Source organism: Muscardinus avellanarius, assembly GCF_963383645.1.
Source record: "Muscardinus avellanarius genome assembly, chromosome: 17".
NCBI classification, from domain to species: Eukaryota; Metazoa; Chordata; class Mammalia; order Rodentia; family Gliridae; genus Muscardinus; species Muscardinus avellanarius.
In genome coordinates this window covers 1,901,955-2,033,208 of record NC_137803.1, presented here as the reverse complement: position 1 = coordinate 2,033,208, position 131,254 = coordinate 1,901,955, and the positions used below count along the sequence as shown (strand labels likewise).

Genomic DNA, 131,254 nt, shown 5'->3' with positions numbered 1-131,254 from the left:
GCCCGCCCGTCCCACGGTGTGCTGCTGCTGGCTCCTCGAGGCAGCCCTGGCTGGGGAAGAGTCTAGAGGTCAGGACACTACTCTGTGGTCTCTTCCCCCACTGTCATCGGCAAGAAAGCTTCAGAATCCTAGCTGCGTTCCGCACCTTCCTCTGGACGCAGGTGCTCTGTGTGTCAGGACAGGCTGGCTGGTACAGCAGGTTCCGGTTCTTCCTGTGGCTTTTCTGTGTTGAGAAGGATGTTCCTAGCTCGTGAGATTCAGCATCAAATGACCTTCATGCGAATGATGTAAATAACACCCCATGAGGCAGCGCTTAGACCTAGAGAGCTGCTTTTCGGTGCCCGTTTGGAAGGGCATCTCACGCTGGCTTCCCGGGTCTTTTCCCAATGTTTGTTTCTAAGTCAATGCCATCCCCCTTCTAAGAGTGTCCAAGGGTGGTCACTGCCAGCGCCTCTTGCCCCAAACCCACCGTGCCGCAGGGTGGGCAGGGCGAGGGGGGGCAGCCGCCCTGAGCCCTCGGCCCCTCCTGCAGCCCGGCCTACAGGCCATGTACTGAGGGTGCTTTGGATGTTTAGAAAAAATGTCCAAAGAGCGTACATGTATGTCCCAAGTGAGTGGCACACATCTGCCTGGGGCCCCTGAGTCTTTACCTTACTCTAGTGAGAATATCATTGTGGAATCTGGTTGTATCTTCCTGGATGTCTAACAGTTGTGGCACAGAATGTGGGGGCAGTCGGGAGCCCTGGCCATCCGGCACAGCGCCAGCCGACCTTCCTGCCTCGGCAGGCCACAGCTCCGCTCGCCAGACACTAGTGGGCAGCGGAGCACACCCACCCACTCAGTCTGCTCCCCCAGAGCCGCCCTGGTAGCCCTGTGTGTGGATGACTAATAAATATTTAAGGCACTAAGAGTAGAGACTCGGTGTAAATGTCAGAAGCAATAGGCAGCGGTCATAAAAGGTTTGGCTGTTTAGTCTTTTCTATGTGTAACACTTTACAGCATGAGGACTTTTTGTATTAAAATCAAGATTTGTATTCTATTTGACACGTTCTAAAATGCCATAGTGATTGTTCTTGAGTCACCACTGAAGGAAAGTCAATTTTTTAATTTACAGAGAAGTTCTCTTTTTATCTTCGGAATTGTCTCATGGTCTATTTATACATTGGATGATATTTATTTAATCCAATTTTGTATTAGAAATGCATAGTTATGCCAGAAGCCACTGTGCTGGCTTTTAAAAATAATAAAAATAGTTTTTGTATTATTTTAAAACTCCTGCATATTTACTTCTTGGGGCTTGGGCTTGGGGAAGGGCAGCCCTTGGGAGCTGGGTGTTTGCCGCAGCCAGCGCGTTCAGTGCGGCTCAGCCAGCGTGCCCGCGCCGGGCAGCGAGGTGCCGGCTGGCTCTGTGGTGGTCCCCACGCCGTCCCTGGAGCAAAGGTACGTAAGGGCAACGTTAAGCACAGCCACGATAGCACCTTGCCATGTGTGATGTGTGTGGGACACTAAGAAAAGCATCTAACCTTTTAGAAACATACGAATAGGTTTTGCCATATGTCACGCTTCCAGACGTGTGGTTTATAGTCGTTCTCCTTTGTATCCCATTTTGCCTCATGTCCCAGATGTGGAACACCTAGGAGAACTTGAGTATAGTATATAACACAATTATAATACTGTTATGACATATAATACAGAATACCACGTATGATGATGACCACGAGTAGAATGGCGATTTCCAGCCGATTTCAACGCACCTGTGCCAGCTGCTTCAGAGCACTTGCGGAGCTGAAAGCCTGGGCCCTCGTGGACTTGGTTGCTCTGAGGACACCTGTGTCTAGACTCCTAAACAGCCCCCATCCTGGACGGGAGCAGAAGGCAGAGAACAGCGAGCCGTCCTTGTATTCCGTGGGTGGGGAGGGGCCCGTGGACCTCTGCCAGCCCTTCAGGACCTTGTCCCCACTATGGTGGATTGTCTTGGGGATCTCCTGCCTCCCCTGGTGGGCTTTCCAGAGTGCCCACCCTGTCACGAAGGGCCAGTGTGCCTGCTTAATCGTGGTGGACAGCATGAATGTTCTTTCTGCCCTCCGGTGCCTGCTGGCTCCAGGGGCCCCCAGTCTACTCTCCTTGACTGTAAGATCACTGAGCAGATGTCCTCCTTCCAGCTCTGCCCCCCTATCCTCAGCTAGAGGCTGTGCCTGTGGAGGAAGTTCTCCATGGCCCCTCCTCTCCCCCCACAACTCCGTTAGCCCTGGCCTTGGAGCATTCCAAGGCTATGTCTGGACTCAGCTCTAGGACAGGCAGCTGGAGGAAGCTCTCCCCACCGGCTTCCAGGCACAGCTGAGGCTGGCACCCTGCCCAAGGCAGGCCTGGGCCTCCATGCAGGTTTCTCTCCTGCGTCACCGTGTGGGCTTCCCTGGCCCTTCCTCCCTGTTGGCCCTGGGAATTGGGCAGGCATCCACGCAAGGTGGACTCCCAGACTGCCGTGCTCCCTGGGTGATCAGCGTCTCTGGCCCGGGGAGCTCGTGTCTTCTGCCAGCACCCAGGGACCCAGCCAGCTGCCAGCGTGAAGGTCAGAACCAAAGCTGCTTCGGGGTCAGCACCAGAGTGTGCCAGCTCCCGCGGGCCCTGAGAACGTCCGTCCCTGGCCCAGCTTGCAGCGTGTGTGGAAATCTCACAAATGTTGATGTTGAATGTCTTCCATCTCATCCCGTTGCCATTTCGATCACCAAGAGGCTTTTACTGTTGCCTAGAGTGCTTTAAGTATTGAATCAGTCCCGGACAAAAGTTCACCCCACGCACACCCCACACTCTTTTTAACCCATAAACACATTCCTGTTCTCACTGTTCAGTACCAAACAAGAGAGAGGGTTCCATGCTGCTATTTCAGTAGCCTGAACAAGCCACCATTGGCTCCCCTGGTTACCAGGCTCCAGAGGGAAGAGTCTTGTATTTAACACGTACAGCCTCTGATGTTAACCAGTATTTAATAGTCCCGGGCAGAGATGGGACACCACGTGGCCATTGCTTAGAGATGCTCTTTTCTGTTCAATTCTTCCAGCCATCTTCCTCAAACTTAGTAATCCAGAGTCCCCATCCATTTTAAAGAAGCTTTAAATTTGCAGAAAGTTTGAAAAAATTGTACGGACTGTCTGTATACAGCCAGAGCTCCGTGTCCGTGGGCTCTGTATCCTCAGATTCAACTGTGTCTTGAAAATACTAAAAATCAGTTGCCTCTGACATGAACATCTGCAGACATTCTTATTCCGTCAGCAGTGCAGCAGGGCGGGGGCTTCCCTCACTTCGTTGCATAGGTGTTAACACCCATCTGGAGATGGTCTGCAGTCTACAAGAGGCAGTACATATGCACATACCGGACTGTTTTAAGAAGGGCTTCGAGCAGCTGCGGAGCGTGCTGTCTTCGGAGGATCCTGGAACCAGCCCCATGTGGATACCGAGGGGCAACTGTGTTCATCGCCGCAGACCTCATTCAGGTTGCCAGGGTCTGAGCAGTGATGGCTCCAAGCCCGCACCGCACCCAGCTGAAATGCCTCTGACCTGCAGGGTGGAGCAGCGACTCTCCTTGACCCTCATCTTGACGTTCCTGAAAGCACAGCCAGGCTCCCAGCAGGACGTCCCTGGATTGCTCGATTCCTGCCCCATGACTGGCCAGGCCTCGGGCCTTTGAGCAGAAGTGGCGTCCCGTCAAGGTGACCAGAGAATGCAGGGGCCATAGAGGTGGTGCTGACGCAATTGCTCCTTGGAGCCAGCGCCAGACCCTTGGGCGGCCATCTCCTGAGGCATAGCCAGGGTCTTCTGTGATCGGCCATGCCACCCAGGTTCCGAGTCACCCGCGGAGAAGCTGGTGTGCCCGGCCGCGGGCTTGGTGGCTGCCAGCTCAGGTTGGATCACTTCTGCGTTTGTCAGTTGGCATTCCACTTTACGAGAAGGCCAACTCTTACCCTCACTTGTTCATACTGCTCTGGGCTCCTGGCTTCCTATCTCTGCCTATAATCCTTCGTTTGATGCTCAGATAATTCCAGATATGGCCAGTAGGAGATCCTCCAGGGCAGCCTTTCTGTGTCCTTTCCGTGTGGCCCCAGGATTCCTTAAGTACGTTTTTATTTTCTGGCACAATGACTTGTTCTTTCCCAGCCCCGGGATCAGCCATTTCTCTGAGGAGCCCTGTTTCCCTGAGTGGAGATTAGTATTTAGAATCCAAGGGCCGAGTGGCAGGGGTGCTTAGCCATCTAACGTGTGTGTGTGTGCGCATGTGTGCACTCAGGCACCAGAGGGCAGGTGCTGACCGTCGTGTCTGTTTGCGGTGCCTTGCTTCTCCGGATGGCCCCACGATACTCACAGGGTCCCCAGCGCCAGCCCACAGCCCTGGCTCCAGCCCTCTGCCTCTGCCTCCCGTCCAGCAGGGCAGCTCCCGGCCCAGCTCCTGCATCTCCCTGCGGTTTGCACTACATGGCCATCGGCCGTTCTCCTGCCTGGGTCAGCCCCCGCCGTGACGTCCCCACGCAGACAGGGCCGTCAGGGCCTCCCAGGAAAGGAAGGAGCTGCTTGCAAGCACCTTGCGTGATTCTGGCGACAGTGGCTTTGCCTTACAGGACTTTCCCACCACGTTCAGCAGTGACGGCGCAGGCGGCGGCCTTGGGTTTCCTTGCTGAGAGCAGATCTGACTCTGCGTCCCGTCCCTTCTCCGGCTTACACTTCAGCTTTACGTGTCAGGTTAGTAGTGGACTGGGACGGGCCACCTTACTCTGGAGAGAGTGGCGGGGCTGCTTACAGTGCGCTGGGCCTTGACCTGAGTGAATGCCAGGACTCTGCAAGATTCCGGAGCTGGCTGCCTGTCTGCTGCTTCGTGGGTTGGAGAGTGGAGTGGATAAACCAGCAGGAGGGGCCTCCGCCTGCCCTGCCCGGCTGGGAGGCCAGAGGGAACCAGGGCCCTGCTCCCGGCCCGGCCGCTCACGGTGCCTGTTTCAAAGCTGACTCTTTCCCCCTTGATCTTTCCCATTTCCTCCACCCCCTTTATTAAGTAACACGTTCTTAACCGTTGGAGGTGGAAGGGGACCTGACACCTGTAGTCTGTGTAAGAACGGACTCAAGGAAGACTTGAATGTGAATTGTATTCCTTCTGAGACAGACACCAGCATGACCCTGGCCCGTGGACCTGAATAACTGACCCAAGGAAGACTTTAGCCGTCGGCTAATTTGTGCCTTCTGAAGACGCCAGCATGACCCTGACACGCTAACTCTGAAAAAGGACTTGATTCCTTTGTTCAGAGAGAACCCAGGGCGTGTTCCTGAACATTTCTGTTCACTGGTTTCTCAGGTTTGCTAGCAAATCAGTAAATTTCATTTTCCTTCTTCCCAAAGCCTTGTCCCAACTATTTGGTTTGGCAGACTGGGGCAGGTGCTGGGAATTAGGGGCAGGAGGCCTGGTTCTGTGTCTGAGGCGGAGACCGTCCACGGCCTCCCAGTAGCCCCTGGGCCTCGGCTGTCCCATACTGGGCCACCCTGCCTTAGCACCACTGCGTTCAGAATTCTACTGTTCACCCTTCTCAGTAGCAAAATCCCAATAGAAAAATGTGTTTGAGGGCCTCACTTTATATCCCTTTTTGGGAAGAGGCAGTCATATGAGGGTCTTGGGACTTCTTTGGACCATCTTGCCAAGCGGGGGGTTAGGAGACACTCTTGCAGAGAAACCATGCACCTGTTACGGACTGAGTCAGGTCCTCCAAATTCACACTGAAGCTTCCACTCCCAGCATTTCCGTGTCTAGAGAATCCACGCCCTGGGCTCTCTCTGAACAAAGGAATCAAGTCCTTTTTCAGAGTTAGAGTGTCAGGGTCATGCTGGCGTCTTCAGAAGGAACACATTAGCCGACGGCTAAAGTCTTCCTTGGGTCAGTTATTCAGGTCCACAGGCCAGGGTCATGCTGGTGTCTGTCTCAGAAGGAATACAATTCACATTCAAGTCTTCCTTGAGTCCGTTCTTACACAGACCTCCAGTGGCCATCAGGTGGTGGCGAGGTCGTCCTGTGAGGGACCCTCTGCACCCCACGGGGAGAGGCCTCCGGATGCAGCCTCACCACACCTCGACCTTGGGCTCAGCCTCCTCCCCCAGAGAAGGCACAATTGCCCCCTCTGTTGTGGTATTTTGTTGGACAATCCTGGCAAGTTAGCTAATGACTTAGCTCAGGTCTCTCTCTCTCTCTCTCTCTCTCTCTCTCTCTCTCTCTCTCTCTGTTGTTTTGAAAGAACTTTTTTTCTTTCTTTGTGATCCTGGAGTTTGAACCCGGGAATACTCTACCTCTGAGCTAGAACCCATCCCATTATATTATTTACTTTGGAACAGTGTCTCACTAAGCTACCACACACTGGCCTTGAACCTGAAATCCTCCTGTCTCGGCCTCCCAAGCACTGGGATTACAGGCGTGTGCTGCTGCACCAGGCGTGAGAACTGTTTGTTCATGGCTGTTTGGTTTGTCCTCTGTCCCCACCTCCATATGCTCTTCTCCCTCACTCTCAATTCCAAGGTTGTGCCCTGGCTTGATGTATGGAATCCCCCTTCCCTACCCATCTGTGCTCATCTACCCAGCCAGTGGCGCCTCTGCTGCCTCCAGCCTGGCCCAGACTCCACCCTCTATCCAGAGCCGCTTCCTCTGTGCTGGGTGCCTCGTGCCCAGCTTTAGGCTCCACCACCCAGTGTCCCTCCAGGCTCCACAGGCCTGGGCCTCTCAGGATGCCTGGCGGCAGTGGGGAGTGGCGGGGCGAGGCGCTGCACGGTCAGTTCCTCAGCACCGTGACACTTGCAGATCCCAGCTCTGGTCCTCCAACCAGCACAGTGACTCGGCCACGAGGCCGAGGTCCAGCAACGCTTCTCTTGGAGATCAGCCTGGAAACTCATCTTCAGTCTGCTTTTGATAGAAGCATGCCGACCTCTTTAGATAGGTGTTCAGTGAGAATGGGAGCTCCCTGGCTTTTATTTTAAAATATTCACCTGGGGCTGGGGACATAGCTCAGTGGTGGAATGCTCCCTGAGCATGCACAAGGCCCCAGGCTCAACCCCAGTACCTCAAAATAAAGATAAACACAACATCCTGAATATTGCATTATCCTGGTAAATTCCACTGTGACGGGGCCCACTCGGCTGGACCGAGATGGCACCCAGGCTTGTTGCCAGCGCGGACTCAAGATGGCGCCTAGGCTTGCAGCCAAGTCACGAGGCTCACGAGGCTGGCGGTGCCCTGAGCCTGCGCAGCGAGCCCTATCAGGCGTCCTACGGATGATCAGTGACGCAGCGCCTCGTGCTACCACCAGCCCGCCTAGGAGAGGGTTAGAAATGCGCATGCCCTAGCTGTGGGAAGCTTGGGGTTGGTGGAGTGATGAGGGAGGGGTTATGAGACTGATATATATTTGCCTGCTGTGCGCATTGGAGAGAGAAGCATTGAGAGAGAGAGCATTGAAGAGGAAGCATCATCAACAGAGTCGGCGTTCGTTTGTTTCTTCCCTAGGCTCTGCTGGTCAGAGCCTTAGGGACGCAATACCACCGTAATGGGTTGGGTTTATAATGCCCTCATAGACCCCATGGAGATTAGGCAGCCATGTTGGAGATGGGGCTTGGCTGGCAAGGAGGGCCCTGGGGGGCATGGCCTTGTGATTATATACAGTCCCTCCTCCCTGTTCTCTTTCTTCCACCCTTCATGAAGTGGGAGCACAGCTGTTGTTCCCCTTCTCTCTGCTCCCTGCTGCCATGCCCAGAGCGCTCTAGACCCAGCCCAACAAGGACCGAACCTTTGAAATCTCCCCAAACCGTGAGCAAATAAACCTTCCTTTCTCTAAGTTGTGTGTGGTTAGTTGTTTTGGATGACGCCACTAAGAATGTTGATGGAGACAGCTTACATTACTCTACAACGTGGCCCTGGTTTACCACTTAATGTACTTCCTGCAGAAGTAACATGAAGACAGACTTGCCAGCCAGAAGAGCACAGTTTTCAAAATGAAATTATCATTACTTTATTATTATTATTATTATTTTTTTTTTTTTTTGTGTGTGTGTGTGTGTGTGTTACTGGGGATTGAACCCAAGGCTGTTCTACTTCTGCGCTATACCCCAGACCTATTTTATTTTTTATTCTTTATTTTTTATTTATTTATTTTTTGTGGTACTGGGATGGAACCCAGGGGCATTCTACCTCTGAGCTATACCCCTGGTCCTATTTTTTAGTCTTTATATTTTTTGAAACAGGGTCTCACTGAACTGCAAGGGGCCTCACTAAGTAGCTGATCTGCAATCCTCCGGTTTCCGCCTCCCGAAAGCTGGAATTACAAGCATATCCCCAGCCTATTTTTTATTTTTTGAAACAGGGTCTCACTCGCTTGTGGAGGGTCTGACTAAATTGCTGAGGCTGGCTGTGAACCTGTGATTCTCCTGTCTCAGCCTCTCAAATACTGGGATTACCAGCATGCACCACCATGCCCAGCTATAACTATCTTTCAATGATTTTCTGCAACCTCCACTCAGAAGGAGTTAGGAGCAGAGGAGGAGAGGAAACACTGGGCTCCAACCAGGACGCTGTGCCGTGCAGAGCCCAGGTGGCCTGGCCCGTGTGGATGGCATTCTGCACCCCAAGCCTCCTGCGCGTGGGTCCTTAGGCTGGAGCCTGGAGCCCTGCAGAGAAACAGACTCCTGCAGCCCCTGCCCCTTCCAGAGGGGCTTTCCCTGCTAAAGTTCCCAAACACAGAGAGTTCTTGGAGCAGTTACTGAGACACAGAGAGAAACCAGTGGCTCTGTCAAAGGCAGCACGACACCAGAGAATATTTCAGTTATTATTTGGGAAAAAAGTTCTTGTAACCAAAGGCAACCTTAAAATATATATACATATATATATATATATATATATATATACACACACACACACACATACATATATAATCACTTAATGTTATATATAATATATATATATATATATATATATATATATATAATCACTTAATGTTGTCGATGTCGCTGCCAGAGAAGAGGCATTTTTCCAGGATTCCCCAGTTCACATTAGTGGGTCCTGACACCAGAAAACAAGTTGTAAGTCAGCTTTGAAACCAACTGAACCGAAAGTCCTTTTCTGTTGAGTCAAGGATCAGGGCCCCAAGGCCCCGACAATCCCTTCCACTCCATTTCTTTATGAATGCAAGTGTGTGTGTGTGTGTGTGTGTGTGTGTGTGTGTGTGCACGCACTCACGCCCGCGTGCACACACGCGCATGAAGTGGTGCTGGGGCTTGAGCCCAGATGCATTCTACCTCTGAGCTGCACCCTCAGCCCTCTTTTCTTTCTGTTTTGAAATGAGGCCTTGCTAGGTTGCTCAGAGTCTCACAATGTTGCTGAGGCTGTCCTCGAACCTGCCATCCTCCTGTCTCAGCCTCCCAAGTGCTGGGATGCCAGGCGTGCGTCCCCGTGCCCGGCTCAGTGCTGACCTGATGACTCAGCCCTTCAAGGGCAGCATCGGGGCTCTGCCTCGCGGCCCCTGGATAACCACTTGTTGGCTCCTGAGACAGGGCCAGCTCTATGGGGCTCACCTTCTACAAGCTAGGCGCAGAATGAGACGCTGTGCCAAGGTCCTTGCAAGTTTATTATTTTATTTCAATATTCAAGAACAGTGTGTAGTCCCCGTGGGCCCGTCCCCCCAGCACCTGCGGTGTGGACGGAGCCCCGGGTCGAGATCATCACCCAGCCAACACTGGCTGGGGAGGGCAGGCACCCGTGAGCAATCAGAGGGTTGGTTTCTGAAACTTTGCCCTTGTTTTTCTTACCCTCACATTGTTGAGGCTACGATATTAATAGACATTACATGAAACCCACATGAAACATTCAGAATTAGAAGAGGATTAAGAAGATACATCTTGGCATTATGTTGACTGTGCGTCTTTGAGGTGAGGTGGGCGGGCTGGGACTCTGGAAGGCTTTAGGCCTAAATCAAAAGGGGGGGTCAAGAGGTCGGGGCGGGAGCACAGGGGCCGCAGCAACGTTGGAGGGCGCGGACAGAGCTCCTCCCGTGAGGTCGGTCAGGCCAGCCTGCGACTGGGTTAGTAATTCAGGGATGGGCGTTCTCCTGTCATTCGAGGGGACAGTCATCTCTAGGAGGGAAGTAGGTGGGAAGGTTATCTCTCGCTGCGGGTTAGTGTGTGCCAGGGAGCACTGCCATTGTGAGCCGGTCACACCCAAAGCCAAGTGACCGGAGTGACTACAAGGCCACCCAGAGAACTCCTACAGTCCATTCTGCGATGCGCAGTCTCCCAGACTCTCCGCCTGGGCTCTGGTGTGGAAACGGGGTTCTTGATGGCGGCTGCGCTGGCCGCCACTGTGCGGAGCGACAGCGACGTCCAGCGGCCGCCCGCAGGGCACCCTCGTCGCCCAGGTCCCCGTTTCCATTAGGGGCCATCGCCCGGCCCATTTGCCGCCTCTCCCTCCCTCTACCACGCTCAGATTCAGCTGGTGGGGCGCCGGGAGCCCTTGGCCAGAGGTGCCCCCTCCTGTGCGCCCCACGCAGGACTATCACAGCTGCCCGGTCCATATCCACATACCAAAAGCTCCCACGCGCAGTAAGCCACTCTCGGACTGTCTAATCCTGTTAGGAAAACTCAAGTGTACTTTAGGAGGTGAGAGAAGGGAAGGGAAGAACACAGAGGAAGCCGGATCGCAACAGCCCCGCGCCCACGTTCTCTGGCTCCGCAGTGGCGAGGCGTTCCATGGCAGTGCAGGCAAAAGCTTCGCGGCCGGGGACGCACGTCGCCGCAGGCGGTCCGAGGGCCGAGTGAGGGTGGAGGGACGTCCCTGCACCTGGCCCGACAGAGACCAGCGGATGTACAGCGGGCGAGGCCCTGCGGAAGCTCGTCTTCAGAGGAAGAGTGACAGTTTTAAAGTTTTAACCATTTTCGTCTTCTTTTTTTCATTTAACTATTGGCCAGAAATCACAACTCAAGGGGATTAGGAGGGAGGTCATCTGCTTAACTAGCTATGGATGCAGTGGAATTAAAGTTTAAGGCAGTTAGATTAAGAAGCTGAGGGTAGGGTTCTGGAAGGATGGGGCGGGGCTTCAGCGTCTGGCCATGGGAGATCCGGAGCGGCTGTCTCTTCCTCCCTAGGTAAAGGAAGAGACAGGAGTTAGGGAAGGCCGCCGGGGTGCCTGCAGGAGCCCACTTCCCCACCGCGGTCCAGCTTCTGGGGTCACTGATCACCCCACTTCCCCACGTGGTCCAGCTCCGGGGGTCACTGATCACCAGTGCCGAGAACGAGGCTACGGAGCGCGTGGCGTCTTCGTGGTCCATTTCCCACGCCCTCCTTTAGCGGGCTGCATCTCAGGGCCCGGCCTGCAAGGACACAGCTGGCTGCATACATGACGGCAGCGCTGCGTTTTCATGGCTCAGCGGCTGTCCTGTTTACTTGGAATGAACACTCTTCAACAAGAGAACCCAGGGTAACCGAGGGAAATAGAGAGCAGTGACAGGGACCACATTTCCACCACATTTCCGGAAAGATTTTAGCGCCAACGAGCCCGGCACTGCTGTGCATGTGCGGCAGGGCTGAGCCCCGGGAGGCTCCGGGCCCACCAGAGCGCTGCCCTGTGGGCCCTCTCCTCTGCCGCGCCAAGACTGAGTAAGGACACAGGATGTCTACGCACTGTGACGGAGAGCTCTTCCAACCACCATTTGACATGTTTTTGGAACAAATACAACTTAAAGTTAAAAAAAATAAATAAAAGAGCTGGCACAGATCCGGAGGGAGCGACGTGCAGGGACCGCAGCCTGATTACGGGGCCGGGTTCTTTGGGTGTTTTATTTCATTTTATTTGTTTGCATTCAATTTTCACTCAAATTTAACCTCTCCCTCTTTGTCTTCCCCTTTTCACATGGGGATATAGATAAAAAGTTGAACTCCTACAGATGGTGTTTGGAGCGCGGGCCGGAGAGGCACAGGGTTTGGGAAGGCCGCTATCTCGCAGAGGCGGCTGGCACTGCAGCCGGCGCCCGCCTGGTCCTCTTGTCCACCGTGCCCGGTGATGCCGGCTTTCCACTGAAGCCAGCGTGCTCCTGGCGCAGAGGAAGGGGTCCAGAGCAGGGCGGCGGCTCGCTGGGGCCCTCGCTGGCCTGCCAAGCAGCCCGGAGCTCTGTACCAGCCTCCAGGCTGGACAACACTTCTAAGTCACTGAGCTTAGGCCCCTCTAAATGGCGTTTCGCTCCTGCAAAGTCGTGGAGGTAGAGTTCAGAAATCAAGCACATCGGAGCTGAGACTGCCGCGGCGGTGACTCCCTTGCACTCAAATGGCTGACGTAGCGGGGTACTTTCCATGACTGTGCCCACAACTTACCCAGAACCTACCATCAGCACAGCCCTTCCATCCATCCTCTTTGTACTCACAGCTGACCCCAAAACACTCACTCTCCCCATTTTGTACTTGAGGGTGAGAAGGTCAGCGAGTTGAGGCATCCCCCCAAGGTGGCCGCCAGCAGAGGGCAGCCAGGACCAGGACCGGCCCACGGGGCCCTCCACCCTTCGCTTTCTCCATTTTCCAGTTTTCTCTACCTCTTTGACCTCTGACCGGAGCCTTTGGTATGCCCGGTACCCGGGTAAGATCCCTCAAGACAGAACAGGAGTGGAACTGCAGGCGCATGCGCACAAGACAGGAGTGGAATGACAGGCGCATGCGCACATTCCTTGACGCCCCTCAACCGCAGAGCCCCGGGCCTGGCCTGTGGCCCCCGCGCCGTGACAGACGGGGAGACCTGACAGTCTGCTAACCCTGCTCGTCATGGGACGCAGGACAGAGCCTCCAGCCCTCCTCCTGCTGCTCAGCCCCCAGAGAGCAGAAAGACCAGGGAGAAGGGCAGGGGGACCCTGACTGCCCTGGACCCACCCCGCAGTCTTTGGGGACTCCCCAGCCGCGGGCCAGTTATGAGCGTGGACACCGCGATCTTTACGTACAGCCGTAGGGACTGCAGTCTGTGTTCGATCACTTCAAGCTGCCCATGAAGTGTAGAGAAACTTAAAAAACTAGAAAGCTTTTGCTTTACCAGGAGAAACTCAAGGGGATATTTAAACCAATTTAGGAAAACATGCGTTTTGTACACTCATGACCTGCAGGCAAAAATAAATAAATAAGTATATAAAGTGGGCTGCTCGTCCTGCGGGCAGCAGTGACTGCCTTCGCCAATAGGTGACCGGAACCTCAGCAGAACCAGGCCTCTTGCGGAGCCTCTGAGTGGACTGGCATCGCTCGCGCCAGCGTGTCCAGCATGGCCAATGCTCTCAAACCCACGTGCAGGGACTAGTTATGCCGACGAGAGGAGACGGCCGAGTCTCCCCCAGGCCAGAAGGTTACAGGAGCGGTCTGGGAGTTGGACAGCTGGACACTGGGCCCACCAGGTGTCCTGGTGCTGTGGGCCAGGTGGAGCCCAGGTGTGGGCCGGGCCGGGGCAGACGGCCTCCTGGCGAGACGCCGCCCTCGCTGTCCAGCTCACTGTTCCACACTCTCCTTGCTGTCCTGAGTTCTGGAACTGGGCAAGTAAGATGGCCCTCTCCGCGTTTGCGGTAGAATTAGTTTTCTTACTTGGATTGGCCTCGGAACACACCCTGCGCAGTGGATCCTGCCTGCGTTTCACTGACAGGGGAAGGTGGCAGGTGGGCTACTTCCACTCACGCGCTGCCACATGCCGACAGCCTCTGCTGACTGACTTTGTCCCGGAGCTGGGGCCAGGCTGCAGGTGACCGACAGCCACTCACGGAACCAACGAGCAAACAGGCTGGCTGCAGATATCCAAACCACACTCACTGAAGACACGGAGGGCCCCGCGCCCCTGCTGTGCAACCGGACCGCAGGGTGGGCACACACACAACTCAATAAATACGCACCACTAAAGTTTAGGTGGATAAGTCAACAAGCGCTTGTGTTAAAGACAAAATCATTTGCCCATAAACCTTGATGTTTTGATAAGCCAGTTAGAAGACATACTTAAATAGACCAGAGGTTCTATCAGTGATGATTGCATGGGGAAGCCGCCTGCACCTCCGTGCACGGCAAGGGTCCAGCCCTTCTGCAGGGCATCCTGAGGCTCAGTGCTGCAGGGACCAGGGCCCCTGGGGTCCTGCCTTTGAGCTGATGAGCTCAGCTGGGACATCACCACACCCTGCACCACAGCACCTTCTCTGTGCCGCCTGCGGCAAGCTGGACGGAGACGCCCATAACAGCCTGATGCCGTGCATGTCAGCACCAAGAACACTTCAGGCCTAAGCCATGAAAACCCCGCTTCCCTCGACAGTCGGAGACAGCCACCGCATGGCGTAAGTAAGGAGCCGGGGGCGAGTTCTCCGGCACTGGGAAGGCGGCTGACTAGAGCGCCGGCAGCCTGGGATCAAGCGTAGCTCCGTCCAGGCTCAAGCAGTCCCTCTACCTGCAGAGAACGGCTGACAGGGATGCCAGCGTCTACTGAGAAAGACCAGACAGGAAGCTGGCTGATTTGGTTGGGCGTGGCAGCCTTGGCCTGCTGGGTCTTGCCCCTTGCTGGCATCACAAATGGGTCCCACTGCACATGGCTACTGCCCTCTCCTAGAGCCGGCCGAGGGCTCCTGTTCTGGTGCCTCTGCCTGGAATGCTCGCATGCGGTCCCCCTGTGTGCACACGCGGGCTCCTCTCCTCCATGGTGTCTGCCTCGGGCACCCTGCCCCTTGGGTACAAGTCCCTCCCCGGGGGCTGCTTGCTCAGGCATCCTGCCACCCAGAGCACGAATTGGGCGCTCTGTCAGCACTCGGAGGCCATGGGTGGTAAGCTGGAGGGGCCCCGGCAGGCTCCTTCTGGTCCACCAGCTCCGTACCCTCCGGGTATCCGATCCCAGGCTGTCCCCGACGCATCTCGCCAGCCCTGTCGCCACAGCCACACGCTTACTCTCACAAGGATCTCGTGAGGCGAGTCGGTAGGTCACCCCCACTTTGCGGATGAGGAAACTGAGTCTCAGAGAGGTCGGGGACGAGGCCACAGGCGACCAGCCGTGGGCCCAGCATTTGTCCCTAGCTTGAGTGGGTGGGTGTCTGTGCAGGCGCAGGACACTTCCTGGGGCCTCCTGCCCGAGGCGTGGCTCCAGCCATCCTCCCTAGTCTGCCTGGCTCCTGCATTTCCCTGGGCTTTGGCCAGCTGTGCGGCACAGCTGTCCCCCGGTGTCTTGCTGGGCTCGGGGTTGGGAGCCGAGGTCAGCAGCCCTACCTGACACCCGGCTACAGGGACGCCCTAGCTGGGAGCGGGGCCCACAGTGAAGCCTCAGGAGGCCTGTGTGTGGGAGCGACTTCCGACCTTCCAACAGCACTGGTTCCACAGTAATTTCCAGGAAACCCCAGCATGGCGGGCAGAGGGGCGTGGCCCTCCCTGGCCCTCTGCCCCTAGCCTGGGGAGAAAGCTGAGGAGGCCTGCTATGGGCAGTGTCGGGGGTGGCCACGGCCCTTTGGCTGAGCACCCAGGCACGTTCCGACCCCTGGTGTCTGTGCTGGGCCGCGATTGACTCGGTGACCCTCTCGGGAGCACCGTGAACGCAGCCTGTGGCTTGAAGTGCCCGCCTCCCCAAGGAGAGGCCCCCGTCTCCCCACGGTAGGAAGATTACGTTACCAGCTTAAAGATTTTGGAAAGCGTGCCCTGAGCGTCGTGGGCCCCCTTGAATCCCTTGTGAGCCGATTTATAGTCGGAAGCTCTGCCTCCATAGCCAAATCCTGGCTTCTGCCCCTCGGCCCCCTGCAAGAAAAGACCAGAGCTCAGTGCGCACACAGGGAGGACCCTCGCCACCGGTGGAGCCAGCAGGTCTGCCCCGGCTAGGAGCAGAGGCGGGAGGGGCGGTCCCCACGTCCACCCATGTGTCGCCCGCAGAAAGAGGGCTGTGGCTCGGCCAGGCTTTGCTGTGGGGGCTGAGGCCCAGGAGCATGATTCTACACACTGGAGCCACAGAGGGACAGCTGCTTTCTCGGTGCTGGGCAAGATGGCAGGCCTGAGGCCAGGGCTCTGCCCGCTCCTAGCAAGTCACCCAGGGATGGCTCCGCGCTGCCCCAGGGTCAGGAGAGAGCAGCGTCTGTCCCCAGGGGCTCCGTTTTGACTGTTTTGCACAGACTGGCACTGTTCACACCCAGCTAGATATCTGGAAGGATCGGGAGTCCTGGAACCCAGTGACATTTCGAGGCCTTTGGTCAAGTTTAAAACTAAACTCTCAGGTCTCTGTCCAGAGGAACCTGGTCCTGGGCATCCGGGAATTAGCTTCACTGCACCTCAGCTTGATAAGGGCAAGGTTCCTGCCAGGCATGCAGGAGGGCACAGGCCTGGGGACACCCTGGGGACTTCCTCACCCGGCGACATCGAACTGCTCTGAGCTTGGGTTTCCTCCTCTCTAAGCGGGGCTAGGCATAGTCCTTCCCTTCCCGGGGTGTTGTGAGAACATTAAGAAGGAAGGCGGGGGCTTCCGAGGGCAGAACTCCTCAGCGCGCCACAGGCGCCCGCCCCGGCCGCCGCCCACTCTGCAGCCTGACTCTCACTTCAGAGAAGGGGCCAGTTCTCCTGTGGGAGGTCGAGAGGGCAAGCAATTACTGAGACAGAAGAGTCTCCGAGCTGCAGGATTGGGTCATTTTCTAATACATAATATTCTGACGGGAAGTTCCACGGTTAGCATGAGGGGTTTAGAGGCGTGAGTTCGACACAGATTCGAGGGAGACCCCTGACCAGAGTGGCTGGCCAGGCTGCTCAGTGGCTCAGGAAACCACAGACCCCTCCTCCAAAGACAGGAGGGCTCAATATTTTGCCTTGTGGATCGCCACCAAGAAATGGGAGCCGGGTCCTTCCCTAAAGACTAGCAGCAGAGCTGACTGTCTCTTGCTGGGCTCCTAGCTACCTTAGCATCCACCTACAGCCCCTTCCAGCATCACACACACAAAATGTACCTCAGCTGAGGAAGGACCGAGAGGAACAATCTGACCCTTCCTTTTGGAGGCATTGGAAGTGGGATCCAAAGGTTCCAGGCGCTTCAAAGCCTTTTTGCTGGCTTCGGGCGGCGCCGGCGCTGGAGCCAGGGTACTTCCTGGTACTTCCTGTCACACCAGCTACTTCTGTAACTCTGGTTTCTTTCCATCCATGCTTGGGAATGGATCGTGGCCACCCAGAACCTATGTGGCTATTCTCATGTGGAAATTTGGTTTCTGGGGAAGCCAATGAGGCAGGGCCAAGGGATGGAGGTAACAAAGGTCCAAGCACCGCATACTGGGGGCTAGCCTGCGTCTGCGCCGCCCTGGCGGTAATGAAGGTCCAAGCACCGCATACTGGGGGCTAGCCTGCGCCTCCCTGGCGATAACGAAGGTCCAAGCACTGCATACTGGGGGCTAGCCTGCGCCTCCCTGGCGGTAACGAAGGTCCAAGTACCGCATACTGGGGGCTATCCTGCGCCGCCCTGGCATTCCAGAGGTCTCCACGGACACGCTGACTTCGAGACGGCACACAGGGGCACAGGTGACGATTAAGGAGTGCCATGCCTAGCAACAGACAGACGCCAAGTGGCAGAAACCCACGCTCCCTGGGGACGCCGAATTTTCTGTCTCGCCCTACTGACTTCCTCCCAGGATGAAGCACTTCCGAGGACTAAATTCGGGGTCTGGCTTTCAGATTAACCATCTGCCCGACTCTTTTTTTTTTTTCCCCTCAAACCCTTGCTCACGGTTATCTTTAGACAACCTAGAATTTACCAGACACCATACAGCTCAGATGAGAAAAAGGAAAGGAGGCTTTGGGAAACTCCAGACAAGGAGGCGGTTCTGTGACTCTGGAACGCAGACTGAAAATCAAAGACGTTTGCTTTGGAAGAAAGAGAAACTTAGTGAATGTTAGCAGGACCCGAAGTGGAGGAATACGGTGGTTTTCTTGTTAGCAGGTGGGTTGAAGAGGCCTAGAAATGAGTGGAAAAGACGGTCTTCCCGCCCCCCCATCGTCCCAGTGCAGCAGTGATTTTGCAAATGCCCCAACAGTCCATGCCTAGGAAACTGAGAGAAACCAAGAGACAGATAAGGCAGGTGCTAAAATAAGATTCCTGGGTCAACGCCATCTCTGTCTCCTGTTGGCACAAAACGTCAAAATTGATTGGCCGCTGGCGAGTGTGAGTCCTGGGACAGTTCCTGGATTAGTGCCACCGGGTTTGTAAATGGAGAAAAGGAACGGGAGCAAAGCAGCCCAGCATGGACTCAGCCCAGCCCAGCGTGCCAGCCACTCAGGGCTGTGGGCCCGCGAGGGTCACCCGCCTCCCTCTTTCTCTGGGGCGTCTTTCCTTCCCTGGGCCCAGAGAAGGGAAGATGTGTCTATATCCTTCCTTCCTGTTCTTCTTTGCTCTCGATCTCTCTTTAAGATGCGTTCATTCATTCATGGGGTGCTTAGTGACTGAGCAGTATGTTCAGGTGGGGTCCACTCGGCTGTGAGTTCGGTCTGGTTCCCCAGGCAGACCCCGCCTCCGCCAACAGCTGGGTGGTTATTCCTCCCTTTCATTCTGATTACAATACATAATTTATTCCTGAATAATAATAAATTCTGAATATACCAACTTTTATTCTGAATAATGTCTGCTCAACTTTTTGTCCTTTCACATTTTTGCTCATGGTTATTTCTAGTACATATATATACTATATATACCTGTATCTTAGATACAGAGCATAGACATGCTCTAATATATATATTTGGTACTACATATAAATATGCTATATATTTATATTTTAGATATAAGCATACACACACACACACACACACACACACATATATATATATATATATATATATATATATATATATATTTATTTGGTGTTAAAGATTGAATCCAGGGAATTCTACCTCTGAGATACACCCCTAGCCCTTAAATTTTTTCTTTATTTCTTATTTTAAAACAGTGTCTTGCTAAGTTATTGAGGCTATCCTCCAACCTTGGATCCTCCTGTCTTAGCCTCCCAAGTACTGGGATTATAGATATGTGCCACCATGCTCAACTGAATACCTTAACTTTTATAGAGTAAAACCATATTTAATATCTGCTAGTGACTGAAGCACCTAAGTTCAGTCAGCACACATTGGTACGCATTTTAAGTTGGCTCAGACACCAGATTTGCTAATACCTGGAAGCTGAAATGACTAGCTTTGTTATTTATTTATTTTTGCGGTACTGGGCATTCAACCTCCGAGCTACACACCCAGCCCTGTTTTTATTCTCTGTTTTGAAGCAGGGCCTCGTCAAGTTGTGGAGGGCCTTACAAGTTGCTACAAACCTGTGATCCTCCTGTCTCAGCCTCCCAAGCACTGGGATTACAAGTGTGCACCACCATGCCCAGCTTAACCATCTTAAATTTTCATAGAAACTACATCTAAGGAGGTTCTCCTGGGTGGCTCAGTATCTAAGTTTTAGTTATTGCCAAAGCACAACCAGAACCCAATGGCCTGATGAGTGGGGGTTGTGAATGAAGTAGTGGAGTCCAGGATCTTTCTCATCTACAGCAGCGTTTCCTCAGGAGCCTGGTGACATTCGGGCTCAGAGGGGCTCCGCATTCCACCCTCCCGGAGGCCTTTTGCCCACCATTGTACTGGAAGGAAATTAGCGGTTTTGCCACATGCGCCCCTCCCAAGGGAGCAGTCGTCTGCCGGTGCCCTCGGGAGAAGAGGCATCTGGCTCTCCAGTGCCCGGAGCCCCTGGGAACAGAAGCTAGGGTCTAAAGGGTGGAGTAGCCCCCGCTGCATTTCCCCCTGGGGAAGAGAAAGCAACCCATTCACGTGGCAGGCAAACAGATCCAGATACAAGAGAAAGCGGGGTCGTTAAGCAACTCAGAGCGAATCATAAAAGTGCGGCAGCTGAGCGGCCGGGAGGAGGAGGAGCCGAGGGGACGGGCGTGCGCCACCTACCCAGCTAAATCTGCTGAGGGACAGTCCTCTGCCCTGTGTGAGAGAAAGAAGGAAAGGGTGAGTTGGTGACCACTGAGGGAGGAAACGCTCAAAGCAGCAAGCACCGAGACGGCCAGCACCTGCCAGCAGACCGGCAGAGCGGAGGACAGCAGGGATGGCTGGAGCAACGCCCAGCGGCAGGGGGCCGGGGGCCGCTCCTGGGAAGAGTGCTGGCACCCATGGGCTCCGTCTGCATGGTCGGAGGGGGCACACACCATGGCTCTGCCAACCCCCCGTGTGGAGGCTGGCGGCCAAGGTTGGATGAATTCAGGTAGGCCTGGGGCCAGCATTCTTTTTGGTACATTTTGGGATTTGGGGGAAGGTCTCTGAATAAAGTGATGTTTCACTGAAATGCGTGGAGGCCTTACCTTTCCTTGGGAGGGAGGTGGTGTGCGCGGTGTCACCTGAAAGACACAAAGAACCTGGGCGGTGGGAGCCGCCCTCCCTGGGCCATGCCGCCCTCCCCCGAGCGTCCTGCCCGCCCGTGTTTTCTCCTATCTAGAGGGCGGCAGGAGCCACCCAGTTCTGCGCTGCCTGCCCATTTCTGTCCTAGTTGAATAAAAAATTCAGAAGCTGAAGACCTGCAGATGCTGGATCCTGTGCAGATCTTGCAAACTTTCGGGAGGAAGAGAGGGAGGAGATTGGCCCGAGGCTCCGTGGCCAGATGCTGGCCACCTGGGCGTCTGCAACTCTCACCTGGTGCAGCTCCCCACCCGCCCTTCCTGGGGCTGGAGGCAAAGCCCCTCTGACATTCCGCACCTCAGAGGGAATGGCCCAGGTCTGCTATCAGAATCTTGTCTTAGAAGGCATCGCTCCCGACGTGTCGGGGGAGGGAAGCCTGGGAGTCGGGGTGGGATGTGGCGGCAAATGACACCAAGTGAAGTGCCGTGTGCATGGGGCACATGTCCTTCACATCTCACCAAGTGCAGTTACAATGCAACAATGAAATACATGAAAAGGAATCTTACCTTCAAGCTTCTGTCCCGCCAAGGTTTTATTTATTTATTTATTTATTTTATTTATTTTTACCATTAGCAGCCTGCAGCCTTGTACTGGGTTTTTAACAAGCTTTAGTTTTTAGAGCAGTTGTTTGAGATTTCTGGAAAAGTTGTGTAGAAGTTGTACATTTTCTCTATCCCTGGAGAGAGTTCCTATACACTCAGCAGTTTCTATATTCTTCTTTTATTTTTGTGCTATTGGGGATTGCACCCAGGAGCATTTCTACCTCTGAGCTATACTCCAAGCTCCCAGCCCTTCCCACAACTCCTTTTTATTTTTTGTTTTAAATCAAAGTCTTGCTAAGTTGTTGAGGGTCTTGCTAAGCTGCTGAGGCTGGCCTCTAACCTTTGACCCTCTTGGCTCTGCCTCCCAAGTGGTGGGTTACAGGTGTGCAACACCATGGCCGGCCCCGGTTTCCATTATCAACGCCACCCCTTACTGTGGATCACTTGTTACAGCTGTTGGACAGATGCTGATACATTTATTGTTAATTAAGGAGCTTGTGCTGTGGTTTCTTTGTGTTGTGCGCCCTACGGGTCTGGATGCCCTGTATCCTCGATCCATGGCACACAGAGCAACTCCCTGCCCTTAAAGAGCCTGGTGTGCTTCTGCACACGCCCTCGCTCCCTGAGCTGGGCAGCCACCAGTCCTGTCTCTGTCCCCATAGTTTGGCAAAGCCTGCCTGAGAACTGAGTGTTGCCTGGTAGTCTAGTCTCAAAGGACGCAAGCTCTTCGGTAGAACACAGTTTCGCAGGTGGAGCACGCCCTTGGAAGAGCTGGTTTGGAATTTGGGACCTGTGGCAATCCTGCCCAGGGCGGAGTGTGCCAGGCAGCTCTCCCCCGAGGACCGCCCGTGGCAGCCGTGGAGACGCTGCCCCCTCCCCTGGTGATTTCTACGTCCCCTGCACGCCATCACTTACAATGTTCTTGAAGAAGTGGACTACGGGGTTTTCGTCTTGGGACCGGCCATGGGACTTCTGGGGCAGGGAGCCGTAGTGGGCAGTTCTCGCCGCGTGGTGTGAGTCCTGAAAGAGAGGGGTGCAGGACTCAGCCTTCTTTGAGCCTGGGTCTGGTCCCCGCAGGGAGGCTGATTCCCTCTGTTGTGGGCTGGGATTATTTTCCTTTTCTTTCTTTTTGGAATCAGGACCTTATGCTTGGGAGCTGCTGATACGTCACACACATACCTAGCAGCAGGTCTGGACGTAGTGGCAGGACATTTGGTTTGCAAAGCTACTGCTTGCTTGGCAGACATTTCTTTCCCTGACTCCTGGGCTGCTTCTCCTGAAACCAGGAGCTGACGGGGGCGGTGACAATAATTTAAGGGCAATTTCATCTTAACAGGGCAGGTTAAGCAAAGCACTGATAGAAGAATGCTAATTGCCCCAGGCTGCTGGTCTGGATAAAGGAGAATACTCAGGAACTACGCATAAAACCACCCGTGGCAGCGAGAGACAGGCCCACTCAGGAGCTTCGAAGTGGCCGGCACGCGAGCTCGCCTCTGCTTCTCAGATGCCTCATGCGACCGTGGCACTGGGTGTGCCTGTTTGGGGCAATCGCTTCCACATCTTGGTAAGAAGAAAGCCAAGAGGGAGAGCCAGAGGATACAAGTGCCAGGGTGGGTTCAGGTTCACACTCAGAAGGAGTTTCTGCCACCAGTGGGTATTGCGCAGAAGACCTCCACCGGCCAACACCAAGGGGAGAGTGGGTCGTTCGAGGGGACACAGGGATGGAGCGAATCCCACAGGCTGTGTGCCTTCCCTGCCTGGCTCTCCACCCAGCCACAAATGCCAACACAGCAAACACACAGCCTGCAAGAGGGCAGCCACAGGCAGACAGACATGCCCACTGGTTCCCACAGAAAAGTAGCTCATTGGCAGGGTCTGCAAAGCAAGACCGTTCTCAGAAGTCAAAGGAAAGGGCCTTGGGCAGAGGGTGTAGGGAGCTGTTGACATCCCCGACTCTCAGTCCAACTTACCTCCCAACCCCGTGAGAACCTGTGCCAGCGCCCGGCTCTCCCTGAATTACTGTCTCTTACCAACCCGAGCTCATGGACCAGGTGTAGACACCACCGCTCAACAGCTGTGCTCATCCTTCCTCACAGGAGAGAGGGACAGCGGAATCGAGAAGTAAAAGGCTAACAAGCTGAGCCAGGTGACTGTGGGAATTACTGCATCAGAAGATGTTTAGGTGTCTAATATGCCTACCAGGTGAAGTTAGTTCTTAGATCCCTACCCTGATTACTTTATTATTATTATTATTATTTTTTATTTTTTTATTTTTGGTGGTACTGGAGGTGGAACCCAGAGGCTTTCTACCTCCGGGCTATACTCCCAGACCCATTTTATATTTTATTTGGAAACAGGGTCTCACTAAGTTGCTGAGAGCCTCACTAAGTAGCTGAGGCCGGCTTTGAACCCGCGCGATCCTCCTGTCTCAGCCTCCCAAGCGTGGGGATGACAAGCGTGCCGATGACAAGCGTGCCCACCACGCCCGGCGCCCTGATTACTTTAGATAATTAAACGGTCCTCTCTCTAGGACAAGCCGCGCCTCCCAGGTATTAATGCCACTGTCTACCTCCTGTGTGTTGTATTTTGAGTCATAGGAGCATTGGCTGTCTTTAAATACTTCAGCCTGTGGTAAAGCTGGAGAAATACCCTAAACTTATGTGGGGATTTTAATGTTCAGTCACATTGTCTAGCCACTGTCTTGTTAAAGCCTACTTATGCTGTGAGAGATTTAATAAAGTATTATGTATGCGATGTTTCCCACGCGGATTCTGCTTTTAATTGCAAGTTACATATTTCTGAAAATTCTTCTTCTTCTTCTTTTTGGTGGTGCTGGGGATGGAGCCCTTCTACCTCCGGGCTATAGAGGTAGAAGGAAACAGGAAGTTATTCGGAAACAGGGTCTCTTAAGCGAGCCCGCCTGGCTTCGGACCTGCGCAGTCCTCCTGTCTCAGCCTCCCAAGCGCGGGAATTACAAGCATGTGCCACCACGCCCGGCCTGAAAATTATTTTTTATAATGAATATATTAGTCATCAAAACATTTTTGAGACAGGGCGTGGTGACATATGCTTGTAATCCTAACATTTGGGAGACTGAGACAAGAGGATCTGGATTTAAGGGCAGCCTCAGCTACTTAGTGAGGCCCTTTGCCACTCAGTGAGACCCTGTTCCAAATAAAGAATAAAAAAATAAGGCTGAGGTTGTAGCTCAGAGGTAGAATGCCCCTGTGCTCCATCCCCTATACTGCAAAAAGAAAAAAAAAAAAATTGGTGGGGGTGGAAGCAATTTAAATCTTTAAAGAAGCTCACAAAGTTGATAAGTTGCATTTTATCTCCTGAAGATATAAAATCAGGGATCAGACTATTTGTTAAAAAGTAAATTGGTATATTTATAGCCTTCAGTATAGAATAAAGGAAGCAATAAGCACCAACTGTTTGTTCAGTTAACATGTAGGCCATTTAGACCACTTTTAACTCAGAATTCAACACAGAATAAATCTATATATCGAGATCAGACAGATTTTGGCTATTGGTGCATGAAAAGTGACTGAACCAGGACTTCCCCTTGGGTTTGGGGTTCTAAATTGTCAGTTGTACAGATAATTTGAGATAGTTATTACTATATTATATTTATAGTGGCCTTTTTATTAAAAAGATATGTAGTCAATCACATTTCTGCTTACTAGTAATGAAGAGTTAAACAAAACTTAAAATTTTATAAACATGGTCATATATAGTAGCAAAAAAGAAATGAAATATTAAGTATGAATCTAACAAAACTGATACAGCATCTTAATGCTAAAATATAGAAAAGAAATCAAAGAGGACCTAATTGGATAAGCATACTATGTTCATGAACTGGAAGACTCAGCACAGTAAGGATGTCATTTCTCCCCAAATTGATCTACATATGGAATGCAATTGCCAGCAGGATTTTGGTTAGATATGGATAAATTGATTTTTAAATCTATATGGAAATGCAAAGAAAACAAAATAGTCAAACAACTGTGAAAAAGAAAAAAATGTTAGAGCAATCACATTACTTGATTTTGAGGTTTACTACATAGTCATAGTAATTGAGGTAGCGTGGTCTTGGAGGAGGGACAGACACATAGGCCAATGGGACAGTATACCTCCATAAATATGACAGGTTGAGTTTTGACAAGGGTACAGAGATGATTAAATAGAGAAAGGGCAATCTCTTCAGCAAATGACAACTGGACATCCATATGTGAAAAAAATGAACCTTAACCTGAATTGCAACTTATACAGAAGTTAACTTAAAATGGATCATACATCTCTATTCACAGTGTTGAATTCTAAAAGTGTAGAAGAAACCCTTCATGTCTGGGGGTAGGTGAGTAGCTCTTAGACCTGGCACCAAGAGCTGATCCATAAAGATGAATGGATAAATTGGGTGTCACTGAAGCTCACAACTTTAGCTCCAGGAGAAACATGGTTAAAAGAATGAAAAGACAAGCCAGAGACTGAAGCAAATATTTGTGAATAACATCCAAAGAGGAAGGCTTGAAACCAAACCATGCAAAAAATTCAACAGGAAGAAACTTGGTTAAAAATGGACAGAAAAACTTAAACACTTCAGGGGGCTGTAACGTAAGGCAGATTAGCATCTGAAAAGATGTTCAACACCATTAAGCCATTAGAAAAATGCAAATCAAAGCCAAGAGGTACTATTACTACATACCTGTTAGTATGGCTGTGAAGAAAGCATACAGACAATATTGCTGGTTAGAACACAGAGCAATGGGAACTCTCGTTGGTTGCTATGGATGTAAAATGACTCAGTCACTCTGAAAAACAATTAGGCTCTTTTTTATAAAGTCAAACATCTGCTTACCCCATGGCTCTGAAATCCCATTTTCTGCTTTGATTGATACAAGAGAAATGATATATATTTGGAAATTGTAATGAACATATTAGTCACCGACATTTTGACAGGGAAATAATTTAAATCTTCAAACTTATGCTCGCACAAAAACCTGCGTATGAATGTTTTGTAGCAGTTCAGTTCATAATCATCGCAAACTGCAAGCAACCCAAATGTTCGTTAGTAGATGAAGGATAAACACACCATGGTATATCCATGCAGTGGAATATTACTCAGCGATAAAAGGGAGCAAACCTTTGGTACAAACAATCACTCAAAGCATCTTCAGCATGTGCCAGTTGAAAGAAGCCATCTAAAAGATTTCATACTACAGGACTTTAATCATATGACCTTCCCGAGAAGACTAACCGTGGTGAGGGAGATGGAGCAGGGGCTGGAAGGGATTGCAGTGTGGAAGGACCGTGTGGTCTGATTATGAAGGGAGGAGAGAAGGTGAGTTTTAGTGGTGATGTGTTCTTATGGCCCAAATTTATACCTCTGTTAAAATGCACAGAACTCTACCCAAAACCAAATCCGTTTTATGGTTGGTTGTTAGTTTGTAAAATAAAATGCAAAAGGCCATTTCACATGGACTGTCATTACGTAGCTCTGGATTGCACTGTATAAAGCCATTACACCGCTCTGTGAACCTCTTTTCAGAACATCTGCCTGGGGACCTGGGGCCCCTCTCCGCGTGCACCTCACCCCCACCCCAGCTCCTCTTGTACCGTGGCCTGGCTGAGGATGCCCTCCTCTTCCAACCGTTGCTGTTAGCTGGGCCACATGGCGCCTTCGGCCCTGTCGCTAGGTCTGCATGGAATTGTACTTTCTAGTTTTCCACAGCACCTTATCTCTGCATGATCCCTGAAGCTGTTGCCAGCCGGGCTCACTCAGTGGGGTGCAGTGGACGTACCGTGGACACAGGCCAGCCACCTCACCGAGACTAAAGTAGATACTGGCTGAGAGAATGTGAGCCTCTGGAGTTTACTGAGAGTCCACGCTGGGCTGGAGGGCCAGGAGTGAGGCTTCAGGCCGTTCCTAACTCTCTCCTGGGAACCTATTTACCTGGGAACCACTCAAGAGCTGTCTGGAGGACAGAAACAGCTGGGAGGCATGCCTCGGTTATCACAGCGAGGACGCCCTGGTGCCCCGTAGGGGGCCGGAAGGAGAGCTTGGTGTTGGCTGTCTTCTGAAGCCCCCCACACAGCGGTGCCGCCATTTTGGAGGCGGAGGAGTGAAATGGGATGGAGCCTCTTTGACAGCTCGGCTCGCTAGGCTGAGAAGCAGGTCCTCAGTGACCCTTCTCTTCCCACTGACCTGTGCAGCACAGGGCCAGCCGCCACCACCAGTGGGCAGCAGCCCGAGCGCCGGGCAGGCGAGAGGCCTGGCGGGGCCTGGGCTCGGTCCTGCACATCAGCCCTCATCCCTTCTCCCGCTGGCCCGCTTCCCCTGGCTTCTACAAATTCAACTCAGGGATGTGTGGGGGCCGTGGGCGTGTTACTGGAAGACATTAGTGTTTTGAATGGTGTTTGAGTTTATGTTAAAATTTATAGGGACCGGGTACTTTTCACACTCTGAGAGACTTACTGCAGAGAAGGACCTCCATCCCAGGAGGCAACAGACAGCCGCCTACTGGCCGCGGGAGCAGTGGGGGAGGCCAGCGGGAGGAAGGCCCCCGAGGCGTGTCCCCAGGGTGTGGGAGGTGGCTCTCGCAGGAGCGTTTCCTGCTGAGTCTGAGAGGCTGCCCCTTCCATCCTCTCCAGGAGCCTGGCCTCGGCCCCAGGACACCTGTGACGTGGGTCACCTGTGCGGTGGCGGGCTGAGCCTGGCCTCTCCAGGAGAGGGCTTCTGCTGCCTGGTCAGTTTGCTTTTAGTAATTTTATTAGTACTTGGATGAAGCCCTTTTCAGTTGTATTCAGGGAGGTTAAACAAACCCCCCAAATCCTTAGCATCTGAGTCACGAGCTGAGATTCGAGTCTCTGTGGACGCCTTGCCTGTTCCAAGCAGCCCGTCTTCTTTGCAGTGGCAACAGGAAGATGGAGAAGGTCAGTTCTCCATAAACACGAGGGGCCACTGGGCAGGGCCACAGTCATGAGCCGGAGGCAGAGGCCAGGGCCAGAGGAGGCCGACTGCTGCAGCCAGCCTCGTAGAGGACAGGCTGGCGGCCTAGCAAAGCACTGGGCTTGCTTACCCAGAACTGAGGCCTCGAGACACAGAGACTGGGAAAAGGGCCGAATTAATGTTCTTTTTTTGTTTAAAAAATTAGTACCCTTGCATAAAGATAGCACATAAGATAAAAAAGTTTGTAAGAACTAGCACTCTGGGTAACCTTCTTTTATACTTTGATGCCTTCAGTTTTAGATCTGGTTTTATCCACAAGCCATACATTCACAAATGGCCTTGAAAGCGATCATGTTACACACACGATGCTGCTAGTCTGATTTTCCTCTTTTACTTCATAGTATGTCTAGGATTTCTTTTCATGTATATATCATGTATATACATGATTTCAGGTATATATCATGATTAATAAAGCAAAACAGCAAACGTCTTGATGGCAAATAAGACACCCTGCTAAAGCATTTTGGAAGCTCTTGGAGGGAGGTACCAGGGGCCATTTCACACATCTTTAAAAAAAATAGATGCTTTCCTTACTGTTTTATGGTGCAGGGTTTTGAAAAATACCTGGGAGGCCGATACAGTAGGAGTGTAGGTTTGAGGCCAACCTCAACAACTTAATGAGGCCCTCAGCAACTTAGAAAGAACCTGTTTTAAAATAAAAAAAGTAAAATAGGTCTGGGGGTGCAGCTCAGAGGTGGAATGCCTCTGGGTTCAATTTCCAGTAAAACACACACACACAAATACATGGAAAGTAAAAAAAGAAAGAAAGAAAAGAAGAAAGGATTAAAGAAGAGGAGAAAGAAAAAAGAGATAAAGAAAGAAAGGTAGGAAGGAGGGAAGGGGAAAAAAGAAAAATTACTGAATTTCTCTTCAACCTGCAACAGTGCCCATCACCAGCAGGGGGCGCGCCTGCACGTGCCTGCAGTGGTTAGGTTGTAAGTCAAGAAGGGATTTTAAACTGCTTTCCAATTTGCTTTTAAGGAGAGCTGGAGCTGTTAAATGTGGACGTCATGTCAAGAAGTAAGCTTTGGACCCGGGCACCTTAGCTCCTCCAGCCGGCAGTGACGGGTCCTGAGCACAGAGGCTCTTTCAGAGGACCATTTGTATCTGGACCCAGTTACAGGAGACAAGCTGATGGCGGAGGCCTCTCTTGGTTCCCTTTCAGAAGAAAACGAGTATCATGAGAAAATTAACTCACCCGGCGCCTGCGGCTTTGTGGTCGGGAAGAGAAAACAAAGTTTCTAGCTCTTGCTTTACTTCTGGCCTGAGAGAGAAGTTTGCTCTCCTGAACCTCAGGATGGAGTGCTCGGAGTACCCATGGTGGTGTTTCAGCATGCTTACATCCTGCACCGGTCTGCCCGCCGGGCTCTGCACTCGCTGGACTGCTTCTGGAATGCACCGTGAGGACTGGGGTGCTCTCGGGGCTCACCCCCAGGCTTTGGTTAGCTTGCTTTTGTCTTCTCGGTGGAGGGAAATCCTTAGATATACAAGGATAAGTAATGCAGCCGGGGACTGCTGGGTTGATGGCTTCCGGTGGCTACCAGCGGGGCCCGGAGCCAGTAGCTATCAATGGCAAGCTGGCCAAGCCCTGCTGCGTCCCAGACCCTGACTCCAGCGCCTCACTTGCTGGCCTTCACCCTTGCCCCAGAGACAAGGCGGTTCACACTGGGGCGGTGCATGGGAATCTCCGCACATCACTGAAGATGCTATGGCCACATCGTCCGCAGCGTGTGCCTTCTGTACCTCACTTTCTGTGCATTTTCTTGTGCACGAGTTGGGCCACTGTCCAGCTGATGAGTGAGTGTGGCCACGTCTGCTCCATCTTCCCCACTCGGAAAGGAGGTGGCTCTCCCGGGGGCCATGTCTGGAGCCCACTTCATGGGGACTACTGAAGCTGGGGTCCCTCCCTCCTCGCCCAGGCTTCCTCCACCCTGATCCTGCCAACGGTCCTTGGCTGCAGAGAGGTGCCATGGTGCCCTGAAACACATGGTCCTGGGCCTTCAAACCTGAGATCCTCCCAAGGACTGGGATTACAGGTGTGCGGCACCACTGCAGCTCCTGCCTCATCTTAAAGGACAGCTTTCTACCGCAATTAAACTGAGGGGCACTGTTGGTTTCTTCTTCAAAGGAAGAGCTGTGGCTCCCCACTTCAAGGTTGTACTGTCTGAACCATTCTGTTTGTCTCTGTGATGGAAAATCAACCAACCTGCCAATTGTCCTTTAATTTGTCTGGCATTTGTCCTTTATTTGACATGAAAGTCACAGAATACGGCACACATCCGCACAGTGGCGTCAGGACAGCTGCTGTCCACGGAGCTGTTTCTACTGGGGGCGCAAAGAGTGACGGGAATTTGCATTTTGCTTTTTTTCTCCCCTGGAGCGATCTTTGGCTCTTGTGGTGCCCTCAAGAGGCTCGAGGCGAGGGAGCGGCGGCTGATCCCTGCAGCCCCTGCGGAGCCACGGAAGAGCACGGCGCCATGGTTTTTCTGAGCAGCCAGGATGAGGGGGGACAGAGACTTGGAATCAGTAAAATGACTTCTTTCCCATGACCATGCAAATAAAGCACACATGTCCCTCCCCTTTTGTATCCTTCATCTTCGAGAGCCGGAAGGCAGTTCCCCTGAGCTGGACAGACCTGCTCCGCCCTCTTCTCTTGCTCCACACTTTGTGGCTTATGAAAACCTTTTACATCCTCAGAAATCTTGCTTAAGTGATCACTCTTCCTTGCTAAGCCTTCTGAAAGAGGCAGTGCAGCCCCGCTGCCTCCCCCAGCCCAGGGACCCTCGAGGGCCCACCGCCCCATCTCCACCTGGAGCGCCAGCCTGCCTGTGAGCCACATGGATGCCGGGTCCTGGCCTCATAGCAGCAGCCAAGGCAGGTGCCAAGTGGCTCAGTCTTGAGCAAGCGTACGGCTCTCGGGCTCCAGCTTGGTGAGGTGATGTATCTGATTCTCAAGCGTGGAAACGATCTTCCTCCCACGATCTTGGTCATCCCGAGAATTCCCGGACAATGCAGTCCCCTCTCACTGACGGTCACTTATAGTTCTAGTTCTTTTGCTGAGATAACATTTTTTTTGGAGGATGCGATTATGCCATTTCTTGGTCCAACAGCTTCTAATACGTCTCAGGAAACAGTGTGTTTTGATCTGGCATAGCTAAGCCCTGCAATCTGGGGAGAATCCTCTTCTGTCTGAGTGATACACACAACTTTTCCTGTGGTTTTGCCCTTTGCAAAGTTTAAGAATATGTCTCTGAATCGCTGACCCAGACAAGGTTAATTAAAGCTGTGGGCTTTAATTTTATGGAAGGCTGGGTGATATCAGCAACAGGCTTTCTCTAGGGTAGAGAGAGCCAGACAGCTTCTCATTTAGGTGGGACTTTCAGGTTGCTGGAGCTGGGGAGCATTTCTTCTCAGGTGCTGGAATTGTATTTCCTGGGGGCTCTGCCATCTCTCCTCTGGCTGGGATCAGCACGGGGCAGCAGCTTGCTCCCTGGGTCATCTTGCCAAGGATCCCCACGTGCACGCTGACGAGGCTCATGCCTGGGATTTATGCTGGGGCAGGTATGGCAACCTCTGCTCCTGCTCAGAAAACCCACAGAAGCTCCGGACAAGGGGGTCCGTGTGCTCTCTTCTGAAGAAAAGGCCCCTGGGTGCCCGTTTCCCAAACTCAGGTCTGCCTAGAGCCGAGAGCAAAGGCACCCTCCTGGCCAGGCTGCTCAGAATGTGGGGTTAGAGATGCTGCCTCCTTCTAGACGTGGCAGGAGCAGTGTTGGTCTTAATTCTCTTCCCCTTCGTGGGATGGCCCGATGCCTCCCATCCCTGCCCGCACACTCCCTCGGGACGGGGCCTGCTGCAGGCACCCAGAGCCCCTCACCACCCATCAGAGTCACGTCGGCTCGAAGGCCTTTGTGTGCACCATTGAGGAGACTGGACCCACCAAGCCTGAAGTCCAGGGAGTATCCTACAGCTGGTCCCGTGCCTGGGCCACCACGCCTGCGCTCCCGCGGACGGGTAGCCTCTGAGACTCCACATCTCTTCTCTCACTTGATTGACACAAAGCCCCCTTGGGCCGATGGGCAGATGACTATGTCATGGCTGCTGTTGCGCAGAGGAGGAAGGGAAGCCGGGAGGCGAGTGGCCGAGGCCATGCTGCTGCCAGGTGGTAGAACAGCTCAGCACCAGGTGTCTCGGACTCCACCCAACCCTGCCAGGATGCGAAGATGCCACCTAGGCCTGTGGGCTGCGGAACAGTTAGCTGGTGGTTCAGGCGCAGCCCGGGCCTCTCTGCATGCCTCTAGGGACACTCCCGATGGTCGGGCAACAAGGTGGCCCTTCCAGTCCACTGACAGTCCCCAGAGCCCCAGCCAAGGCTGCTGGGTGGAGGGAAAGGAGTGGCGCAGGCCGTCCCCAGGGGTAGGTCCACCCTCGAGCCGCGCCTTTGTCTGTTGTGTCCTTGCTCCAGAGGGTGCAGTGCTGCCCCGTGTCGGCCCACGCAGGGACCTGAGCCCTCGCAAGCTCGGGAGCAGGGAGGCCGGGGGAGGCTGCTCAGGCAGGGCTGGCACTCGCACCTGCCGGCTTACCCCGGGGCGCGGGGCCGCTGTGTGCCTGCTCGGCGCTTTCTCTCTCCCCAGAATTCCTGCTTTCCCAACTTGCTTAGGAGTTCTCAAAAGTTATTCCATTTGTGCATCTGTGCTCCCCTCCACCCACCCTCGAGGCCTCAGAGAAACAAGAGCCCTGGTCCTAAGGAAAACGGACAGAAGTGAAAACTAGTGGGTGTCGGTGCTGGGCGAAGCCGGCGGCGGCATCAGATCCAACGTTCCCCGTTCCCCTCCACCTCAGGGCAGGTGGTCATCGCCATACTCTTCTAGAGTCTTTGCAGAGACAAGAGGTAAGCATCAGTTTGTCTGTCTGTCTTTCTATCATCTATCATATCTATCTATCTTATCTATCTTCTATATCTATCTCTCATCTATCTTTTTATTTTATTTTATTGTGGTATTGGGGATGGAACCCAGGGGCATTGTACCTCTGAGCCAAACCCCCAGCCCTATTTTTTTTTTGTCTTTTTATTTTTGAAACAGGGTCTTACTGAGTTGTGAAGGGCCTAAGTAGCTGAGGCTGTCTGTGAACCGTGATCCTCCAGTCTCTGCCTCCTGAGTGCTGGGTTACAAGCGTGCATCACCACGCCTGGCTCTATCTGTCATCTATCTCTTACCTACCTACCCACCTACCTATCTTCAAGCACGCAGGGCGAGTCTGAGCAGCGCGAACTGGGCCTTGCTCCCTGCCCTGAGTCTCTGCCCTGCAGGAAGGCTCTTGGGGCCCTCCCAGGGACCTAGGTCGCCTTTGGCATGGCTTTCACTTAGCATCCTAGTCTCCTCCACAGGCTTACGGCACCCAGGGGGCCGGCAGGCAGGCCCTTTAATCCTCTGCCCCGCCCCTCCACTATGAGGGAGGGGAGAGCGCCCACCATAAGCACCTGCTGGATGCTCACCTCGCCGCCCAGGCTACAGCAGCCTCGTTCCCGGCCCTGCACCTTGGCAGTCTCACCTGCGAAGCCCCTGTCCCGGGCTCTGAAGCCGTGGCTCTGGGTACTCCTCCTGCTGCCCGCCTTGCTCATGGTGGAACAAGAAGCCCCTTCCCTGCACCCTCCTAGTCCCTGCAGAGGAACTCCCAGGGCCACCTGGTTCCCAGTGCTCATGCTCAGGCTCCAAGGCAGAGGCTCCCGAGGCCGGGAGCACCTGCTTTCAGCCTTCTGCCCTTCCCGGATGTCAGGTGCGGACAGCGGCTTTTACCTGGGATTCCTCTGTGTGGACACCACTGGGCATGCGTCGGTAGCAGTCCTAGCCGCGTGGCTGAAGTCGAAGCTCTGTCCCCCATCACCCCAGGGCACCCCAGGCTCAGAGAAGCAGCAGCAGCCGCACCGGGGACAGAAGCCTGCCATCCTCCATGCCACGTGATCTTGGCTGAGCTCGCGAGAGCAGAGCCCCGGCTTTCTAAGGACACTCTTCATTTTCGTTTCTTTCAACAAATGTGCAGTGAGGCGTGCTATCCACGAGGCAATGGTTGTCAGAGCAGGCCAGAGCCTCATGGCCACGTCACAGGGCTCACGGTCTGTTCCTGTGGACATGCCCATCATCACGTTCACCTGGCAGCCCTGGCCCTGGCCCACTGACCCTCCCCAGCTCCTGCACCATGAGCTCAAATACAGTCCTTCCTTTTTTCCCCTGCACATTGTTTCTCTTTACTTGGTCTCCTTGGGGCCCTGCCACCCAGCCCTGGCATGACTCACCAAGACCCTGGAGTCCTGCTGTGCTCCTGGACAGGACAAGCACGGAGGCCCTGCCTGCCCTGGCCGTGGTGACCATGTCCCAGGCCCGCCCCTGAGCCTGAGCCCGGCGCCTGGCGCACGGTGGCCATGGCATGTGGGGATGGCCACGGTGTCTTACCTTGTACATGTTGCACAGCCCGGGCTGGCTGCGGGCATGAGAGGGCAGAGGGCTCCGGCTCTGCTTTAGCCAGGGGACCTGCCGAGGACAGAGTGGGCGGCGTGAGTCCGGGGTGGGCGGCGCTCGCAGACCCCACCGTCCTCCAGCTTCTGAGATGAGCGAGCCCAGGTGGGGCAGAGGGAGTGGGGAGGGCGGATGAGAGCGCGAGGGAGGGCAGGACCCAGAGAAAAGGGGGCAGAGGAGGGAGTGAGGAGGATTCCTTCTTCTGGAGTCGGTTTTGGGGGCCTTACTAAACCACGTGACCACACAGCTGAATATTTTAGCAGCACCAGACTGTAAGGTTTCCAGGACAGAAAGAAGCACATTGCTCGGGCTCAGAGTGTGCTTCTGGGGCTGTTTGAAGTCTATGATGAAAATGTACATTTTCCATTGGATTTTATTTGCAGACCTTTTTTTTTGTGGTACTAGGAGTGGAACCCAGGGGCAGTCTATCTCTAAGATACACCCCCAGCCCTATTTTTTTATTCTTTATTTTTAAACAGGGTCTCACTGAGTTGCAGAGGGCCTAAGTACTGGAGGCTGTCCATGAACTCGGATCCTCCTGTCTCAGCCTCCCGAATGCTGGGACTATAAGCGTGTGCGACCACGCCCGGCTCTTTATTTTCTTTTGTAGCAGGTGCCTTAGCTTCTATGCTGGACTTCCAGACATTTTCACTCCCTTTCTGTGTGGTCAGCTGGGCCCCGCGCAGCCTTTTCCAGCTTCCTATGGAGTGCAGGGAGCGGCCACCGGCGCCCCGGCCTCCAAAGGTGCATGATGATGCTTCCTTCTTGGCATTCTTCCCCACTACTGGTGAGGTGTAGGGGCTTGGTATACATGAAAACCTAGTGTTCCGTAACCGGTGAGTTATGCCTTAACCTCAGCTCTCTTGCCTGAAATCGTGCTAGGTACTATTTGTTTCTATCTTAGCCTGTTATTATTATTAGTTACACGAGAGTATCTGCCCTATCAGTACAGTTCACGGGACGTAGCCAAAGGATGGTGTTACAGGACCAGTGTAAGCACGTAGCCAAAGGATGGTGTTACAGGACCAGTGTAAGTGGCCTGCAAGTGGTGTCGATTTTTTTCTATCCATAATGAATTGGAGAGAGAGACAGATAGATAGAGGAGAGAGAGAGAGAGAGAGAAACCTATACCGATCAAGAGGTAGTCACGTTACAGATGAAATGGGGACTGGTTAGGCAGGTAAGGCGGGTCCCAGCCAGAAAGGAACGGCCCAGGGACACAGACCTTAGTGAACTCTACGGTGTCACTGACAGTTGGCACACCAGGGTTCCCAGAGGCAGATCTGTGGTGACCACACGCTTGGCTGGACGTCTCGCAAGTGATTCTGTCCCCTGCAGGTGAGGGGTGATTTTTCTACTAACAAGAATCACTGGTGACTTGAAGTCATGCTCTTGGGGACCTGAGGAGTGAGAAGCTTGGTGCTGACTCGAGCATGCCTCCCAGACAGGTCTGTGGTAGTTTCTGTCTTAGGACGTGGGCATCCCCGGGGGGACCCCTCTCCAGTGGTGCATGAGTGAGCACACGCTGTGTGCCTGGCTGGGTACGCATGTCCTCTGTGTCACCGTGCCCTCCGCATGAGCAAGGTCACCTCTGGAGCCGTCTCTAGCCAGCTCTGGTGGGCTGGCGTGGCCCCTCTCCCGTCATGCCCAGACCTCTGGGGCCCTGGCTGTCCATGCCTCGGGTAGGGGGGAAGCTGAACTTTGAGGAAGGATGTCCCAGGGATGGCTCAAAGGAAAACAACCGTAACCTGGCTGCATCGGCACCGCTCCAGGGACGGCTGTGTGGGTGGCGGAGGTTCTGCACCTCACGCCAAGGTGGATGCAGTCTGAACAAAAGAAGCAAAATGTCTGCGTAGACCAACTGGGACACTGGGGTGCCCCGGCGAGGCAGGCGGAGGCGCAGGGCAGTCTCTGAGGAGAGAGGGTGCCCCCAAGACCCGCACTTGAGGGACCCTTTCAGGAAACTTTTTCTTTAGCTTTCCCCCCAGTTTTTACTAATTTTTTATGAAGTAGGATGATTTTAGAGCATTCCAGAGTGTGGTGATAGACACAATAGGAAAAAAACCCTCTGAGGTATCATTAAGTCAGAGCACGATCGATTTCCGCAGTTCTGAAACATAAATGGGTCTTGATTATTTCTCCATGAGCTGCGGGTGGTTTCTCCCCTCCATAATGATGATGTGTGTCTTCAGATATCAAGCTAAGCTCTCCATCAACTGGTCAGAATTGCCTGTTACCAAATGGCCAAGGCTTTAACCAAAGGAGAAGTCAATGCGGGGCAGAATAAACAGCTTACAGTGAAGATGGTTAAGGGAGGCAAGGTTAGCAGGGGGCGGGGTGGGCACCGCGTGGAGGTGTCGCACGATGAACGGCAGAGGCTGCGTCAAAACCAGATGGACGTCTCTGCTCTCTGCTCTGATTCGTCATTCACCTGAGTTGACCCTTAACCTTTCGCACACCGTCATCCTAAGAGCCTGCCCACCTCTCAGATTAGTGTTTGAGGTTTCTTGTTGCTTTGGGGGTAATCCTCTTAGTGAGCACAGAGCGGTGCTTATGCAGGAGAGCGTCTGTTGGGTAAGGAGTGCCTGCTCCAAGTCTCTTTGGTGTCCCAAACTCGGTAGGATGGTAGTTTCAGAGAAACAGAGAAACGTTAAGACAGAGAGACAAGAACAGCTGTCAGAGAAAGACCAGGGCACCACACCATCAAGTCTTTGTGGGCCGTGGAGGAGGGGGCGGTTTCCTCTGCACAGAGCCCAGGACTCACCTGTGTCAGGAGGCCATGGGTACTAGGCCACGGATCCCATGGATACCAGCTATACGGTGCAATGAATTAGCACCAAAGCAGACAACTTAAAGAGCTCACTGCAATTAGTACACCATCCTTGGTTTGTTAATCTGTTTAATAAGTGTGTAAAAAGGCAGGAGTGTACACAAAGCGCAAGTTTATAACAAAATCAAATCACAATACAACCACCGGAAGGCAATCATCATTACATACACACAGGCGACTTACAAATGCATCCCTTGTACGGAGGGCGCGGGCCAGGCACCTCCTATTCCAGAGGACCTGTCACCCGTTCACATAGCAGTGGAGGCCAGGGGCCACAAGTCAGAAGGGTCAGGGGTGTAGCTGGTGGCCAAGCTGGGGACACTGGGATTAATAGCTGAACAGGGCGATGCTGCCTCAAGAGGAATTCCTAGACAAAAACCTCAGGAAGTGTTGGTTTGGGTGCAGGAATGAACACACCCGCCATTTTGGGCTTTCTGGCTTGATCTCTTGTCGAGCTGAGGGCTATGATGCATGGTTGGGGTGGTTGCTCCCCAACCCACGAGGAGATCCAGGTCAGTTAGACCGTACACTTGGGAGTAAAACCACCATTAGCTGCAGTGAGGGTGCAGTCGTGCCTGCCACGGACAAAGCCTCCCAGGCCTGACCACCGGCTTCACACATAGCCTCGACAGCCACCCAGAGGCCTCCCTCTGTGTCCTCCCTCTGTGTCCTTCAAGTCATCCCAAGTGCCACACACCCAGGGAATCACAGCTATCTACAGAATTAGGAAATCAAGTTAACAATGGAATTACCGTATAACCAAAACATGTTTAACAAAATGGAAATGCAACAAAAAGATCAGACACCAAATATTCTGGTTAAATTACAAGTTCAATATACCCCACAGCACTGAATAGGGGACGGTTCCTAATCTACACTGTCCAAACGAGAGGCACAGCAATAACCAGCTGAAAGACTGAGCGTAGCCGCTGTAAATGCTAAATGGAGCCTTTCTTATGTGGCACCGGGGCTTGAACACAGGGGCATTATACCGCTGAGCTACACCATGCCCCAGTCCTATTTTATGCTTTTATTTTGAAACAGGGTCCTGCTAGGTTGATGAGAGTCTCACTAAGTTGCTGATGCTGTCCCCGAACTTGCGATCTTTCTGTCTCAGCCTCTCAAGCACTGGGATTACAGGCTTGTGCCACCATACCCAGCTTATGGAACTCAACGTAAAATAAATAGACACAATGGGAAAATCCGACAACAGAGGCTGGCTTGGAACCCGTAAGAAGGGTATGGCCGTGGACAAAGACACGCTCGTGCTGACCTTTTGGCCTCTGGCTGTGGACTGTCAGGGCGTTTATTGCCGCTCAGTTGCTTTGTAAGACTGTACTTCCTCTGATAAGAAGGGACACTTTCCAAAGCCCACATTATCAAATACTGGGGTCAGTATGGACCCTCAAAGGGAGCAGGTGTGCCGGCTCCGAGTGGCAGGGACAGAGCAGGTGCGCCCAACCTTTGCTCAGAGGCCGCCCAGGTCCCTAGAAGGCCCTCCATCCCCGGGAGCAGGGAAACCTGCTCCTCAGGACAACAGCACAGCCCTCCTTTCTTCCCCGATAACAAAGGAGAAGGGCTGTATAATGCACTTTTCACTTAGGGCTCTCAAAGGAATATGCCTCCTCAGGGAATTTCCAATGCCCTGTTTTTGAATGTCAGCCCGGCCACACAAGGCTGGGCATTGTCCTGCATTCCGGGGCCTGGGGGACGAGGCTCCCATGTGGCACCAGGGACGGCGCAGGGGCAGCATGTGACTCTGGAGGGAGGGAGCGGGGGCGCTGGGGACAGCAGCCCCTTTACGGGGCGGTGGGGCTCCACTCAGAGTCTTGTGAGATCCACCAAGAGAAAGCTCTTCTAGGAAGATGAGCAGAGTAACTGCTTCCCCAGTGACAGCCCTGGGCAGGCATGGCCACCCTTTAGCCTTTACGGCAGACGATTACTTTACAGTTTACATTAGGAGATTCTAGTAGACAAAATGGTCAAATGAGCCTCAGTCAGGAGTGGCAGTAAGCTGGTCTTTGAATTGTCTTTTAAGCAAATTTCTTAAATCTATTCTAAGGAGCTTCTGAGTATATAAAAATGAGAATTCTCCTACTTGGTAAACAGGGTGAAATAAAAATGAAAAAAATAATCACAATTACTGCTCAGCTGCCCACACTAGTAAGTACCCCAGACATGCAGCGGGACTGTGGGATTGCTGCTGGGTGTCGGGTGAATTATGGTGGCATCTCGATAGTTGAGCTGGGTGTGTAATGCGGGCACCTCCTGCAGGCCTCGAGTGTGGGCCTCTGGCCCACCAGTGTCCAGGACCCTTATTTCATGTTCAACAGGCACGCACAGTGGACTGTTCTGGCATCCAGGGGCAAGGCTATCTATTTAAAAACCAAAACATTCAATAGCGAAAAAAATTGATACCTCATATTTTTAAAAAGAGTCATTTAAACATTGTTTTTATTTTTTAAAAAACCCTGTGAAAGTGTTTTCTTTGATCAGGATTCTTGATAATCTAAAGACACTATTTGTTAAAAGACCGACTGCTTCTGAGTCTAGATTTTTCCTTTAAAAATGCCAAAAGCAAAAAAGCTGTAAAAACAGGGAAGGTTTTCAATCCTGCACAAAGGGCAAGATGCTTTTAGGCACAGACAGACATCTGAGATGATCTCCATGGTGGACATAAATGCTTTCACATTGCTTTATTTATTTATTTTTTTTGTACTGGGGATGGAACCCAGGGGCATTCTACTTCTGAGTGACATCCCCAGCCTGATTTTTTATTCTTTATTTTGAAACAGGGTCTCACTGAGTTGCAAAGGGCATCAGTTAGTAGCTGAGGCTGTCCATGAACCGCAATCCTCCTGTCTCAGCCTCCCGAATGCTGGGATTATGAGCGTGCCCACCACGCCCGGCTCACAATTTAATTTCAACTGAAAACCATTACTGCTCATTTTAGAAGACAGGCCACTCAGCTATTTTCACGTCTCTGCATGGTTTGGTTGCACTCTCTCTGCTCCTCCAGGTGAGCAGAAGAGGTGAAGGTTTCAAAGCAGGGGGCACCGCATGCACGCGGGTGCCTTGGCTGACGGCCAGACATCACCGGCCAGCCAGGACCTACCCACACCTGGTGTGGCTTCACAGCTGTGCTTGGGAAAAGTGCCACCATCGAAAGTAGCGTTGGGACCAAGCCGGATGGCTGACTTCCAAGGTGACAAGTACCTTTAGGTGTCCCAAAGTAAAAGAACACATTTGCTGCCATAGACACAGAAGGAACCACCTGGGATTGGAATTCCATAGCAGCTGGGCTGCACCAAGGGTCTCATCTAGTCCCAGCTGGTCACAGGTGGAGGGCAGGACGGCCGTGCCCCAGGGAAGTGGACTTGAAGGGTGCCCACGTCCAGCAGGGCCACAGCCTCCCGGCCCCTTGGGGACCGCGGTGGACACCTGCAGGAGCTCTGCAGCCCCGCGCTGCCCTGGGTGGTTCTGAGTCTGCGTGCTCATTGCAGGATCCCTGTTCTACAGGATTTCAAATCCTCAACCTTCCCCGAGGCTTTTCAGAACAAGCACAACACCCAGGCAGAAGAAATCGTACGGGCTTGGTGAGAACATGCAATACAACGGGGGCTTTTTGTGAAACGCCTCTCTCACTCCCAAATTATCCAGCTATCTAACACCATTGATTCCTGTGCGGTGGCCGTCTGGAGGCCATTTGAAACCAGCTCCTTACCGGGGCCTCAGCGGGTTAACTATTCCCAACACAACCCCTGCAGGAGCAGAGCAGCCAGGGGAATTTTCCCGATACATTTTAATCCACAGAACATTGGCTTTTAAAGAATGAAACCTCCGAGATGCTATTTTCAAATTCATAAAATCACAGAATAATAAAGTGCCGATTCACAGACATTCACCATCGCTCCACCCCTTCCACTGAACGGGGACGTGAACACAACAGCAACTTTGCTCAAGGTGAATTGAAATTCAGGAGACGGTTCAAAGGCCTCGTTGGCCTCAGTCACTATCGTTGCTGCAGAGGGACAGGGAGCTGGCGGCTTCGACTCCAGGACCAGGAGCTGAACCCAAGAAGTAGCACAGAGGCTGAGCTGGCCAGATCCCAGTGTGGGCGCAGGGGACCGGGGACATGGAGCTCTCCACCCCGGGTGAGGCTGGGGACGCAGGCCGTGCTGGCATCCCGAGCCCCATCCTGAGCGCAGCCCCTTGTGAGGAGGGGGAAGCAGGGAAGTTAATGCAAGCACTCTACACGGCAGCCCGGAGCCCACTCCCCGGGCCCCTCAGCACTTCCTTGCAGGACCGGCGCCTTAGACATTGAGGTACATCTGGCCACCTCCGCCACTGGCCAGTCCACCTGCAAGGCCTGCCCTTTCCTGACTCCAGTTAAACCACAGCTCCTCTATTCCGCAGAGCTCACCTTGCCTGAACCCCGCTTGGGTGCACCCTTGTCACCGCTAAAGAAGCGCCCAATGGAGTCGAAGAAGCCCGTGTCTCTGTGCTTGGGCAGGAAGCCATGCCTGGCATGGTCCATGGTACTTGCTGTGGCCAGGTACTTGGATCCGTGCCTCTGGGAGGGTCTCTTCTGTGACGCCATCAGGTCTGGGCTCTCGGAAGCTGCTGCAGTGTCTTCTTGGATGGTCTGGAGCTCGTCGGACTCGGAGGGCCTGTCTTTGAAGGTGTTGTCCTCCCTGCCCGGGGCATCTCGGGAAAAGAGGCGGATCAAGTGGGGGCGGCTCCCAGGGTCAGCTGGGTGGGCGTCCTGCCAGGCATTCTTTGGGTCCACTGTGCGCTTGGAGTCAGTCACCGCCGTGTCCGCGGGCGAGGCTCCATTGTTCTGGCTCGCATGTGTCTCTCCTGCAAACAACAGTGAGATATGAATGTGGGCTTGTGCCAAGCACGGCGAGCGACAAAGCCGCTTTCTTCCAGGGGTCTCGAACTATAAAACCCAGAGTGTGTGCAGCGTCCCTGCGGCCACATGGCAGCCTCGGTCTGCCTTCGACAGAGACCAACCTGGACTGAGCAGCGAGCGGGTCTGGTTTTGCAGAGGCCCCAGGACTACCGTGGTAACGCAGGGATTGGCACTGGATTAGACACCCCAGGCATCCCAATGGGGAGGCTCGAGCAGACACACCAGAGGCATCAACACCCCCGGAGCGCAACCTACTGCGTGTGGAGAGCCCAGGGGTGCACACCTCGGGGACGCCCGCTCTCCAAAGCCACTGGAGTGGATGCCCGCCGCGCTGGGGGCTCCTGCTTAACAAAAGGTGTCTTTGGCGTTCTTGGTCAAAATAGAACTTCCCACATCTTTTTGCAATTTGTGCCTTATAGAAACGGGGAGTCAGAACTCTTTCACTCCCAGATTCCACGGGAGGCCTCTCGCACTAGAGAACTGCTTACACAGGACATTTTGATTTGGCTTCTCTTCTGTAAGGAGCAACAATCAGAATGCTTGACGTGGGGCAGGCGTGGTGGTGCACGCTGGTAATCCCCACGCTTGGGAGGCTGAGACAGGAGGACTGCTCAGGTTTGAAGCCAGCCTCAGCTACTTAGTGAGACCCTGTTTCCAAATAAAATATAAAATAGGTCTGGGAGTATAGCCCGGAGGTAGAAAGCCCCTGGGTTCCACCCCCAGTACCACCAAAAAAAAAAAAAAAAAAAAAAAAAGGTTGATGTGAGAATGGGATAGTTCATAGTGTATACCACCATCCCATCGCTTTTTACAAAAAATGTGCAGCATTTTTTTAAAGAATGGAATAAATCCTTTTTGCTCTCAAGCTATAGGAAATTAGGTTTAGGTGAATATTATTTAGTTAACTTACCTCAAAGTCTATTACTATATAAAATGTGAGTTCACCCATCCTTTCCTCTAATACCATCCATCCATTCATCCATTCTCTGATATTTACCCAGTGGTTACCCACTATCCATCTGTCCATACATCATCCATTCACCCACCCCAACCATCCATTCATCCATCCTATCTCCTCCTGTCCATCTGGCTATCCATCCATCTGAATTATATATCCATCCACCCATCCCATCTCATCCATTGTCCACCCACCTACCCACCCACCTATCTACCGCCCATGGTTTACTGAGCACATCCTGGCCCCTCTTCACACTTGTTAAAATCTTGGCCTTGGCACCTCAGACAGTGAGCCTGCAGGAGAGGTCTCTAGTGTGGGTTCCCCTTGGGCACACATACACACCCACATACATACACACTTTTGCTCCCAGCAGCTGCTTTAGGGGCCAGCAGGGCAGACACGCATTTCACATCATTATATTCAGACTGGGTGAGGTCTGAACTCCTGTGCACACCCACACCACTGGCAGAGAACTGGAACCCGCGTCTTCTGCTTCCCCATCTGCAAGGCTTGTACATCCTTCACGTAGCCAATGCTCTCTCACAGTGGAGGAGCTACTGGCGAGCTCAGAACAGCAGCCTGGGCCTCGGGCCACGATGCAGGGGCACGAAGTGAGCAAATGTGTGGCGAGAAGCCACGTTCCAGTGTGAGCCCACGAGGACTGTTCTAGTCAGCATTCTCACTGCTGGTTCCCAGATACTGACGATCACAACTCAGAGCAAGGAAGATTATGTGCTCACAGTTCTGGAGATTTCAGAGGTTCAGTCATGTCAGGCTAGGTGAGGTCTGTGGAGCTCAGGGAATGGCAGCAGGAAGGGTGGGAGAAACACGCACACGCACACACACACACATACACACCCACATACACACCCACATACACACATACACAAGCACACATACACCCCATAAACACACACATACACACACATACACACCCACATACATACACACACTCACACACATACACCCCACATACACAAACACACATACACCCCATAAACACACAAACACATACCACACACAATCACATACACACCCACATACATACACATACGCACACACATACACACACATACCACACACATACATACATGCACACACATACACATATACACACCCACATACATACACACATACACACACATACACCCCCCACATACACAAACACACAAACACATAACACACACACACGCACGCACACACACACAGACTGTTCTCACATCATGGAGGTCAGAAGCAGGAGACAGCTGGTGAAGGGGACCCATGGCCATATCCTGGTCCCCAAGGCCACACTCCAGTGGCCCACGACTATGGATTCTCCACTGATGGATAGCTACAGACCCTCATGATTCAACATGTCACCTCATTCTGTATCCAAACCATAAGCAGGACTAACCACCAGGTACCCGTGTGTCCCCAAGGGCTCCTCTGCCTCTGAAATAATCTGCCGTCTCGTGGCTGCCCCAGAGCACAGTGACATGGGCTCCCTCTCTGCTCGGGTCTGCGGGGGTCCTGGAGGAAGACCCCAGGACACCAGCTCCGGGAAAGGCTGCCTGTGAGGGCTGAGAGTATTGTTTTCCTCTGTTATCTATAATGATGGAAGTTTGTGTAAACACAACACACATTCCCTCTGAATACACACACACACACACACACACACACACACACACACACACACACAGCAAAAGAAAATAATTTCAAACTCTTTCATCAAAATCAAATGAATTCAGAAATTGCCCCATAAACAGCACTGACCACACAGTCAATGAATAAATAAAGATAATAAATGTGGCAGAAATAGGGCCTTATTTCCAAAGCAGAGTCACCTCCTCCATCCTACATGATAAATGTTTGTCAGCCAGGCATGGTGGCACACTTGTAATCCCTGCACTTGGGAGGCTGAGACAGGAGGATCGCACGGGTTCGAAGCCAGCCTCAGCTACTGAGTGAGGCTCTCAGCAACTTAGTGAGACCCTGTTTCCAAATAAAGTATAAAATAGGTCTGGGAGTATAGCCCGGAGGTAGAAAGCCTCTGGGTTCCACCTCCAGTACCACCAAAAATAAAATAAAATAAAATAAAATAAAATAAATGTTTGTCAATAGAATGTAAAGCAGCAACTTTAGGCACCAGTATCGTGTGGTCTTGTTCAAGTTCCTTCGACGGCAGGTAAGGCGCCGGTATACCTACGCCAGCCGTGCACTCTGCTTTAGAAACAGGCTCCCTGACTCAGAACAAGTGCGGAAAAGACAGGGCCAGGCTGGCGAGAAAGTCTGGTGTCACCATTTTTTTTTATGAGCACTGTTCAATTCCGCTACATCAGAACACTAATATTTACAATGCATTAATCGAGTGCATCATTGTATTGCAGGATGTGAAAGAGCAACGGCGAGGAGCCCGGGGTTGACATGAGGCTGGGGTCTTTGCAGGGATGCAACAGTGACCTAGAGGTTGCAGAAGCGACAGAAATAACTCAAGCCTGAATTTGTGGCTGTGCTTTCTATTCTGTGGCTGATATAAATTAATGCAAATGGGAAAGCAAAACAATAGCCACATTGTACATGCTTACGTGCCTTAACAAAACACAAAGCATCTGAACACAAATCTTTTTATAACAGTTGGGCTTTGTGTCCCTGAATACAGTCGTTTGTGAGGCACAGAGAAAGTATCTGTGTCCCAAAGTAGCTTCTCCCAGCCCATAAGAAGCGGGTGAGGCGTCTCCATCGTGGATGCGCAGAGATGTTGGTGGGACAAGCGTGGTTTAAATGCTGATATTAATAAAGTCTCAACCACACAAAGAACCCGTGCAGACTTTCCAGGTTGTAACTATGAACCAAAATATCAGTTACAAAGTTAATGACTCACGAGATCTGATTTTACCAGAAGAGGCACTTATGGAAATTTCTGGACTATGGATTCAACTTCATAAAAAAAGACAATACAGCTCAATCTCGTTTCTAGAAGGATGCCCAGAAAATTCGGGAGAAGATGCACCAGCCTCAGAGGGTGACACTGTAGAGCACGCCTGAGGAACGCAGGGGCACCGTTTGTTATACGTGGTTTCTGGAGCACAGACAGGCACAGGGCCACGATGCCTGGGGGCAGCGCTCACTGTCTGGAGAACCCAGAGGGCATGAAGGCTCATCTCCCGCTGAGCAGGCTGCCACCCAAGGTCAGGGCGGTGTCTTCATGCCTAGGAACCTTCACGCAGCGCTGGTGGGGTTCGCTGAGCCCCCCAGGGTGTGTCTTGATGGGGCCACCATTCCTGCTGGGCTTTTGCTACATCATCCCCATGCAGCCAGTCTTCCCCTCGGGTTCTCTCTGGAGGGTTCCAGCTGTGCACAGCAGCCGCAGGACCCCTAGAGGGTTTTGCAACATGAGGCCCCAACTCAGACTCCTCATTTCCCTGCGGTCAGTGCTGCTGCGACGTCTTCCCTCCCCCCCCCCCTTTTTTTTTTTTGGTGGTACTGTGTGGTCACGGGGTCTATACCCCCTGTGCACACCTCGCTGAGAGTTCTTTTTTTTTTGTGGTACTGGGGTTCCTGGAAGCCCTTCTACCTCCGGGCTACACTCCCAGACCTATTTTATATTTTTATTTGGAAACAGGGTCTCCTAAGCCAGAGCGCGCGGCTGGCTTCGAACCTGCATGATCCACCTGTCTCTGCCTCCCAAGCGCGGGGATTACAAGCGTACACCACCACGCCGGCCAGGCTTTTGTTTTTTATGCATTCACTTTAAAGTGAGATTTTCCTCTTAAACATTGAGAATATACACCTGCAGCCTAAAGACCCTTGGTTTAGAAATTAATTTAAGCAGTGTAATACTTTATGGCTATAGGGAAGGTCTTATAATATTATACAGGTAACCAAACAACAGGGTTCTGAAATACCAGAATAATGCATTTAGCTCTCCAGATCTGTCCTTCTAAAATATTTATTTTTGTTTCTTTGTTTTTGGTGCCAGGGAATGTTCCAGGGGCATTCTATCCAGGAACTGTACCCGCATTCCTTTTTATTTTGAAATAGGGTTGCTAAGTTACTGAGCCTGGTCTCAAGCCTGTGGTGCTCCTGACTCAGCCCCCCGAGTTCTAGGCGTGCACCACCGGGCCCGGCACCCTATCTTTCCTGAACTGCACATCTGCGTGTATCATCTGAACTTGCTGCTCTTGTGAGCAATGGGCCGTCAAGTGGTTCTGATCACGAGTCCCACCATTCTGCTGGGCGCTGCCACCTGTGAGGAGCCATTCAAAGCCCAGCACGACAGAGAAGGAGCTCCCACCGCGACAGGGCCGAGGGCTGCAGTGCCCCGGACGGTGCTGGAAACTTCATGCCAAGCCACAGTGACACGGGAGCTGTAGGCACTAAGACGAGACTTCAAGGTACCTTCCTTTTCATGAGCACAGATGCTCAGGGACCTCAGCTGGGCACAGGGGCAGAGGTCGGCAGAGGCCCCTCGTCCTGCACCCAGCACCGCCCGGGGCACTGCAGCCCTCAGCCCTGTAGCGGTGGGAGCTCGTCCAGTTGCTGGACGGGCTTTCTGAGCCCTGTCCTGAGCTGAGAGCTCGTCCAGGCCACTGTCTGCTGGCAGGGAGACCCTGAGTGCTCTGTGGCCTCCGCACCCACAGATGCCTGGGCGTCTGCTGCTCTGCCATCGGGGGCATGCAAATCCGCCCAGTCACAATTGACACTGGCCATCCTTAGCAGAATTCGCTAATGATGCTGAACGCTCAGAGGCTGAGTTGGGCGTGCTGATGCTGTGGACGCACAGTCTAATGTTTCCTCTGAACCGCCCAGCAGCTCATGGTGCGATAGCTCCATGCTTGTTCAGAAAGCTGACTTGCCCGTCAGTGTGCTGTGATCAGAAAATGACAAATGACATAAACTGTATACTCATACGAGATAATTCCAACAAAACCGTCCTGACACAGGGACAGGTGTGCTGTACTGAAGGACATACACGTTCTCATGCTCTGCTGCATCTGTGGAAATCAGATCTCATGAGTAATTTCCATTCAAGCCGCGCGCGCGCGTGTGTGTGTGTGTGTGTGTGTGTGTGTGTGTGTGTGTGTGTGTGTAAGAGGGAGGGGAGGGAGGAGAGAGAAAGAGAAAGATTGATTGGTTGGTTGGTGGACTCTTGGGTATATCCCAGACCCAATGAACCTTTCTTTCTCTAAATTGTTCTTATCAGGTATTTTGGTCTTAAAGATAAAAAAAAAAACTGATTAAAATAAGGTCCTTCGCTAGGGGTATGCTGAGGTGTATTATCTGAGTGAAGAACTTGGTGTCCCCCTTTATGTGTTGAACCACAGAAGAAAGCACCGCTTGGCCTTCTACAGAGACCACTGGCCTTTGTCTTCTCAGCAGAGGTCGACCGGGCTGGTGCTCTGCCGGCCCCGTAGACTGGGAGACATGGGAGGGGTCTCCAGCCCGTGTTGCCAGGTGCCTTCTGGTCTGGCTGCCATGGGCAGGCAGGCACTGGCTGCAGAGTGGGCCTGGGTGCTGGCCTGCAGGCTCTCCCCTCCTGTAGCTGGTCAGCAGGGCTTGACCAAGCATGCAGCTCCGTGCAGCAGTTAGCCAGGCTGGTACCTGGGCCTGCGAGGACTCTGGCTTTGATACCTGGCTCCTAGGACAGCAAGGTCAAGCTAAATGGACAGCGATGCTGTGTGCAGGGGAGGAGGCCCAGGGTGCCATGGGTCTGGCCACACTCTGGCTCATCTTCCACCTGGAGAAGACGGGACGCCAGGGCACCTGTATGCCTCTGAACACCGTCCTCTCGGGAGGCAGCTTGGTCTGCAGAGGAGCCGTGGAATTTGGACGTGTGGGCCAGGGCCAAGAGGCCCCTCTTGCTCGTGGAATGCCTCTGTTTCTGCACGCTGTGTCAGGGCACTGCAGAGGGCACAGGAAACAAAAGGGCCATGGTGTGGCTGTGCCCTTGCTATGGCAGAAATTCTGCATCTATGAGAGGCATGTGGCCGGCCGCCAGGCTACCAGAGAGACTCCTTTAAGACATTGCCACAAACGAATCTTATCAACCCACCCTTCTCACATCAAGGACTCCTTTGTGTGCCCAGAACATATAGTTTCTATGTGCTCTAAATAGCTTACCCGGGACCCTCCCACAGCAGAGAAGGGGTCACGGGAGGCAGGCGGCGAGCCCAGGGAACCGCGGGCAAGGCTGGGACCAGGACCTGGCACCTCTGGGCTTAGACACTTATGGCTGGGACCACCGCTGGTGCAGGGGCAGCAGGCTCCCTGTCCAGCTCCCTCAACACTTGGTGTAGAGATAAAGAATAAAAGGAGCCTTGCACATGGGCTCCATGTGCAAGACCAGGCAAGACTCTCACAGGAGCCCTACACCGACAAGCCAGCCCCGAGCGGTGGGGTTCCTGCGAGCAGTACCACCACCTGCCCACGGATTCCTCTTCCCCAGGGAGGAGGTGGCTGACGGCTTCCCCAGCTCTTGGCCAACTTCATGGAACTGGTGCCCAATCAATGCTCCAGACTGAAGGGAGCTTGCGGACAAAGGTCTGAGGTCAGGTGGGCTGAGCACGATTCTCGTGCTCACACCCGAGCGTGCACTTCAGCCTCTTCAGGGCTTAGCTGCCCGCGTGTGGCCTGCATGGCGCGGCTGGAGAGCTTCACGCCATCGCCCCGACAAGGCCCTGCTCACAGCGCTAGGTCATCAAACACTCGTAGCCCTGGTGCAAGTAAGCGCGGAGAGCGGGGTTATGGGGTACGGCGGGGTTACGGGATAGGTGGGGTTGTGGGGTACGGCGGGTAATGGGATAGGTGGGGTTGTGGGGTACGGCGGGTAATGGGATAGGTGGGGTTGTGGGGTACGGCGGGGTTACGGGATACGGCGGGGTTGTGGGGTACGGCGGGGTTGTGGGGTACAGTGGGGTTGCAGGGCACGGCGGGGTTGCGGGGTACAGAGCACTTCTTAACACTCCTCTTGTTGTTTTGCAGAGAACAGTGAGTGCCAGACAGGGTGTGGCACTGAGCAGCTGCTAGGTATGATGTCTGCGTGTATATGTACATGTGTAAGTGTGGACAGACATGTCACACACATGCACACGCGTGTGCCATGTACTTATGAAGGAGCTGTTCATCAGCTGATGCCTGTGATGGGCACTGCTAGCTACAGATCTTCGTGTCATATATATAACTATTTTTTGTGAATATGGTACTGGGAATTGGTTGAACCCAGAGGCACCCTACCTCCACGCTGTACCCCTCGACCGGTTGCATTTGTCACTTGGAAACAGGGTCTCACTCTAGGCTGCTGAGAGCCTCACTAAATTGCTGAGGCTGTCCTCAGACCTGTGATCCTCCTGTCTCAGCCTCCCAACTTCAAGGATTACAACTGTGCCCTACCACGCCCAGCTCACGTATTGTGTGTGTGTGTGTGTGTGTGTGTGTGTGTGTGTGTTGCTGGGCTGGAACCCAGGGGCATTCTACCTCTTTCACCCTCAGCCCTATATTTTTATTCTTTATTTTGAAACAAGTTCTCACTGAGTTACTAAGGGACTAAGTAGTAGCTGAGGCTGGCTGCGAACCGTGATCCTCCTGTCTCAGCCTCCCAAATGCTGGGATTACAAGCGTGCGCCACCACGCTCAGCTCATGTAATGTTTTTAAGAACCTTTATGACTGGCCAGAGGTTTCTTATGTTCCCCTCCTTTGTGTTCCGTACTGAGCAGACCGACAGGTTGCAGGGGTGCTGTAAGCACTGATGAGTGCCAGCAAGTGCGCACGCACCAAATCTGGCCCCTTTCTTGTTGTTGTTGAGCTTGAAAGCTAAGTATTTATCTTCTTGAATGACTAGGGAAAAGATGGTATTTTTTCACACATGAAAGGTATAGGAACTTCAGTTTTCAGTGTCTATGAGCAAAGTTCTGTGAACTCTGTCTCTCGCTGTGCTGGTGCTGAAGCAGCCGAGCGGAGTCAGCTCCCAGAGACCTGTGGGCTGCAGCACCTGCAGCGTTTACTCTCCGGCCCTCCGCAGGAGAAGCAGAGGGCTGCTCTGACCCCTAATGCAATGTTCAGCTCCGAGACCCTGATCGGAGAGCCGCAGGCTACCGTGCACGGCACACGGGCCAGATCCGGGCGAGTTTTAGGGTGAGATGCCAAGGTTAGGTATTAATCACGTTGTTCAAACTTTGTGGCCTCAGCCAGGAAGTTCTTAAAAAAGCATGTGTCTTTTATTTTAATATTATGAATTCGATGAACAATACTCAGTTTGCAACCTGAAGGCGAGTGTGTAGTGTTGACATCACTCCGTCCACGGGAGGATATTGATTCACACCTGGGCATGGAAGAGGGAGCAATCCTGGGGGCAGTGATAAGAGACAGCACGAGGGAAGCCAACGAGGCTCTCAAATGCTTCTTAGAGTCTGAAACAGGTGGAGGGCTGCTGCGGGAGGAAGGTTGGGCCGGAGATCATCTCCACCAGGATGTCAGAGGAAGAGACTGGAGGGAACTTGGAAGTGAACTACCATCAGAATCAGATCCCGGAGCTGCGCCGGGAGGCAGGTGCTGCCTGCCCTGGTCGGCGTCTGTCCTTAGAGCAGGCAAATTGCTCTGGTCTCTGGGGAATTTTCTTATTCATATAAAACCACACAGGCATGCTGAAGCCACAGCTCCACCTCTGAGCATGAGTCTGCTGCTTTTTTTAAATTTTTTTGCAGTCCTGGGGATGGAACCCAGGGGCATTCTACCTCTAAGCTACACCCCAGCCCTATTTTTTATTCTTTATTTTGATTTTTTTTTTTTTTTTTGGTGGTACTGGAGTTCCTGGGAACCCTTTTACCTCCGGGCTACACTCCCAGACCTATTTTTAATGCTTTTTTAAAATTTGGAAACAGGGTCCCTTAAGCCAGTGCGGCTGGCTTCGAACCTGCGCAATCCTTCTGCCTCCGCCTCCCAAGCGCGGGGATTACAAGCGTGCACCACCACGCCCGGCTTATTCTTTATTTTGAATCAGGGTCTCATTGAGTTACAAGGGCCTCATTAAGTAGCTGAGGCTGTCCATGAACTGCGATCCTCCTGTCTCAGCCTCAGAATGCTGGATGACAAGCGTGCCTGGCGCGCCCGGCTCACACGTCTGCTTTGACAGGTGCGCGTGTCTCATTCGCCAAGAACTGAGTTCTAGGATCTTCCACACTCTCTCTCCTTCTCCTTCCCTTCCAGGGCTAAGATTCGTTTGCTAAATAACCAAGTACAAGATTATTTCAGGAAGAAAGAACAATAAACCCAACGAGATTGGCGGGCAGAACCGGCACTACCTGTTTGTATCGGGGAAAAGAGGGCGACGTTCTGCCAACCGCATCGTTCTCAGAAACAACCCAGAACTGGCCAAGGTGGAGAGAAAGCAAAAGGAGAACAAGCTCAGGCGCCTACGGTAAAATGGCAGTGGCCCTGGCTTGAGCACACGCACATGCACGCGCCACGCACACGGCGACGGTTCCAGGTTCCAGGCGCGAGTGGGAGGCCAGCGGGCTTTCCTCCCCTCAGCCAGAGGACCCTCCTCTCAAGTCCACGCCCCAGGGCCCCAAAGACTCCGTGCTCGCCTCCGGGCCACCTCGCCCTGGCCTGGGCATCTGCGGTCGCCGCGTGGAGAGGGAGCTGGAGCGCACACTCGAGTTCTTTTGACTGTCTGCCCTTCTCGCAGCTAAGGCCTAACGCCAAGTTGAACCACGACACTCCTAAAAACAGAGATATCGTTTGCTAAATAATCAAAGAGCGCTTTTACCATGTCACCATGAGAAAGAAAAAAGTTACCCAGAAACTGCAATCTTTCTGTACTTTTCTCTTTTGTGGGATAGGCTTACGATGTAAAAATAACCGCTAGATTTACGATTGGGTGGTTACTTTTTGGGCCTTCTTGGGGACAGTTGCGCGTCTGTGCATAGCACTCACGGTGCCTGGATACCACGGGAACAATGGTGTCCAATGTCCGCACAGCCACGGACGGGCCGCACACAATGTCATTCTTTCAGCAACCACACTTCAGCGTCGAGGAAGTGCCCGCCAGTGCCAGCCCAGTGCCAGCTGGTGTTAGCCCCTGCTGGTCTATAAGGATAAACATAACTTTAAAGCTCTTCGAGTGCAGGGACACTCAGTGAAATCCTCAAAGACCCTCAGGCAATAAAATCGAATTTAGTGATGGAGAGGTGAGGCCATAACCAGATAAAGAGAGTGGGGCCAGGACGGATGTCACTTCCAACGCTGATGCCAGGAAAAGCAGCTTCTGCTGCACTGCTGCACACCTCTGATTTTTAGTCAAGAATACATGCTACTTAGCCAGGTGCAGTGGTGCACGCCCGGAATCCCAGTACTCGAGGGGCTGGGACAGGAGGATCGCGGGTGCAGGGTGCGGGTTCAGTTGCCAGCCTCAGCAACTCAGTGAGGCCCTGTTTCAAGATACAAAATAAAATAAGGCTGGGGTGTTACTCAGAGGTAAAATGTCCCTGGTTTCAACCTCCAGTAACACACACACACATACACACACACACACACACACACACACACACACACTGATGCATACACTTAAAATTATTTTTTGTATTTGGTTAAACATTTTGGGTCAACTTGTCATAACTGAGCCATCAGGCATTTACCATTACCTATAAATGTCATCAGAATGAGAAATAGAAAATAATTCCCCCTTTTTTTCTAGAGGAGGTGCTTTTAAAAGTTTATTTGCAAAAATCCTGATTTAATTGCAGTGTATACTTATAATGATATATTTTTATCTTCCATTGCACAAACCCTGAATAAATTGATAATTTCATAAGGAAATTAACATAAGTAGAAAGTCAATATTTCCATGTTGTGATGATAAATTCCCATGACAGGTCTTCAAAACTGAAGCAAAACTGATTTCCTTCAATCTCATTGTGACATTTCCTGTTTTTATCAGAGAGACATCTGGCATACACCCCTGCACATCTCGGGCTGTCTCCCAGGGATGCTGACCGTGCGGCGACGGGAGGATCTAACCAGGTGATCTGCTGTCTCAGGACCAGGCTGTGTCCTGCTACTCCTCTGTGGCCAGTGGAGAGCTGATGTGGCCTGCAAGGTCCCTCTGGACCTGAATCTCTGCAAACGCCCTTATGCAGGGTATGTGTCAACCACCAGAAGGTGGTTGATTGGGGATAAAGCTTTTAACCCCTGTGGAATCTCCAGGATTTGTGAGGGAGTGAGTCACTGCCCAGTATGAGGCCTGAAGGCCATTAGTTTATCAAAAGCCGTCCAAGCAGATATAGTCTGGTGAGAAGGGGGCAGAGCCTCGGAGCCCACAGGACCGCACTGAGAGAGACAGGGCGTCCTTCGGCTGCGGGGGCTTCTCAGTGCATGTGCAGACTCAAGACGGGAGCATGACGGAGCCACCTGCCAGCTCTGCTCAGTGCCCAGGACCTGCAGATGTACTCTTTTTGTGCTAGGGACATACTACCTCCAACCTACACCCTGGCCCTTTTATTTATTTATTTTTTATTTTGAAAGAGGGTGTCTCTAAGTTGCTGAGCCTGGACCTGAAGCTGGGATCCTCCTGCCTTAGTCTCTCAAGTACTGGGATTACACGTGTGCTGCTGTGCCCGCCTGTCCAGCCTGCCCAGAGGGGGTACTGGGATTACGCGTGTGCCGCTGTGCCCGCCTGTCCAGCCTGCCCCAGAGGGGGTACTGGGATTACGCGTGTGCCGCTGTGCCCGCCTGTCCAGCCTGCCCCAGAGGGGGTACTGGCCCCTTTCCTGACCCACCCCGGCACTGCTGTGGAGGGCTCCCGTCCCTGCAGCGTGGGTTCTCTGATTTCCCCTCCTTGCAATCCTGTTTCTCTCCAGATGCAGCTCCCGGGCCGCCCCTCCCCTGCCGCTGTCCAGATGTGGGCATCTTGCCTGGCTGCTTCACAGGTGCAGACTTGATGGGCCATGTATAGGGCCCCCGCCCCAGCTCTAAACCTCCTTACATATATTGATAAAGTGCATGAATGGCTCTATTTTTGGTTTCTATTTTTAATGGTGCGTTGTAATTATGCATCTTGGTGAGGTTCCAATTCACACAAATGAACACGTACAAGGTCTTGACGTGACCCCTCTGGGGTCCCTGCCTGCCCCGCCCCTCGGCACACAGAACAGCTGGCGGCAGAGACGTCAAGTACGGCCAGGGCGTGCCTGGACTGTTTCCCTTCTCAAGCCTCCCCCTGCCCGCCCCACCTTCCCCAGCCCCTTCCAGAGGCTACGTGTCTCTTCTTTTATGGGAAGCCCCTTCTGCTTCCTATTCTCTCTCGCTTCCACATGTGACAGAAAATATTTGGCCCTCGGCTTCGTGCAACTGACGGATCTCACTGAGCAGAGTCTCTAGTCCCACCCGTTTCCCTGCAAACCACATAATTTTGTTGCTCCCCCTGGCTGGGTAGAGTCCACTGTGCACAGACTCCATTTCCATCATCCACCCATCCGCCGAGCGACACCTCGGTCGGGTCCACACCTTGGCTATTGTGATTGTGGTATCTTTTTACTTTTTAATGGGCCTGGGGATGGAACCCAGGGACACGCTACCTCCGAGTGACACCCCCAGCCCTATTTTTTATTCTTTATTTTGAAATAGGGTCTCACTGAGTTGCAAAGGGCCTCACTAAATAGGTGAGGCTGGCCGAGAACCACGATCCTCCATCTCAGCCTCCCGAATGCTGGGATCACAAGCGTGCGCCATCACGCCCGGCTTGAGCGTGATATCTTGACACACCATGGCTGAGACTGGTTTTTCTGAGCCATGGGACTGTTGTTGACTTGCTTGTTCTAATAATGAGCATCAGCTTGTCCATTAGGAAAGGGACATCGTGTTGCTTGGACAACACTGGGGACGAGACAACAGGAGGTAGGCAGAGACACGGCTCCAGGCCTGTCTAGTCGCTGTGTAAGTAAACGGCCCGTCTGCTGGACGATGCTGATTGCTAATCGATGGGCCAGTCGCGCAGTGCCTGCATGAACCAGGCCTCCGCAGACCTCGAGGGGTGGGTCTGCACCACCACCGACAGGCTTGGGAAATCCAGCAAGGTGAGACTGCTGGCCAGGAGGCCGGGAAGGGGAATGGCCGGCCAGCCACGGGCTGACCAGCGAGTGAGCCCTTCTTTCACAGAGGGCCGCTTCCAGAGTTGCAAAGCTACTATTGCAAATTTAATCTTTTTGTTTCTGTTAAAGAGTGCCGAGTAACAGTGAAGGCGCTGAGATCCCAGCACGTGGGCAGCCCAGGCAAAGACAAAGCTGCCCACACAGCTGTGGCCGGCGAGCCCTGCCCTGAGGGCGCATGGCTTGGAGCAGCTCACAGCACCTGTGAGGACCCGCTGCCCCGAGGGCGCATGGCTTGGAGCAGCTCACAGCACCTGTGAGGACCCGCTGCCCCGAGGGCGCATGGCTTGGAGCAGCTCAGAGCACCTGTAAGGACCCGCTGCGCAGCTGCTCGTGCTCCAGGTGCCTTGCTGTGGATCTGACGCCTGTGTTGCTTACGGCACCAGAGGGCGCAGTTCACTAAAGCGCGTGTTAACTGAACACACAATGCACTCAATCCTGCACATGTCCACGTCTCCTCCACTCGTCTACACCTCCTCCACACGTTCCCGTCGCTGAACCCCCTGCCAGGGCACCGCGGGTGCTGGTATCTGTGTGTGCACGCCACCCAGTTTTATTCAGTGGTAGCCTCCAGAGGCTCCACATTGGAAGAGTCAGAGATGTTGGCCACTGGCTATTCCAGAAAATTCTCAGAGATGGAAGCGGACTGCTGCCGGAGGTGGAGGGAAGGGAGGATGGCCGCTACCGGCCCGCACGTGCGTGCTGCTGTGAGGAGCTCTATGACAGCGGGCGGGTGGTTGGACTACTTTGCAGATACACCAAGACCCATTAGGCAATGCTCTGCAAGTAGCAGCTGCATGGTATAAGTTCCACCTAAGTAAAGCTGTTAAGACGACCAAGGGCGTTTCCACGTCACTGTCTTGTTCCTTCAAACTTCTCAAGAAGGCAGAAAACAAGTCAGTAGAAAAGAGGATATATTCAATCGCATCCTTAAGGCGATGCAGAACCACAGCTAACATTTAATGTTTAACTGCAAGTGCGGGCAAACGGACTAGTGATTCTGCACTGAGTAGACCATGCCAGGGGATAACGTGAGCTACACTCGGGAGGAACCAGACCCACCGATCCCCGAGGACGATCCCGCGCAAGCATCACACTCTGGAAGCCTGGTACTTGATTGGCTGAGACAGGAGGATCGCAGGTTGGGAGCCAGCCTCAGCAGCTTAGAGAGGCCCTGCTTCAGAATAAAAAATTAAGAGGGCTGGGGAGTGTAGCTCAGAGGTAGAATGCCCCTGGGTTCAATCCCAGAACCACCATCAAGAACAGCGGAACAGCTAGAAGTCTGGGAATTTTCTGAAACGTGACTCTAAGCACGGTAGCAGGAAGCAGTGGCTGGTGGATTTTAGGGTGAGGCTCAGGGCGCTCAGCCTGGGCTTCTCCCCTTCCTAGCCCTGGAAGCGCTTTCCTTCCACGCAGGTGTGAGCAGCCCAGCCTTTGCTTCCTGCCCACGGTATTATTTACCAGAGCGCTGTGGCAGCAGCCCGAGTGGAGTTCTGAGGATTTCTGCAAGAGCAGAAACACTGTCAGAGGAAGGGTCTCATGATTCATGACGGGGGAGGCAGTGGAGCCAAGAGGCCCACTGGAAGGAGAGGAGGAGAAAAGTGAAAGCTCCCGACTGAAAGCAGATATTAGCTGGGCGCAGTGTGCACGCCTGCAGATCCAGTACTTGAGAGGCTGAGACAGGAGGACCGCAGGTTGGGAGCCAGCCACAGCAACTTAGGGAGGCCCTGCTTCAAAATAAAAAAAATAAAGAGGGTTGGGGGTATAGCTCCGAGGTAGGATGCCCCTGGGCTCAAACCTCAGTATCACAGAAAAGGACAATTACCAAATCTTTGCACTGTATCTGAGTTTGCTCCCAACCCAAGCCTCTGCATGGCAGGCATTGTAATCTCCATTTACAGATGTAAAAATGAAAGTTCCAGGATTTGAACCCAGGCAAGGGGTGATCTCTGTGATTTATTCTGTTTTTTTGTTTTGTTTTGTTTTTTACAGTCATGCTCACTCTACCCCTGAGAACCATGCCTGGCACAAAGAAATCGCTCCAGTAATATTTACAAAACAGTATACATTTAGTTTTAAAATCATAAAAAAAACTTTGTTCTGGGTAGAAAGAAGGCGATCTCTGTACGTAAGAACAAGATCAAAGGTCCTTCACATCCCAACACAGAAAAGGCTGCCTTTCTTTTCTGTTTCTTTCCAACTCCTGCAAGTTTAGCAGCCACCGTTCTCAGAGGTGGCTCCATGGCTTGGAGGACATGCCTGATTGGTTTGGAAGGAAATTCTTCCCTTTGCAGATGTGCTCAGACTTATTGATTATAGGAAGGAAAAGTGCTACTACAGATCCTGACTTTGTGGGCCATTCTTTCTGGTCACGTGTAGAAGGACTCAGCCTTTGTCACGGTGAACACATGACTATTTTACACTCGCAGGTAAACATGGAATAAAGTAAACCAAACTTATTCAGCAAGACAGGGTCCTGGCTGTCGGAGAGGCAGGAAGCCCAGTCCTTCTGATATACATTTAATTTGGAAACATCTGTGTCTTATCCTTGTGTCAGAAGTGACCAGGATGCAAAAAGTCCACCTCGAGACACGTCCCAATCTCAGTCTCTAAGTCACACCAAGTGGCTTAGACAACACTTGGTGGTGAGCGAGGCGGCGGTCTAACTTGCCTTTTTTCTGTGACAACATGGGCCTGCTGAGACGTCTGCTCTCTATTCTAAAAGCCCATGTTGGCATGGCTTAGGCTGTTAGCCAACCGGCACATGGCTGACAAGAAGTCCCCTGCAGAGTGGGTCTGCGACTGCCTCCGGGGAGGGCTGGGGCCTGGACGCCTGAGAGCAGGTGGGTGTGGGGGGGACACCTGCAGAGGGACCTGGACAAACAACACCCGCTACCTCTGCACTCCACAGAGCGTCTCCAGGCTCGTCCACGTGCAGACAGACTGATTAGGGCATCACACTGGAGACATCACCCTTGACGCCATCCCAGAGAGCCAGTAGGTCAGAATGGTCGTGGAAGCGGCGAGTGGAGAGAGGAGGCCTTCAGTCTGAAGAGTGGGGGGACATGGCCTGTAGCATCGCTGAATTTGAACTTAATGGGGTGTCTGTTTACAAAATGTCGACAGGAACACGTCCTTGGAAGAGGGGAGGCCCTCTTCCTTCAGGTTTCGTGTGGAGACCTGGGGACATCCCATCTCTCCTCTGGCAGGTGGGAAGGAGGCAGGTTGAAATTAGTGTCTCCACTGGAAGTGTGATGGGAGGAGGGGAATTCTCTGGGAAAAATGACCATTTGCTCCAGAAGGGAGCCGCCTCTAGGGTGTCAAGTCCGGGTTCCTGGCCCTCAAGGAAACAGGCAAACCAGGCTCACCGGGGCTCCCGAATCCCCAGGACCAGCCCAGGCTGGGCAGGGGGTGGACTCAGACACACTCAGCAGTACTGCTAGAGGCCGACGGGGTGCTGCTGAGCTGGAGCAGACTCAGCGGGCTTAAAGAACGGAGGCAAGGTGGTGTGTAAGACGGGCCCCAAGGCCCGGGCACCCTGGGCCCAGGCTGGGACACATCCCTCTCCACTGGCCAGTGCCCATCACATCTGCTGTTTGTGCCACTGTGCGCGGTCTGTCCCTCTTTGTTCTAGAGGGCTTCTGGATGCCTATTGTGCTAGCTGACCCGGAGTGACTCTGGGCAGTTGCTGCATGTCCAAGGCCAGGCTCCCCTGGGGTCGGTGCATGGGGGCACCTTCGGGTCCAGGCAACTTTGACTTCCCAGTGGGAGCTCCAGCTGGCCCTGCAGGGCAGTGTGCTCCTAGGAGGTGTGGAGGGAAAGAGCCGCCTTCTCACCTGCATTCCCACCTGCCGCCACCTGCCTGGGACCCTTGGGGCAGGGCTCTGCTGGCCCCAAAGCGCCTAGTGCACACCCTGCTCCCTCCAGGACGCTGCGCCTCCCCGCTCGCCCTCCAGGTGCCGCCGCCTGTGCCAACAGGTACAAGGCGTGGGGACCCCCGTGGTGCCACACATCAGGCACAACTCTCGCTGTAGCTTTGACATTGGGACCTTTGGCTTTTGGGGCTGAAAGAAGCCAGCCAATGAGTCTCTCAGTGACAGTGCGAAGGAGCAGGAGGGGAGCCGTGCCATCTCAGGCAGCCCCAGGGAGCTGGGTAACAGTGGCCCATTGTTGGGAGTCCAGGGTGCCTGCCTCTCCTGCTCCCCATGCGGCACCGCGGCGATGGCCAGCGGCAGCTCTAGAGGGCCAGTGCCTGCTCGCCGCACCCCTGGATCCCACCCAGGCACATGACCTGGACTCTCGATGCGGACACGGTGCAGGTGCGGCAGCACTGGCTTTTATTGAAGTTTATCATAGTAAAGAGCCGCATGAAACGAGATCTGCACTTGCTACAAACTGCCCGGAGGCCATTGATTACCATGACTATTCCTGATAAAAGTCTAACCAGGAAATAAATCTGAGACTTTGTGAAACACACACATCCTTTGAAAATGTGTGTGAAGTTCTCTGATTGTAACCGTCAGGCTCACCGAGCCCTGCCTGGGAATAACAGTGTCCTGTACGTGCACACCTGTTGATGCCTTTGACACTCACAGGTGGCTCTGCCATGATTCCTCCTCACACTCGAGGTGCCAAGACACAAAATGACCCCACAGCTGGAGGGCTGGAGGTTGGAGGGCCGAGGCACCTGCTTTGGAAATAGGGCCATTTCACTGCCCCTGCAGGCGGAGGGAGCTCAGAGCAGGGTGCAGGCCTGAGACCCCCGTGGCAGCACACTGTAGTCTTTCTTAACTTGCTCTGGACTCCGCCATCCACTTATATTTTACTGTCTCCTGGTGTGCCCTCCCTCGGGTTGAAGGTCAGCTCAAACCCTGTGGAATGCAGAGGGACGCGCACAGACAGACACTTCTAGGATGCTTCCTTTCTTCCCTCAGCGTTGAGCACAGCGAATCCCTCTCAGTTGTTCGACCCTGAGACAGAGGCTGTTCTCCTAGTGACCAGTAGGGTTTGGCCTACCATGCACCTGTCTCAGCCAGGAGTGGTGCTGGTACAGTAATCCAGGAAGGTAATATTTAGTGGTTGAGCCATCCCTGCCTGCATACCTGTTGGCTTGAACTTACCTGCGACTAAGGCCAGGGGTGCTCAGCCTTTTAGCACTGACTTTTTTTGTGTGGTACTGGGGATGGAACCCAGGGGCATTCTACCTTCAAGCTACACCCCCAGCCCTATTTTTTTAATTCTTTATTTTGAAACAGGGTCTCACTGAGTTGCAAGAGGATGTCTGTGAACCTTGATCCTCCTGTCTCAGCCTCCCGATAATGGGATTACAAGCATGCTCCACTATGCCTGGCTTTTAGCACTGACTTTTGAGGAGCCCATCCCATCTGGAAAGAGCCAGTCTCTCCTGGAGGACAGTGCTGCCCTCTCCTGGTAGCTCCTGGGCATGGTTGGTGTAAGTAAAAGACAAGACTGGTGCACCTCTGTCCTCATAGCCCAGGGGCAGGGCTCTGGAGGGAGCCTGGTGGGACCCTCTGTCTCCCTTCCTGAGTGCACTTCAAATGACAAGAACAGCTTGTGGTTTAAACAGAACTCAAAACTGGCCTACTGCAAAATAACCTGGCTTCCCCGGCAGGCGGGCAGCAGGTGGTTCCCTAGCTCCCCCGCTTGCAATATTTCCTTCCTCCTGGTGCAACAGGCAAACCATTCTGGGGCACGACCGCAACACCGTCAGAGAAGAACAGAGAGGCTGAAAGCGGAACTCTGCTCTGTCACTTGCTGAGATCTGAAACGCTCCTTCAGTGGGGTTTTACCAGGACGTACAAGTCTACAAGACCCTGCACGTACAACGCTGACCGCGGCGTGCACGCTGCTGACCCTGTACGTACGTTACTAAGTACGGCCTGCTCTGGCCTTTGCAAAGACACAGGAAGTTTGCCTGACTTGAGTTGGCCCTTGTGCCCTTGAAGCTCCAGGTCTGAATCACACTTCCCGTGTCTGTGAGGACTCAGGCTCTGCCACAAACGCATTTTCAGCCCTCTGGTCTGGCCCTCAACTGGGGAGGCCGTCAGCTGCTGAAACTCTGATTTCTTCTGCCCTTCGCTGAGATCTGGGGCTGGGGGCTCAGCAGTAATTTGTTAGCTAAGAGACGGCAGCTTTCTCTGCATCCTCACACCGCTGGCCCATTCTCCTGACGAGAGCCCAGGATGACCAAGCACCAGGAGCTTGATGACCCAAAGCCTTCGTGGCGACCACGCTGTGTGGCCGATGACTCACAGCATTTGAAAAGGTCCGGCTTCTGAGCTTCTGTCTAGTCCAGAACAAACCGTGCAGAGTGGGCGGAGCAGCTGCTCAGCCCTGGACCAACACTGGCCCCACATATTATAGACTAACAGTTCTCATAAGCTCCTCCCAGATTATATGGCCAAGACGAGTGGCCAATCTAAGCTTGGCTTTTCCTGCCCACTTTGCACTTTGAGCCTGGAGTTTCCCCAGCTCCCAGAGAAAGGCTGAGAAGGGAAGATCACTAAGTTCAAAAGTAGAAACCCAGTAGCCCCCCAGCCTCCTGGGGTGCACCCTTCAGGACTACTGAGCAGATCACTACGGGTGCACGAGGACTCGCAGGCTCCAGTTCATGGTCTGGAGACCCAAGGACATGTGTCGGCTGCAGACCGCTCATGCTGGCCTGTGCCCGAGCTGGCCTTAAACCTCAGCCGGCACAGGTCACCATGGGCTGCAGCGTGGCTGCGGGAGCGGCCTTCCACAGACAGACGGGAGCATCTCACTGCCCGGCCGGAGCCTCGCACGCAGCAGCAGCACCGGCTTGCCCTTGTTCTCTTCAGATATGCTGATCTGCGTCTGCAGAGACACCCCAGGGCTCTGCATTCCTGCTGGCTTTTGCTCTCATCTCTAGACAGAATTCTCCACACTGAGCATTTACTTGGAAAGAGTAAGGGGGCCTGTCTGTGAAAGGTATTTTCAGTAATTACAGAGGCTCCATAATTCAAGGAAGTGGGTCCTTATAGAGGCCTTTTATGATATATGGTACAAATATTCCATATGAATGGTGTGTGTGTGTGTGTGTGTGTGTGTGTGTGTGTGTGTGTGTAGGTAACAGCAGAGTTATTGCCACTGTTAAAAATAATCTGAGAAGCCACTTATTAATAAAGAGGAAGCTGGGTATGGTGGTGCACACTTGTAATCTCAGTACTTGGGAAGCCGAGAATCACAGGTCAGCTACTTAGTGAGGCCCTCTGCAACTTACTGAGACCCCATCTAAAATAAAGGATAAAAAAATAGGGCTGGAGGTATAGCTCAGAGGTAGAATGCCCCGGCTTAAGTTCCCAGTACTGAAAAATAAAAATAAAAAAAAAGAGAGGAAGGTGGGTGTGTTGGCGCACTCCTGTAATCCCAGTATTTGAGAGGCTGAGACAGGAGGATCACAGGTTCCAGGCCAGCCTCAGCTACTCAATGAGCCCTTCCCAACTCAGCAGTTTAGTAAGACCCTGCTCAAAACAAACAAAGAGAGCCAGGTGTGGTGGCGCCCTCCCGTAAGCCAATACTGGGGAAGCTGAGAGAGGTTCGAGGGCGGCCTCAGCAAATGTTGAGGCTCTCAGCCACCTAGCAAGACCCTGTTTCAAATTAAAAATAAAATAGGGCTGGGGGTGTAGCTCAGAAGTCGAATACCCCTAGCACCACACACAAAAATAAAATAAAATAAGGCTAGGGGGCGTAGTTCAGAGGCAGAACACCCTTGGATTCTGTCCCCAGTACCATAGCAGTAGTAGTAGTAGTGGTAGTAATAATGCTTACTTAAAAACTGAAACCTAAAATTGAATATGTTCATATTGCTTTTCTTTTTGTGCCTCCATTATTTCTGTCTGTACTTAGAATGTATAACAAAGGGGTCATTTAGAGAGAATTATCAACTTTGCAGGTGGATCGACTCTTGGCAGCATGGACTCCGACACCGCATTCCTCCCTGTGAAGTCCCAGGTGCACCGTGGCTCCCAGGCACCCACGCCACAGCCTCCTACCCTTTCCTCCGCCACTAAGAGTGAAAACCCCACTACCTAGAGGTGGCAGACCATGCCCCATAACTGTGCCCTGCAGAGGCGGGCGCGAAGCCTCCCTGCGGGCGGCAATCCCACCTCCTCCTGGGCTGTTTTTACGGGTGCGCTTAGGTTTCTCTGATGCCCACACATGAATGGACGAAGGGAGACTGTGGACAAGACCACACAGAATGGGGAGCCGGGGAGTCCTGGGGGTGTGTCGTGTGTCACAGAGGGCGAGCAAAACAGAGAGAGAATGGCGTGAAGGGCTACGCACGGTCGGCGCGGTCACGGCGGAAGAGGGACCGTGGGAGGGAGGCGAGGGGCGTGTTCTGCCTCTCTCTGTGGCCTCTGTTTTTAAGAATAAGAGCACACCTGTGGATTGCCCACGCGTTAAAAAACCAAAAGCTTCCGCGGTGAGGATGCGCGCTCTCACCATCACCAGGCGGATGGCGTCCGGGCCCACGCTACTCACCGAACACCTCGTTGTCCTCCGAGGCTGGCTGTGGGAGCTCGCTGAGGGGTCTCTTTCTTTCCGGCTCTCCTCTGCTGGCTTCACCGTTCTGGTTCAAAAACAAAACCCTTTCTTAAGATACAGTATTTTAGCAATAAAACACATATACTGCATTTTCCTCTGTACACACGTGTGTGTGTGTGTGGTACTGGGGATGGAACCCAGGGGCATTCTACCTCCTAGCTACACCCCCAGCCCTATTTTTCTTCTTTATTTTATTTATTTAATATTTTTCAGTACTGGGATAGAACCCAGGGGCATTCTACTTCTAAGCTACAGCCCCAGCCCTATTTTTATTCTGTCTTTATTTAATATTTTGCAGTACTTGGATAGAACCCGAAAAATATTATACTTCTGAGCTACACCCCTAACCCTATTTTTTATTCTTTATTTTATTTTACTTATTTTGCAGTACTGGGAATGGAACCCAGGGGCATTCTACCTCCAAGCTATACCCCAGCCCTATGTTTTTAATTCTTTATTTCGAAACAGGGTCTCATTGAGTTGCAAAGGACCTCACTAAGTAGCTGAGGCTGTCCACAAACGGCGATCCTCCTGTCTCAGCCTCCAGAATGCTGGGACTACAAGCGTGTGCCGACATGCCGGGCTGTACACATTTTTAAATCAGACAACTACTCTCCCAGCTGTCTCCAAGCAGGGGGTGGAGCTTTAGCTCAGGGTGGTTCCTCAGAGGAGTATGAATCCTGCTTGTCTTTTCCACCTCGGCGCCCGGGTGTCTCTTGATCCCATTGAATATTTTCAGACAAAAGAAATTAGGAACCAGTCACGGACACCCTCACGGTGTCCCAGAGGGCGCCCTGTGTCTGTTTTGGACTGTAAGCAGCACTGTGAGGTGGGCTGGACACAGGCCTCACTCCCTCCAATCCCACTGAGCTCACTGGAAACCAATCAGGACTTTGACCAGGAACAGAAAAAGGTACAGATCTCCAGGGCGCCCGCGTACCAGAGAGGGGCGGGGACTGCAGCTGCGGGAGGGCGGGCTGCCCTGGCTGGGTGCCCTCGAGGAAGCTGAGTCCCTCGCCTCTCTCTGGGTCTCCTGTCCTCTGTGTGAGCTCTATGTCTGAGTTTCCAGTTTTTTGTGTGTAGTTTAATCACGCGTGTACAGAGCAGAGTTCTACCTCTTTATAGTTATATAATCGACTTCTCCAAATGGGTCAACTGGCATGCTTGCACACAAAATCAACCTCACAGCAGCCCAGTGGGGCCAGCCCCACCTCCTGCGCCCCCTCGGCCTCCCGGCCCCACTTCTAGGCCCGAGCATCAGCGCTGGCAGCTCCTGGAGACCCCTGAACTGCTTCTGTGTGCAACTAAGCCATTGCACATGCCTTTCTCCTTCCTACCCCGGGGACTGAGTATCATGTGCACCAGCCCCCTCAACTCCCCAGTAGCCCCCAGATTGCGGCCCCTGTCTGCACTGATTTGTGTCCCGAAAAGGTGCGTCTGAAACTCGACCACTGGTGTCTGCGCGTGGGGCCTTATTTGGAGATAAGGTCTTGAGAGGTGTCATCAAGTCAAGACAGGCATGGTGAGAAGGTGGCCCTACTCCAGCTACTAGCTTTTGTATAAGCAGAAGGAGTTTGGACCTCTACCCTGGAGAGTGTGCAGAAGGAGAGGAGGCAGGAGAGACGTGACCCCGACGGCAGAGGCGCTGAGGACTGCAGGAGCCTCCAGGGCTGGAGCGGGGCCTGGGCGGCCTCCCTCCCAACCTCTGGGATCAGCCCCACGACACTGAGACACCGAGGGGAGCTGTTATCAAGTGTCCAGCTCCTGTTGTGCTGCAGAAGCCATGGGCATTCCCCGACCCCACAGCAGCCAGACATGCCGGCCTGAGCGCACACGGCGACAGGGGCCGAGAAGGAAGGGGAAGTTCTGGGCGCTGAGGAATTTCCAGCCTCCTAATCCAGCCTCAACCAACCATCAGCCTTGTTTTCCATGTGAGTAAAAGATGGAGAAGCCACTTCCCTTGGCCTTGATGTCTAGACTTCAGGGTGCCGTGGGCCCTGAGCTAGGCCCTGGGTGGCAGCTGGAAGAGGGAGCCTGGAATCTCACACAGTCACTTCCTTTGCCCCCAGGGAGAGCGGCACACTTAGTCCTTCGTGGGAAACTAGCTTGGAGCAAAGGAGAAGACTGAACCAGGCTCGGCTACGGCAGCGCCCAGCCACACACTCACTTTGGAGGGACACAGCTAACGTTTGCAGATCTCCTACTCAATCTTGTGATCTGTACCAACCACACGCGTGTACCTATGCACCCATATATGTATCCACACGTACCACACCCATGCACACGTGCAAACAAATTGTAGGTGGAAATATGCTTGGTGCATAGTTTAATTATGAGTGTAGAGGGCAGATAGAGTTCTGCTTCTTTATAGGAAGGTAAACTCTGTGACCTCACCTTTTTAGAAGATGAATGGTCTGCAGATGGCCCAGAGGATGATTCTGCACGCTATAGAAAACCCTGACAGGTAATATAAAAGGCACTAGGGGAGGAAAACATGTGGTGATCACGTTGCAAAACCCTCAGTTTATTTCTAAAGTTCTGATTCAGACTTGAAAACACTTAACAGGAAAGATGTTGAAACGCGTCACACACTGACACTTAGCAAAACCGGCTGTGTGTTAGATTCTGAGTCATGGCCACCATGGGCTGCTTTAGAAGGAAAATATCTGCCATAACTGACTTGGGGCATTTTGCAATACCTTAAAGCCTAAAAAGCCCCATGAGTTCATGAGAAATTGATTCCCAGACAGACCTGACTCCTCGCCTGGGTCCAGAGCAGGACACCCTGTGCCATGCTCACCCCAACTTGTCTCTGTCTCCTGTATAAGATCCCAGAGGAGGGCCAGGATGGTTGTCAGAGACAGTCTCTTAAAGGCCAGAAGACCTAAGTGGAGATACATAGGCAGATGTTTCAGTTTACCTGTAACCAGATTCCTAGACCGACTTTAGACCGTCCACACGTCTTTGGCAATACCGCTCTGAATGAGAACACATTGTGGGCATTTAGAAAGAATTTGGTGGGGGAAGTAAACATGGAGGCGCATGAAAAGATGCGGTGAGCCAGGCGTGGTGGCGCACACTTGTAATCCCAGTTCTTGGGAGGCTGAGGCAGGAGGATCACAGGCTTGTAGCCAGCCTCAGCTACTTAGTGAGGCCCTCTGCACCTTAGTGAGAATCTGTTTCCAAATAAAAGAACACAAAATAGAGCTGGGGTGGAGCTTGGAGGTAGAATGCCCCTGGGTTCCATACCCAGCATCACCAAGTGTGTGTGTGTGTGTGTGTGTGTGTGTGCATACAAGTGTGTGTGTGTGTAGTAGTGGCAGGTCTCATCTTGCTTTTCTCCTTCCTCTCTCTGGATTCGGGATGGATGAAGGAGGTGGCTCCTCGGGAGCAGGAAGCAGCACTCCTGGACTGCCTCCTCTGGGAGGATCGCCCCAGTGCAGGAACACCATTCCTCACCTGGGTGGTGCCGTGCCTTGGGTTTACAGGGCTGTGCCTGGAGGAGGGCAGCTGCAGCCAAAGGGCACACTCTCTCCCCTGCACCCCGGCTCCTGGCCCTGCTCGGGACTCCAAGCTGGGAGCTCTGGCTTCAGCTCAGCCCAGGGCAGCCATGTTGTCCTGCCTCAGCACACTCCACCCAGCACCTTCAGGAAATAAGGCTCCCTGCACTCTGCGGAAGACCGGGGAGTGTCACCGGGTTCCCGGTTGAAGCAGTCAGTCCTGGTCCCCAGCCCAGGCCTCATGCAGGCAGAGAGGCCAGCTCCCCAGTGGCTGGTGTGGGTGATCCCAGGTCTTATGGAGAAAGGGTGAAGGCTGTTTAACTGAGGAGATGTCCCTGAGGAGAGCCACCCCAAAGACTCTAGGCTTGAAGGATGCTGAGCTGCTGCACCCTGGGGCTGCCGTGGGCTCCTGGAAGGCCGCCCGCCGCCACCCAGTAGGGCGGGGCGTGCAGTCCACATCCACATCCATGGCAAACCGGCTTAGAATGTAGGAGGGCACTCAGGATGGAGACCAGCACGCGAACAGACCAGTCTTTACTCAGGAACGCCCATTTGGGGGCCTGTGGCTTCCCCAACCGTCTCTTCTTAAGAAGCCAAGCATCCCCTTTGCACTCAGAAGGCATCCATCCCAGAGTGGGCCAGCCGTGCACACACGCAGTTTACATCTCTGCGGCACCTCCAAGAGCTCGCTGCACCAAATCAGACAAAGGCGCCACCTGTCCTTCCTGCAGGGCCCGCGCCCATCTCTCCCATCCCCGGCGGGTGTTTACCGGATGGAACCCCGCCTGCACCTTTCAGTATTTCAAATCTGGTGTTAAACGGGGGCTGAAATGCTTAAGGAATTGATGTGTCAGCATAGGAAGAGCTGTGTGTGTGCGTGTGTGTGTGCGCGCGCACGAGGGTGTTAACAGAACTAGTTCTAGTAATTTTGCATTTATTGCTTGGCCCTTTTCATTTGTTTCTTTAAAAGAAGCTCAAGCAGCTCTTATTCTTGTTCCAAACTGGGTTTGGATAAGTAACACAAGACACGAGCCAAACATCAGCAGCCTTTCAAGTCAAAGTAAAGAATATGAAGACCGATAAATACCAGAATCACACAGACCAGCTCTGCTCACAGGCTCCGCCCTTTCTGCGAGCAGACCAGGAGGGGGCCTGATGGAAGGGCCATCCTCGGGCTGTCCTGTCCAGGCCAGAGCCCCGGCAGTGCAGGCAGTGGGAAGGACAGCTCTTTCCTGGGGCTGGGCCTCTCCTGTTCCCCAAGGGATTAGGGCCAGGAGAGGAGGAGGGCCAGCAGCCGTGCTGGCCTTTACCCACCAGACTCAAGTGGCACCTCTAGACATGACAATCGGAAATGTCCCCAGGAACCAGGACTCAGGCTCTTTACTCTTGGTAAAGAGCCGCAGGTCTACAAAGAGACCACGAGGGGCCGAAAACTACCAAGTCATTTTCTAGTACACCTGGTAATATGTTATTCATGAAAATATGTAAATCACCCAAACTCAAATTTAAAGAGTTTTAGAGCCGAGACAACACAGCATGGGTCAGAGGTTGTCAAAGGTGAGAAGAAGTCACTTTCGTTATTGAATCCAGGCTGCCCAGGAAAGATTCTAGGATAGAATGCCAGAGCAGGAGCCATAGAGATCCTGGGTAAATGGGGCCTGCTCAAAATAAAAAATCATTTTCTGCCCATGATACCATGAAGAAAGTGAAAAGGAAACCCAGAGAACAGGAAAAAATATGTGAAACTCATATCTCTGACAAGGGCCACGCGTGCAGAGTATATAAAGAACCCCTACAATCCAACAACAGATAGATTAAACCTTAAGAAACGGACAAAGTGCTTTCATAAAAAATCAGAAAGATCCCAAATAGACAGCCGAATGATGCATCTCAAGGCCCTAGACAAACAAAAACCAATTCCAAAACCAGGAGAAGGAAGGAAATAATTAAGATCAGAGCCAAAATGAAAGAAATAGAGGATAAAAGTACCACACACGGGATCAAGGAGACAAAGAACTGGTTCTTTGAGAACAAATAAAGAAGACTGATGACCCTGGGCAAACAAAGCAAAAGAAAGAGGAGACCCAATCAATAAAGTCACAGAGGAAAAGGGGCTATCACTATAGACAGCTGTAGGAACTTAGAGGGTCATGAGGGACAATTTTGAAAACTTATACTCTGACAAATTGAAAAATAAAAAAGATGGGCAAAGGATGTGGAGACATTTTCTTAAAGAATATATACCAGTAGTCTACAGTCACGTGAAAAGATGTCCAGCATCGTTATCAAGGACATGCAAACCGAAACGGTGAGACACTACTTCCTACACACCAGGCCGGCAATAGGCAAAAAGATGGAGAGCAGCTGCTGGTGAGGATGCGGTGGAACTGGCGCCGTCTGCCATGGCGAGGGGCCGTGGAAGACGGCCTGGAGTTCCTCAAGAAGCTAAGCCTGCTGTTACCCTCTGACTCAGCACCCTATTTCCAGGTCTATACCCCGGAGGAATGAAAACGCACACAAAAGCTTGGATATAAATGCTCACAGTGGCATTGCTCAAAACAACCCAAAGGCAGAATCAACCACTGCCCAGCAACTAATGACCAGATAACTTAAATCCCGGGGTTCCTACAAAGGTAGGTCTTCAGCGATTAAGAGATGAAGCGCGGCATGCCTCGACGCTGTGGACCTTGAGAACAAAACCAGGCAGGAAGCGCCACGCAGCTGCCCCCACTCCCGTGAAGCGCCTGTAGTAGGGAAATCTAGAGACAGAAATTGGAGGTAGCTGAGTAGCCCAAGGGTACAGATGTGCTGTGAGGAGAGTCTGCATTTTAAACTGGGCCCTTGTCAGCAGGACACGGTGGCGCACGCTTGTAATCCCCGTGCTTGGGAGGCTGAGACAGGAGGATCGCGCAGGTTCAAAGCCAGCCTCAGCTACTTAGTGAGGCTCTCAGCAATTTAGTGAGACCTTGTTTCCAAATAAAATATAAACTAGGTCTGGGAGTATAGCCCATCCTCAGTAAAACACACACACACACACACACACACACATACACACACACACACACAGTAAAATAAAATGGGCCCTTGTGATGGCTGCAGATATTCATGAATAGGTTGAAAACACTGCATTGTACCCTTTAAAAGGATTATGTTTATAGTATCTGTCTTACATCATAGTTGAGCTGCGGAAAGAAAGAAAGAAAGAAAGAAAGAAAGAAAGAAGGAAAGAAAGAAAGAAAATAGCTCTGGGGATGTGGCCCGGTGGCTGTTAGCCAAGCGTGCATGGTGGTGCACACCTGTAAGTCCAGGGCTTCGGAGGCTGAGATAGGAGGATCACAGGTTCATGGCCAGCCTCAGCAATTTAAGTGAGGCCCTTTGTGACTTAATGAGACCCTGTTTCAAAAAAAAAAAAAAAAAAAAAAAAACCAAAATAGGGCTGGGAGGTGTAGCTCAGAGGTAGAGCACTTCTGGATTCAATCTATAGTACCACAAAGTGAATAAGTAAATAGGCAGCAGGGAAGTTGGACTCTGTGCAGGCAGCACCACGAAGCCATCTTCCTATAGAAAACCCTGCTTAGCAAGTGCCCCCTCCCTTTTTTTCCATACTGGGGATGGAACCCAGTACCTCCGAGCTCCACCCCCAGCCCTAATTTTTATCCTTTATTTTGAAACAGGGTCTCACTAAGTTACGGAGGGCCTCACTAAGTAGCTGAGGCTGTGATCCTCCTGTCTCAGCCTCCCAAGTACTGGCAAGTGGCCCTTTTGAATACTTAGTTTTGTGCTTTGAAGTGTAGTTAAGATTATAGTGTTCTTCAAATAGTGAATACAAAGACGTGATCTCAGGATTTTCTAAACATTGGCTTTTAGAAGCCACACCAAAGTAAATACAGCCTAGCGTAGTGAAACTGCTTATCAAGGTCTGTTATGCAACTGGACGCACGGGCTTCTATTTTGGGAACCCAGCTAGCTACCTTGCCATTACTCCTGGGTGCTCCTGCTATTTCGGCCAGCTAAGTGGACGAGGGGGATGGTCATCCCAGGAAGCGGCAGGAGGGAGACCCACTGGGTCTCCAGAGCTCTTTCACTTGAAGAGTCTGATAGTTGAGTGAATTTCAAGTTTGATTAAAGTGCACTTTAAGCTAATCCATGGCAGGGCATTTGTTCAGCTCAAAAATATTCTACAGTATTGAAAACAAAATAAGGCGACTAACTTCTCTGATCATATTTTGAAGGTGAATATATCTCCTTTAGTTTGTGTGTGCTTGTGCGTGCGTGGGTGCGTGCGTGCGTTATTCAGGATCGAACTCTGGGGCAACTACCTCTGAACTACAACCTCCAGCCTTATTTTATTTTTTATTTTTGAAACAGGGTCTCATCAAGTTACAGAGAGCCTCATTAAGTTGCTGAGGCTGGCCACTAACCTGTGATCCACCTGTCTCAGCCTCCCAAGTATTGAGATTATGGGCTACATTTCTTTTAGTTTTATATGGTAAAATGCTTCCTACTTAATTTCCCTAAAATATTCCTCTGTGCTTCTTTATAAATATAAATAAATAAATAGGCAGGCTGGGGTGTAGCTTGGAGGTAGAATGCTTCTGAGTTCAATTGCTAGTACACACACACACACACACACACACACACACACACACGCATGCATGCAAACACACATACACATACATCTTTGCTCAAAAAAGAAATCTTAATGAGTCAGAGTACAGACATTTTTCTGAATTACAGGTTTGGCTCTGCCAATCTTTGTAACCTCTTTAGTGTCGTCTCCAGGGGGCTTTCTGTCTCTGAGGACATCAGGATTATGGAATGATCTCACTTGTGCAAAGCCCTCAGCTAGCCCGGCCAATGTGGGCACCGTCACTATTTGCTGTGACTCATCTTCTGAGTAGTTCCCATGGGCAGGCCTTTGGATGGGTGGAAGAAACAGAGAGGGAGGGGACAGAGATCTACTCTGCTCCCGCTGCCCTGAAGGACCAAAGGCGGGCTGTGGGATGAAACTGGCGCTTACTATCTTTGTAGATCTTTCTTCCTGGCCAGGCCTGGGGTCCCGTGATCAGAGCAGCCTCAGGACTGCAAGCCAGCCTGCTCCAACTTGCTCTACAAGTGCAGAGACACCAGGCTGCTGCTTGCTTCTACGCATCCAATAGCAAAATGAGTCACCCAGTTTTATGGAGGCACAGAATGGGTCTTGAGAACCTCAGGCAGGCAGCTGCAGCGGGTGCCAGTCATCGAGGTCACGGAGCCCGCTCCTCACCTCGCCAGCTATGAGCGTGGTATTCTCTGCAGAAGCGCGTTCAAGAGGAATCGTGTTTTTCAGGCAACAGATTTTCTTTTGTTTCATACGTGATATTAAAATCAAGTCAGAATATGGCTGTGAGATGATACAAGTTATAAGCAGGTCTGATGATGAAATCAAGTTGGAATACAGGTTATGAAAATATTTTCAAGAACCTCTTTATGGAGTATTCAACTCATTCTGCTAGATGATACGACAACCTGGCAATTTAGGAAAAATGGAGATCAAAGGTTTTCCTGAGTTATTCATAAACAATACTTTTAAGCACTAAAGAAATTGTGGCTTAAAAAAACCACACTCGCATTTGGGAGGCTGAGACATGAGGATCGCACAGGTTCGAAGCTGGCGTCAGCAACTTAGTGAGACCCTGTTTCCAAATAAAGTATAAAACAGGACTGGGAGTATAGCCCAGAGGTAGGAAAGCCTCTGGGTTCCACCCCCAGTACCACACACACACACACACACACACACACACACACACACACACACACACCACTCAATCTCCTAGTTTAACCCACATTATATGCTCAAAAACAAAACATAAAAGATTAGTTTTCTTCTAAATATCAAGGAGTTGGCAAGAAAGATATGGGCTCTACTGATAACTGATCCTAACTAAACTGAGTAAGTCGTTTGTATTCCAATGATGATATGAAAAGAACTCATTTAAATGATTTTTTCTATGATGGTGGGGCTTGAACCCAGGGACACTCCACCCCTGAGCAACATCAGCAGCCTTTTCATTTTGAGACAGGGTCTCATCAGGTCGCTGAGGCTGGCCTGGGCTGTGATCCCCGCATCAGCCTCCTGACCTCACTAAGGAGCCACGCTTCACAAACGGCCCATTGAAGAAACGCACTCCTGCACATTCCCTGAATAGCACATCGTGCTTCGTTTGAAACGCATTGCAGTGGCCCCTTTAAAAACATTAAAATTGAAGCCGGGCGTGGTGGGCACACGTGTCATCCCAGCATTCGGGAGGCTGAGACTGGAGGATCACAGTTCACGGACAGCCTCAGCTACTTAGCGAGGCCCTCTGCAACTCCACGAGACCCGGTTTACAAAATAAAGAATAAATATAGGACAGGGGGTGTAGCTGGGAGGTCGAATGCCCCGGGGTTCCATCCCCAGACCCGCTCCCCCCAAAAAAAAACATTAAAATTGCCACAAATAATGAATAGCCTTCCCATTTTTTCAATTTATTTGAAAAATATAAAAATTAATTCTTTAAATAAATTGCTATATAGCCTTTTACTAATGCAATAGAAAAAAAAAAAAACAACAAACACACATGGCTGGGGTACAAATCACAACCAGAACTGTAGCCATCGCAAACAAAAAGTGCTCACACTGTTTTAGGAAGAATGACCACAGGACACTGGATGGATGAATGCGGCCCTCCCGGGATCCGCTGAGTAGGTGCGAGAGGCACCTGGCCTCCTGCAGGGCTAAAGGAGACGACATATTTGAATCCACTCAGGGCTGGGCCACCAAGCACATGCCTTACAGAAGAGGTAAATTCCTATCAACACATTAAAAAAATAATTTAATCTTAGCCTTTACTTTCACTCTCTAGACACTGGTGTTTTGCTAGATGCCTGGGTGCAGTTATGAACTAGATGAGGGGATGGACGTCCAGGAATAAAGCCTGGGCAGCAGCCTCCATCACCACGGGCCTCCATCACCACGGGCCTCCATCACCACGACCCTCCATCACCACGGGCCTCCATCACCACGGGCCTCCATCACCACGACCCTCCATCACCACGGGCCTTCCATCACCATGGGCCTCCATCACCACGACCCTCCATCACCACGACCCTCCATTACCACAGGCCTCCATCACCACGATCCTCCATCACCACGACCCTCCATCACCATGGGCCTCCATCACCACGACCCTCCATCACCACGCCCTTCACCAACCTGCTTGGTGATGTGGGGCTTACGCTCCAGTGTGGCTTAGAGGCATTAGATAACAAGGGAACTTTCCAAGTAGCAAAGGCTGAGAAACATCATAATGAGCTTCCTCTATAATGACTCCTTATTTAAATTTGAGAGCCAGGCATGGTGGCACATGCTTGTAAGACTGATATTTGGGAGGCTGAGACAGGAGGATCTCAGTTAGTGGACAGCCTCAGCTACTAAGTGAGGCCCTTTGAAACTCAGTGAGACCCTGTTTAAAAATAAAGAATAAAAAATAGGGCTGGGGGTGTAGCTTGAAAGTAGAATGCCCTTGGGTTCCATCCCCAGTACCAAAAAAAGAAAAAAAAAAAAAGAAAAAAAGAAAAAGCGTGGCAATTACCTTAAGGCAGGCATCAAATTGCCATTAGGAGGAGACGTGGTATTATAGTCATCCAGTGCAGAGCTGGGGCTGAACACAGGAGGCTCTTCCTGCAGCAGGTGACTGAAACTGTCAGTGTGGCATCTGGAGGGCAATCTCCCCTCACATGCACACACAGACCCACACGCCCCACATGCGCACACCACACATGTGCACACACCACACATATGCACGTACCCTATGCATGTGCAGGTACCACACAGCACATACACAAGCAGGTAAATTTACATATGTACACATACACCCACACACAGGTGCACACACCACACATACCTACATATGCAAACACCACACTGTGTACACACTCATAAGCCCACACATGCACACGCCACACACATTCGCATGCAACACTCTAGTACAACCTCCATATGCACACAAGCACACCTGCATCCGTTCACACCCCCACGTGCACACACGTCACACACATACGCACTTCCCATAATACACAGAAACAAAAGATAGTTGTTCACGCCTGTATTCAAGCATATAAAAACAGCTCTTGCTTCCAAATTTAAAGGTTTAAAAGCAGATTGCTGAAGACAGAAAACACCCTGCAGAAGGCAGGCTCTGCTTTCAGGGTCTGGAGGGAACACACTTCCAGGCGGGATTCCCGGAGCCACAGGAGCTACCTAGAGGCAGACAAGCCTCACACAGGCTCATGGGCGCAGGCACGGGCGCATCGAGCAGCTGGAGGAGGCTGGTGATGAAACTCAGTGTCCATCCAACGACACCTGCCCACCGAGGGAGGGGCAGCTGCAGGGCACTCGCTGAGGCTCCACACCCCCCAATCCCGCGTCCTTCCCCAGAGAGAAGACCACCGCATCCGGCACGGAGACGTCACCATTGTCTCACGAGTAAACACTTGCTGTGTCCTTCTGGATACCTCCAGGTCCATCACAAGCAAATTAAAGTTTGAACTGAAAACGATTTCACAGCCACACTCAAATGTTTACCTGCCTTAGAGCTGCACCATGTAAAAACCCTGCTCCTCCAGCTTCCGCTCAACTCGACCTCCGTCCACCCTCCCTTCCAGCCAGGGCCCCCGAGACAAGTCAGCAGCACAGACGGAGGACGGAGCCATTAGGAAGCGTCCACAGGCGAGTAGGACATGACAGGAAAGCTCCCCGAGCCAGCTCGGAGCGAGCGGAGGATCAGGTTCCTGCTCGCAGGAATCAGCTGCTCCCTCCTGCAGCAGCCCCGCGTCCGTGGCCACCCCACTCCCCTGTGTCTCCCTGAGGCTTCGGAGGAGGCGAGAGAGCACATTCTGCTGTTTCTATAGCTTTACACCAAGAGCTGTTTTCATTTTTAGGCCATTTACATTGAACTATTGTTAAATTTATCATTTCTTTTTTTTTTTTTTTTTTTTGGTGGTACTGGGGTTCCTGGAAGCCCTTCTACCTCCGGGCTACACTCCCAGACCTATTTTATATTTTTGAAACAGGGTCTCTTAAGCCAGCGCGCTGGCCTCGATCCTTCTGCCTCCGCCTCCCAAGCGCGGGGATTACAAGCATGCGCCACCACACCCGGCTTTAAATATATCATTTCTATTTAACAACTTTTGCCCTCTAAAGTCAGCTGAGAATCAGCTGCTTGGAAATTGGGTTGCTGCTTCTGATAAACACAGACTCACTTCCAAACCAAAAAAAAAACAAAAACCCCAACCAAACCACTATAATGTGGGCTAAAGAGGAGAGGACGTGACTCACAGGATCGGAGTGCCCCTGGGGTTTTATGAGCCCTGAGTCTGACCCAGGCTGGGGAGTCTGTGTTTGGGGCCCTTCTGGACCTCGGTGTGACTCTGAGACCCACAGGCCCCGGCCTGGCTCTCCTGAGTGTCCTTCCACAGCCCCAGCGGAAGGGAAGGGCCTCTCTCCAAGGTGACAGAGGGCTTTACTCCAGCTGGCCAGAGGGAAGGGCTGGAGGCAGGAGCCTGGGCCTGTCTGTAGGTTATGGATTAGGCAGTGGAGGTTAGGGCTGGCTTGTGAGGCATCTGTAGCCCTAGGCACTGCTTCGTAATCAGCCAGCATTACAGTTAACAAGGGTTGCTGAGGGCTGGGCTTTGTTTGCTAATTACACCTTGTGTCTTTAATAATTACACTGCCCTCGGAGGCCTGCAGAAGTCCACCATTTACAAAGGCGGCTGTGCTCTCAGATTATCAGATGAAACACAATACCTGCTAATGGCCTTAACAGCCAGAGTGGACTTGTGGCCAGTTCTTCCCGTTGCAAGAGATCTTCTCCTTGAGCCCACTCCAAAAGCAAAAGCATTTCTGACTCAACACATGTGGGAACTGCTGTAAAGTGTAAGCATTGGAAGCTTAGAGTCAACGTCAAGAAGATACTCTGCACCAGGTCTATCTCAAGTCACCAGAACTACACCTGTGGCGCACCCCATCCCACAAGGGCACAAAGACTCTTTGGAGGAGGGGGAAGCAGGCCTCTTGTGTATTCTTATCCCGAACCTGGTTCTGTAAGACCAGTCTAGCTGGGGTGCTGTACACTGTACTCTGGTCTCAGACCCCAAGAGATGTCTCCGCTGGTCTTTACCCACTCTCAGTCAGATGCGGCTCCGAGGAGCTCAGAACCACTAGGCAGTTTAAGGAAGAGGATCTAGGAATGGCGAGTGTTAAAAGGAACCATTTGCTAAAGGGATGGAAACAGGGAAGGTCAATAAGACACAGGGTAACAATGACCAGACAGGAAACTTCAGCCCCTTCCTTGGACCATGGTGTAAACAAGCCCCAAGAGTGATCACCGGGCACCCGACCAGCAGACAACTGGCTCCAGGAGATTAGAGGGGCCCGCCCACCTGCAAAATGGAGATTCACATTAGGAATGGAAACTGGGCTAATTCCAACTAATCAAGAAAGGGCAGATGAACTACAGGAAAGGATAAAGCTCACCTCTCAAGAACATTTACTGTCTTTCAGGGAGTCCGCCGACTCTGGGGGGAGCTTCTATCTTCCCTTGACTTAAATAAATTTGCACACCCCTACACTCACCCTTCTATGGTCTGTTGACTTTGTTGTTGAATTTTGCAGACCAAGAACCCACTAAGAGGTGAAACCTTGCGTCTATCTAGCCAGATGTCCAGCTTGAGTTTTCTGCCACCGTTAAGTGGGTTACTGATTATTTGTGTGTTCTTGAAAGGTCTCTTTCAAAGGGTCCTGTCCTGTACGACGACGCAGTCTCTCTTCACAGGAGCTCAGTGACGTTCTGAAAGCGCAAAGCAGCTGGGCAGGGAGGCTTGTGAGAAGGTATCAGGCCTGGAAGAGGCCTGTGTGCTAATGCACTTCAGAATGCGCGTGGCTGGCACGCTGTCCTGCAGAGAAGTAAAGGGATGTGCTGCGCCCCGACTCCCACTGGGGCGTGCCCACGTGCATGCCTGCATTTGCTTTGTACGCTACGCTGGTCACTCCAGCTTCTGGCATTTGTGGCTGTTTGCCTTTGTTGGGATTTTCCCTTCTGAACACAATATTTACTTTTGAAGAAAAAAATGGATGACTTTGGGAAAAAAACCCAGATTTTTTCTTTTTTTTGCAGTACTGGGGGTGCAACCCAAGAACACTCTACCTTTAAAATACGCCCCCAGCCCTATTTTTTCATCTTTTTTTCTGATTGCAAGATCCTTTAAAAAATTTTTTTTATTGGTGCATTGCAGTTGTACATCTTAATGGAGTTCAAGATGGTAGACGCATACATGCATATATCACCCAATTAGCCCTTACCCAAATCTTACCCCATTCCCTCCCTGCTCCAGGGTCTCACTGAGTTACAGAGGGCCTCACTAAGTAGCTGAGGCTGGCTGCAAACTGCGATCATCCTGTCTTAGTCTCCCGAATGCTGGGATTACAAGCATGTGCCAGCACGTCCGCTACAATATTCATTTTTGGAAAAAAAATTTAGATGACTTTGGAAAGATCCCATTTTTTTTCATTGACTAAATGGAACTGACAACCATCTAGCCTGCTGGGAGAGCCCTGAGAGAGAGATGTACAGCCTTGGAGCCAACTGTCCAACAGGTGGACACTGAGCCTGTGGCTACTACATTGAAATTATATAAAATGCAGAATAATGCTCCAGTCCTCCAGCTGAAGTAGCCCTGTGCTGTGAGCCACGGGTCCCTGACCACTCCCACTCTGGGCAGCACAGAGAGGAAGCGTTCCTACTGGAATGCACATGTGCCACAGAGAGAGACGAGGACCATGGGTCAGTAATGCGTGGAGTGGACGCCAGAGTGTTGCCATCCTGGGCACCCTCTCCTGTTGAGGGGTGAGGGGGACCGTCCCCTTGGGGGACCTGTGGCTGGGGAAGGAGCAGGCGGGGCTTGGCTTCTGAAGGGTGTGGGCTGGGTGCGACTTCACGGTCCTGCGATGGTGAGGGTGAGTAGCCTGTCTCACGGTCACCTGCCTGCCTGGGAGGGGCGCACGCTCCCGCACTCACAAGTAGCTCGGCTAGCCAGCGTCCAGCCAGCCAATAAGCATCCCCGGGTCTGGCACAGGAGCCGCAGCCACCCCCATCAGCCCAGTCGGCGGCCCGCCCTCGCTGGCTCAGTTTCCCTGGGTAAAGGAGAGACGATGGCCTCCAACCCAGGGAGCTCAGACTGGCTTGGGTCTATTGCTTCTCCTTCCCAGGAAGGCAGGACAGGAGCCGAGCTTGCGGCCAGGTTAAGTAATCTGACGACATTCCGCGCTGGCGAAGGCACCTGCAGGCCCGTGGCTCCGTCAGGAATGGCCGGGAATGGCCACCACGAACCACAGCTGGGCCTCGCGGCTGGCACAGCCTGGCTTTACTGGAAGTAGTTTTTTTTTCTGTCAAAGCAAAAGATTTGATATTCATGTTGATGGAAAGCGCGGAGGTCTTTCAACGCCTCTGTGTATATTTGCAAACTACATGTCTCATTTCTCAGAATGTCATTCTTTCATCTGGAGTCTCCTGGGGAAAGAGTTGGGTTTGATGATAATCAAGTGTGCGAACAGACTGGCCAGGGGGACGGGCTCATCCCTGGAGGGGGCAGAGCACCCGCCTCGGGTTCCCATCTGCCCACACTGGGCTCTGTTGCACCGCCTAAGTCAGCAAACGGCGGGTGAACGGGCTCATCTCTCCCTGCAGGTCACTCTATTCTCAAATCAATAATTAGCACCTTCAAGCAGATGGAGCCTTCCTTGCACCCTCTCATAAATGAAGGAGGAGGAGGAGGAGGAGGAGGAGGAGGAGGAGGAGGAGGAGGAGCCTCCCAGTGCCACAGACAGAAACAGACCAAAGCCTTGGACCCTCATGGAATTTTTCTCTCCTGGTTCAAGTTTAGCTGCTCGCCCAGGCCACGCAGCATCGCAGAGCACACAGCTGGAAGAAGCAGCGAGTGCTGTTCACATGCTTAACGGAAATGAGCTCCGGTGTGTAAAAACCACCCACAGGAACCATCACTGTTTAAGTTCCCAGTTTCCGATTTGTTTTAAATCATCACGACTTTAAAAATTAGGCTTCAGGAAAGAAGGCAGAGGGAGGGGCTCCCCCATGGCCTGCCCTTCTCACTCCGACCAGAGGAAACAAACGCAGGCTCTGCTGGCGCTTTACAGAGCCAACCACAGGAAGGAGGCAGCAGCCGCAGGCGGCCGCCATTCTGAGCCCTGAGGGGCCACAGTCTGCTGCTCTCGCTTTCGCTTTTGCTGAGGCTAGATCCTCCTTCTGTAGAGACGGCCTCCAACCAACCGTGTTCTTTACAGTAAGTACGGCACAAGCGTCAATGTTATTACGCATCATAATGGCGAAATGACCAACAGGATGGTCTCAATATTTGGTCAATAATGCGCCACCCCCACTAAGTACGTGCCATTCGTTTACACAGTGAGAGATCACGGAGGCAAGAAACGAGGTAATCCTGTCCGTGGCTTCCGCTCCGTGCTACTGCAGACGCAGGAAGGGTGTGCAGAGTTCAGCGCTGTTTTAAAGCACGTCTGCGAGTGGGTGGGTGGGTGGCGGCATCCTCAGCATCTAGACGCTCCAGAGCTCTGCCTTTTGTCTTGAGTTTGCAGCACGCATGGTTTAATATTGAGTTCAAGTATGGTGCCCAGGAAACTGAACAGTTCCCCGGCTCCCACCAAGCCAGGGTGGTTTCTGTGCAATGCCGGGTACATTTACTCCTCGTCTGAAATGACTCCCAAGCGGTGGAGAAGGAGTGGGAGGCCAAGGAGCCACTGGCCATGTGAGGTCCATGTGACCACCATGTGCCCAGGTGACTCCAAAGGACGCAAGGGCCGCAGGGAGGGGCAGCCCCAGGCTAGAGACAACGCAGACGCCGAGAAGGGGCAGCCATGTGCAGGTGTGGGGCTGGCGGGCCCTGCGCCTGAAGTTCAAGTCCAGCTCTGACTGGCTGCTGAAATGGTTTTTTTTTTTTTTTTTCCTTTTTGGTACTGAGGATGGAACCCAGGGGTATTCTATCTCTGAGCTACAGCCTATTGCTACACCCCCAGCCCTATTTTTCATTCTTTATTTGGAAACAGGGTCTCATTGAGTTGCAAAGGGGCTCACTAAGTAGCTGAGGCTGTCCATGAATCGCGATCCTCCTGTCTCAGCCTCCCAAATGTTGGGATTATACGCGTGTGCCACCACGCCCGGCTTGGGATGGATTTTACTTGCATTTACCCCCCTTTTTTTTATCTGTACTTGCCAATCTTTCTACCAAGAGACAGGTAGGGTGTGTGGGGACAGAGAGCAGTGGAAAGTCTGGTCCCTGCAGCCAGTAGGTAGTAGGGCTGGGGTCAGGCTGTACGCGAAGGCCTGTCTCCTGGGGTAGGAGGGTTTGCCCCAGAGGACCAAGGCAGAGGGAGGAGCGGGCACCTGGGCTTTGGAGGCCCCTGTGTGGCGTCTGCATCTGGGCTCCCTGCTGACAGCTCCTGGGGACTCAGATGTGCAGACAGGGCCAAGCACCGTGTACAAGGAGGGACCCTGGGCTGCGCTGTCCCAGGCGGCTGGCTCAGAGCGAGACTCTGGTTTAGTGTAGCCAGTTCCCATCCTCCTGCTACCCAGGGGACTCAGAAGTGTTCTCCAGCTCCTGGCCACCAGAGGAGAAGCCAGCGCTCACTCAGGGGTAGAGAAAAAGGGGGCCGATACGTGGAGTTAGGGATTTGAGCTGAGAGAAAATCCCATGGGTTTCATGAATTCCCTTGTCACCCCAGTACGAGGGAGGCTGAGGCAGGAGGATAGGTTTGAGACCAGCCTCAGCAACTTAGGGAGCCCCTCATCAACTCAGCAGGACCCTGTTTTAAGTTCAAAAAGTAATAAAACGGGAGCTAGGGGTATAGCTCAGCAGTAGAATGCCTTCGGGTTCAATCCCCAGCACCAAACAGATAAACTGTCATGCTCTTTCAAGGCAGCAGTTGCTTTAGACAGTGTCACATCTGGGAATAGCACTGAGAAACAGGGTGTGTTGAAGAAATCAAAGCCTTTGTGTATGTGAGCAAGGGCGTTTTAGGCTGTCTCTGGTCTGTGGGAACCTCAGGCAGCGCAGACAGGCTGCCCACCTTGTCTTCCCCTCCTCTGTCCTCCATTCCTCTCTCTCTTTTTCTCTCCTCTTTCTCCCCCAGCTGGTTTCCTCCTACCGGAACATGCAGTCTTCCTGAGCCAGTTGCCAATGACAACCAGTGAGCACTAACCGCTAGGACCAGGCTCCACCAGCTCGAGGGGCTGCTTTGCTAACGCCGCCTCCACCTGCGCTGCGCCGGGGCTCTGTGTTTGCGTCTCGGGGCCACGCGCTCGATCCGCGCCCAGGCTTACCTTGCCCGCCTTCTCCACAGCGGCCTCTCGCTTTGCCACATGGTTCCCCATCCTGAGCTGGAGGGACCTTCAGAACCTGAGTGAGAAGGAGACAGGAAACGGCATTAGCCTGGAGGCTGGCGATTTTAATTTTCGATGTTGGTTTTATATCAGAACAGGAACAGCAACTCCGTGAGACATATATAATGCTCCTTTTTTTTTTTTTTTTTTTGGTGGTGGCACTAAGATGGAGCCCAGGGGTATTCTACCTCTGAGCTCCACCCCAGACCTGTTTTATTTTTTATTTTGAAACAGGGTCTCCCTAAGTTGCAGAGGGCCTCACTAAGGTGCTGAGGCTGTCCTGGAACCTGAGATCCTCCTGTCCCAGCCTCCCAAGTTCTGGGATAACAAGCGTGCGCCACCATACCCGGCTCTAAGGCTCACTTTTGAGAAGAGAAAATCCAAAAGCCCCAGAACACAAGAGACACGCCCAAAGTCCTCTTCTTAGCCAAGGCCACTGTCCTTCAATCCCATGGCGAGAGCCGGAGAACAGAAGAGCACCAGGGTCCAGATTCTGTTTGGACTCAGACACGCTCAGCCCACGCCCTCACCTGTTAAAGTGTCGACCTGCCCCAAGCAGTGCCGTGGCTCCCTCCTACACAGCTACATATATACACAGGCCACACCTCATGACCGGGCGCAAAGCAAGGCGGTGAGCTCGGCCGGCAGAGGAGCGCCCCACAGGCTTCTAAGGGAAGAAGGAAGAGCCCACAGCTACTGTGTCAAAGAGCCTGTGTGGCCGCAGGAAGGCAGGCGTCAGGTGGAGGCTGCTTATCAGACAAGCATCCAAGGAATGTGTGGGCTTTGAGGGAGGTGAGGGTGAACAGGCCGAGCCTGCGCCCTCAGTGCATCTTCTGGCCCAAACTTCAGCAACAGATGCATGCTTTTTTTTTTTTTAACTTTTTTTCCCCCAAAAAAAACACAGAACTAAAGAATTTAGGCAAACCCATTCCAAACAAATTGCACATCCTGCCCTTTCTGGACCTGCGGGGACTGTGAGGCGGATGGTCAGCTGAGGGCCACCTGCCCTGCGGGCCTCCGCTCCGTCACCTCACAAGACTCTGACAAAAGGGTCATTTTTCATGATGCTGCGCACTTCTTAACCATGTGAGCACCCACCCCCCTGCTGTGCCCAGGAAAAGTGAAACCATCAGTCACCTTCAAAAATGGGGAAGGGGGAGTATTATATAGCCTGAAGAAAAGGCACACTTGGTTCCTTAAAAATTATTATTATATTTTTTTGGTACTGGAGATTGAACCCCGGGGCAATCTACCAACTCTGAGTCACGTCCCCAGCCCGTTCTGCCTTTTATTTTGAAACAGAGTTGTGCTAAGTTGCTCAGGCTGGTCTCAAATCTGCAATCCTCCTGTCTCAGCCTCCAGAGTCCTGGGATTACAGGTGTGTGCCACCATGTCAGGCTCAGAAGTCATTCTTTTGAGAAGAGAAATGTCCAACACCTCACTTTCTACTTCCCCTACCCTAGGTGCCTTTTGGTGACTCCTGAGGGCCACTGGGGGCCTCTTCTCAGGAGGACACTGTCATGTCGCAGGCCTGGAAGACGGTTGAGAAGGCGCGAGGCTGCTGCTCGGGTCAGGCTCTGCGCCGGGCCCACAGCCCAGGCTGGATGTCCAGGGGGCCTCTGCGCTCCAGCTCCAGCCTCCAAGCTGAAACCCAGTTATCTGGTTTCAGGAGAGTGGGAAGTGCTAACAGCCCAATTTCCAAGCACGGCAGTGTTGTGAGGCATGACAGGGACATTTCCTCTGTGTCACCCCTTTAATCCTCACAGAAAGTAACCTGATGTTAAGCAGACAGCGATTGCCCCTTCTGGCTTCCTGGCCCTACTTAACAAAGGGAGCAGCTTCAAAATAACCAGTCTGCTGGGTTTTCTTGTTCCTGGTTTTTCAGGCTTTTCTGCTGGGCCCTGGGCCCTTGCTCTAATTTATGCAATAAAACGTTGCTCCATTCTCAAAGTGAAAACGCAGCCAAGTAAGATCTCCCGGAGGTGGCTGTTTTGCCCTCTGCTCACATCTCAGGGCCGCAGTGCTGGGAGCTGGACTCCTCGGGCAGCCGGCTGTGACCCTCAGATGCGCACACAGGGCGGGCGGGCGTGGCTTCACCTCCCTGGGATCCCAGGCAGAGGGACTGTGAACGCAGGCGCCAAGGGACTCCAAGCGAGCAAGGTGCTGATGGCGCTCCAATGAGTCCAAGACACGAATCTAGTGACGGTGGGGACACTGCCAGCCGGGGGGGATCAGGGCAAGTTCCCAAGGTCGTGGAAGGGACGGAATTAGCAGTGCTCTGATTCGTGCGATATTCAAAGTGCATGGCAGCCCTTGCAGGTAATTTCAGGTCCACTGTGATTCCATCCCTTCCTTCTTGATTTGTTTAAATTGAACCACCAAAAAACCAAACAGACAAAAAACCTTGATGGAGTAAACCTCTCATAGAGAAATGGAGGTTTGGGGCATATATGGTACTTTACTTGATAAGAATGGGGAGGGGGGAGATCTATTACAGCTATTATTGGTGTATGCCATCATGCCAGGCTCAAAAGTCATTCTTTTGAGAAATGTCTGCAGATTGACAGATATTGGTTTTGGTGTGTTGGGTCTGAACAAGAATGGGTGTGCTCCTTGTGAGACGTGGGCCTGAATGCTGGGAATCTGGAGCCTGTCCTTAACCTCACTTTAACTTCATGCAGTGCTATTTTTACTAAATATTGAGACCTCACAACGTGCATATAATATATAGAATAAGAACACACTGAACATCTGTGGATCTACCTTTCTGTTTAGTAAAAAAGCACTGATTTGTTCAAAGCCAAACACAGGCAAAAGTAGCTAACTTCCTTTAGTTAAGCTGGAGACCCAGATGTTGGGCTCCTCGCCTGTCTTGGCAAAGAGAGGCTCAGATGGAGCCCGACCTCTCCAACGCCCCCCTGCCTGGTGTTACCTCCAACTCGCTCCCCTCACCTCCTCGACACCGTCCACCCTCACTCCCGTCCTTCCCTCATCTCCTCACTCCATCTCACCAAGTTTGCAGCCACCAGATCCAGATGTGACGTTCCCTCCCCGGGAAGAAATTCCTCAGGACGTTTTGCCAACTCTAATAGTGAGGGACATGTGTTTTGGGAGTGGACAACAGAAAGCCATCTGGGGACCAAGGGCCCTTGAAGCATAGCAGAACCCAGCCACAGGCACCTAACTGCTCCAAATGGACTTGTTCTGACGAAACCTTTCCTGCATGCGCTTCACAGCAGAACTCCAGCTTTTGCTCGGGATGACTGGTTTTCACCAATATTTAAAAATCTCAAGGCTGCTGAACCCAGAATCAATTGAAAGAATCAAAGTACAGAGCAGATTTTTAAATAACTTAGTTAGAGCCAGGCGTGGTGGTGTACACCTGTGACCCTAGTTCTTGCGAGGCTGAGATGGAAGGATTGCAGGTTCAAGGCTAGCCTCAGCAATTTAGGGAGATCTTGATTCCAAATAAAAAAATAAAATAGGGGGCTAGGGTGTAGCTCAGAGGTAAAATGCCCTGAGTTCAATTCACATGCCATACACAGTTCTGGCCATACACATGAGGACAGGCAAATGGCCTCATCAACTCCATCCCTCACCCTGGGCAGGCTCTGGAGATGGGGAGCCACAGAAGGCAAGGTGGCACCTACCCAGCCCCCAGAAGGCAGCGCAGCATGGAGAGGCTTGTGGACCAGAGCAGACACCTGTTTGAGGTCATCCTTATTTTATTCTATCTCTGTAGTCAATCAAATTAAAAAGGAAGCGAAAACTACAGGGAAGGCACAGTGTGTGCAGGAAACCAGGCGACTCAGCCTCAGCACGGCAGAGAAGACGAGGGCAAGGGAGGACGTCGAGACTACTGGGGACTGCTGAAGACGTCTGGGCCCCACTTCCGATTTCTACACTGCTGAGATTTCCAGCCGAGGGGAGAGCTGAAAGTTTTGACGGTGTTTTCAGGATTATCGACACTTAGCTCAGCGAGAGGGCTCAGATTGAGTGCATGCGGAGTGAGCTGGCAGCCCTCATGTCCTGGGAAGCAATCCAGTTTTAACCGGCATGTTCCCATTTTCTTGTTTTGTACTGGAAATTGAGCACAGGAGTGTTTTACCTTTAAGCTGCACCCACAGCCCTGTTTTATTTTTCTGTGTTGAAGCAGGGTCTCACTAAGTTGCTAAACACTGAGGCTGGTCTCTCAAAGCAGCCTTCCAAATCCTGGGATGACAGCCAGGCATCACCACGCCCAGCACACACTCCTATTTTTAACAACAGGCTCCCAAAGCAGCTTTGGTACTCTTCAGTGGTACCCTGGTGGAGCCAAGAGGAATGTGCATGGATGAAATGCACTCACCTCGTGGATGCGGGGAGAGGGGCAGGCACAGTGCTTTATCTACTTCTGCCCCATCAGTAGCTCTGACTTTCCAAAGTGTAATGAGGGCAGGGAGCCCAGTTCCATCTGGTCAACCTCAGGCCAGACAAACTCCTCTGAGCCTCAGTTTCTTGTAAAGTAGAAGCAATAAAGCTCCCTCCTGGCCCGAGGTGAGAACAAAACAGGAGGTCTGTCAGAGCCCGTGAGGGCTCAGGCACCCAGGGGCTGCTGAGGGCTGGGCGGGTCAGGTCAGGCCTGGGGCCGGGCTGTGCAGAGGGCTCTCCTGCTCCTGCGGGCCTCTCCTTCTGCTGAGGCCAGCATTAATGGGGCAGGTAGGGAGTAGCTGCCCTCCACCATCAGCAGGTATTTTAGAGTGTGCACCTCCTCTCAGACTGAAGAGACCAAGAGCATGGAAAGGGGGGAAGACGTTAGCACCGTGGGAGCCCAGGAGCTCCGCCATGCCATCAGCCCAAAGTCAAAGCCCTGCTCCCCAGACAACCAGGCACAGGGTGTGACCGGGGCGACGGGTGCTAGCTCCAGCCCACGCGACCTGTCTGGGTGGTAGGAGGGGAGGAAAGAGAAAGCTGAATTGAGATGCGAGACAGCCGTGCCCCCACTTAGGAGGAGCTCCGAGTATCAGAATGCAGATGTGGCTGTGTCCTTCGGGTGGGACTTACAGGCCCAAGGGACACTGTGAAGTCCTATGCAGAGAGACATCACCTGGAGCTGCCGCAGAGAGCAGCCTGCAGATGTGGTCACCCCCAGCTCCCCGTCCTGAAGCTGCTGGCACTTGAGCAGGAACATGGGTGCTGTCCAAGGTCAAGCGCAGGATGGCGTGGGGGTGATTGTGTGCTGGCTGCCTTGCAGGGCACGTGTGGGCTCACTAGTGCACACATGACATACGCTCGCGCCATGCACGCTGGACTCCGGTCCACCGGTCACACCCGGATGATTTGCACACCTGCATATTTATGTGGCTTTGAGCTTGGTGTTTATGGAATGATTTGTGTGTATGGAACTGGGGATTGAACCCAGGGGCATTCTACCTCTGGCCTACACCCCCAGCCCTATTTTTTATTTTGAAAAAGGGTCTCACTAAGTTTCGGAGGGCTTCACTAAGTAGCCATGGCTGGCCATGAACCTGCGATCCTCCTGTCTCAGCCTCTCAAGTACTGGGATTACAGGTGTGCGCCACCATGGCAGGCTGCAATAATTTTTTTTTTTTTTTTGCCCACGTTCATGAGCAGTTCTAAAACAAATGTTTCTATGGAGATATTGAGATTATTATTTTTACAATAGATTGCTTCATCCTTCATATTTCTATGACCCTTTTAATGTAGCAATCACCCTGGAAGCCTCATCCCGTTTTATAGTTGAGAAACTAAAGTTCAGAGGAGGGCTGAGCCAGGCTACGAGTGAGCCTCTAGAAATAGACTTCAGTTAAAAACGGGGTTCGCTTGAAGCCAATGAATGCGTCCTCTGTGGACAAGCCCCACTATGGTAGGTCTAAGGTACACACCCCAGAGTCGTTAACGCAGTAGAGAGAAGGCCTTGAGAAAATGCATGAATAAGCCCCGCCTTAAACACACGCGCGCGGATATGCAAGTTTTATGATGAAAGCACCACGACTGTCTGCACTCGCTGCCTTCGGTCACGTCGTGCAGCAGCAGCGGGTAACAAGCGACAGAGGAACTGTGGGTTTCAGTCCATGCCCGCCGGTGCTCAGTCCTCTGGGCCTCTGCTCTATTCTGCTCACATCCTATGGAGACTGAAAGAGTGTGTGTCTTGTGTCAACAGCTGCCTTATTTATGATCTCGAAGTAGAAGAGAATTTATTTTTGAGAGGCGCATCTTACGGCTGATCATGTGGTTAGTCCTGCATATGGAGGCAGAGGTGAACCGAGCGAAATCTTTGAGATTGGCTCAAAGATTTTACAGAGATCACACTAGTCTAGTATGGGATGCCTTTTCTTTTTTAAAATTTAAGTCCAAATGCCAAGGAATATATTTTCTTTCTTCATATGGATCAGGGATCATACAAACTATGACCCATGGACCAAATATTTACAATTTCCCATAAATAAAGTTCTGCTGGGGCCGGGCTGCAGCCCCTGCTTGCTTTCCATGGCTCCGGCAAGCGTGCCGAGGTGAGTAATTGCAGTGGAGACTTGGTGGCCCAAACTATTTACAATCTGATCCTTTACAGCCAAGAGTTTCCTGATCTCGGGTACAGATAACAGCAACCTTTGAAAACTGCCAAGCAAATCGGATTGTGAACTCTTGTTTGGGTTAAAGAATAGCTCTCCCATGCATGTGCATCAGGGACCTTCTCTCCAACCTTCCCGCTTCCTTTAGCCAGAGAAGCGCCCGCCAGGCACATCTGCCAACAGAGCACCCAGCTAGGCACCACATTTCTCAGCATCTCTTGCAGGCGCACATGGCTGTAACCTAGCAATGGCTTTCTGTGTTTAGCAAAGGCTTAAGAAATGCTCATTCTATGGCCACTTCATGACTAAATTGAAAATAAGATTCCTTAGGTGGGCGTGGAAGTACTCACTTGTAATTCCAGTATTTGGGAGGCAGAGACAGGAGGATTGACAGTTTGAGGACGGCCTCAGCAACCTCATCAACCTAGTGAGGCCGTTTCAAAAACCAGTAGGGCTGGGGGCGTGGCTTGGAGGTAGAAATGCCCCTGGGTTCAATCCCCAATGCCACAAAAAATGTCTTTCTGTTTTTGTAAACTATAAGCGTGTGCCTAGGTAGGCGCAGACGATCCACTGCAGAGCATACACATTGTGATTAACTTTAGGACTCTATCTAGGGGCCTCCGCTTCCTCAGGACGCCCGTGGTGTCAGCATATACTGATCCTGGCAGAGCCTCAAATCCCACCACGTGGCACCTTCTGCCTGCAGTCCTTGCTCTTTAAACCCCTAACACAGCCTTCTCACCACTCCCTGCGCTCTGTTCTTAGCCAGCAGGGCCATGAGTCGTTTAGACTTCAGAAGGTCTCTGATGCCCTGTGGCTACAGTCCCTGTGCCTGGACGCCTTCCCTGAGCTCTGTGGTGACTTGAACTTGTTCCTGGAGCCTGGCCTTGCCTGGCACGGAGACAGGGCTCCCTGCATTTCCCCTGTGAGGATGGGTATGCCAATTCTGTGGGTAGGCCCGGGGACCACAGAGGGCTGGGGGAGTGCGGCTGCACCTGGGAGGAGACGTGGGGAAGAGCGCTGGCGTGTCCATGTCAGGAGGGTGTGACCCTGAGCCGCGTGCTGACCATAGAGGGTGGTCCCACCTGTGGGGTTTAGATCCATAGAGACCACTGGCTGGAGGTGATGCCAGAGCCCCGCCACCAGTCCCACAGCAACGTGTGAGCAGGACAGAGGGGCCTGGTGGAAAGCCAGGGGCCGCAGCAAGAGGACCCTGGGCAGAGAGTGCGGCGTCCAGCACCGGTGCGACCCGCCTCCTGTTGTGAGGCCCCCTGACCTCTCTTTCAGAACCCAGAGCGGCTCGCCCCGGCCCGGGCCCTGGCTGACATTTGGTGACCGCCACACGCGGCAGGCGTTTCTGAGATCACAGAGGCGCTCGGCTTGGTGGGTGGGGAGGCTCACCAGGGCAGTGTCTGCCTGTCCTCCTGCAGATAAGATGAAGCCCGCCCAACTGTGGGCCCTGAGGGCTGCGGCAGCCTCACACCAGGCAGGCAGGCACAGGCCGGTAACTCCTCTGCTGCTTTGACATTTAAAAGAAAACCGGAAGGAGGGGGTTATGCTGTGAGACTGTAGGACGATAATGCACCAATGAAAGTACAGAAAAGAAACAGAGAGCCGGGCACGGTGGCGCACGCTTGTGCTTGTCATCCAGCACTCAGGAGGCCGAGACGGAGGACTGCGGTTCGCGGACAGCCTTATCTACTTAGCGAGGCCCTCTGCAACTCAGTGAGACCGGTTTCAAAATGAAGAATAAAGGCCGGGCGTGGTGGCGCACGCTTGTAATCCCTGCGCTTGGGAGGCAGAGACAGGAGGATTGCGCAGGTTCAAAGCCAGCCTCACTGGCTTAAGAGACCGTTTCCAAATGAAATATAAAATAGGTCTGGGAGTGTAGCCCAGAGGTAGAAGGGTTTCCAGGAACCCCAGTACCACCAAATAAATAAATAAATAAATAAATAAATAAATAAATAAATAAATATGGCTGGGGGTATAGCTTGGAGGTAGAATGCCCCTGGGCTCCATCCCCAGACCTGCAAAAAAAAAGAAACAGAAAACAGAGAACAAACTTAAAAGAGCAAGGAACTCCTGGGTGAGATAAAAGAGCAGAAGGAAAGAAAGAAAGCAGAAAAACAAACAAAAAAAGAAAAAGAAAGCCAAGGGAAGGGGTGCCCTAGTTCACACCTCATCCTCCCCTGTCCTCTGCCTCCCGGCCTCTCGTCCGCGCACTCAGCCCATCCACTGCACACAGTCACTGCTCTCTCTGGACAAAAACATTTTTTTTTATCACTATAAGTTCAGAATAAAGAACTACCAACATCACCAAAACAACCTACCCCAAACTGCCCCCTAATACACACACACACACACACACACACACACACACACCCCAGGCCAGAACAGGAACTTAGAGCACACTTCCTCTGGGCAGTGGAGTGACAGCTGACCTAGGGCCGGAGCCCCCACCGGCTCCCATCCGCCCTCGTCTTGCACACGCACTGGGGGTCTCGACGTCGCCCAGGGTATTCCACTCTAGTAACAGAAAACGGCCTGAGTCTCTCAGGGGTCACTTCCCCTCCTCCTCCTTCTCTGCCTTAGAAGCCACTAGAAAGCACAATGGGATAACGGTAGCCATTTTAAAAAGGTTGACCTTGTTTCCCCACAGGGGTGGCTTATTCTTTGCTCAGAACCAATGTGCTCTCTGGTTTCTTTGTACTTAGGCTAATAAAGGAGCTCAACCAAAATGTACATTTAAAATAAAGTGCAAACACGAGGCTAAAGGGGAAGCACGTCTGTGGGGCGTGCAGGAGCCCAGGAAGGGCGGCACACCACCCCGCCGTGGAGGTCCTGGGGCTGTTCCCAGGAAGTTGTGGGTTGGATGGTGTCCCCAAAGGGACGTCCACCTCCTCCCCCAGGGCCTGTGAATGCGGCCTTATTTAGAAGCAGGGTCTCTGAAGGCGGCATCCAGTCAAGACGAGCCACACAGGACGGGGTGTGCCCTAAACCCAAGGCAGGTGTTCTTATGAGAAAAAGGAGAGGAAGATTTGCAAACAGACCCATGGGAGGGAGCCAGGGGACGACCACGTGACCAGGGACGCTGACACTGGAGTGACATGACACCACGTCCAGGGATGCCAAGAATCCCCAGCAGCCACCGGATGCTGCAGAGGTGAGGAAGGACCCTTCCGGGGTGACGCGGGCAGGGCGACTCGCGGGCACACCCTTCCTCTGCGCCCGTCACCTCTGGTGGCTTCACAGTCATGCTGGCCTTAGTCATGAGGAACCAAGGTCCCCTCCTGCTGGATTTTGTGAGGCTTGGTCACAGCTGCCCCACCCAGGGGCTGGGTCCCGGGAGGAAGTCCCGAGGCGTGGGGGCAGATGTCCCTTCTGAGCCTCTGGTCCCCACCCCCACCTTATCTGGGGAGTTGGCCCAGGCTCCTCATCTGTAGATGGAGATGACAAAATTCATTTCCTAAAGGTGAGGGGATCTCTCCTCAGCACTGGTGCGGGCCTCCTTTCTGCTTCTGTCTTCTTTTGGGTATTCTCCCCGGGCCGGGCTGTAGTCTGGCCTGGGCTGTGAGGCCAGTGTGCGTGTCCAGCATGGCCAGGGCATAGCTCTTCAGTGGAGGCCCACACACACGGGCCTGGCCCACAACGGGCAGGCAAGACGAGGCTTGTGGGGCTGGGAGACTCCCAGCCCTCCTCCAGAGCAGCTCAGCCTCCCGGGCGTCAGGTGTGACGCTCTTGGCAGCTGAGCCCAGATAGCAATGGGCCGGGCCCCATCGCAGGCCCGAAGTTTCCACACAGCCTGGGCCCTGAGAGCTACAGCCTGAGCCCTGACAAAAAGAAACCTAACCTCCCCCCTGCCCCCAAGTAGCAAGCAGAGCCTAGAGCCGTTGATCTGAAATCTGCCATTCTAATTGGGGAAAGAATGCCAGGCCATGACCCTGCCAAGGTCCCGCAGGGCATCTGGCTCTGAGCCCATCTTCTGACCTGAGCCGCGTCTCCACATGGGCACGCACATTTTACTTAGTGACTTCCTTCCAGAAGCTCCTTGAATTTTCCGGATCCTTTCAGATTCTAATCACGGAAAAAAAATGTTTGGAGTGGCAAACAACCCCACCGTGGCCTGTAGAAGACTCGGCTCAGAGCCCAGGTCCAAGGGGGGCCTGCATCTTTGCAGGGGCCTGCAACCTTCTCCTAGGCTGCTCCCGCACTTCCCAAGAGAGAAAGCTGGCGAATGCAGCAAGCTGCCATACTATTAAAAAAAAGAGCCGGGCGTGGTGGCGCACGCTTGTAATCCCCATGCTTGGGAGGCGGAGACAGGAGGATCGCGCAGGTTCAAAGCCAGCCGTGCTGGTGTAAGAGACCCTGTTTCAAAAATATAAAATAGGTCTGGGAGTGTAGCCCGGAGGAAGGAGGGCTTCCAGGAACCCCAGTACCACCAAAAAAAATAAAGAAAAAAAGAACGGGAGATGCATTGCAGACAGAGGGCCATGAGGAAGAGATCTCTCTGGGCACGCGTGGCAGCTGGCACTGACGGGGTGCTCACGTGGCAGACACTGCCGTGCACGAGGCTCAGCGCCACTGAGTGCCCAGGCCTGCCGAGCCGTCAGACGCAGGGCCGACGGGAGCGCCATCCGGTCAGAACCGAGCCACACGCCTGGTTCCTCACATAGTAGAAACTTTTAGAGTTTAAGCTCAAGTGTGCAGACCGACCACGTGACTCGATGTCACCAGAAGAGAGTTCTGGATGAGCGCGTCTGGGGTTTATTTACTCGGGAAAGCATCCCGTCAAAAGGCGAGGGCACGTGTCCCTTCGTCTCACTCTTATCCTGTCTGCTCCACGGCTCAGAAAACCTAAGCGACGCGCGCGGGGCTCCTCTATCTTGTCTTCTTCACAGGAAAGCTGCCAGAGTATTGAAAGATCAGAGCCGTGCTAGGAATGCGCCGTTAGAAACTCGCAAAACTGTCTTATTGAAAAACTGGCGTTTCTGTAAGGAAATAACAAAGATATAAGGGGCAGCACACCTGCCTTCCAGGCTGCTTGATAACGAGCCTGCGTTTCGCATTCTGAGCCAGGCCCAGAAAACACCGAGGAGAGTGACTAGGAAGATTAAGAGAAGAATGAAAAATATCATGGTTTATGTTTTTTTTTTAGGGGATTAAACCCAGAGGCGTTCTATCTCTGAGACACACCCTCCCAGCCCTATTTTATTTTTTTATTTTGAAGTTGCGGAGGCTGACCATGGACCTGCAACCTCAGTCTCTCGAGTACTAGGATTACAAGTGTGCATCACCAATCCGGGGTCCAGGGTTTAGATGGACAGAATTATTATACCTCAGAGCCGCCACCTGACCACAGACATGGTAAGTGAGTGTAGTTCCACGGAAAGAGGCCAGGCATGAATCTCTCAATAGGCAGAATCCAAGGTACATTTTCCAGAATCTTCTACATGTGGGGTGAAAACACCTGAAGTTACATCTTAGAGACCCAGGGTTCATAGGTGACTGTCCCATCCAACCACACGAAAGTACCACCTGGGACCTCTGCTACCTTCACGAGTGAGAAGATACAGTTGTTTTATATTTTTCCTTCTGTTTCTGTTTGAAGTAGTATAAAATTTTGTCCAGCCTTCAATCTACCCTTACAGTAAAATTTACATTCAAACTGTGTGCTGGCACACGTCTGCAATCCCAGCACTTAGGAAGCTGAATCAGGAGGATCGCAGGTCTGAAACAAGCCTCAGCAACTTAGCAAGATGCCCAGCAACCTGGAGAGGCCCATCTCAAAACAAAAAATTTAAAAAAGGACTGGGGGTGTAGCTTGGAGAATAAAATGTCCCTGGGTTCAATCACTAGTAACACACGCACACGCACACTCACACACATTACTTTAAGTTCCTACAGCACGCTCTCTTTTGGTGTTGCGCACCTACCTACCCACCTAATTTGCTTATCAGGACTACAACCTCATGAGGCTTTTAACAGGACATCCGCATGCACACGCCTGTGCGTTTTTCGGGAGGACCATTTGCTATATCCATGTATTTCTCTGCTCTACTTCCCCTTAACATGATGATTTCCAGTCACCAGTCTGGAAATGAGTAAGGCCGGCTTTTAATATCTGCTTTCAATCCCTCCTTCTGCACAGACAAGCCTTGACATACGAGAGCATTGGGAGAATGGGTGAATCTCCACCCCACCGCCACCACACCTCCCAGACGCCAGACACACGGTGGACTGGAGTTGCATACACATTACACCTGTCTCTGAAATAGAACGTGCCTTCTCTCTAGGTAGACAACTGCAGCTGGTGTTTACACTTCATAAATCTCGCTCTCAAGATTGTCCAGGGTTATTACATTTTCAAACATCTGAAAGAATCAGAATTAAAACAACCCAAACACATGGTCCCCACACACACCATCCACCGCGAGCGTGCGAGTGTGTTTCACGCATACACCAGAAGCTAGCTCCTGAGAATCATTTTTGTTTATTTTATTAGGTTAATGTTTCAATTTGCCTATTTTAAAGCAATTATTTAAGCTGAAGAAATCATATCCCGACTGTTTATCAGGCTTCTGATCTGCAGAGTGGGTTTAGGAGACACTCCGCTTTGCAAACCCCTGGCTCTGGCTGGGCACCAACTGGATGATGGCAATTGGAATGAGCAGATTCCACTTACCCGCTTGTGCGGCAAATGTTAGGACCAAGTATTGTGGTGGGAATTTGGGCGAACAGAACATTTTAACAGATTCCCAGAGTGTAAGTGCACAACGGAACATTTAAGCTTCTTGTAGCAAACTAGAAGAAAAGAGAGGAAATAGAAAAACTGAGCCCGACTTCTCCACGCTGAGCAGGGAAAGAGACAGCCTGGAAACTGAGTAAGGAAGAAACGTCAAAGAGGCGGTGTCCACGTAGAGCCCACGTATGCCAGGGTGCACTAGGAGTCCCGGCGTGGTTCAGAGGATGTGCAGACAGGCGATCAGGGCGCCACGAGGATGGCGGAGGACGAGTGATCTGAAGAGTGAATGCCACTCAGAATAGAAAACCAAACCAAACCAAACACGCTTCATCACTGGTTAAAGATTGCTGTGCAGTCTCTCTCCCTCCCCCAGGTGTGAGCCCCTTTCTCATAAGTCCCGCGACATTGTGTCTGTGTACACCGCAGTGCGTTTAGCAAATATTTTGCTCGGGAAATGTATTTTGTAAACCTCTGAGTTCCCTAAATAGAACCATAGCACTTTAAGGACCAGGGTCACATGTATTTTCTCTGCACGTGGCCCGAATGCACAGCACGTCGTACGGTACGAAGAAGACAATCTATGGGTTCCCTAAAAGGAGCCGTGTATTTGCTCTACGTGGGAAGCCGGCGGCAAAGCGCTGTCATTTCTGCTTAGAGAGCAAGTTTCGTGATGATGTTTGCTTTCAGTCACATAAGAAGCTAGGCGAGGAATACTAGTACACATAAGCCTTCCTCATCAGACACAGCAGCACTCACAGACAGAAATAAAATGTTATTCTCCAAATGTCCTGAAAGTATTACAAACAAATGATGCAAATAAAAATGTGTGGGCGACCTGAAAGTCGGCTCCAGGAGTCTCTCTCTCCAGGTAAATCCAGTTTCTCAGTGAAACGTGGAGTTCTTGGTCATATGAGGCACGTGGCTGTGAGCCTCTGAACGTGCATTTGGAGGAGCTGTGCAAATCTGTGCACATGGAGGTCCTGCCTCGCCGTTTCCTACTTGCATTCAGATCACGAGTCCCACGTTTCCCAGGGAGCTTGCTGGAATACCCCAAAGCATTCCCGTGTTCAATCCCCAAGATCGCATGTGGTACACCAGAGACCGGGTCTAGGAGTCTGCATTTAGTAAGAACTCTCAGCAACAGCCGGGCGTGGTGGCGCACGCTTGTGATCCCCGCGCTTGGGAGGCAGAGACAGGAGGATCGCGCAGGTTCGAAGCCAGCCGCGCGCGCTGGCTTAGGAGACCCTGACTCCAAATAAAAATGTAAAAATAGGTCTGGGAGTGTAGCCCGGAGGTAGAAGGGCTTCCAGGAACCCCAGTACCACCAAAAAAAAAAAAAAAAGAACTCTCAGCGAGGTGTGCACAGGGGGTATAGACTCCGTGACCACACAGCGGCTACTCCCCTCTGCATGGGATGGTGTGGAGCTAGGCAGGGGTGGCCAGGGCAGGTGCTTTGCTAGGGGCTGGGGATCTAGCCATCCAGCCAAGTCGCCCTCCTGCGAGCAGTTGGAACTGACCCAGGTTCATTCTGTGCATGTGTTGACCTCTTGAGCACTAGGTTTCCTGGCCAGACATCAGGTACTGGGAGTTTCTCTCTTGTTTAAGCTGGTGACCCATCCGAAGGGCCTGGCACACCTGCATGGTGCAGGCGGGGGGAGCTGGTCTCCAACTCTGACAGGATCCTGTGCACCTACTATGCAGAGGTGAAGAAGATCTGCTGTAAGTCCTGCCCTGGGTAAGCTGTGAGGATGGCCATAGCCACGGAGCCAGAGCTTAATTCCTGTGCAAATAATCTTAGGTTCAATGCTCTCTCTTTGACAAGAAACAAGACCTAGCACATGTCTGCCACACTGCTGTTTCCCACGAAACAAACAGCATTTAGCTGCAACAGAGAAGTTATTATCTGAAATATAAGTATTAGGAAGCTTCAGTGTGGTGTACCAGCCCAGCGACGCCAGGCAGTACATGAATGAAAAAGCTCTACCTCAAGGATCAAACAGATGAAACCAAATAAAGCTAGATACTTGCAGAGAATGAGGAAGGAAGACAATAACACGGGCTTCGGTGTTGCGTCGCTCCGGCAGAGGGCCGTGGCCTTGGGGTCCTTGTGTCCTGGGAGCGATGCCAGCTGTCCTTTCCGTGACCGCAGCGCGCTGCGTTGGCCGAGTGGGCTCCGCGCCGCCTCCGGTGCGGCCAGCACCCACCTTCTCCTGCCGGACCCCACGCCAGCAGTGACCCTGGACCCACAGCCGAGCTTCCCGCAATGGCGGCCTCGACGGGCTCGCACCACCCATCAAGGGGATCCTGGATCAGAACAAGAGCTCGGCTACCTCCTCGGTGGTGGCCTCGGCCGAGCAGCTGCGCCGGAGTGTGGACGATGAGCTGAGTAAAAAGTCCCAGAAGTGGGATGAAGTGAACATCTTGGCTACCTATCATCCCCCAGACAAAGACTATGGTTTAATGAAAATGGATGAACCGAGCACTCCTGACCATAGCATGACAGGTGATGACGAAGACGCACACAGTGACTCAGAATCCACCACAGCCATGACTCCAGGTATCTTAGCTAAGAAATTAGCTGCTGCTGAAGGCTCGGAGCCAAAGTATGGGATTCGGGAACAAGAAAGCAGTGGAGAGGAGGACAGGGACCTCACCTGAAGAGGGGAAAAGCGACAAGTTGAAACGAAGAGGAAGCTTTGCTACAATGAAGGACTGAATATTAAACTAGCTAGACAACTCATTCCAAAAGACCTGCAATGAGGACGGTGATGAAGCGATGCTGGAGACCGCAGGTGGAGAAAGCAGGAGTGTTGAGGAATCAAGGCAAGGATCTCCTACGAGTGACCAACAGCAAAACAAGCCACGAGGTCCGAAGAAGAGACCGGGCGGCATTGCAGCTGTTTGTCAGATACAAGCTCTGTTACTACAGCACACCGCTCCTTGTTCCCACAATTCATGATTTACGTACCAAAATGCATACCGGTTATTATATAATGCCAAGAATTAAATGGTAACGTTAGAGACTGATTAGACTGAAAATGCCTAATTACTGCGAATATTCTTGTGCCTCGTACTTCACTAATACAGTATAATGTCATCGGTCCAAAACTACTTTACTTTTGTAAGAACACTGGTTAATTTGTAAAAGATATTATATAGCTTTTTATGCTTTAGAGGTTAAACATAACAAGTGTAAAAAAAAAAAAGAAAACATGTACGAGGGCAGAAATCAATGACACTGAAAACAGGAAAACAGTGGAGAAAATTCAGTGAAATCAAAAGACAGCTGTTTGAAAAAATTAATTAAATTCCTAAGCCTCTGGCAAAACTGACAAGTGTCACTGTCAGTGCTGTAGCCACTTAAAATAATAAAGAGGAATGTCTATGCACATAAATTCTACAATTCTACAACTTAGAAGAAGTGATTTCTCAAAGATCACAAACTACTGAAATTCAAACATGATGACATAGACACCCCGAATAATCCAAATCCTATAACTATTAAGGAACTGAATTTGTAACTTAGAAATTCTTCCTAAAGAAATCCTTAGGCCTAGATAGTTTTACCGGAAAATATTACCAAAAATTTAAGGGAGAATTAATGCCCATCTTACACAGTTCATTCCAAAAATGAGAACAGGAGGGACACTTTCCAACTCACTTTTGTGAGGCTAACGTTATCCTGATATGCAGTCTGGCAAAGACCAGAACGAATCACAAAGAATAAAATCAAAGCACAAAGAATGGAAAGCACAGGACTATCTCTCCACACAAACTTAGTGACAATAAACCTCAACTAGCAGGAAGAATAGAGAAACACGAGAAGCTTTTGCATGTTGGAGAGAGGATGTAGCTCGGTGTTAGAGTACAAGGCCCTGGGTTCGATTCCCAGCACAGCATTAGGCTAATTATGCATGTGACCAAGAGGAATTTATTCCAGATATGCCAAGGTGACTCAACATTAGAAAATTCATCACACCCAAAGGTCAAAGACGAAAAATCACAAAAGTCTAGCAAATGCCCAATGAACACAGAGAACACCACTCCTGTTCATAAGATTTCCCAGTAAGTAATAAATAGAGAGGGCACCACCTCAACTTGACATGAAACATCTGCACAAACCCTGTAGCTACAGCATTCTTAATGATGAAAACTGAATACTTACTCCTGGAGCAGGAATAAGGCAAATTCTCCCAGCTCTTCTTCAACACAGTACTAAGAGCTCTAGATGGAGCATCCAGACAAGAAAAAGACATGATTCGGATGGGAAAGAAGAAATAAAACTATTATACTTGCAGATGATATGAAGGTCTATGATCAGAGGTTCCCAAACCTATTTGGCTTACCTCCCCCTTTTCAAAAAAATTACTCAGTACTCCCATGAAAATATACCTTCTATATGAGGATAAGCAGAAAGACGCAGTGACAAATGTACATTCTTTTATGCATCTATAGTTTATAACCCCAGTGGGGTCGTATCACCCACTTTGGGAGCCTACGAATCTAAACAGAATACCGAAAACCCTTCTAAAATTAATAAGGCTGTTCCGAAGGGTTGAAGGGTATGAAATCAACACAAAGACACCGTTTTATATATTAAAGGAACATGCGAATACTAAAGTTAAAACAATGCCATTCATAAATGTACCAAAGAAACCAATACTTCAATATGCTATAAAAAATTTGCAGAGCAGGGCATTGTGGTGCATGCCTGTAATCCTAATACTTGAGAGGCTGAGACAGGAGGATTGCAGGTTCAAGGCCAGCCTCGATAACTCAGTGAGGCCTTTCACAACTTAGCAAGAATCTGTTTCAAAATTAAAAATAAAATAGGGATGGGGGTGTAACTCAGAGGTGGAATGCCCCTAATTTAACTCCCAGTCTCTCTCTCTCTTTCTCTCTTACACACACACACACACACACACACACACACACACACACACACACACACAGTGCAGATTTAGAATCTGTTGATAATTACAATATACTGATGAAGAAATAAAAGATCCAAATAAACAGAGACAACAGGTGACCCTGGATTGGAAAACTCAACGCGGCAAAACTGGCAGTTCTCTCCAAATTAATCTCTAGTTTAGATGAAATTCTCATTGATATCCCAGCAAGACTTCTGTATAAATTAAATTTCCAAAGTTTCCATAGAAAGACACAGAATAGCTAGTAGGATTTTGATAGAAAAGAATAAAGCAAGAGGGCCATCTCTCCTGGCTGAGCTCTGCTAGGATGCTGTGAATGGCAGAGGAACCGTGGGACACCCGACCAGACATGACTCTCCACACACTGGGGAAAGGATTCTTGACAAAGGTGTAGAAGGAATTCAACAGGAGAGGAGCGGCTCACCCATGAGGATTTGTGGGCCAGAACATATACATAGCTCAAAACATCTACCTAAATCTCATGTGTTACACAAAATATGAACTCAAAACGGGTCACAGGCTTACGTGTTAAGATGGAAAATCATAAAACTTGTAGAGAAAGAAATTTTCAGGACTTTCTGGTTAGCCTGCAAGTGCTTAGATTTTACACCAAAGGTCAGGTACGCTAAATGCATTACAATAAAAAATTCCCTTGCCAAAGACGTGGTAGAGAGGATGAGAAGCCAGAGGAATCTGGCAGAAAGTAACCTCAAACCAGTAGGACTGGAACGTAGAAAATATATAGTACTAAGTAAAACTCAGTGATTAAAACCCAATCAACACAACTAGAAATTAGCCAAAAAAAAAAAAAAGCAACATAGACTTTTCCCCCAAAGAGGATTCCAGATGGCAAAAAAAGCACACCAGCTGAATGTGGCGGCGTGCACACTTGTCATCCCAGCACTCGGGAGGCTGAGACAAGAGGATCAGGTTTGAGGACAAGCCTCAGCTACTTAATGAGGACCTTTGCAATTCAGTGAGACCCTGTTTCAAAATAAAGAATAAAAAATAGGGCTGGGGGTGTAGCTTGCAGGCAGAATGCCCCTGGGTTCCATCCTCAGTACTGGAAAAAAAAAAAAGCACACGACACGGTGTTCAACACCATCACCTGTGGGGTCATGCGAGTGAGGTCATGATGGCCGTCCACTGTGATAGTGTTTAGAACCTGTGATAGTGCTGTGAAGCTCCTGGATCCTTCAAACACTGCTGCTGGATAAGAGTGGGACAGCCACCCTGGAAAGAGGGTGGTTTTCTTATAAAATTTAATGTGCTTACCATATGATGCAGTGATTGAACCCTTGTGCATTTAACCCAGAGAAATGCAAAGTATGTTCACACAATACCCTCTACACCAACGTTCACAGCAGCTGTATGTGCAATAACCAAACTGGAAATAACCCGGGTGGCTGTGTGTGTGTGGAACAGGGGATGGAACCCAGGGTCATTCCACCTCCAAGCTACACCCCCAGTCCTATGTTCTTATTCTTTATTTTTTGAAACAGGGTCTCACTGAGTTGCAAGAGCCTGAGTAGTAGCCGAGGCCGGCCGTGAACCTGCGATCCTCCTGTCTCAGCCTCCCAAATGCTAGGATTACAAGCGTGCACCACCACACCTGGTTCAAGCGGCCTTTAAAGGGTGACTGGTTAAACCAACTGTGGTCCATCCCCGATGAGACCCCACTCAGCGAGAAGGAAGGCTGAGCCGTGGATGTGCTGGGTAAAGTGCCAGGCTCAGGAGACTCCACTTGCACACTCCATATTTATAGCATTTTTGAAATGACAAAATTAGAGAAAATGAGGAACAGATTTGTGGTTGCCAGAGTAGGGAAGAGAGTGGAGGAAGCTGTCTGTGGCTATAAATGGTGGCGTGAGGTATAATGCACTAAAACTGTCCTGTTCTTTGCTTGTGTTGCTCGGCAGGCTGACACAGAAACACACGCACACGCTCACACACTCACGCACGCGTGTGACATGTGAACTGGTGACGTCTGAAGCCTGAATGAGGTTGATGTGAGATGCAGGGTGTTTTCCGGTTGTGGTGTAGTGCTGTGGTTCTGCGGGACATGACCATCGGGGGGACTAGGGGGTGGGCGGGCGAGGTCCCTCTGTGTCATTTCTTGCTGTTGCACGTGAATCTACAATGACCTGAACACAACCAGCTTTAACAAACTGCATCGGTGAGCACCCAGTGTGTAGACGCTCCCTGAGGCCGCGTGCACACAGCAGTGGCATCTGGGTCCTGGGCCTGTCCACTTCAGCTGCCTGGATTATTCCATAAAGCATTTGCTCCTCCTTATCTTCCCAGTCATAATGTGGGTTCTCATTTCTCGGCGTCGTCTCCAGGACTGGGCGCAGTCAGAATTTAAAGTTTTTACCAGACTGTGAAAAAACACCCCGTTGCCGTATTCACGGTTACTTCCCCGACTGCCAGTAGATTAACTTTGTCACCAATTATTTTGTCCACTAAATTTTCTCTTTTAGACTATGAGACCTGCTCAGTCACACATTTGCTTTGCGGAAGCGTGCTTTATATTACTGAATCTCAGGACTTTTAAAATATACTCCAGCCAGGCGTGGTGGCCACACTTGTAATCCCAGCATTTGGGAGGCTGAGACTGCAGCATCGTGGTTTGCGGGCAGCCTCAGCTACTTAGTGAGGCCCTTCACAATTCAGTGAGGCCTTGTTTCAAAAAATAAAAAGACTAAAAAATAAAAATAGGGCTGGGGGTGCAGCTTGGAAGTAGAATACCCCTGGGTAACCATCCCCAGTATCGAAAAAACAATAATATATATAGATTGATCTCACATTAGACTATTTATTCCCTTTGTATATACATACATGTATATAAGAAGATGGGGCACATATGTCTTACAGTGCCTCAGAACTACAGTGGGTCTTAGAGCCCAGAATAAATCAACCTTTGGAACCACAATTTTGCATTTTAGTCTCTGCCAAGTCTCAGATGTTCCTGGTAGCTTTGGAATACGTATCCATGGTTATCAGCTGTGGCTGGAGGTCGATTTCTCAGGTGCAGGACAGTCTCCGTGGTGGCCGGAGAGCTCCACTGCCCTCTCTAACCACCATCCTACTGCCCGGGGACCTGCGTATAGCCTAAGTCGCTTCACTGCAATAAATTGCTAACAGAGATTTCTACTGGGTCTGTGTCTCAGGCTGAAGCCTGTCTGCCATGGGTTTTGATGGGTTGAAAAGCTGTCTGGGAGAAGGCTCCATCGCTCTCTGGCACTTCTGCGGGGCCTCCATTCAACACAGCTCCTGGGCGTCCTTTACTGGGAAGTCCATCTCAAGGACCCACATCTGCTGCTTGCTGGCTGCTTAAAGTTGCACATGGTTGTTCGAGCACTTTCTTTTCCTCTTTATTGATAAAGGAAGTTAAGGGGGGATGACAAGAACCGAGGAAAGTACACTCCTGGTCAGGTTGATCGGAAAAGGAAGGATGTCTTACTGCGCGTGGCTACTTATAAGATGGAGAAATGAGGGGCTCCCCGGCAAAGCATACCATTCACCTCAAGCTCTGCAGAACAGCAGCTGGGAGCAGGACGAGTCCTCCCAGGACCAAGTGCTGACTCCTCCCAACTGTGTGCCCGGGCAACTTACTTACCCTCTCTGAGCCTTGCTGCCCTTCTCAGTAGAGGAACGGCCATCGGTAGGACGGGGACATCAAGTGAGTCCCCTAGGTAGTCATAACTATTTAACAAAGCACTAGGTGGCTGTCAGAAGAGAGCCTGGCCATGTGTACATGGTTGATAAAAGACAGAGGCAGCTTTCAAGGAGCCTAAAGAGAAACTAAAAGTCAAACAAAATAATCTTCGATGAACAATGAAAATGCAGGTGGCAGCAGGGAAGTCGGCGGGTAGGCTGACGTTTCCCCTTGTCTGCGCCCGGTAGATACCTCACCCAAGCACACCGGCATTCGCACACGGACGCAAGGCAGAATACTGACTTCAGAATCACGAGTCGTTAAGCACCAGACCCCAAACGCGTGGCCCACCTCCTCCCACACTTTCTCATCTTTCCACAAAATATGGGACTTTAGGAAGATTTTGAAGTGGATTTGAAGCAAATAACTCCTGTTTAAGCCTGAGTTAATAGAAGTGGTTATTTCAGAACAGTTAAATCCCGGGGAGTTTACTCTATCGGCGCTCACAATAATTTATAACTGGAATTTTCTCCTTCATACTTCTATTTACCCCGCTTAAAAAAAATCTATTGGAAGGCTGAGAGAAGAGGATCACAGGTTGAAGGCTAACCTCAGCAACTTACTAAGACCATGAGACCATGTTTCAAAATAGCTCAGTGGTAGAAGAGCCCCAGGTTCCATCCCCACTACCCAAATCATAATGATATGAATAATAATGATGTCTCTGTCTGGCTGTCAATTAGTACAAGCAGCTCTGTCCCTGGCCCTCAGTGAGGTATCTACAGTCCCAGCATCCCAAACTCTAAGCAGACTCAGCACCGGGAGGGACCTCCTATCCAGCTGCTGAGCAGGAGCCGGCCAGATTCAGAATGGTCCAGGGACTTGAAGATGCCTCCCGGAACCTGGCAGGATGGTTTCCAAAAATATGGGTCTTAAATGGGATGCTCCCTAAAGCTTCTTTCCTTTGAAAAACTCCTCCAGGTTGGTGTCTGGTGGTCAGAAGGAGCAGAGACCTCCCCTGCGCCCTGCCCGTCTCCCACCCCCTGACTGCTGGCCCAGCTCAGGCTTTTCACCCAGGTATGAGAAACCACAGCTGCTGGGAATTAGAGAACGGTGAGCCAGGAACCACTCGTACTGCCAACCCCAAAGAACCGCAGACCTCCCCTCAAAGCCCACTCCACCTTTCAAACCAGGTGGCCAAGTGGACCCTCAACACACAAGGTGCCTCCGCCAGGGTCCTTAGGACCTAGAGCAACAGCAGCTGACCACTGAAGGAGCAGCAGAGGGGTGGGGGCAGAACCGGCCAGCAGGCCCAGAGGCCCAGAGAGCGCCTAGGAGAAGAGCCGCACTGGCCACCCGCACCAGGGCAGGCAAGCGGTGGCCGCTGGTGGCCGCAGGTGCGCCCAGGTGGGCTGCTGGTCGGGCAGGCCGGGCCCAGGCGCGGGACTCGGGCTCTGCCAAAGCGGAAGCCAGGAAGGGCCTTTGTGTCAACCTCATGCTCAAAGGGAACTGTGCTCCCTGGGGGAGGGGCAGAGGCCGATCCTAGGACAGCAGGTGCGTCCTTCGGAAGCCCCTCTGGTCAAGAGGACCCTCAGCCTGCCCTGGCCGGCCACCAGCACCCATCTCTCCAGGCCAGGGTCGGCCTCTTTTGCCCCTTGTCTCCTAACTCCTCCCTTACCTCCCAAGGCCACCCCTGAACCGCACGCGGATCCTGGGACCCCCAGATCCCCAGCCTGGCTGGAGACCACCCCTGGAAACCCTGGGCTTCCAGTCCCGGCCACTGGAAGGCCAGCGTCTACGCCCGCGACCGACCCCTGGCAAGGTGGGGTCCCCGGGCCTGGGGCCGCCCCCGTCCGGCCCGCGCCTCCCCTGTGAGCCCCCGGCCGCGGACAGCGCCCGAGCCGGGCCTGGGCTGGCCCGTACCTCCCGGCGGGTCTCGGCTCCCTCGGCGGCTCCGCGGCCCCGCTCCAAGGGGCTGGAGACAAAGGCGCCGGGCGCCCGCCCCGCCGGCTCGATGGGGGCGCCGCGGCCCCGCCGGCCCGCCGCTGGTCCCCAAGGCCGCAGAGCCCGGTGGGGTCCAGGTCCCGGGGCGTGCGGGGCGCGGGGCGGAGGCTCGTGCTCGGGGCGCGCGGCCGAGCGACGGGCGCGCTCCCGCTGCCGCCCCGCCCCCAGCTTCCTCCGCCAGGTAAACACGGCCGGCCCGCCCACCTGGACGCCCGCACCGCCGGCACCGACCCGACCCGGCGCCCAGCCTCCTGCGGAGAGCGAGCCCGGCCTGCAGCACCCTGGGCCTCCGGACCTGCCCGGGCCGCCCCAGAGGGCAGAGGTGGGCTCTGCACGCCCTGGGCACCGCTGGCCTCCCCTCGCTGACTGGCTGAGCACGTCTCGGTGGGGAGGGTTACACCCAAGGCAGGGGCGCACAGGGTCTCTGGAGCTCGGACCTGCACCAGCAACAGTGCCCGGACCACCCAGGTGATGGCCGGAGAGCCAGGGGAGAAAGTATGGAACTCACAGACCCAAGCCGGCGCCCACTGAAGCCAAGGGCTTCCAGCAGGGTCCTTGTCATGGGTGGCCCAGAGAATTCTGAAGGTTGGACTCAGCCACCTGCACCCACAGATTCCTCTCGTGGAGCCTGGGGGCCTGTGAGTTCTGGCCTCTTCCTGGTGGTGGAGAGCCAGGAGCTCGGGTGCTGAATGAGCCCCTAGCATTCCCTGCACCTAAAAACCCGGTTAAGGAATTGGATGCCATGCTTCAGAAGGTACCTGGGGACCCACACCGTGCTCCTTAGGAAGGGGCAACACTGTGTCCTCTGGGCCAGCCCACAGGAGGTGTTGGTTTCCACTCCCTGGCCTAAAGCCCTCTTCAAAGACCAGAAACAAAAGCTTCCACAGCAATAGAGAAATGCGTAGGACATGGTGGCACACCCCTGTAATCCTAGTACTTGATAGGCAGAGACAGGAAGGTTGCAGGTTCAAGGCCAGCCTCAGCAAATTAGAGAGACCCTATTTCTAAACAAAGGCTAATAAAAAGGGCCGAAGATGTCACTCAGAGGTAGAAGGCCCCTGGGGTTAGTAACACACACACACACACCCACACACTGCATAAAAGTAAAAATACTTAATCTGGTCCTTTCCTCAGAAAAGGTTGTTGTCCAGAGGAGGGGGGAGCTGGGGGATTCTGGAAACTGGGGTGGAGGGCTGGGGAAGGGTCCTGGCCTTGCCAGAGAGCAAGGTTGTCCCTTCTAGGTTTGCCTGCCCTGTGACTTCATGCTCATTTTTTTTTTTTTTTTTTTTTTTTTGCAGGTCTGGGGGTGGACCCCAGGGCATTCTACCTTTGAGCTACACCCTCTGCCCTATTTTTTAATTCTTTATTTTGAAACAGGGTCTCACTGAGTTGCAGAGGGTCTCACTAGCTGAGGCTGTCTGCAAACCGGTCCTCTGGTCTCAGCCTACCGAATGCTGGGATTACAAGCATGCCCACCACGCCCGGCTTCATGCTCATTTTAAGTAAAGTATACAGGAGGTGGTAGGAGGAGAGCCACACCAACGCTGGGGGTGCCCCAGGCGGCCACGTCTACCCAGGACCCTTACGCCCCGTGACTCCAGCCACTCCCAGCTCTCTGGCACTCAGCCCTGTTTCAGTTGTCGGTTTGGGTTGCACAAACAGCTTCCGCCCCAGATATGTCTGCTTCCCCCAGGCTCTACATGAGGTGTGGGAGAACGCAGACAGACGCGTTTCTGCCGCGGTCTCTGGGAGCCTCTCAGAGCATGCCGGAAACAGTGGCCCTGTCCTTCTGCATGACGCTGCCTCTGCTAACCTCTGGTGCTGGGAGAAGCACGGCCAGCCAGGTCCTCACGCGCAGGCGTCAGGCCTGAGCCTTATTTTTCTTTTATGCAGTGTTTATGAAATCCCACCAGGCATATTTTGTTGGAATTTAGTGCTCAGACAGACAGACAGTTTTGAAAATTCATGGATACTTCAAGGAGAATACAGATGATTAAATAATACTATTTAATAAGGCACCTGATGGGCATTTAAAAGGCCCAGACTTGGAGGCTTTCCCTCGCCTCTGGTTAGGGAGGCGCAGACCCAAGGTCCAGAGCAGCAGGTGGAGCAGCAGAGGCCAGCTGACGGAGACTTCAGAGGCATGCATAGTGTTTCTTTATTTTTCTCATCAATGGATTCAGCTCTGAAGTTAGTTATGTTTTGTTTATTAAAAGACTGGTCCTAGCCGGGTGTGATGGTGCACACTTGTAATCCCCGCGCTTGGGAGGCTGAGACAGGAGGATCGCACAGGTTCAAAGCCAGCCTCAGCTACTGAGTGAGGCTCTCAGCAACTTAGTGAAGTCCTGTTTCCAAATAAAAATATAAAAAAATAGGTCTGGGAGTATAGCCCGGAGGTAGAAATCCCCTGGGTTCCACCCCCAGTACCACCACCAAAAAAAAAAAAAAAAGGACTGGTCATCTTCACCCCTGGCCTGTGTTGAGCCATTTGCTGGTGGTATTCCCAAGGCAGAGTCCACCTGCGATGGAGAGCTGGTACCTCACCACGCATTCCAGTTACTAACGGGTGGACTCTGCTATCATCACTGAACGCAGGAAAGTGAGGGGAGTGAGTTCTGAAGAATGCTACAGAACATACACACATTTACACACTCACCGAAAACCACATGTGCCTTCACTTTTGGTGAAACACAGGAAAAAAGAAAAAAGGTGTAGATTCTGGTTATATGAGAGAAAACAAAGCATGGTTTGTGTACTTTTCTACAATGAATTTGCTGATACTATATTTTTGTAAACTTTTATAAAGTATCAAAATACATATTTTACTTAACTGTAGCTGTGTACTTTTATTTAAAGCAAAACCATACAGCTCTCATAGAGATCAATGCCACCTTCATGACACAGACATTCATGTTGCATAGAACTACGTGGAGAAGCCTGTGTATTTGAGAAGATAATGCAGGTAGGTCCAGTAGCTACTGTTCTGTGGTGAGGAACTACCCCAGGGCCCTTTGGCACTTCTGTATTCTGCACTGTGATTCCTAACTTCCTGTGGATTGCTTTTTTTAAAGAGTTCAATATTTTGCTTTTTTTTTTTTTTTGTAGTACTGGGGGTTGAACCCAGGGGCATTCTACCACCAAGCTACACCCCAACATGACTTTTTATTCTTTATTTTGAAACAGGGTCTCAAGTTGCAAAGGGCTCACTAAGTAGTTGAAGCTGGCCTTGAACCTGGATCCTCCTGTCTCAGCCTCCCAAGTACTGGGATTACAAGTATGCACCACCATGATCAGCTCAATTTTTTACTCTCTATACTTACTACTTTTTTATTTTTGTTTACTTAGAGAGGGAAAGATTTATTGGGACCCACTGTTTCAGAGGTTTCAGTCCTTAGGGCAGCCCCGCCGCCTGGACGTCGCTCGCTGTGGTAGCTTGGAGCGTGGAGGACACTGCTCCCACGTCATGAGGCCGGGAGCCGCTCTCCTGTCATGAAGGAAGGAAGCTGCCCGCATCGTGTCATGGAGGCCGGGAGCCACGCTCACATCACGGAGGATGAACGCCCGCATCGCGTCATGGAGGCCGGGAGCTGCTCTGTTATTATGTTAGCTGGAAGCTGTTCTCCTGGATCGCATTTTATTAAGCCATCTACGCCCTTTTTTGGAAACTGAGTCTGTGTGGCAACGTGTATGTCACACAGGTGGCCCTCGCACCGTTTCCACCCTTCATCTTCTCTGTGAGACTCTGACACCGAGGCTAGCTATGGACAGGTATGGCCTCTGTCCCCTCCCCTTGAACCTGGGCGCAGCTTTGTGGCTGCCTCTGCCGATAGGAAAAGCTCTGGGCATCTGCGGCCACCTGGTAGCCAGCATGGCCACCTCCCTGTTTCTCCTGGTTGTTCCCAGCCCTGGACCTCAGCCATCATGTGTGAGGGAGCCCAGGCGGCCACACGGGACAGCCACGTGCACACGCTTTTGCTGAGAGCCCGGTGAGGTGTTTGTTGTAACCGGCATCAGCTGCCAGCTGTGTGAGCGCGACACCCTTCAGGTGAAGCCTGCCTGGGCCATCCTCAGCCTGGGCCTCTCCCGGCTGAGCTCCTGCACACCACGGAGCGGGAAGGAGCCGCCTGCTCTGGACGCGTCCACGCTGCTGGCCCACGGAGTAAATGAAACTGCTGTGGTCTGCTTCACCGAGCTTGGGGTGGAGGAGCTGGTTAACGTGATCCATGGCATGCCATGGTTATGTGATCCATGACAGATAGGAATCACAGGAATCAAGGGCAGGGATGTCACTGCCCGCACCCTAGTCATGTGCACCTGCTAGACGGCCACAGATTCCACGCTGAAAGAGAAAGGGCTTTACTAACCGGTGACCTTAGGTGTCAAGCATTTCATTCAGCCATTCATTCATGCACAGAAATGTTTATTAGGCATTTAAGTAGGATGCGCGTCCCTTGAGGGGCAGGAAGCCCTCTGGTGGAGACAGCAGGCAGTGACCTGGCTGAGCGCACTGGGGGGAGTTGTGGGGACGAGAGTTAGCTGGGGCAGCAGGTGGCGCCTCTGGGTGCTGGGAAGGAGACAGGCATATCAGAGAGGCCAGCCTGCCACCCGCTCCCTGGCAGATCAGGAAGAGCCGCTGTGTATGTGACACCTGCTGTGTGCCGGGCACCTCGAAAGGGTTGACTTGATTCTGGAAGCAAACCTATGCATCAGACGTTTTAGGGCTGCAGAGTCTCAGCAGAGGAGCTGGTCAGAGGCAGAGCCAGGCTGCGGACACTCTGGGGCCCAGGCACACATGGCTCAGGAGTCCAGGTTCGCCAAGCTTCCTTGGGCAGGTGGGCTGCTCCCCAGGGAGGCCAGTGCTCCTCTCTGTGGGTCTCTGCCTGGGCCCTGGAATCCTCAAGTGCACCCGGTGCTGAATCAGAGCAGATGTGCAGCCTCCCTGGTTCTAGGTCCATGGAAAGCAGAGAACGCAGTCGCCGCAGGAGACCAGTGTGATCACTGCGCTCTGCACAGGACTCGGGACCTTATGCAGCAGCCTGAGGAAGGACCACATCACACCTCACCCAGCGAGCACCTTAAGCCCACTGCCATCCCTCCAACCAGACACTCTGGGACTCTCCAGGCATGCACTCGGCGGGGCCCCCGGCTTCCCGGGGATGCGCCTCTCCTGTCTGGCGAGGGCCAGCCCACTGCTGGTCATATCCCTGCTGAGTGACTGCGAGTTTATTTGAGCCTCAGTCCTTCATCTGTAACGTGGGGGTAAGCGTGGTCCTTACCTCATGTCCAGGCTCTCCGCAGCCCAGGTGTCTGCCACCCCTCAGTTGGCAGGGCTCGCTGGCTTCCGCAGTGCTGGTCCACACCACTTCCCAACGTCCTGTCTCAGGGTGATTCTGGACCGGGAGTGGACACGTTAGCTGTGTCTACTCTGCCATATGAGTCCAGCTGTGGAGCTCACCTGCCTCCTGGAGGGGTTTGTCAGCATGGGGAGGTGGAGAAACGGGCACCCTGTACCCTGTGGGTGGGACTACACATGTGGAGAGCAGTGTGAAGGTTCCTCCAAAGACTAGGAATCAGCCGGGCGTGGAGGCGCACGCTTGTCATCCCAGCATTCAGGAGGCCGAGACTGGAGGATCATGGTTCGCGGACAGCCTCAGCTACTTAGTGAGGCCATCTGCAACTCAGTGAGACCCAGTTTCAAAATAAAGAATAAAAAATAGGGCAGGAGGTGTAGCTCGGAGGTCGAATGGCCCTGGGTTTCATCCCCAGACCTGAAAAAAAAAAAAAAGAAAAAAAAAAAAACTAGGAATCCAACCACCATACAAAAGAGCTGCCCCACACCTCAGTCTCAAAGAATCAAAGCCAGCATACGACAGTGCTGCATGCACGTGTATGCGCATCACAGCACAACCCAGAATAGTCAAAACTTGCACCCACCCAGCTGTCTTTCAACAGATAAGTGGATAAAAAACGTGTTCTGGAGCTGGGTGTGGTGGCACACACTTGTTATCCCAGCATTTGGGAGTCTGGGACAGGAGACAGGAGGATGGTCGTTCGCAGACAGCCTCAGCTACTTAGTGAGGCTCTTTGCAACTCAGTGAGACCGTGTTTCAAAATAAAGAATAAAAAATAGGGCTGAAGGTGTAGCTCAGAGGTAGAATGCTACTGGGTTCCATCACTGGTACAGCAAAAAAAAAAATGTCTGTGTGTGATCTGACATGAATTTCTTAGCCTCTCCAAGTTTTAGTTTCTTCAACTATAAAATGAAGACAGTAATAAAATCAACAACCTCAAAAAATGTGCCCTATATACACAATGAAATTCTGTTAAGCATGGAGACACAGGGGCTTGGACAGAGGTCAGAGCGACCCAGTCCCCCCAGGGCGGGAGAGATGTCATATGTGCGCACACACCTACACATTGTATCTTCACAGAAGAACCGAGAGAGGGGCTTTTTGTATGTTTCTTTTTTGTCTTTTAAATCTCCATGTCTACGATGCTAATTTTTTTTACTTTTTTTGTTTCTTGGGCAGTGACATAAACTGAGGTAAACATCTGTGGTCAACACCTCTCCTAAGGGGCAAAGGGTCCCAGCCCGACTGACCGAGGCGGCAGCAGCGCCAGCCCCTCTGAGCTGGTGTGAGGGGTGTGGGGAGCCCCCTGGATGGGAGGTGGGGTCACAGGCCAGCTCGAAAGTCTCCCAGCAGGCCCACCGAAGAGCCCCAAGGGCACAGCGTCCAGGCCAGGGGCAGGGTCCTGGGTGACTCCCAGCCCCAGAGCCCTGGATTCGTCTTGCCCCCGCCCCTGTTTGTAAATACCCTGGCATCCTTTGTCCCTGAGAAGGTTTTTAAATGTGTTCTCTACTTCTCTTTATCATGACAATTGCTATAAAATAAACATTTATAAAAATGAAGAAAATTCTACTCAGCCATAAAGAACAAAATTATGGTGTCCGCAGGAAAATGGATGGACCTGGAGGACCTCGTGCTGAGGTCAGCCAGCCTCAGAGAGCCAGGGTCCTCGTGCTGAGGTCAGCCAGCCTCAGAGAGCCAGGGTCCTCGTGCTGAGGTCAGCCAGCCTCAGAGAGCCAAGGGTCGCATGCTTTCTCTCACATGTGGAAGCTAGAGAGAGAGCCAGAAACCAGGGGCGCTTCAGGAAAATGAGCAGAGACCATTCGAGGGGAGGAAGGGGCTGGGGGAGGGAAGGAGGACTGAGGAGGAGGCAGCTGAGACGATGCCTTATCCACTCTCACTGCGGTGTGTGGGAGGGAGAGGGGAGCACACAGGGTGTGAGGGGTCACACCACGTGCCGTGTGCATGTCTGCTCACACCGCTTTGACATATAACGACAACGCACCGGTCAAAGCGTAAAAATCAGCGGAAGTGGTTTGGGCTGAAATCAGCACCAGAGACAGGGCCGGCAGACACTAACTAGTCTTAGCGGCCAAGGTCCAGTCACCAAGGCGCTGGGCAGTGGGCACCTTCAGGCCTGCAGCAGCAGATATTTGCAGGGGGACCTGGGGAACCCAAGGGCATTAAGTCAGTGACCTCTCTCCCCACCTGAAGGCCAGGGAGACCGAGGGCTTCTCCTGAGGTGTTTCTGGGGTGCACAGCAGAGGGAGGGGAACAGGGGGGCCTCAGGGATGTGCTCACCGGGCAACACACATCGAAGGTTCCTGCTGAAACCTACCGGCGTGAGGCTGGAGGCATCGGCCTGACAGCCCTCCTGGAGCAGGGCTGGGAAGAGCCTCCATCCATCATCTGTCCTGTAGGGGGATCATGTGGGCAGCTCTGGGGACAGTGGTGGACGGGGGCTGGTTCACTTGGAGAGGACGCCCAGAGGAAACCATAATGATTAGGCAACACTGAGTGGGACTTTGGCTTTTTGCTTCACATCCTCTGCAACCTGCTTCTGAATGCCTGGTGGGCTCGGTAGGGGAGGAAGCACCACTTAAAAATGTAGGGGGCTTGGGCCTGCTCCTCCCCGGCCACACACATGCATGTCTTTCTCGCACAAAGCAAGCAATGTTTCTGTGATCTCCCTTCTTCACAGTCTCAGGGAAGCAGAATTAGTGAGTATTTGACCTTAACACATACTGTTCACCTTTAGGGTACATTTTCAAGTTTATTTTCTAAAATACTCAGCATAGCCGGGTGTGGTGGTGCACACTTGTGATCCCAGTACTTGAGAGGCTGAGACAGGAGGAACACAGGTTTGTGGACAGTCTCAGCTACTTATTGAGGCTCTCTGCAACTTGGTGAGACCCTGTTTCAAAATAAGGAATAAAAAATAGGGCTGGGAGTGTAGCTCGGAGGTAGAACACCCCCTGGGTTCTGTCCTCAGTACCAAAAACCAAAAACCAAAAAGCACGCACCATCACAAATTACAAGACAGTGACTAGATTGTGCCCGTGAAACATAGCCCCACGGTTTTCCCACGTGGATGCACTTTTTGGCTTTGAACCCTTAAAAGAGTCCAGTAAGGATGAAAAGTGCCTGGGTGGTTCAGTTGACCCATTCACCCTTCTTCCTGTTTCTGGGAGTAGATGTTTATACATCACTGTTTTTATGGCAGCCAGAAACCAAAATTTCAGAGATCCACTTTGGCCAGAAAAGCAGCATTTGCTTCCTTCTTTGCAAAGGATGTGAGCCGCAGGTGATTAAAATAGATGAGAAGCAACCGGCAGCCTCGGTGGACGTGGGCTGTGTTGGGTAATCTGCGGACGTGTCTCTATGGTAGCGGGGTACACGGTCGGGTTTGCAAGAAGAGGACCCGTCTTCCCTGCCGATGTTTCTGGATTTCCTGAGGAGTCTGCATCCCTGGCCTGACGTCTCCTTGAGCTGAGGAGAAACATCTGGAGGGCAGAGTGGAGACTGGTCTTTGCTGCCCGCCTCTGAGCCCCGGTCCGCACCACCTCTGTGCCTGGTCTCTGGACCATTCAGCTCCTCTGCGAGTGCCCGTCCTGGACCCCCTCCCTCCCCACACATCTAACTGGCCCACCATCCTGTCCTCACACCCGGGCCGCCTGGTCTCCGCATCTCGGCTCCCGCACCTGGCAGGCGCTCCGAGGACCCACAAGCAGCTGCACTGGCTGTTCCTCCAAACCAGGTGGGTCAGCATTTCAGTTCTATTGGTCATGCCGCATTCTCCTTTGAGGACTGCCCAGCAGCGCCTGCCCTAACCTTTACAGTCAAGCCACCATGCAGCCCCGAGCCCTGCCCCCTCCTGTCCTCTCTCCACTGCTCAAAGGTACGGAACTTCTTGTGCATCACCACTTCTGAAGGCCGTGCTTTCTCCCCCATCACCACCCTTTCTCCTAGTCATCTAGGTCTCTTTGAAGATTCTCTTTGATACATGGCTACAGTTTCAGCTTTGTAAGACAAAGACAATTTAGAGGTGGCTGGTGGTGGATGCTTTTGGCCAGCCCGCCGGAAAATGGTTATTAAGGCAATTTTATGTTACATGTATTTGACTTCCAATGAAGCAAAACAGAACCAGCCTCTTCCCTGATGGGGGCCTATCCTTCTCCCCTTCTGAAGCAGCCATCTGAGGACTGGGCCAAGAGTTTTCACAGCCTGTTAGCATGGACGAACATCCTGCTTCTAGCAACCCCGACAAACCAAACGCCATGTTAATGGGATTAAAAACTGCAAGATTCTTCATAGTGCAAGGTCAATCCTTCCTTCTTTCTTTCCTTCCTTCCTTCCTTCCTTCCTTCCTTCCTAGTACTGAAGATAGAACCCAGATACATTCTACCTCAGAGCTACCCCCTAGCCCTGTTGGATTTTTAAAGGTCTCATTAAGTTACAGAGGGCCTCACTAAGTTGCTGAGGCTTGCCCAAAACCTGTAGTCCTCCTGTCTCAGCCTCCCAAGTCCTGGGATTACAGCTGGGTACCACCAGCCCCCCTCCTTGTGCATTTTATTTTATTTTGTGGTACTGAGAGTGGAACCCAGAGGCTTTCTACCTCTGGGCTATACTCCCAGACCTATTTTATATTTTATTTGGAAACAAGGTCTCACTAAGTTGCTGAGAGCTTCACTAAGTATCTGAGATTGGCTTTGAACCTGCACTATCCTCCTGTCTCAGCCTCCCAAGTGCTAGGATTACAAGTGTGCGCCATCAGGCCTGGCTCCCTTGTATGTTTTAAATGAGTTGTTTATAACCTACCTTTTCATTTGTTAAATATTGTATAAAATATGTTTAGGGCTTTATTATTTTTATTTATTTATTTGGTTGGTGTGCTGTAGTCATACATCTTAGTGGAGGCGTACATGCACACATCACTCAGTTATCCCTTCCCCAGTTCCCACCCCTCCCCCCTCCTCATGGTTGGCTCAGTGATTGACTGATGTGTTTGTGAATGTCCATGGTGTAAAGTCACCTATGCCAGGCATTTGGGCCCAGAACGTAGCCCTCTGTTATGTGACTCTGCTTGGCGTAAGGAAGGCAGGAATTCTGCCAGAGACAGGGACAGGACAAGTCCCCTGCCACCTGTCCCAGTCAAGCTTTAGCAGAATGCCTGGAGCCCCTGCCCCCTGCCTTCTGGGAACTGGACATTAAAGCCACAGTTTCCTTGTTCTTTCTGGAATGTCTGCAGATGTTTGCTGGAGAGAAGCTGCCGAGCTCCCAGGCAGGGCTCTTCCGATGTGCATCCGACTCTCCAATGCTCTAAACTGGGAAACGAGGCCAGTCCAGAATCAGCGAGGTGGCAGAAAGGGCCAAGGGCCTGGCGAGAAGCTGGGTGTCTGCTCCCATCGCTCCTGGAGAACATCACCAGACCACCCCAGACCTGCTGCCTCTGCACCCTCTTTGTGGTGCCTCTTTCTACCCACGTGGCTCCGGCTTCACCCAGTACGACAGTCATGACAGCCAGCATCTGGCTCTCGGTTACGTCCTGAGAGATGGACATTTCAGAATGTGCCTTGGCTCTCTGGCCAGCAGAGGAACTCAGGCACTTGCTCAGGGGACGGGGATATGGCTGGAGAATTCTCATCTACTGCCACAAAGATGGACTCATCCAGGAAGCTCCAGAGTTTCAGCCATTATGTATACACAGGGCTTTCATCCGTGGGAAAGCCATCAGCTGCAATGTGCAACTCCATCGCTGTGGGGATATGGGAGGACCCGGCAGCCAGGTGCCCTAGAGAAGTGGACCAATGGCAGATCACCTATGTTTCTGCTTGGGTATCTCGCTAGCTAGCTGGAGATTGATTTTAAGGAACTGATCAAGGGACCCCAGAGGTACCCAACCCACTGGCCGGGCATCAGGCTGAAAACTCTGGGGAGCGGGTGCCACTGTCCGGAGGGGACACCCTCCTCCTCCTCATCCTCTTCCTCCTCCTGGAACCTGGGTCTTTGCTCTTAGCCAGCAGGTGAGGCCCACCCACGCCATCCCAGGCCGTCTCCTTACTTGAGGTCACCCAAGTGAAGGTGTCAATCGCACCTGCAGAACGCTTCCCTTCGCAGCAACCTGGCTGGGCATTTTGTGGAGCGACTGTGGATACCACCCAGACAAATTGACACAGCACAGGTGTGCACCGCGGAGGGACCGGAGGGGTTTGCTGAGGTCACTCGGGAATTTCTGCGGACTTTGTCGACTAACTCGAGTATCCTGCCATCAATGACAAAATCCTCACTTACTGCCTTTTCCCTTGAAGGTCTTAAGAGTCATTGTACAATTTAATGCCTAACTTTTATTGCTGGGAGACATGCATATGAATGCTGAAACACACTTTTCATTTGTCTGCCACACTTGATGCACACTAAAGGAATAATCGCCCTTAGGATAGAAATCTGGATGTTTTTTGCTGTTAAAAAATAGCATTTGTTTGAGCTGGAAACAAACATTTGCAGAGGCCTCGATGTGTCTGCCCGACGTGCAGGGTCCTGATGGGATGTGTGTGCTAATGCGCCTCCGCACTTCTGTAAAATGCCAAATTATTTGTTTCTTAGAGGGGTGAAATCAGTTTTCTGCTGACTCTCATGAAATATATGGACAAAAGCAGAATCTCAAGTGCTGTTCTACACACTTACTTAATCATCCCTGGCCTGCTGTGGGGACTCGTGTGAGAGGGAGTGCAGACCCGCCCTGGCAGATGCAATCAGAGCAGCCTGTGAAAAATTCAGTTCATTCATCTATGCGCCAGAGCCTTCCAGGACGCGAGTGCAGCCAAGGTCAGCCTTGGGGAAGACAGAACATTGTTTGAATGCAGAGGCATTTGAAAAGTCCTCGACTCCATTCCAGATTAAAATTCTAACATTATGGCATCATTGCTTTATTTGAAGCTTTGATTCAAGAGCAAAATCAAATGACGCTGGGTGAGGTCCATGAAGCAGAAGCCACAGGCCGTTTTCATTTCAGATGAGCAGACGCTGGATCTCCCCCATGGCACGGTCTCGGGAGCATGGAGGCAGGGCTGCAGGTGGACGGGCTCTCACAGGCGTGAGTCCCAAGCCAAGCTTCGTTTGGAGACTGTGCCCCCTGTACCATGTCCCTTTCCTGCACCCCAACCTTATCCAGAAGGGACCTGGCTGACACTGTTTTTCAAACTATGACAAAGAAAATATTTAAGTGTCATTTGTAGGACACTAAGTGTTGGTGATGTCAAGGGTCCCTCCAAGATGCACCAAAGATGGAGGAAGTGGGGAGTAAGGGAGGAGGGGGAGAGCTGTCATGGAGGAAGTGGGGAGTGAGGGAGGAGGGGGAGAGCTGTCATGGAGGAAGTGGTCCCCAATGCAGCTGGGAGCATGGGTTGCGTTGCTATTATTATTACAACTTCCCTCCCTCCTTTCTCTCTCCTTCTTTCTTTCTTTCTTTCTTTCTTTCTTTCTTTCTTTCTTTCTCTCTCTCTTTCTTTCTTCAATTTCCCCTTCCTTCCTTCCTTCCTTCCTTCCTTCCTTCCTTCCTTCCTTCCTTCCTTTATTTTTCTCCTCCCTTACATTTCTTTGTTTATTTTCATTTTACACAAGTTGGTCTGAGAGGACCTTAATTTTGTACAGCAGGGATTAGTAAACTGACTGAGTGAATATGGTATATTCATTCATATATGATAATGCTATATCTCATAAGAGTTGACTGTGTATATTTTAGTCATATATTGATGTAGCTATTTCCTATTTGAGCCCTCAGTGGCTTCCTGAAGTCTTGCTCCTCTGTTTGATGAAACCCTTATTTCCATGTCTCTCTAGCTTTCAGATGTAAGAGAAAACATCCATCTACTTCTTTTGTGAGCGTGGTTACCCTCACTTAGCATGATGGAGGAAGCATCGTGGCCCCAGGCGCTGGTCTCTGGATGACCTCGGTCCAGCCAGGGTGCTGCCTCCGTGGTTGTGAGGAGAGCCGGGCTCTCGACATCGCTCCCCACCAACCCACCCTCAGCCTGCATCATGCCCAGCTCCCCTCTGCGCTGCAACCCCGAGGCCCCAAGTTCCTGGCACCTGGCTCCCCACCACTGGCATGTACAGAAGAATCCTGCTGACCTGCTCTCTCAGAGCCCACCGTCGGGGCTTTGGTTTCCAGTGGCGGTGTTTTTTGGGGGGACTGTGGTGTTTGCTTTTTACATTGACAGCTCCTTCAGTCTCCAATACTAAGATAACACACGTGTGCACCTGGGTCTTCCTGGACAGTATGCAGTCCTGGCTGTTTGCACCAGATTTATTTGCACCTTGGGCCTCAAGAGGTCGAAAATGCTAAAAAACAGTCAAACCCTTGCCCTTGGGATTCCCCCTTCCCGGTTCAGAGGCTGGCTAGGAGTCCAGAAGCCTTCTTGGAGCCTCCAATAAAACCAATGCTCAGAGCTAAGTGTCCTGGACCCCCAAATGGAGACCCCCGGGGGAGGAGGAGAGTAAGGACTTGGGATGAAATTGCTTTGGAAAAGATGATCCCAAATCTAGTTAACTTGGGCGGAGAGAATATGGTGTATTGCAAGTGAACTTTGCAAATGACATTTCAAAGACATCTTTTTAACCTAATTCAAGTGTTCCATTATTATTCTCTGCATACTGATTGTGAATAAAAATCTGATTGTTGTAGATAGACAAATTAAAATGTTTCTGGATGTAGCAGCCCTCCCTCCCTCCCTTTCCTCCTTCCCTCTTTCCCTGCACAGCTGTTGAAGGGCCCAGAAGTGGGGATTTTGTCTCATCATCCCTCCATCCCCAATCCTCCTGCAGCTGCTACAGACAAGGTTTAAATGGAAGCCTGGATGTTCGCCTTACAGTAACTGCTCCTGCGTGTTAACTCTGTTGCCATCAAGTGGTCATAAAAAGACACAACTAATAAATCTCCACTATTTAGCCCTTTTGGATATGAAAAATCTTGAAGCTTGCGAGCCCCACTCCTCGGCTCAGTCTTGGCAGGGACTCTGCACTGTTTTAGACATTTATGTTCCTCTCTCTCTCTCTCTCTCTCTCTCTCTCTCTCTCTCTCTCTCACACACACACACACACACACACACACACACACACAGGAGATTCATGTCATAGTCTCTCCTTTCTCATTTTTATTTAAGCCCAAGGACCATTTTCCCATGCCAAATGATGAAATGTGTGGTGTTTGGTGACTGGCTTCCTGCGGGCATGAACCTTTACGCCATACTGTAGCATGCATCGGCCTCGGTCACTCTGTACCACCAAATCACGTTCAGTCTTACGGGTCTATGACATTTCCTTTATCTTTTCATCAGTGAAGAGCTGCTTGATATTTTCCTTCTGGAACACTTTGACTAGTGCTGGTATGAATATTCTTAGATATTTTGTACTGACATATGTTTTACTTCTTATTATACATAGAAAGAATGGGTATGACAACCCTATACTTAACTTTTTGAGTGAAAATCAAATTATGAAGACAACTTAAAAAAGGGCTAAGCCTGTACAATCTCCCCCTTTCACCAGCAACATACAAATGTTCTAATTCTGCGATATCACCAATACCTATTATCGTTCTCCTTTTTTTTTTTGCCACTAGAGACTGAATCCAGGGACATTTTACCTTTGAGCTACACCCACAGCCCTTTTTTAAATTTTGAAACAAGGTCCTGCTAAGTTGCTGAGGCTGGCCTTGATCCTGTGATCCTCCTGTCTCAGTCTCTCAAGTCCTGGGGTGACGGGTGTGCACCACCACACCAGGCTGCTATCTGTCTCTTAAATCATAGCCATCCGTGTGTGTGGCGCGGCCTATCCCTGTGGTTTTATCTTCCCCTGATGGCTGATGATGATTAGCTTTTCTTTAGGTGTCTTAGCTCTTTATATTTCTTCTGGAGAAATGTCTGCTTATAACCTTTTCCAATTTAAAACATTGAGTTAGATTTTGACATTGGGTCATCAGAGTTCTTTGCGTGTTCTGAACACTTGGCCTTTATCAAAGACATACATATGCTTTGCAAATACTTTTCTCCTACGCTACAAATTATTGCTTCACGTTCATGGTGAGGTATAAAGAAACCTTTTGGGGTAATAAAAATCATACGTATAATTGTGGTACTCATGACTGTATTTATCTGTCAAAGCTCATAAAACTTTACACTTAAAAAGGATGAATTTTGCCAGATGTGGTGGTGCATGCTTGTAATCCCCACGCTTGGGAGGCTGAGACAGGAGGATCACACAGGTTCGAAGCCAGCCTCAGCTACTGAGTGAGGATCTCAGCAACTTAGTGAGACCCTGTTTCCAAATAAAGTATAAAATAGGTCTGGGAGTATAGCCCAGAGGTAGAAAGCCTCTGGGTTCCTCCCCCAGTACCACCAATTTAAAAAAAAAGAGAAGGTAAATTTTACTGGATGTAAGTTATACCACAATAATACTGACATTAAAGATGAAATAGAGTTTTGATTTCTTTTTCTTTTCTGCAGAAACTTGGGCACCTGTCCTCAGCACCAAGCTTTGCATAGTCAGTAATGGCAGAGCGAGGGGACCGTTGGTCCTTTCCTCCAGCCTGTGGAGGACGATCCCCCTCCATCTGTCTTGCACACGTCAGGGGAGCACTGCGTGTTTCTCCAGAGCACTGGTCCTGGCCGCAGTCTAGGAACGGGTCATAATGGAGGCAGTGCCTCCGGCCCATTCCTCTGCAGCAGCAGCTCACCTTGCCATACCTGGCAGAGGTGTTCATTAGTCCATGGGTGCCAGGACGTGAGAGTGGTCAGGAGGGCCAGCAGGACCTTCGTGGGATACTGCCAACAGGTAGAGATTCTTCATGTGCTTGGGTTCCATCCATCCCTCTATCCACCCACCCTCTGCTCAGACACCGAGGGCACAGCGACATATTTAGAAGTGATCTCTTTCAGTTGATATGGGGGAATGTGATCTGGGCACTTACGCCAGACCCAGGTGAAGAGAACGCCTGCTGGGGTCTCTTCTTATAAGCCCAGGTTTAAAAACCACTAGCAATGGGCTAGGCAAGAGATCAGTCTCTGAGAACCCGGAGGGTTAGAAAGCCAGGGGACGCAGGAGGAAGAGTGGGTGGCGCCCCATGACGCACGCGGCTGGCTAGAAGCTGACGAGGACGCCGAGCGCCCAGGCTGGGAAGACGCAGGTGACACAGGCGAGGGGTGCTCGCCTTAGGGAGTCTGCGTTTCACCCCAGGACACGAGGCTTTGAGGCGAAGGAACGTTTTGCGCTTTTAGCACCATGCCTTATTGCAGGAGGAGTCGGCTGAGAAATGGAATAAAATCGTAAGCAAGAAAGTCAGTGTGGGGTATATTTGGAAGTAAGGAAATGGAATTTCTCTTAAAATGGTTTCTGCATTGTATTTTCCACTAATTCAAACTATGTATGATTGTGCAGATCTACCGCTTACTGTTACAAAATCTGAGATTTCCGTGGGGTTGCGGGGCGGGGCAGGGCTTCCCGGAGAAACACTGGTGGCATTCAGAGCCGGTCTGGGCTGAGCATCCTGCTGTGCCTTCTGGTGACTCACAGATGAAGCCAGCACCGCAATTTCCTAACTTTAAACCATGGGCAAAGGCTGAAGAAATAAACATTAAGTTGTCCGGGTAGAAATGGCTTGAATGGTCTCCACGCTCCCTTTGGAAGAGAAGGTGAGAGTCCCATTGGTGGCAGTTTTCCTCAAGTGACTGCAGAGGGCTGCAGCTGCAGCTGGGAGTCTGCTGCAAGCCCAGCAGCTGGGTGGCTATGTCGTGCCGGGCCTGTACTTAGCCTCTTCCCTCCGTGAGCGACACATTTGCAGCCTGGACCCTGCAGGAGCTGGAGTGGAGTCAGGGAGCTGATGGGTTCCATGCTGCAAAGGTCCTGTAGGAGCTCCTGAAAATGCTTAAAAATGATTATTAATTATATTGCACCTTTTGACCTATCCCAGTACAACAGTACAAATTTTGCTTTAAAAGGATTACGATTGGGAAGATATCAGAGTCCTACCGCCGGCGTATGTATGTACTTATGACTTAGAATGTGTTAGAACCTGTTAGACGCAGTCTTAGACGGTAGACAGTATTAGGTGAACATCACACTCAGTGAGTCAGGACTCCTTCTTGAGCATTTATTTCTGGTGATGAATCTTTAAAACTAATCAATTGTGTAAGCTGTGGCCAGGTAGAGTAAAACAGAAAGAGAAAGACAAGAAACAAAGTCTTTAAAAAGAGATGAGAAGGGGAGTTGAGCAGGCCCGAGGTTTGGCAGGTGTGGTCTCAGGACCTGCAGCCCTTGGCACCTGGACAGTGGTGGAATTGCACCTGGGCATCTGCTCACTCGGTCACCCGCAGCTGCTGCTCAGATCCCTGGGCCAGGCTGGGTGTGATGGGCCAGAAAGCGCGGGGGACTCTGCACCTGTGCTTTTGACAGGGACTGATTTTGCAGACACCCTCTGTTGGCAGGGAATCACTCACTAGACGCCACATGGATGAGGTCCTCTGACCGCATGGGAAAGGAAAATGAGGATGGGAGACGGGCTGCACGTGTTCTTTGGGCGGAAAGTGAACTGTGATCTTAGTAAGATGCAGGTGGCAGCGGCAGCTGCAGGCTGGCCCCACGAGCAGTGGAGCCAGGATGGCCCTCCTGCGGCTGGTCTCTGACAGGGAAGTCAGGTGGAGAGCCCTGCACTGCAAGTTCACGGCGCCATGCGCTGGGCTGCCGTGAGATGGCTGTGCTGACTGGAGACCGCTGCCTTTTCTGGCTGCTGCAGAGACAGACAAGAAATTAAATGCATTAAATGTCCCGCTGAGAACGTGAGCTGGCCAGCTGCCTCAGTGGAGCCCTGCCAAGGGCTTCTTCTGGAGCCGCAGGGCACCATGGCGGAGGCTCAGGCCCCCTCAGAGTGTGCCAGCCCAGCGCAGAAGCCCTCTGCTCAGGAGCGGGCCCTGGATAGGAGAGGAGATGTTTGGGCAGACTCTGTGATGCTGGGGGAGCTTTCCCTCCCGCCTGGGCACCTCTGAGCTCTCCCGCATCCCCCCTCTGTAGGAACCGTCTTTGACTGATTGACGGGTTTCCTCAGGCTGACTCCAGGCCTCCCTCCCCAGGATCTCGGCTCCTCTGGACACACAGACGTGACTTAGTAATGAAGGGGAGGGGATGGCAGCCCACCTGGGAGGCTCCGCGCCAGCCCCTGGCAAAGGAGCCTGATACCTGCAGGGATCGGGCCTCAGATGATAAGTGGCACACGCGTGGGGTTTGGGAGTCAGCCTGCAGGTGGAGCGCCTGGGCTGCGTCCCCCTTTCCTGGCTGGCCACTCAGGCCTGTGCTCTGTGGAGGCTGAAAGCTGAGGGCAGCTGGAGGCCTGAGGAGTCGCGGTCGTTCCCAGGGGGTGTGTGCTGGTTAATCTGGATCATTAACTTAACCGAATTAGGAAGCACCCAAGACCGTGTGACTTTGGGTGTTGATGTGGTGACTGAAGGAGAGGTCCTACCTGGATGTGAGCAGCGCGGTTCTGATGGTGCAGGGTCTGGAGAGGAGACAGCCATGTGAAGGCGTGCGTGGTTGTTCCTGAAGAAATCGCATGTGCTCTCGCCTGGTAGACTGGCCTTCAGGTTCAAGCTGGACCTTCACCGTCCTTTCTCTAGAGTTTACTGGTCTTCCCTTCCTGGACTGTGACTGCGTTATCAGATGCTCCAGTTCTGACACCCCAGCTCTTGGACCGCTCGACCGGCTCTCTGCGTGCAGTTGGCCAGTTGGGACTACCCGGGTTTGGACTGTGAGCTGATCTGAAAAATCCCCTTTCACCATCCTGAGAGTTCTATCACTCATGAGAACCTGGACTCGTACAGGGTTTCTGCTCGGTAGGTCCAGGGTGAGGCTGGGTAAGCGGAGATGCTGACACTGCTGGCTGGGACCTTGCTCTGGGAGTGCGGCGGTAGAGGGACAGGTGAGGAGCCTGAGACTCAGGAGGGGACAGGCATCCTGTGTGCAGGGCACACCGCCACAGTCCCTGGTGGGGGCAGCAGTTCGCCGCAGGAGCTACGCCAGGCGTCCTCACAGACTGGGGTCTGTGCTGAGAGGGCTTCCCAATTGATGGGGATGTGAATTCCACCGGTGGCAGGTGCTGCAGTCACCAGGGCAGCCTTTATTCACTGAAGCCCCAGAAAGATGCCCTGGAAAGCTTGCTAGGGTGCTGGCACCACTCAGGGTCCAGGAGGGAGGGGCCCAATCCTTTGGGGGTGGCCATGGTGGGGCAGGCACGGGACACTGGGTTCTGGAGCGTGATGCTGGAGGGGGGCTGCCAGGAACCTGCCCTGCCGTAGCAATGCCGGTCACAAGCAGGGCACTTGCTGGTCCACTAAGGCCTTTCTGAGAGGTGGCAAAGCGGCAGTCTGTCTCCCATTTCAAGTTTGATACCATTTAACAGAAATAGTTTAGTAACATGACCAATTACTGTCCAGTTTATATATACTCCACATTTTCCATCTTTCTTCAGTGTTCCCAAAAGCAGAGAAAAATGTTTTGTTTTTAAATTAAAAACTAGGGGTGGCATAAAAGAATGAAGAAGGACTGCTCTGGTGTTTATTTCTTCATTTTTAATACTTTTCTCTCAGGAGAATAACAGCGTTTTTAAAGTTATTTTATTCTCATTTAACAGGCCTGGAAAAAATTTATTGGTAATCTCTCTTTGTAATGATGCCAGTTCAAATATGACTTCTTGACAGATATACACTTGTCTATGGTTCAGTTTCTACTGTGACATTAGTAAATAATTCAAATGAGCACATTTCCTTTATCCAAGGAACTTCTCAGTTAAGACATTTTAATATAATTTGTCCATCAACTCCTGATTGGCCAGCCAAAGATTCTTGACAGATAAAGCTCTGTCACTTATTAAAGTTGGCTTTTGGCCAGGCGTGGTGGCTCACGATTGTAATCCACCCCCCCTCCCCGCCCCGCTTGGGAGGCGGAGACAGGAGGATCGCGCTGGTTCGAAGCCAGCCTCGCTGGCTTTAAGAGACCCTGTTTCCAAATAAAAATATAAAATAGGTCTGGGAGTGTAGCCCAGAGGTAGAAGGGTTTCCAGGAACCCCAGTACCACCAATAAAGAAAGAAAGAAAGAAGAAAGTTGGTTTTCCTAGTCTCAGCTACTTAGTGAGGCTCTCAGCAACTTAGTGAGACCCTGTTTCCAAATAAAGTATAAGATAGGTGTGGGAGTATAGCCTGGAGGTAGAAAAAGCCCCTGGGTTCCACCCCCAGAACCACCAAAAAATAATAATAATAAAGTTGGCTTTTGGTTTTTAGAAACATCCATGAGATTATCAGCCACTGAGTTATTTCAGTATATTTTCTGCTTATTTCTAGAGATTTCTTTAAAAAGAACTCAAGGGGGCATTATCAACCCATGGTCTGAATGGAAGCGCTGGTTGTGTGTATCCTTGTGTGTGTGAGGACGGGGTACCAGGAGGATGGAGTTCCTGCCGCCGTCGCTATGGTGATGGATCGCAGGTGGAGAGAGGACACCTGTTGTGGGCACCAAAGGGCCCGTCAGCCAGAAAAAGAGAACAAGTTTTAGGGCTCTGGTGGACAGCAAGTGCAGATACCGGAATGTAGATGGAGTTATTCTGTAATGTAGGTTTCTCTTTTAAAAATTAGTCACAAAATATCCCCTCAACATTCAAGCAACATATAATGCATATAAAATGAATCAAAGGTCTCTCCTCTCGTTCCCCTCTCCCCTCCTCAGCAGAAATTTGGCGTGGATTCTTCTCCAATTGGCTATTCCTAGACACATATGACTATGTACATGCATGGACATGCATGTCCACACACATGACTATGTACATGTATGTTCACACACAGTGTGTGAACAGATTCCACCTAGTGTTGCACAATTTGGGTCTTCACTCCTAAAAGCTCTTTCTCTGCCAGCACGGTGACAGGTCACCTTGGTTTTCTTCACTATTCCTCTCTCTCTCTCTCTCTCTCTCTCTCTCTCTCTCTCTCTCTCACACACACACACACACACACACACACGGCTTTTTTTTGTGCTGAAGACACAGAAGCACCCACAACAAAGGGGCCGTCGTTTGTCCAGTGTAATCTGAACAGGTGTTTCGACAATCTTCAGTTTTACTACTAGCCTTAAATACAGCCCGGAGCATCCTTTTCCATGGAGCCGCTGCTGTTTATTCCCTTCCGCAAGCTGGAGTCCTGAAAGAAGAGCAGCTGACTTGGGTCACCTCCACCGACCGATTTTTACATGATGGTTGAGGCCAGAAAACTTCGCAGCTGGCGTGGTGGAGGCTCACAGAGCTGGTCCCAGTGTCCACTGCCTCCTTGCATGGTGCGTCTCCGTGGTATAGACCAAGGGCGACTCCTTCCTCACTCTTCTCTGATTAGTCTGAGGAAAGCTAATTGTTCTTAATGCCAGTCTTATAGTGAGCTATGTGTTGAACTCTCTAGCCTTCATAAATTTCTGTTGTTTCTTCCAGATATGCAGAAATATATTTTCATAAATTTTGTTGTTTCTTCCCATATCGAGAAAATGTCAGTCTTTCTCTCTTCCAGTACTTCTTAGCGTCTTTATTTTCTGGCCACACGTCTCCCATTAGCAGCAACGAGCCCACTTCCTTGGTGGCCTTGTGTTCAGAGGCCATGTTTACCAGACTGGATCCCGTAGAAGCATTCCAAAAGGTTTGCATTTCACTTTGTTCTAAAAGACTTTAAATTGCAAACACGAGGTGTTTCTGGTGCTGGACAGAGGCGCTCCACGCTGACCTTCCTCTTCCTTCTCTGTTCGCCCACCTGTTCCTGCTCTCTGACTAAGCACACACCAGAAAGCATGTTTCTCTAGCATGTCTCTGTATCTTCAGCACAATAGGTATAAAATCATAAATTGCATTGTTCCAACATTTTTTAAAGACTTTGCTGTAAGTCTAGTTTCCCATCCTCAAGTATTTCTTTCTTTTTATTTGCTAGTCATTTTTTATTTTACTAGTCATTTACTCTTGTACCCTATTTCTTTCCTTTTCTTTTTTCTTTCTTTTTTTGTGGTACTAGGCACTGGATCAAGAAGGGGCGCTATACCACTGAGCTACAGCCCCAGCCCTACTTATTTTTTATTTTTAAACAGATCTCCCTAAGTTACCACATACTGGCCTTGAACCAGTGATCCTCTGGTCTCAGCCTCCCAAGTACTGGGATTACAATATGCCCATATTGAATTAAACTTTCTTTAACACAATATTAAGAATGTTTTGTTGGATCCTAAAAAAGAAAAGTCACATCCCACCTTATTAATGTTTTTAAAATGTCTAATGAACATTGCATGCATTTTTAATTTTCATCATAAACATCAGACCGTTAATAAATATTTTTTATTAGGAGGGTGGGTGCTGGAATTTGAACCCAGGTTCATTCTACCTCTGATTTATAGCCCCAGCCCTTTTTACTTTTTGAAACAACATCTCACTGAGTTTGGGTGTCTTGCTAAATAGCTGAGGCTGGCCTCAAACCTGCGATCTTCTCGTCTCAGTCTCCCAGTGTTTATAAATATTCTTAATGATACATCTCTGCAAGCACTGTTGGCTTTTCCATTAGGGCTAGCTGCTGCCACTGTGACAGTGTTAAAGAGGAGTGCCCATCGTTGGGTATATTTTGAAATTCGACTTTCACAAACTTTTATTCATTTTACTCTCCCAGAACTTTGACCTTCTGTTTTCCTATATTCTTGACAAATTAGGTTATTTCTTTCTTTCTTTTTTTTTTTTTTTTTTTACCCATGTGATGAGTGAAAGTTTGTGCTATGCTATTTTTTCTGTGTGATGCCTGCATGACAATGGTCAGTAACAATGGCTGTGAGGGTCACTGCCGTCTCATTTCTGAGTTGGTGGGAATGTCCTCAGTGTCTGACACACAGTGTAGTGTTGTCTCTTGGTCATACACATGATTTTTATGTTATTAAGAAAAGTAATTGGTCTTTAAGAGATGGGAAGCTGGGCGTGGTGGCGCACGCTTTTAATCCCAGCGTCTGGGAGGTTGAGTCTGGGAGGTTGAGACGGGAGGATCCCGG

The 131,254-nt window shown here is 51.8% G+C and overlaps 1 protein-coding gene across 1 annotated transcript; it reads right to left on the bottom strand.

The window, feature by feature from the left end:
* Nucleotides 1–11,024: 11,024 nt before the first annotated feature.
* On the bottom strand, nt 11,025–83,896 carry MBP (myelin basic protein; the record flags this gene model as incomplete). Its single annotated transcript, XM_080714508.1, has 10 exons — nt 11,025–11,141; nt 15,650–15,772; nt 19,943–19,975; nt 20,350–20,385; nt 21,901–22,005; nt 34,444–34,521; nt 41,760–42,196; nt 64,855–64,942; nt 73,246–73,394; nt 83,725–83,896. 10 exons carry the CDS (start codon nt 83,894–83,896, stop codon nt 11,097–11,099), a joined length of 1,266 nt encoding a protein of 421 aa, XP_080570634.1. The 3' UTR covers nt 11,025–11,096.
* Nucleotides 83,897–131,254: the final 47,358 nt, after the last annotated feature.